This window comes from Beta vulgaris, chromosome 7, assembly GCF_026745355.1.
Source record: "Beta vulgaris subsp. vulgaris cultivar EL10 chromosome 7, EL10.2, whole genome shotgun sequence".
In the NCBI taxonomy this organism is placed as follows: Eukaryota; Viridiplantae; Streptophyta; class Magnoliopsida; order Caryophyllales; family Amaranthaceae; genus Beta; species Beta vulgaris.
The window spans coordinates 43,348,317-43,470,816 of record NC_079208.1 but is presented as its reverse complement, the minus strand read 5'-3'; the positions used below and the strand labels follow the sequence as shown (position 1 = coordinate 43,470,816).

Below are 122,500 nucleotides of genomic sequence, written 5' to 3'. Positions count from 1 at the left end.
GGGATTCTTCTTTTTTTTTTTTCCTTCTATTTTTTTCATTTTTTTCAAATTTACATCAACTTATTACAATATAAACAAAACAGAACAAACTAAGAAAAAGAAAACAAACTAAAATATCACCACATTTATCAATCTCTCCCCCACGCTAATTATGCACATTGTCCCCAATGTGGAAAGGACAAAAACAAATAAGAGGGAAAGGGAAAAGGAAAAGCTCTAAGATCCCGAGGGGCCCCCGCGCTCAAACCTGCGGGCTGCCCTACGAGCCTCTCTTTCCTAGCGGCGTAGAATGCGCGCCGCCTCAATCTCGGATGTGGGATCGGAGTACCAGGAGTCCTGGTTCTCCGGTCCCTGAGGTGGATAACGGGACACAAAGAAGTTGTTCATGGCCGAAACCATGGAACCAACTGAATAAAAGGAGGAGATGGCTCATAAAGTGGTGGAGGTGGTGGTTGCTTGGACTTCCATGGGATGTGGAAGGCTCAGGCTTGGGCTCTGGCTCCGGCTCCGGCTCAAAAACAACAATCTCCTCCTCGACCTCTTTATCTCTTCCTTCTATCTCTTTTCCGCTCCTCAAAGTGATTGCACTTGCATTTTGTTTCGGATTAAGCTCCGTTTGAGACGGTAGCTTTACCGAATCTCGCGCCTCTAATTGGCTCACTGCTCCAGAGACCTAAGTCATTTGTTGCTCAAAATTCTTGATGCTCGATCGGGTCTCCTCCTGAAATTGAACCATATTTCCCTGCATGTTAGTCACATTTTTGGTTAAAGCATTAATCATATTTTCAGTTGACATGCTGGTACTCGGTCCCTGTACTTGGCCTTGTGTCCTAAAATGTGGAGCTCCTTGCTCCTGGTGTCTCGGGTAAGGAGGTGGAGGACGGTTATATTGGTGCGGTCCCTGCTGGTTTCCGAAGCATTACCATATCTCAAATTGGGGTGATCTCGCCAGCCAGGATTATATGTGTTCGAATACGGGTCATACACGCTTCTGAAAACCTTGGCACTGAAATCCGGCAGCCTTTACCTCTTCACTCGCTTCCTCCTGCAAATGAGGACAAAAATCTGTGGAGTGATTTGAAGAGCAAATGCCACAAACTTTCACATGTTGAGTATTCTTGTCTTTTGTCATGAATTCCCGCACCATAGATGTCAAAGCTTGCACTTGATCCTCTAACTTAGAAGTTCCAGGACTTTCGGTAGCCATACGACGAGCCCCTGATCTTCTAGTGAATTGTCTCGAGCCCTCAGCTAGCTCGTTTATCAAATCTTTAGCAGCTTGTGCAGTTTTATTCACAATTGAACCTCCACTTGCTGCATTCACCATTCGTGCATCTTCACCACTTAATCCATTATAGAAGTAAAGCACTAAGTCTTCATCTGCATAGCCATGATAAGGACAACTAGCACATAACTTCCTGAATCTAGCCCAGTACTCATAAAAGGTTTCATCACTCTTTTGCTCGATGTTGCTTATCTCCTTTTTCAACACCGAAGACATTGAAGTCGGAAATATTGCTCGAGAAAAGCCTTTTTCAAATCAGCCCACGTAGAAATGCTACCCGGTGGAAGGTATATACCAATCATTTGCCGCACCTTTTAATGAGAATGGAAATGCCTTGAGTTTCACCTTCTCTTCCGACAGCCACTTGGTTTCATGCTGATACACACTACATGGAACTACGAAAGATGCTTATTCGGATCCTCATCATTTAGCCCATAGAATGTCGGAAGCAAATGTATTAATCCGATTTCAGCTCAAAATTTCCCCTTCATCTTCTTGTGGGAATGTAATGCATAAAGGTGCTGATCAAGGTTAGGAGCTGTGAGCTCCTTCAATGTGCGTGGCTCGACTCTCGGAGGCATCTCTTCTTCTATTTCGATAGCAAAAGGAAGCTCCTTAAAGTTTTCACGCCGTTCTCTTCTCAACCTGAAAAGAGTTAATTCCAAATCTCGATCGTACTGCAAAGGATATTGGTTAGTAGAACGAGTATTAACCATAAACTACAAAGCAATACAACCTAAGGAATAAAAATTCACTAATTAAAAACAAGTAATGCGTTGCTCCCCAGCAACGGCGCCAAAATTTGGTAGGTGTTTGCCGTGTAATCCTAACCAAATATAATTAACCTACTTTCATGCACACTAAGCAAGTATAATGGAAGTAGGGATCGTATCCACAGGGATCAAAGGAACTTGATCGAAAATTAGCGAATTAAGAGCCCTAGTATGTGCTAAGGCCAAAGTAACCGAATAGGGGGGATTTGGAACAATGTAAGTAAACTAAACTACGCACGGTACCAAAACACGAAGAGATTACAATATAAAAAGGCCTTGGACTCGGTTAACATCCATCCTAACCTAATTTGTGATCACGAAACCTTAACCCTCAACCCTTCCTATGATCACCTATCGAGAAGTTGACACCTTTATCCTCCTAGATGATGGTGTAACACACGATCCGCGTGGTTTGAACCGCTCTTATTATGACTTAACTCAAATGAATTGCACTTAAGTCCAAACCAAAGTAGCATTAAAGTCGAGGAACACGATAGGATTACTAATGTTATCAAAGAACAACATTCAATAATAAGCTATGCTTCTCTAAGTGTCAAGATTAATGTTCAGCCTTTAATCAAACACCTAGTATGCTACATGGAGCTAGGAACACAACAATCCGATTATGCACCTAAAACTAGCATTAGATGATTCACACAACAATACTAGTAACGTTCCTAGCAAAGATTATGCAAATATCATGGAAATAAATACAAGAAGCATCACAATGACCATAAGAAAATAGAGAGTAGAAGTTCTCACAAGTAGATTAGAGCTTCAATAACCAAATCCAAGATGGAAGTTTAAGCTAGCAAAGCCATAAGTTCATTACAAATCTAATAAGAAAGAGTAAGAAAACTATGGAACACCCTCTCTTCTCTTACCTTTTGTGTTAAACTAAAAAAAAAGCTAACTAACTCTTACCCTCCAAGGGAGGAAAAGAAAATAAAAGTGCTGCGGCAGGGGTCGCGACTCGCGACAACAGGCAGGTCGCGACTCGCGACACTGATCGCGGGTCGCGACGAGCTCTCTGCCTCAAAAACGCACCAAAACACAAAAATACAAGGAGAGAAGAAATAACTTGGCTTTTGAGGAAGCCATGGAGCTGTAGAACTGAAGTGTGATCAATCCTCAGGCGACGAATAACAATGAAGCTCGAACCACGGACCTCGAAACTCGGAGAAAGCTCGGAAAACCTCGGAAGATGCACCATAAAGGACTACGAACAAGGACTCCGGGATACAAAAAGTGATCGGAGGGCTAAGATCGGCCCTCGAGTGTGCCACCATGTAAACTACTCCCTAGACTCCTCAAATCACAACATCCTCCGGCAACACCTCCTAACGTCAAATCTCTCCTAAATCCCGACACTAAGCTCGTACCGACACCAAAAACGACTCGAAATCCGCCTAAGATTGGCGGATAACTTGGACACATCAAATTTCCCCACGCTTAAACCTTACTCGACCTCGAGTAAAAGAAAAAGAGAACTCGACACACCCAAGCCCCAAAATACGCCATACCACGTCAACCTCCGGATTCGCTCCACAAAACACAAAAGCCAAACACAAAATCTACCCCAAAAGAATCTCCTATACAAATGACCCTCGAACCCAAAGGTTCGGGACACGATCATCAACAATGACCTCCTAACTCCAACCAACCCAAAATGCAAGGAAACTAAGGCACAGGGTGAGTGATTCCCCCACGCTTAGCTTCTAGCTCCGACCAAAACATACCATAAACAACAAAAGAAAACAAGCCAAAAAGAGATGTCTAGCCCGCCCTCAAAGGACACAAAACAAGAACCTAATCTAACCCGAAAACACCAACTCGAATGCCGCCACCTATGACGCCGCCACCGACAAATGAGAATCAAAGCAATTTTTTTTCTCTCTTTTTTTCTCTCATTTGCTATACCTCCTTTCGGGTTTTCATCCTAGCTTCTCATTTTCATTTTTTTCATCTCTCTTCTTTTTTTTTTGGCTCACAAAACTCACCCGCTCAACTAGCTCTATTTTGCATAGGCCGCCATTTCGGGTTTTCGACCTATCGTTTTTCGTTGATCGTGGATTCTAAAATCAACAAACTACAACCTAAATCTACAACCTGTGTTGTTGCATAGGCCGCTCACAAAAATTATTTCATTGTCCACCTTCATATCATTTTTTGAAAACGTTTGGTTGTGAATGTTTTCTGTTGATCGTGGATTCTAAAATCAACAAACTACAACCTAAATCTACAACCTGTGTTTTTATTGGATATGCTTTGGATTATAAAGTTTATCGTTGTCTTGATCCTATTACCAACAAAGTTTACGTCAGTCGACATGTTCTTTTACATGAACATAAGTTTCCTTATCATGCTCTTGTTGGTCCTGCGTCTCCTTTGCCTTACACATCGCCTCTGATCCTGACCTTTGATTGGATTCCCACCAAGGTATCCTGTGTGTCTTCCTCTACTATTCTGTCCTCTAGTGTGTCTGACTCATTGCCTAGTGTGTCTATTTCGTCGCAACCCTTGCCTTCCGTTGGTTTAGACCCGGGCTCGGTGCGTTGTACAAATCATGCTATTACTTTTTGAGTTGGAGCAATCATAATATGGGAAACTTTTTTCTGTTCATCTTTTCCAAAAAAAAAACTTGGATCACAAAACACTCAAAATGCGTGCTCAAATTGATAACGTGCAACGAATGTCAGAGTGTCAGAATCGGGATTGGGGTTCATACCCTAATAAGAATCCTTAAAACCAAGTGACAAAGTACCCGAAAATAATTTATCACGCTCGAGACTAAAGCCACACCATCTATTTTTACTATCCCGAGAAGCTTTCATATACACATTCAAGCGATCATACAAAAATAAAATTATTTTTTCATCGTAGTTAATTGATACGAGAAGAAAAGAACGCAAGTGTTCTTTACACTCGATCAAATTACTAATCCTTCCCCTTCCACTTTTTCTTTCCCTCCCTCTTGTTCCCCAAGTCCTTGCTTCTAGTTTCCCTCACTCTTCCTCCCCTACTACAAATTTTGAGCTCATCATCAGAAACTGGATTAGTTTTGTTGTTAATTTGTGGTAAATGTTGTTTGTAAACCTCCTTTTCCAAAGGGAGTTGAGGGACTGACAGGTTCGTTCAAGGTGCCGTCCGGCAACAGTAGAAGATGGGTAAAATATTTTGTGTATTTCGTGTTTCTCTTTCCTCAATGTACAACCTAATAAATGACAATCTATACAAAGTGGGCCTCGGTCCACCTAGCTGGGCCAGAGATATTAAAATACATATACTACATAGTCCAACAACCCCCCTCAAGTTGGAGCATAGGGGTTAACAATGCCAACTTGCCAAGAAAATGAAGGAATTGACGAATGCCAAGAGCCTTAGTAAAAATATCCGCAAGCTGCGCGGTAGTGGGAACATGAGCAGTAGAAACAAGACCCGCTTGAATGGCATCCCTAATATAATGACAATCAACCTCAAAGTGTTTGGTGCGTTCGTGGAAGACGGGATTTTGAGCAATGTAAAGAGCAGACTTGCTATCACAGAAAAGAGAACAAGCGCCAGAGTGAGAAACCCCAAGGCTGGTAAGAGGAGCACGCAACCACTTAAGCTCAGCAGTGACATCAGCCATCGAACGATAATCAGCCTCCGTAGAGGAGCGCGAAACCGTATGTTGTTTCCGAGTCTTCCACGAAATGGGAGACGCACCAAGAAACACAATCCAACCACTCACAGAACGACGCGTCACGGGGCAACTAGCCCAGTCAGAATCACACCAAGCTGTCAAGTGTAGATCACATGGAGAAGACAAGAGAATACCTTGCCCCGAACACCCTTTCAAGTAACGAACAACACGAAGCGCTGCTTCCCAATGCTGTTGGCGAGGCGCGTGCATGAATTGTGCAAGGACATGGACCACATAAGCTAGATCCGGACGAGTGAAGGCCAAGTAAATGTGTCGTCCCACAAGACGACGATACTGAGAGGCATCCGAGTAAAATGGACCATCGGCCTTAGCTAAGTTGTGATTCTGTTCAAGGGGAGTATCACTCGGTTTGGCCCCAAGTAAGCCAGCTTCAACAGTAATGTCAAGAGTATATTTACGCTGAGACACAAAGAAGCCATCAGGACTACGCGCAACCTCAAGACCCAGAAAATACTTCAAAGAACCAAGGTCTTTCATATGAAAGCAATCCCCAAGGTATTGTTTGAAAGAAGTCAAAGTAGCAGGATCATTCCCAGAAATAATGATGTCATCAACATACACCAGCACATGCAAACGAATACCAGACCGACAATAAGTGAAGAGAAAGTAGTCGGAGTAGGATTGAGAAAAACCATACTGATGAAGAGAAGCAGCAAGCTTGGCAAACCAACTTCTAGGCGCTTGACGAAGACCATAAAGAGATTTCTGCAACTTACACACTTGGTTGGGATGCGTAGGAGTAAAGCCGGGAGGGAGTTTCATGTACACATCTTCGTCAAGGTCACCATGAAGAAAAGCATTATGCACATCCATCTGATGTACCTCCCAGTTGCGAGCAGCAGCAACAACAAGGAAAGTACGGACAATGACAACCTTAGCCACAGGAGCAAAGGTTTCATTGTAATCAATCCCCTCCACCTGATGATTACCCAAAATGACTAAACGAGCTTTGAGTCGTTCAACACTGCCATCCGAATTATATTTGATCTTGTAGACCCACTTACATCCCAATGCTTTCTTACCAGGAGGAAGAGAAGTCATCACCCAAGTCTTATTATCCTCAAGGGCCCCAATCTCTTTTTGCATAGCATCCCTCCACCCAGAAGACTCCATAGCTTCCTTAAAACTACGAGGCTGAACCCCCGCATCAACAGCTGCAAGAAAGGCACGGTATGGCACAGAAAAATTATCACAATTCACAAAGTGAGCTATAGAGTAAGGAGTAGTACCTGAGGGACATGAAGCATGTAATGAACCTGGAGAGGGACTCTCAGACTCCACCCCATCGACCACAAAATCACGCAACAAAACGCTGGGCTGTTTAACTCGATGTCCGCGGCCCAAAGATGGCAAGGAGGGGGTTGGATCAGCATGATCTGGGGCTGGGGGGCTCGGGTCAGCGTGAGGCAGGGAGGGGGCTGGGCCAGCGGTATAAGGAGGGGACTCGGGCGCATCTGAAGGGGGCGGATGAGTGAGAGAGAGTGGGTTAGGCACGTTTGGGGAGATAGGCGTGGTAATAGCTGGGCCATGGGGAGAAAGGTGGGCCGGGTCAGAAGGGGAAGGCTCATCTGGGAGGTAGGCCAAATGAGAAGGAGAGGAAAGGGAGCTAGGAGAGGTAGGTTGGGCAGAAGCAAGAGAGGAAGCAAAGGGGAAGCTTTGTTCATAAAATAAAACATCACGAGAGACAAAAATATCATGAGTCTCCAAGTCAAATAACTTCCACCCTTTCTTCCCCGGGGAATACCCAACAAACATACACTTTCGACTACGAGGAGAAAACTTATCACCTTTCGCCTTTTGATTATGAGCAAAACATAAACACCCAAACACACGTAAAAGATCAAACTCAGGAGCATAACCAAACAAAAGCTCATAGGGAGTGATGTTTCCCAATACACTAGAAGGAGTGCGGTTAATAACATGAACAGCAGTAAGAACACATTCACCCCAAAAATGAATAGGCAAATGAGCCTGAAACATTATAGCTCGACTCACATTTAGTATATGTTGGTGTTTTCGCTCAACTCTCCCATTTTGTTGAGGGGTGCCAGTGCAAGAAGTTTGAAAAAGAATCCCATTTGCTTGAAAATGACTAAGCATACAATTGAACTCAGTTCCGTTATCACTCCTAACCACCTTAACATTCGTATCAAATTGACGCTTCACCATAGCAAGAAAGGACATAAAATGGAGATAAACTTCAGTTTTATTTTGCAACAAGTAAACCCAAACAGCACGGGAATAATCATCAACAAGAGTCAAAAAATAGGTTGCACCACAAGAAGAAGGCACACTATAAGGCCCCCACAAATCACAATGCACTAGTTCAAACACACGACTAGCTTTATTAGAACTAACAGGAAAACTATCTCTTGTTTGTTTTGCCATAGGACAAACATCACACACACTATTTAGTTTCTTTCTAGAGGAGCTAGAACAGATAGCAGGAAGCATCTTCACAACTTTCTCCGAAGGATGACCTAACCTTTGATGCCACAGGTCAAAAAGGCTCAAATCAGAGGCACCAACAACATGCACCACAACCATCTTGTGGAAAAAGTAGAGTCCCCCTCGTCGTTCACATTCTCCAATCAGAGTCCTTGAAGGTAGGTCCTGTATAGCACACAAAGAAGGAGTGAATTGGACAATACAATTATTATCAGACAGCAAATGTGACATAGATATCAAATTACAAGTAAACTCAGGCACAAACATCACATCCTGCAGAACAAGATGAGAAGTGAGGTAAACATCTCCCATCTTGGTGGCAAGGGTAGTGTTCCCATTAGGAAGCCCAACTGGTCTCCCAACCACATCACGTACATGACTTAAACATGACAATGTACCAGTTATATGATGCGAAGCTCCTGTGTCAATGATCCAATCCATATCACAAAACTCACCAGTCATACGATCACCATTAGCATGCTCATTGTTAATAAGGTTCATAAGGGTCTGAATTTGCTCAGGAGTCAGGTTGCCCAGGGAAGTGCCTCCTGAACTGGAATCATGGAATACACCATCCTGCACAACATTTATGCGTACCCCCCTGCACCTTTATTCGGCCCAGCCGAACCACCACCTGCACGAGCAACTCCACCACCACCAGTGGTACCCACGACCAGACCACCTGCTGCCCCACCTTCAGACCGCTCTACAGCCGCACTACGAGCACGAAGCCGCTCTTCATACCACGCGGGATTCCCGTGGATTTTGAAACAAGTGCTGACTTCATGTCCTTGTTTCTTGCAATGAGAGCATATAAGTTTGCTCTTATCAATTCGGTCAAAGCGCCCCTTCCCGCGCTTATTATTTACGTGAAAGGCATGAATGCTCTCAGGAGCATCCTTAGTACGAACAACCACTCGAGATTGTTCCTCTTGAACCAAAACTTGGTACGCACGGTTCAAGTCAACCAAAGGTTGCTGTGAGAGCAAATTACTTTGCACAGGACCATACTTAGCATCTAGTCCAATCAAAAACAGATGGAAGATTTCCTCCTCCCGATCACGCGCCAAGTTCACCAAGTCCACAGTCACATTTCTTGCATTCACACCTTGGCAAGGGTTTCAATCTCGCCAATTCGTCATACAACCCCATGAGTTTAGTGTAATATTCATCCACCTTCATTGTTTCGGTCTGTTTACAGTCAGCTATGACAGCCTTTATCTGCTGCACACGAGGGCCATTGGCCACACAAAACCTCTGTTCAAGATATTCCCACAAATCTTTGGCATTTTCATGGAAAGGTATACTAGCAGCAATACGTGGTTCCATGCTTCTCAGAAGCCACGAGACAATCATCGAGTGCACTGTCTCCCAATCAAGCAAATCATTCAATTCGGTCGGCTTCATCGATAAATACAAACTTCCTCCGCGCGCGCAGAGAGAGCGTCATCGCTCTTGCCCAAGCCACGTAATTTTCGCCTGAAAATATCACATGACTAATCAGGTTCCCCGGCTGGTCGCCGGAACCCAGGTAAAACGGAGAGGTAGCACTCATCTGGTGCACCGTTTTCGCTCCCGGTATAACATATTTTTCGTCCCCCATCTTTGTCTCTCTCCTTAACGATTCACGCGTGTGAGATTAAGGAGCGTTTGTGGTTCGCCGGAAAATTTCGATCACACAGCCACCGGTCACCGGTGCTCTGATACCATGACAGGTTCGTTCAAGGTGCCGTTGGGCAACATTAGAAGATGGGTAAAATATTTTGTGTATTTTGTGTTTCTCTTTCCTCAATGTACAACCTAATAAATGACAATCTATACAAAGTGGGCCTCAGTCCACCTAGCTGGGCCAGAGATATTAAAATACATATACTACATAGTCCAACAGGGACGCTCAAGGTTTGCCTATGTTTGGCTATAGCACGAAAACTGTTGATATGAAAACTGTTGATAAATGTATCATAGTGCTGAGTGGGAATTCCTGGTGGTGGAAGATCCATATTTCAACAAATCATGCCTTACTTTGGCACAATCCAGTACAATAGGTTGTCAATTTATTCAAATAAAAAATTATTAAAAAAAAAGAGAGCATTTTATAAGGTATCAAATTATTTCATGTAACTTACTTGCTGTGAGTATTGTTTTTCATCAGTATGTGCCATTGTGTTAGGGTGATGTGAAATTATGCACTAGGGCTAACCTAAAGAACCGATAATACAACTTTTAGAAATAGAAAACCTTACTTAAAACTTGAAAATGGAACACCATATTTGTTAGTTTAAATTAAAAAAGAACTGTGACATTAGACAGAATAAGATGAGTATGAAAAAGTCTTAACTTACACCATAATAGTGTGTCAAACCTATATATTAATTACCAATGCAACTTTGCATCTTCACAGTCACAATTAGGGCCCTAATATTATCAAGTTTTTTTAATATTTAATTTTTTGGTCCGGACCAAAAAATAAACTCTTGTTTGGTCCAAGTTTTTGAAGTTCCGATTTTATGTCCGGATTGTTTAAACAATTTTTTTTCTGGCTTTTACATTACTTCTATAGAAAATTTAATTTTACTTTTTTTTTGTACTTGAAAAGCCTTGAAAAGCAATTGAAACATCACCCAAAAGTTTCATCCATCCCTCTTTCAAGGCTTCAATGGATCTTTTGAGATCTTTATTCTCGTTGCTCATGATTTCACCAACTGACTCCTCTTTTAGTTTAGAATTATCAATCAAAATATGACTAACTTTTGACCAATCTTGCATCAACAACCTTATCTTATCTGACGACTTTTCTACCAGTATACCCCGAATATCAGTCAAAGTCTTGCCAAATTTGTCAGATAAAATAATCATATGACCACTTCTGATGTTAGAGCAATCACAATTTGGAAAGCTTTTTTTCGTTGATCTTTTCCAAACTCACTTGGATCACAAAACACTTGAAATGCTTGCTCAAATTGATAACATCCAACGACGACTGGAGTCTTAGAATCGATATCCATACCCTGATAAGATTCATTAAAACCAAGTGACAAGGTACCCGAAAATAATTTATTACCATCGACACTAAACTCCCACCATCTATTTTTAATATCTGGGAAGCTTATCATTGATACAAGAAGAAAAGCACGCAAATGTTCTTTGGTTTCGATCAAATTACTACTCCTTCCCCTCTCACTTCCTATTTCCCTACCTCTTCTCCCCCAATTGCTTCTAATCTGCCTCTCGCTCTCCCTCTTCTTCCCCTACTAACAATATTGAGCTCATCATCAGATTCTGGATCAGTATTGTTGTTAATTTGTGGTAAGTCTGGTTTGTAAACCTCATTTTCTAACGGCGTGTAGTTCCCCTCCCACTTCCTCTTTCTCTTCCTATTCTCCCTTAAGCCCTTGCTTCTAGTCTACCTCTTCTTCTTGCTCTCCCTCCCCTATTATCAGTGTCGAGCTCATCATCAGATTCTGGTATGTTTTGTTGCTAATTTAGGTAAAACTTATTTGTAAACTTTATTTTCCAAAAGAAGTTCAGGGACGCTCAAGGTTTACCCCTGCAGCATTTCCTACTTAAATCATCAAGTTTGTTGATATAATAGTTCCCATTAAAATTCTCATCTATCACACTATTTTCAAGTCTCCACTGGAAATTGGGTCATATCATACTCCGAACATTTTGATCATCAGAACCTTCCATAATCTTTGATACTTTTTCTGTAAGAAGAGACTCGGTGAACGGCGAAAATCTTTTACCATAGTGTTCGAACCTTCTGTTCAGTAGTGCATTATCCTTCAATTAGGATCAACCATTATTTTTAGGATAAATTCAAATCCTTCTTATTGTATAATATTATATGTAAAGGTAGAATGGTCTTGTTGAATTTGTGCGCAACAAAGTCACTAACTATCTTCCCATCATTCTGCTGAGGTGTAGAAAATTTTGCCTTCTTAGGAACAGGGACCTTTTATAATTCCTTAGGTCTTTTTCTGGATGTCTCACGATTCTTTGGTGTCTCCTCACAACTCTCCTCATCATCATGCTTGTCACTCCAGCATCAGCAGCCACATTAAAATTTCCATCGAGAATATACGCAATTTCCTTCAATAGCCAACGGTTTTTCCTATCTCTCCCACAGTATAAAATCAGTTGACGGTTAAGCCCACTTTTCAAAATTTCGTGCAAACGCTTTGCACTCATTCCCACATAGCCATGATCGAATGTCATGTGTTGAACTGCATTCTCAACCTCCATCATGTCCAATATCCTATTATTCAGCATGTTATTAATTGAATTTTCATTAAAGTTTTAAAATATTTTTTTCACAGTGAAATCCTTGAAATGACATCTATGTTTTCTCCACGGTATTTTGTAATATGTATTAGGACACTGATGATCACACAAATTAGGAAGCTTGGTCAAGAATTTCTCGTGCAATCTACGACCCAAACAAGCAGTTTTATAAGCATTTTATCATCTGAAATCTTGTCGCGTTTCTGACAAAGGCAGAGATTGTGCACAACAAAGTTATTTTGGTTCTCTTTGATTTGCTTTTAATAAGAGAGAGGTGGATCTTTGAGCGTGTAATAGACCCATGACAATGTCAACATAAGCTTGTAGTACGGACGAGTCATGGCGAAAAGAATCCAAAAGCACTGAATAAGAACGATGATATGATTGTCAAAATCACTAGCATTCAATATATATATAATATTTACAATACAAACCTATTAATAGTAAACAACCATTCTAAGCTTTACATATAATATTATCCAATACTTCTGTTCAACAACTCATATCCTGATATATTTTGTTGCTAATTTGTGGTACAACTTGTTTGTAAACTTCATTTTCCAAAGGAAGTTGAGGGACACTCAAGGTTTACCTAGTGGCATGTTTGGCGATAACGCGAAAACGATTGGTAAATGTATCATAGCCACGAGTGGGAATTTCTGGGCGTAGAAGATACAATACAATAGCCTGACAATTTATTGAAATAAAAAAAACGATTTTTTTTCACCAAGTTGTGTGATATTATTAGTTCGAATGAACATATCTTTCAAGTAGTGGGATAGATTGGGAGACAAAAAAAAGTGAGGAGAGAGATTAAGAATAATACAGATTGAAAAAATTGAAGGGAAAAGTGAGAAACCCTAGCACTAGAATTCATTAAAAGTTAGATAGCAATTGGGTTTCTCAAGTTATGCGCTCCTGTGCTCAACAGCCCAAACGACCAAATATGTAAAAAAACTTCAAATACTGATAAGTCATGAACGGTTAAATGGGTTATTCGGGTTAAAAGGTTAATCCCGAACCCAACCCATCTATTATGCGTGTCGTACGTGTCGACCCGTGTACTACTCTGACCCCCTCTGCCCAAAACTGCTAATAACGGGTCTCTGTTGTGTTGGTAGGTCGTGTTGCCTTTTACCATCTCTACTTCTATTCCACTTTCTCGTCTCGCCCAAAACTCTTGCTTCTGGTCTTCCTAAGCCACGTTTGTGAGATTTAATGGCGAACAAAAATATTAGGGCTCTAATAGTATCAAGTTTTTTTAATATTCAATTTTTTGGCCCGGACCAAAAAATACTCTTGTTTGGTCCAAGTTTTTGAAGTCCCGTTTTTCTGTCCGAACTGTTTAAACAATTTTTTTCTGGCTTTTACATATCTTGGGAAGCTTTCATATACACATCAACTCTATCATACAAAAATAAAATTATTTTTTCATCATATTTCATTGATACGAGAAGAAAAGCACGCAAATGTTCTTTGGTTTCGATCAAATTACTACTCGTTCGCCTCTCACTTCCTCTTTCCCTACCTCTTCTCCCCCAATTGCTTATAATCTGCCTCTCGCTCTCCCTCTCCCTCCCCTACTAACAATTTTGAGTTCATTATCAGATTTTGGATCAGTATTGTTGTTAATTTGTGGTAAGTCTTGTTTGTAAACCTCATTTTCTAAAAGGAGTTGAGGGATCGACGGTGGAAGATCCATATTCAAAAAATCATGCCTTACTTTGGCACAATCCAGTACAATATGCTGACAATTTATTCAAATAAAAAATTATTTAAAAAAAAGAGCATTTTATAAGGTATGAAATTATTTCATGTAATTTACTTGCTGTGAGTATTGTTCTTCATCAGTATTTGCCATTGTGTTAGGGTGATGTGAAATTATGCACTAGGGCTAACCTAAAAAACAGATAATACAACTTTTAGAAATAGAAAAACTCACTTAAAACTTGAAAATGAAAAAAAAATATTTGTTAGTTTAAATTAAAAAAAAAAAAAAAAACTGTGACATTAGGCAGAATAAGATGAGTATGAAAAAGTCTTAACTTACACCATAATGGTGTCAAACCTACATATTAATTACCAATGCAAATTTGCATCTTCACAGTCACAACTCACAAAACACAAAACCAAGTCATTCCTTAGATTTCCAACCCCAAATGTAGGTTTGTTCATATCAGTCAAACATTAGAGGGACAAATTCCATAGATATCTAAATTTCAATTACCAATCATAATTAATTATAAATATGAAAACTTAAAGGACATAAAGACTGATTAAATAAAAATTAGAAAAAATCAGAAGAAGAAAAAAGGTATGTTATATACCTCTACTCTCAAGGAGCAGCGAAGACAAACGTGTATATGCCTACGAGTGGCGAGAGAGGAAGATGTGGCGCAGCGCAGTGAAGTGGCAGGTCGTGGAGCGTAGCTGCAGAAAATGGAAAAGCCTTTTCATTCAAAGAAGAACTTTGTTGCGTTAAAAGGAATAAGGGCATTAAGCATATCATAAAAAGAGTTTGAGTGCAAAGCATAGCATTAACAGAGCATAAGTATTAAAACTTGCATGGGATATGGAAATATGTAATATTTGATTCATCTGCACTATACATTAATTCACAGCAAGTAGATAAAAACGACTATTATATGATAGCTGGTTGAAGAGAAACAAAATAAACTCAACACTTATGATTCAATGTATATAAATTTCTTTAAAGTATAATAATACGTGTATGCATTGCTCACATTACAACTTGTCAAGTGTGCAAGTTCAGTCTACCATAACCTCAACCTGTTGGCTATTGCATGCTATAGTAATGCTACCATGCCAAAATCAAAATGCAACGAAAAAATCCTTCATCACATCACATCACAAGTTCACAATAACTCACAAAAATCCTTCATCACATCACATCACATAAAAAAACATATGAAATTGTAAAATTGGAATCGCAAACTCTAAATTCTAAAATGAAAGTTGAAGGAAAAGAAGAAAATAATAGGAATAAACTTACAGAGGACCAACCAAACAACAACAGCAATAACCCAGTAAAACAGCAGATAACTCACAACAGTAGCCGAAAACATAACCAACTGTAAACCAACAGTAGCAGCAACAACACGCTAGCTAGACTTGAACAATTTCTGTCAACAATTTGTGCAAAAAGCAAAGTGAACCAAGCCGTAGAAGCCGCCACACTCTAAGAAATAGAGAAAAGAAAAATTTAATGGAGGTTTTGAGACATAAAAAAATTATGCACCAACAAGACATGAAAAAAATTGTGCCTTTGTGAGAGTGTGAATAGGGTTTTGAGAGTGACTATAGTTGATGAAGTAGTTGCTTTTTGTATGTACTCTCAGTCTCAGCTATGGTCTATTGGTCTGTACTCTATTTGTACTCTTAACTGGCTTCCTAACTTTTCATGCTTTATTTTTGGCCATTTCAATTAATCTACTTTTTCTTAAACTAGTAAATTGTATTTTGAGTAAATGATTTGTTTATTTAAAACTTTTTTGTCACCTTATAATTTTTTGTATGTTCAAAGAATTTGAATCTCGAATAGAAATTAAAATTTTAATTAAATGAACTTTTTGATATTTTTCCATAATTACTTTTTTTAATTGATTAACTGTTACATAAATCAACGTCATTAGGAATTATTTTACTAGTTGTTTAACAATGAAAATTTGCAGTAAGGTTGTAAACTTGTAATCTTATGAGAATACCAAGTCCTCCCCTTTATATATATTTCATTTGTTTCTTTTTAGTTGCAACGATTTGCACTATTTACCATTTTACTTTGATCATGTTTTAATCTTTATATATAATGAAAAATATAGTCAAGTAGAGTCTATTAGATTTGTCTCTTTAAATACTTTCGCAATATAATTTGTTGATTTTCAAAATATTACAACTGAAAAACAGATGAAGTATAATAGAGGTATAGCAGTCCATACACTTTATAAATTTAACTAGTTTCGGGATGTCAATTAATATAGTTCATTTTATTAATTATTTTTCAAGAAATAAGAGATTTTTTGAAAAATGTAAGCTAATAATATATTCAGAATACTTATTATGCATTCTGAAATACTTTCTTATGGACTACATTAGTGATAAAATTGAAGTTGCCATCAGAGGGATAGATGAGGGTATGCAAGGAGCCCAACAGCACAGGGCCCCCAAAATTATAAAGTCCCCAAAATATATTATTTTGAAAATTTTACTTCATATTTGAATAAATCACCCTTGTTTCTAAATTTGTCAATGATTTATCTTTAGATTTTCAACTTTTTAACATTAGAACTCTAACCTTCCATCTTTATTTTTTATAAATTAGGGCCCAATTTTCATATTAGAGCCGGGGCCCCAAAATTTTCAAGACGACCCTGCCTAAGACCACTAGTTGGCTTCCTGCCAACAAAGTTTGGTTGAGAAGAAAAATTCTTGTTCTTTGTTACCACTGATAGCACATAGCCTATGTTGGATAAATGAGAAGCGCGATATTCCTTATTGTTGTCTTCTAATTTGCTGTTAGTAATAATCTATATCAACAATCTTGTTATTTATATGTAATCCTTCTGCCCCCAAATAAACTTCATATATTTCTTTTTGGGTAGTCCACAAAGATATTACCTATTACCTTAAATAAATTTTTTACCTTACCCAACTCGTATGATGTGGACCCCTATTTACTGTCTCTCGACTCTCGCGCTCTGACATTCTTTCTGTACACCTGTGATGTGAGTTACTCAATCTCTCTTTCAATCAAACTTGTGATTAGCTTTCCACTCTTTACCAGAAAGCATACAACCTTGATAAGAATTACTTCCTCTACTCCCTCCGCTTTTATTTCTTTGCTACATTCTTGTTTACACAAGAATTTAGGAGATGTCCCTTTCATTCTTTTTTGGTGTACTTTTTGATCCCTTTAGCATTAAATAAGGTAGGAAAAGGAAAAAAAAAGTAGTACTTTTTGGTGGAAGAAGAGGGGAAACAAATATAATACTATTAGGGGGCGTTTGGTTACCACGGGGTAAAGGGAATGGAATCAAGAAAGGGGTAGAGGAGGAAAGGAAACAGAAACCCTTAGATTTAATGGGTTGTTTGGTTGGCACATTTGTCTTTCCTCTTTCTTCCTCCTCTTGCTATTCCATCCACCATAGCACCATCATAGCACATCTCTCTTCGATACCCCAGCCACCTCTCTACACCCAGTACTGTCGTCGGCCCCTCCCGACCCCGATTCCGATGCCGCACCGTTACCCTCCCCTCCCCTTGCCGCTGCGCCCTCAGTCCCGCAGCAGGACCCACAACCCGTCAGTCCACCATAGCTCCTTCGCAGTCAATCCCCTTGCGTCTCCCCCTCTCGCAGTGCCTCCGTCGTCGCCCTCCCCTTCCCCATCGCCCCGTCGCATCCCCCTACCCTTCTCGCCGCTGGACTTTTTGTCGCCCCTCTCTCTAATCTTCCATATTTTTCTAGGGTTTGTGAGGTGAGTGGTAGTTTTGGTGGTGGGTGGTAGTATCGGCTTTCATCAAGTGGTGGGTTGGGCAGTGGTTGATGGTCTTAGATGGGCAGTTCTGGTGGCGGTTGGGCAGTCGTTGGTTGGTCTTAAGTGGGCGGTTCTGGTGGCGGTTGGGTGGTGGTTAGTTGAGCAGGTGGAGGAGTCTGGTGGTGGTAGTGATTGGGTTAGGTTGTGATGGTTTGGTGGTGGTGGTTGGATGGTCAAGGAGGTGGTCAATGATGAATCAAAGAAAGGGAATGTGAAACCTTGGGGGGGGGGTGTGGGTAATCAAATTAGAGGAATATGTGGGTAAGGAGGGGAATGGGAGAGAAAACAAACCTCCAAAACAAACAACATAAAAGGGAATCAAGAGGTTCTATACCTTTTCCCTTTCCAGTTTCCCCCAAACTAAACGCCCTTTACTTTTTGGTGGGCCAAATCTCCTAATAAGGAGAGGACATTGCTATTTGACGCCCTAGTATTTCCTACTAACGCCCTAAATACAGTGTTTTTATACTATGTATTTATACCTCCATTTTTTTCTCTCTTCTTTTCTTCCCCTCCTCCTTTCCCTTCACCACCCAGGCACCAACACTGCTGCCACCACCAATACTGCCGCCACCAACACCATACCAACACCTCCACCACCACAACTAGTTGGTAATTATTTCACATTTACCAAAAATCACTCACTTTCCATTCCTTCTTCCATATAACCCATGGCGCCACCACACCACCACCGGCACACCAGAAATTTTGTCTCCGCCGTCGTACCACCACCACCATCACGCATCACTACCACCGGCATACCAAAGGAGACCGTTTTTTTAAAAAAAAAACATATACAGAGGCGTCCACAATGGACGCCCCACCACCGGTCGAGGCGTCCATGGCAGGCACCTCACCGTATGGTGGAGCGCCTGCCATGGACGCCTTTAATTTTTTGAATTTTTTTTAAAAAAGAAGGGAGGCGTCCACCATGGACGCCCATGGTGGACGCCTCCTTTTTTTTAAAAAAAAAATAAATTCCAAACAGAGTCATTATAAATTCCGTCTATTCAAGTTTTTTTTTCTTTTATTAGTAAGGAAGGCGCGAGCTTATTTTTATTTACCAAAATGTATAGTTTACTGGCCTTAGACCCTTGACTTTTAGGCTCTATTCTTTTGGACTGAATTAATAAAATTCAGCTGAGTTGAGTGCACATAAGTTCAATTCAATTCACTTCAATTTAGTTCAGTTTATGTTAGGTTCATTTCATTTATTTCATGTTTATTCGGTTCGGTTCGGTTCAATTCAGGTTTACTCCTTCCTAAAATGTTTTAAGTTGAGATAATTTGATTCAAGCAAAGCAATTGACCAAATATAGGTGCAGCTGCAATGGTACCTAGTAATGGCAGCCGATTCCTCTACTTCTTGCTATCTACCTCTCATTGTCAGCGCCTTCCATCTACATTGTTGTATTCAACATTAAGATCTTTAAATTTAACTTCAACTTCAACTAAAGAAGGTAAATTGTCGAATTTCTTGGCTTCTCCAAACATCAATCTTTGTCTACTTCCATTAAGCCCGTAAAGTTGCGTCAAGGTAGAGGAGCCAAGAATATGAGTGATTCTTATTTTGATTACGATAATGCTAATTCTGTTATTGATTACTTAAAGTTACTAGGGTTTCATGAATATAATATTAGGGCTTTACTCAATCGTGAACCTCAAATTTTAGTTTCTAGTGTTGCTAAAACGTTGGAACCTAAAGTTAAGCTTCTTTTGGAACTGGGTTTTTCTAGGTCTGATTTTAGTTTCTGCTGTATCAAGAAATCCTCAATTGATAACTCACCATTTAGGTCCTGCAATTAATGCTTTTAGGACTGTTTTGGGTAGTGATGAGAATGTGGTTAGTGTTTTAAAGCGAACGCGACGTCGTCGCTTGAGCTTGAAAAAAGCTGCTGAATTTTTGGTTCCCAATGTTACATTGTTGCCAGATGATTATGGCATCCCCTGTGACAAAATCCAGAAGTACATTGTTCAGCAGAGTAATCCTTTTATAGAGAGGACTGATGTGTTTCGAGATATGTTGATTAGGGTTGAAGAAGAGTTGGGGATTACTCGATACTCTACGATGTTTGTGTATGGAATCCACTTGGTAGCTTACTATACGAAGGAGCAATTAGAGGATAAATTTCGAATATTTAGGAGCTTTGGATGGGCTCAATCTGATGTAACCGCACTGATCAAGCGGCATCCTATGTGCTTGACATCAACAGAGGCAAGGATCAAAGAGAGATTGGATTTTTTGATGAATGAGATGGGTTACAAACCTAATTACTTGACTTCCAAGCCTTGTTTGTTTATTTATGGCGTAAATAAGAGATTATTGCCAAGATATAAAGTCTTACAGACTTTGAAAGAGAAAGGTCATGTAAGGATGGATTACTCTCTTTCTACCGCGACCTGCTTTTCTGATCCTGCGTTTTTGAAAAGGTTTGTTTTGCCATTTGAGGAAGTCCATGAAGTTTATGCTAAACTGACGGGTTCTACAGTTCAGAGGGCTAAGATCGGCCCTCGAGTGTGCCACCATGTAAACTACTCCCTAGACTCCTCAAATCACAACATCCTCCGGCAACACATCCTAACGTCAAATCTCTCCTAAATCCCGACACTAAGCTCGTATCGACACCAAAAACGACTCGAAATCCGCCTAAGATTGGCGGATAACTTGGATACATCAAATTCCCCCACGCTTAAACCTTACTCGACCTCGAGTAAAAGAAAAAGAGAACTCGACACACCCAAGCCCCCAAAAATACGCCATACTACGTCAACCTCCGGATTCGCCATCCACAAAAACACAAAAGCCAAACAACAAAATCTACCCCAAAAGAATTCTCCTATACAAATGACCCTCGAATCCCGAAAGGTCTCGGGACACGATCATCAACAATGACCTCCTAACTCCAACCAACCCAAAATGCAAGGAAACTAAGGCACGAGGGCGAGTGATTCCCCCACGCTTAGCTTCTAGCTCCGACCAAAACATACCATAAACAACAAAAGAAAAACAAGCCAAAAAGAGATGTCTAGCCCGCCCTCAAAGGACACAAAACAAGAACCTAATCTAACCCGAAAACAACTTCGAATGCCGCCACCTTATGACACCGCCACCGACAAATGAGAATCAAAGCAAATTTTCTTTTCTCTCTTTTTTTTTTTCTCTCATTTTGCCTAGGAGCCCTTTCGGGTTTTCATCCTAGCTTCTCATTTTCATTTTTTTTCATCTTTCTTCTTTTTTTTTGGCTCACAAAACTCACCCGCTCAACTAGCTCTTTTTTGCATAGGCCGCCATTTCGGGTTTTCGACCTATCCGAGCCCCCAATTTTGCCCGAGTCGCCCGCCCTTGCGGGTTTTCAACTCAGCAGGATTCTTCTTTTTTTTTCATTTTTTTCAAATTTACATCAACTTATTACAATATAAACAAAACAGACCAAAACATAACAAACTAAGAAAAACAAAACAAACTAAAATATCACCACATTTATCAATCTCTCCCCCACGCTAATTATACACATTGTCCCCAATGTGGAAAGGACAAAAACAAATAAGAGGGAAAGGGAAAAGGAAAAGCTCTAAGATCCCGAGGGGCCCCCGCGCTCAAACCTGCGGGCTGCCCTACGGGCCTCTCTTTCCTGGCGGCGTAGAATGCGCGCCACCTCAATCTCGGATGTGGGATCGGAGTACCAGGAGTCCTGGTTCTCCGGTCCCTGAGGTGGATAACGGGACACAAAGAAGTTGTTCATGGCCGAAACCATGGAACCAACTGAATAAAAGGAGGAGCTGGCTCATAAAGTGGTGGAGGTGGTGGTTGCTTGGACTTCCATGAGATGTGGAAGGCTCAGGCTCGGGCTCTGGCTCAGGCTCAGGCTCCAGCTCCGGCTCATAAACAACAATCTCCTCCTCGACCTCTTTATCTCTTCCTTTTATCTCTTTTCCGCTCTTCAAAGTGATTGCACTTGCATTTTGTTTCGGATTAAGCTCCGTTTGAGACGGTAGCTTTTCCGAATCTCGCGCCTCTAATCGGCTCACTGCTCTAGAGACCTGACTCATTTGTTGCTCCAAATTCTTGATGCTCGATCGGGTCTCCTCCTGAAGTTGAACCATATTTCCCTGCATGTTAGTCACTTTTTTAGTTAAAGCACTAATCATATCTTCAGTTGACATGCTGGTACTCGGTCCCTGTACTTGGCCTTGTGGCCTAAAATGTGGAGCTCCTTGCTCCTGGTGTCTCGGGTAAGGAGGTGGAGGACGGTTATATTGGTGCGGTCCCTGCTGGTTTCCCGAAGCATTACCATATCTCAAATTGGGGTGATCTCGCCAGCCAGAATTATATGTGTTCGAATACGAGACATACACGCTTCTGAAAACCTTGGCCCTGAAATCCGGCCGCCTTTACCTCTTCACTCGCTTCCTCCTGCAAATGAGGACAAAAATCTGTGCAATGATTTGAAGAGCAAATGCCACAAGCTTTCACATGTTGAGTATTCTTGACTTTTGTCATGAATTCCCGCACCATAGATGTCAATGCTTTCACTTGATCCTCTAACTTAGAAGTTCCAGGAATTTCGGCAGCCATACGATGAGCCCCTGATCTTCTAGTGAATTGTGTCGAGCCCTCAGCTAGCTCGTTTATCAAATCTTTAGCAGCTTGTGCAGTTTTATTCACAATTAAACCTCCACTTGGTGCATTCACCATTTGTGCATCTTCACCACTTAATCCATTATAGAAGTGAGCACTAAGTCTTCATCTGCATAGCCATGATAAGGACAACTAGCACATAACTTCCTGAATCTAGCCCAGTACTCATAAAAGGTTTCATCACTCTTTTGCTCGATGTTGCTTATCTCCTTTTTCAACACCGAAGACATAGAAGTCGGGAAGTATTGCTCGAGAAAAGCCTTTTTCAAATCAGCCCATGTAGAAATGCTACCCGGTGGAAGGTAATATAACCAATCATTTGCCGCACCTTTTAATGAGAATGGGAATACCTTGAGTTTCACCTTCTCTTCCGACATGCCACTTGGTTTCATGCTGCTACACACCACATGGAACTCCGAAAGACGCTTATTCGGATCCTCACCATTTAGCCCATAGAACGTCGGAAGCAAATGTATTAATCCCGATTTCAGCTCAAAAGTCTCCCCTTCATCTTCTTGTGGGAATGTAATACATAAAGGTTGCTGATCAAGGTTAGGAGCTGTGAGCTCCTTCAATGTGCGTGGCTCGACTCTCGGAGGCATCTCTTCTTCTATTTCGATAGCAAAAGGAAGCTCCTTGAAGTTTTTACGCCGTTCTCTTCTCAACCTGAAAAGAGTTAATTCCAAATCTCGATCGTACTGCAAAGGATATTGGTTAGTAGAACGAGTATTAACCATAAACTACAAAGCAATACAACCTAAGCAATAAAAATTCACTAATTACAAACAAGTAATGCGTTGCTCCCCAGCAACGGCGCCAAAATTTGGTAGGTGTTTGCCGTGTAATCCTAACCAAATATAATTAACCTACTTTCATGCACACTAAGCAAGTATATATAATGGAAGTAGGGATCGTATCCACAGGGAGCAAAGGAACTTGATCGTAAATTAGCGAATTAAGAACCCTAGTATGTGCTAAGGCCAAAGTAACCGAATAGGGGGGATTTGGAACAATGTAAGTAAACTAAACTACGCACGTACAAAAACACGAAGATATTACAATATAAAAAGGCCTTGGACTCGGTTAACATCCACCTAACCTACTTTGTGATCACGAAACCTTAACCCTCAACCCTTCCTATGGTCACCTATCGAGAAGTTGATACCTCTATCCTCCTAGATCATGGTTTAACACACGATCCGCGTGGTTTGAACCGCTCTTACTATGACTTAACTCACATGAATCGCACTTAAGTCTAAACCAAAGTAGCATTAAAGTCGAGGAACACGATAGGATTACTAATGTTATCAAAGCAACAAAATTCAAGTAATAAGCTATGCTTCTATAAGTGTACAAGATTAATGTTCAGCATTTAATCAAACACCTAGTATGCTACATGGAGCTAGGAACACAACAATCCGATTATGCACCTAAAACTAGCATTAGATGATTCACACAACAATACTAGTAACGTTCCTAACAAAGATTATGCAAATATCATGGAAATAAATACAAGAAGCATCACAATGACCATAAGAAAATAGAGAGTAGGAAGTTCTCACAAGTAGATTAGAGCTTCAATAACCAAATCCAAGATGGAAGTTTAAGCTAGCAAAGCCATAGAGTTCATTACAAATCAATAAGAAAGAGTAGATGAAAACCTATGGAACACCCTTCTCTCTCTACCTTTCCTTCGTAGTTAGAACTAAAAATAAAAGCTAACCTAACCTTCTTACCCTCCAAGGGAGGAAAAGAAAATATAAGGTGCTACGGCAGGGATTGCGACTCGCGACAACAGGCAGGTCGCGACTCGCGACACTGATCGCGGGTCGCGACGACCTCTCTGCCTCAAAAACGCACCAAAACACAAAAATACAAGGAGAGAAGAAATAAATTGGCTTTTGAGGAAGCCATGGAGCTGTAGAACTGAAGTGTGATCAATCCTCGGGCGACGAATAACAATGAAGCTCGAACCACGGACCTCGAAACTCGGAACTCGGACAAAGCTCGGAAAACCTCGGAAGATGCACCATAAAGGACTACGAACAAGGACTCCGGGATACTAAAAGTGATCGGAGGGCTAAGATTGGCCCTCGAGTTTGCCACCATGTAAACTACTCCCTAGACTCCTCAAATCACAACATCCTCCGGCAACACCTCCTAATGTCAAATCTCTCCTAAATCCCGACACTAAGCTCATACCGACACCAAAAACGACTCGAAATCCGCCTAAGATTGGCGGATTACTTGGACACATCAGTTGTTTTTTTACACCTTTACGACACGGGAGATACGATATGATACGGTCTTGTTTTGACACCATGATGCGTACTTACATGAGAAAATGAGAATGGATTTTACGCGGTATAACTTTAATGAACAAGTGATGTAACTCTAATGAAAAAGTGATGCAACTCCAAAAAAAAAGTTAGAAAAAAAAATTGAAAACAATAAAAAAATTTTAGGCTCGAATTTTTTTCGAGGGTATAGCTCTAATGAAAAAGTGATGTAACTCTAATCCAATCGTGTGGTTGAGATTCATTCTCATTTCTCATGTAAGGAGGCATTCTCATGTGATCTTGCCATATATATATATATATATATATATTGATTGTTGTCTTGATCATTGATGATTCTGTAGTCTCTCACTTTTTATAATCATCGTGATTCGAATTTACCTGTCTCTTTTGTTCAAATTAATGTTTCCCAAATGCCAACACTTACCCAATTTGTACCCTCCTACTGAATAAAAGCTTAGTAAGAAAAAGAAGATGAAAATGAGTGTGTGTAAGTAAGAGAGACACAGAAGGTCAAATAGTGAGTGAGAGGAGAAAGAGAGAAGAGGGTGGGCGGGATAGTGACATAGTGTTTTCTCGTGAATTGTAGAACCATGATTTCTGCTCTTCCTCTGGCTTTTGGATGTCCTCTATTTGTTTCCTCTCTGTTTTCTTTTTACAAGTAATTTATACATATTGTTTGTTGAGAATAAATTCGTAATGGCTTTATCATACATACAATTGAAGGTTCTTTTTCTGAAGTGTCATCCCTGTCTTTTGCTAATATACTCTGCATAACAGGTAAATTCAAATGAATGGCATTTGGATACTTCATCCGCAGCAGGAGGACGTTCCAAAATTTTGCACTTTGTTGTGTATACTCCTAAACTTCATGACTTTGTTATGGGCTTCTATCATCTTGCATATGCACTTTTGTTACATTAGTGAGAACCAACCTTCTATCAGATGTTTAACATCCACGGTCTATTCATGTCACATGGAAGTTCCATGATTTAGAAGCTAAGAGCACGGAATAGTTTGTTAAAATCTCTGAGATGACTTTTGGAATGTGTGTGCGCGCGCGTGCATGTGCGTGTGCGTGCATGCGTGTGTATGTATTTATCAAGTTACATAGAAGTATTAACATATTTAATTGTGAAATAACCTTTAAAAGTACGCAATGTATGCGATAACGTGTGTATGATTTAGAAGCTAGTCTTATATGCACGCAATGTATGCGATAACGTGTGATAACAAATGAAGTAGTTTGGAAACAAATCTGAATCTTGATCCACATGGATTTTGGGTAGGGATGGACATGAGTCCAAGACCTGACAAAGATAAAATTAAATGGGTGGAAAAACTGTCTTTACATTTTATTTTCTCAAAAAATTGATGTTCAGACAGTTCAGTTTAAATGTCCTTCTTTTCTCCCTTTTTTCATTCAAATGAAACAGTTAGTTATTCTCTATTTTTTTTTCTCATTTTTCTATTGTTTGATGTCTCACATATGTTGCCTTATATAATAGAGATGTAGCAATATATTAAAACTCCATATTAGTAAGGTAGTTATAAATCTAAGAAAAAAAAAACCTTTGAGGTTAGCTTTTGCAACTGCTTATAGCTCTTCGGAAGAGATATGCCCACTTTTCCATAAAGAGGTTGGTTATGCTGTAGGCCTATATATAGGTTTTGAAAAACAAAATTTTCACTGCATGCTAATGTTTCAAATACCCACTAAAACATTCTTTTTAACTTATGCTTCTTGCTAGGAGCTTTGTTTGATGCTCTTAGGAAAATAACCGTTCCTGAACGCAAGAGGTTCCTATTTACAGTTGACAAACAAGCTGAAATGGGATTTATTTCAGCTTGTTTTATATTTCCAAAATTAAACCACAATGTTTCACTCGACTTTATCTTGTTTACTATGAAGTGTACTGTATGGGTACTACCGAAGTTTGCTAGCGGACATGTATCATGGCCGGCAGCATAGAGCCAGGACACGAACTCACAAGAAGTAAATCAACGTTTCCTCCACTTAAAGACCGGGACTGCTGTCACGGCCACCGAAGCGGACAAAACAAAGGGAATCTTCCTTCTGACAGATTCATTACAACCATACACGTGTCAAACGATTACTTATCCTGTCAGGTGAATAGTACGCCTATAAATAGCCAAACAGTACTATTCCTGCAGATACATTCTCTCTCATACTAAAAATAGCTTATCTCTCTATCTAAGTTTTCTCTCTTTACATTCCTATCGGACACTAGCTGACTTGAGCGTCGGAGGGGGTTTCCTCACAACCACCCCAAGGGTAGCTCACGTTTGTTCTTTTGCAGATCACCACTCCCGGATAACCCCCATTACTAACGGACACCTCATGGGTCCGCCACCATTTCAATACCGAAACAATTTGGTGCTAGAAGGAGGAGGCCTCCTATCATTTCAAGTAACAGTCATGGGTGGTGCAAACAACAATGCTGGTCACGGTCCACAGGAATACGATGTCGAGCAAACATCCTCTCAGCCCGTCATTACTGGGGCGATAGTAAATCCACAGTTCAATTATCGGACGCCAGGAAATGATGAGCCAACCCCGAACAGTAACGTACCATTCAACTTGGCTCAACTGAGTTAATTTTCTCCTAAGCAACTTCAAACAGTAGCATCTTTCATTTAGATGCTAACGGGTAATCCTCAGCAAAACAACACACCTTCTCAGCAAGCAAGTGGAACCCATAAACGACCACTGGCCATGGCCGGTAGGAATGCCGACGGTACTCCGCTTCGGAAGATGCGCTCCTTGAATTAAGAGGGACGAGAGTTGGAGGATCAGTCAGATTATGAAGAAGTGATACTAGAGACTGAAGAGCTTTATCATTCTGAGGAGGAGACTCAAGGTTACTCCCGTCGTGAGTACAACACCAATGGTGCTAGCAAGTATTCGACAGGGGGTCACCTTCACATCAAGCTAAAACTCTCTCCCTTCTCCTCAAAGATACTAAATCATCCAATGTCCAGAATCAAGATGCCATCCTCCAAGTATGATGGCACATCTGATTCAGACGATTACGTGGCGGCCTACGAGGGTCACATGTTCTTGTACACGCAGGTGGACGCCATCTGGTGTAAGGTCTTTCCATCCATGTTGACCGGGATAGCCCAGACATGGTTCAAAAGTCTCAAGCCAAGTAGCATCTCTAGTTTCTCCCAGCTATCATCTACTTTCAGTATGCACTTTGTGAGTAATAGGCGCCGGAGCGCACTACTGGAGAATTGCTATCTGATAAGCAAGGCGAGAATGAAAGATTGCGAGATTTCATCGGCCGTTTCTATGTCGAAGCGGTCTCAATACCGAGATTACAGCAGGATGTGGCTGTGTTAGCCTTAATGACGGGACTCAAAGAAGAGTCTCCATTTCGAAGCTATCTGGGCCGGAAGTCTTACATGTCCCTCGGACCTGTCCTTGGCAAGGCCAATGACTTTATAAGGGGGGAAGAATTTGATGGGGCCGTGAGCAATCGCGAGCCAGAAAAGAAAACGGAAGACAAGCAGAAAAAAGACAAGGGCTGAGAGAGTGACCGCGGCCGGGAGGATAGAAGGCTGGAATCAAACGTTGTGAAAAGAGGAAATGATCGTGAAAGAGATGACCGTGAGCGTTATGATCGGGTCAGAGATGACCGAGAAGGTGGTGGCCGTGACAAGGGTGAGCGTAAGGAAAGATTCGACGCATATACCCAGCTCACCACCTCTAGAAGCCAGATTTATCTGCTGAATAAGGACAGTGATAAATGACAATGTCCAAAGCAGATGTTCCACAAAAAATCGGGATAAGAGCAAATGGTGTGATTTCCATGGGGATCACGGACACCTAACCGAAGACTGCCGGCATCTTAAGGATAATCTGGAGGATTTGGTAAGAAGAGGTTATTTCAGCCAGTATAAGGCTCAGAGTAAAGAAGGAGATCTAGTGAAGCCAACAAATCGGAATGTCCACTCACGTATCAGTGAAATCCATGTCATTAGTGGCAGTCCAATTCATGGAGGAAGCGTGAGTAGAGCAAAGGCCAGCCTAAAAGAATTCAGGCATCATGTCAACTTCAACGAAAGTCTACAATGGAAGAAGCCGCCAGCGATGCCAGCAATGTCATTCACCTTGGAGGACGCTAAACACGTCGTCTACCCTCACGACGATCCGTTAGTAGTCACTTTGAAGGTCTCAAATTGCATGGTTCGCAGAATTTTGGTGGACGGAGGCAGCTCTGCAAATATCCTCTATTTATCAACATTTGAAAAGCTGATGATTCGCCGAGAGTATATGAAGCCAGTTAGATACCCAGTCATTAGGTTCACATGAGCATCGGTGGTACCAAAAGGGTTAATTAGGCTCCCAGTAAGAATTGGAGAGAATGAAACAGCAAGGGACGTCATGGCGGAATTCCTAGTAGTGGACGTCCCAGGGGCATACAACGCCATTATAGGGCGCCCTTTTATTCATGACGTCCAGGGAGTTGTCCCAACTTATCACTTGACAATGCTATATGTTTCCAATGAGGGGGTTATGTCAAGGCTGAAGGGTAACCAGGAGATGGCAAGGTCATGTTATTTGACGACACTGAAACAGCCCGCCAGGAGATTTGCAGTAGAAAATCTTGACTCGCCATTAAGAAAGCAAAGAAGAGCTCAAAGAAAAGCCCAAGCCGGGGAAAAAGAAAATGATGAAACAAATGGAATAGAAGTGGTCCAGAAGGCTAAAGCGGTCCCAATGGAAGATCTAGAGTCCCGGCCAGAAGATGAACCGAGACCAAAACCAGACGGTAAAACCAGGCAAGAAATGTTAGCCAATGATCCTGCTAGAGCGGTCGCTTTTGGAATGGACATGGACCCAGAGGTCATAGTTAACTTGGTGGCTCTCCTACGAGAAAATGCTGACGTCTTTGCATTCTCGGCGGATGAGATGCCGGGAATAGACCCGGCCGTGATGGTCCATCGTCTAAATGTCGACAGTGCAGTCCGCCCTATAAAGCAAAAGAAGAGAGCTTTCTCTGCTGAGAAGAACAAAGCGATCAAAGAAAAGGTGGATTAATTGCTGGCGGCAGATTTCATCGAGCCATGCGATTATCCAGACTGGCTAGCAAACGTGGTGATGGTAAGAAAGGCCAATGGACAATGGCGAATGTGTGTTGATTTCACGAATTTAAACAGGGCATGCCCAAAAGACTGCTACCCTTTGCCGAGGATAGACCAGCTGGTAGAATCTACTAGCGGGCACGCCTTACTGAGCTTTATGGACGCATTCTCAGGGTATCACCAAATTAGTTTGCTGAAAGAGGACCAGAAGAAAACAACGTTCATCACAGATGGTGGGGTATACAATTACAAATCAATGCTTTTCGGCCTGAGAAAGGCGGGCGCAACTTATCAGGAGTTGGTCGACAAGGTCTTCGCGGGTCAGAAGGGGCGCAATATAGAAGTTTATGTGGACGACTCCATAGTAAAAAGTAAAACTGACCGCGAGCACTTGGCCGACTTGGAGGAGACATTCAACACGTTGAGGAAGTACAAAATGAAGTTAAACCCAAAGAAATGTATCTTTGAGGTAAGAGAGGGAAAGTTCTTAGGGTTCATGGTAAGCAAAAGGGGTATTGATGCGAACTCGGACAAAGTCCAGGCAATCATGAATATGCGAGAACCAAAAGGAGTCAAGGACATCCAGCGATTAACTGGGAGAATGGCCGTCTTGACAAGATTCATCTCGAAATCAGCCGACAAAGCTTTACCGTTCTTCACGCTACTAAGAGGTAACAAAAAGTTTGAATGGGGAGAGGAGCAGAGCAAAGCTTTCTTGGCCGTCAAGGAGCATCTGACGAGACTACCAATAATATCAAGGCCCGAGACCGGAGACACATTATAATTATACATCTCGGCCTCGCCTAAAACCATAGTGGCAGTATTGTTAGTAGAAAAAGAAAAACAGCAACACCCCATATACTTTGTTAGTCACATCCTTAACAGCCCAGAAGGCCGTTACCAGCTAATCGAGAAAATGGCCCTGGCTGTCATCATAGCGGCCAGAAAGCTTAGGCCTTATTTTGATTGTCACCCGATCCAAGTATTAACAAATCAACCGCTAGAGAAGGCCCTGCAGAAGATGGACACCTCAGGACGTTTGCTAAAATGGGCTGTTGAGTTGTCAGAATATGATATACAGTATAGGCCGCGGACAGCCATAAAGTCCCAGGTGCTGGCGGATTTCATAACAGAAGCATATGAAGAAGAAAGGTCGGAGAAGAAGGAATCATGGTTGCTCGAAGTGGATGGATCTTTGACGGCAAGCGGAGCAGGTGTTAGAATCGTGATAACAAGCCCATAAGGAAACATATTTGAATATGCGATTAAGTTTGCGTTCCCGGCATCAAATAATGAGTCAGAGTACGAAGCAGTCATTGCCGGACTGAGAATGTTCGCTTGAAACCAGACTCACAATTGGTTAGCGGCCACTTAAAAGGAGAGTTTGAGGCTAGGGAGGCCAACATGATAAAATACGTAGAAAAAGCAAGAGAAATAATAGCTCAGCTGGAGCAATTTGAGGTAGAGGCTATCCCTAGGGCCGATAATACAAAAGCGGACGCGCTATCCAAGCTCGACAGTTCAGACTCTTTCAGTGTAGAAGGGATGGTAGTAATTGAAGTCCTGATACAAAAAAAACATCCCTCAAAAAATGGTCACGGTAAACAGTATAAATAGGCAAGGAGAATGGTGAACAGAACTAGTGGAGTACAAGCTGACGGGAGTGCTCCCGGCCGAACCAATGTCCGGTAAGAAGGTAGGAAAGCAAGCAAATTGGTACGTGATATACCAGAATCAGCTATATAAAAAATCCTTTAGCTTGCCATTGTCGAAATGTGCAACGGTTGCGGAGGTCTTTAAATTAATGGAAGAGATACATGAAGGAATCTGCGGAAATCACATTGGGGGAAAGGCATTGGCATTGAAAGCATTGAGAGCTGGATTCTATTGGCCCAACATGCTAGCGGACGCGCAGAGCTATGTAAAAAAATGTTATAAGTGTCAGAAATTCGCTCCAGTGATCAACAAACCGGCAAATGACCTGCAACCAATCTTCTGCCCAATACCATTCGCTCAATGGGGAATGGACATCCTGGAGCCATTCGCCACTACGATGGGAGGCAGGCGCTTCCTTATTGTGGGATTGACTATTTTACAAAATGGATAGAAGTAGAGCCGACAGCAAAGATAAAAGCAAATCAGATAAGAAAGTTCATCTGGAAGAATATCATGACCAGGTTCGGTATCCCAGCAGCAAACCTGTTCGATCATGGGGTTCAGATTGATTGGCGTCCAATACAAGCTTTCATCACGGACACCCTGGTCAAGTTCGCCTATTCAGCAGTATGTCATCCACAAAGTAACGGCAAAACTGAGGCCGCCAACAAGCAGATCATGAATCCTCTCAAGAAGAAGTTCGACGAGTTCAAGGGAAGATGGGCCGAGATGGTGTCGGCCGTCCTATGGGCAAACAGAACGACAGAGAAAGAGGCAACAGGGGAAAGTCCCTTTAATTTGGCTTTTGGCGCAGAAGCAGTATTACCAGTGAAAGTAGGGTTACCCTCCTACCAAATTAAGCATCAGATCTTAGAGAAGAATGATCAAGCATTAAAGGAAAACCTGGACTTCTTGCCCGAGATAAGGCTGAGAGCAGAGTTGAAGGAAGCAATATACAAGGACAGGATCAGCAAGGCTCATAACAAGAAGGTCCTAGAAAGGCCGTTAGGAGAAGGTGACCTGGTCTTGCGAAGAACGGCCGCCACTGGTAAAGCACACGCTGAGGGAAAGTTAACCGCTAATTGGGAAGGTCCATATGTCATTGTTAAGAAGCTTGCTCCCGACTCCTTTATTCTCAAGGGCATGGACGGTAAAGAACTTGGAAACTGCTAAAATGCTAGTGTTTTGAAAAAATACTATGTTTAATTGGCAGAATGTAATGGGCCGAGAGCCTCTTTTAAAATTACATGAATTATATATACTTCTGTTAGTGTTCCGTAAAAAGTTTTTCTCTTAATATGTTACTCGTTTAATAACGGCCATATAACAGGCCTTAGCCAAATGACAGGCTCAAAGAATAAAAGCGGCCACATAACAAGCCTTAGCCAAATGACAGGCTCAAAGAATAACAACGGCCATATAATAGGCCTTAGCCAAATAACAGGCTCAAAGTACAATAACAGGCCTAAAACAAGCAAGGCCATATGACATGCCCAAAAACGCAATCATAGCCATATAACAGGCTCAGAAAGACAACGACCAGATAACAGGCCAATGAAACTAGCGGCCATTTAACAGGCCAATGAAATCAGTAGCCATATGATAGGCCTTTAATAATAAAATTGCAAGCGGTAAATGTTCTAAAACAACAATAATTGTTAGCGGACTCAGTATAACTTGCAGACAAAAGAAGCTAAATCATAAATTACTGGCATGGCGGCCAACTACAAGCGAAAAGTAGGCAGCCATTCAAAACAAGGCACTTACGAATTCAGTAGCAAAATTTGAATAAAAATGTTTATATGCCATCAATAGGCTGCGAATTACAAAAACTATTACAAACTATTTGAAGCTATAGAGGATGCTGAAAATGACCGCGAAAGTCTTCAAGAGGGAGGCACTCCTTCATCTTCAGCAATGGGCAGGATGTTAGCAATGACCTCCTCATAGCAAATGAAAAGTTCATCCGCTAGAGGGCGCAAATGAACACCCTCAGCAAAAGCAGTCTCCATTTGCTCCCAGTCAAAGGATGGATGGTAATGGTAGATGCACCTCTTAGCGGCCACCCACCCACCATCATATCTTTCACCCAGCAACCCAACATACTCCTCTGATTTCTTGAAAGCGACTAAGGCAAGACGTCGGCCTCAACCTTGGCATCTTCCACAGCAGCAGTTGTCCCGTCCTTGGCCTCCTTCAGAGCAAGCTCCAAGTCCCCATTCTTCCACTTGACCTCCTCCAGCTCTTTGGCTTTCAGGCGCAGGTCCGTCAGCTCCTTGTCAGCCTCAGATTGGGTCGTCTTCTCAGCTTTCAAATCAGCCTGCAGCTGACTGACCTGAGACGGAGCCTCGCCACGGGCAGCCTCCAAATTCTTGGCGGATAACTCAGCACTCTCAGCTACTCGCTGATACTCAACATACTGAGTTATCAGCTCCACAGCAGCGTTGCCAACCTGCAAAAGAAGACGAAAGAAAAGGTTATCAAAAACAAAAAAAAAACAAAAGAAGAAGAAGGTAGGCACCTACCACAGCTAAGTCATGAGCTAGCTGAGCAGCAAGCGCCACCAGCTTATCTGCCGGACAGTCGATCGACAGCTGAAGCCCTTTCGGAAGGCGATACCCCAGAGTGCCGGCATAGCGGGAATGTCCGCAAAGAGAGACTCATCCTCCCTCACACCCAAGATGGCCGGTATTGCTGACAGAGAGTCGTTGGGGGCGAGCGAGGGCGGCCTTAACAGCAACACAAAGAGGCACCTCCTTTGTCTCTATCCACTCCCGGGCCAGGGAGTAAATTCTCGGACCAAGGTCCGAGAGGAAACTCGGAACGATAAGAATCTCGTAGATCCTCTGGCGCGTAAAAGAGCCGGACCCAAGTGTCGTCCCCATACTATTTGGATTTGGAGGAGACGACCGGGGAATAGTAGGAGTGGACTCCTGGACTGGAGAGGCTGATGGGAACTGGAGGTCGGTAGCAGCCACCTCTTTAGAGTTAACCTCTAAGTCTCATGATTTTGAGGGCCTTCGACCTCGGATTTCCATGGACGCCTGCGGCTGTTACTACCACCGCCCCTGTTGACCGGGACCTGGACAGCAGACCGAGAAGAAGTTTGCTCCCCCCGGCCGGGAGCCCGACCTTGACTTCGCCCGGCACGGCGTACTGTTCTGCCAGCCGTGCGTACACCGCGCGGCATTCTGGTCAGCACCTCGCGGACCCCCAGTGAGTCCGTGGATGGTGTTGTAGTCAAAGATGGGATCTTCAGGAGTTTTCGACATTGGTCGCAAATGGTCCTCTATATCCAAATCAAATAACTCACTGAAAAGTAGTGAACCAAAACAGATAAGTATCAATAGCAAATAACAACGAAATAACTAAACATTTCCAAAGGACTATGTCGGACCAGGAGACAGGTTACACACCTTCTGGGTGAGTCCGACATAGGAAAAGAGCAGACAAAGGCTCATTGCCGAGAATGTACTTGGCATGACGAAGCCAAGTGCAAGGAACTCGCGTCTCAATCTCGTCACCCTCGACGGCCTTCGCTTCTGACTCAAAGTAGTCAAAGGCTTCTTGCTCGGCCTCGGACAAACCATAGGAAGGCACGTCTTCCATCCTAGAGTATGGCTTGGTGAAATGCCGACGGAGAGCAAAGTCTTCCGGGACCGTGAGCCAGTAGAAAGCTCCTTACCAACCCTTCAGCCAACCCATCTTGGGATAGACAGTCATTTTGTCCTTGGCCATCATCATAGACCACCAGCCCTTCTCGGCAGAACCATTCCGTCTCAGCCAGTGGAGACGGCGGAAAAGATTGAGGGTCTCAGGAAAGCCCAAGTAGCGACAAACCCAGACGTACGCGACTATGTTCCTTACAGCCAGGGGAGTGACTTTGGCGAGGCAGACATTGAAAGCCTGCAAAATCTTCACCAGAACCAAGTCCAGCGGGAAACGCAGCCCAAACCCGAAATGGTGGCGTACACAGCTATGTGCCCTACCGGGCAGTCGATTACTTTTGATCCCTCAGCCGGGATTACCAGATTGTACTCGGGCGGAAATCCATATAATTTCTTAGCCACCTCGCAGTATTTCAGCTCCAGATCGGCCGCCCGCCAGCCTTTTTGCAGATGACGGTGTTCTTAGGACCAGAGCTATAGTCTATGGATAGCCATATCCCGGAATGGAGAACATCATCACGGTCCGGAATGGGCTCTGGACAGGAGGAAGAAGGCATACTGGAACTTTTGCCTATAGCAATCTCATTGAGACGGGAAGCCGAATCTCGGCCAGAGGTAGAAGGGATGGCATCAGTCTCATCCATGTTGGCCATAGAGTCGTTATCAGAACCTAAATCAACAATAGGAGGAGGATGAGAAGGGGCTGAGTCACGGGCAAGACAGTCATAAACACTAGCCTCCGTTACAACCCCAACATCGGCCAAGCTACCTAGCCAGGCATGTTCCCTCAAAGGTTGAACATCTAGCCAGGAACAGCATCAGGAGGAGGATTCCTTAGGATCCTACGGGCCAAAATTTGATGCCTCAACTCTCTAAGTGTTTGATTATCTCCACTCATTCTAGCGGACATATATTGGGAATTAAATTTTCTTTCTTAGGAGTAAAGTGGTCGTTAATAAATTTCGACCTAAGTTCCTTGGCCATGTCGGCTGTAATGGGGAGGTCAGTCAAAAGACGAGTTCTCCCATCCCTAGGGCTAGAAACTGACGAACTTTGTCCGCCATCAAGGGAAGGGGAGGAAGGCTCACTCTCAGTCATAATATTATTACCCAAGGAATTTTGACTATCTGACTGGTCCGACATGATCCTAAGGAAGAAAACAAGTAGCAAGAAACTAAAGAAGTTATAAAAAAGGGTACCTGAGAGAGATTTCACCAGAAAATGTGTAATTAAGTCCCGAAAAGTACCCAAAGTGCTCCACAATCAGAAACATCGCCGGAGAAAGTGTCGAAACAAGGCCGAAGAAACCTCGAAGCAAAACCCAGAAGAAAAAAAACCGAAATTTGTAAGAATTCCTCCGATGAAAAGGAAGGACATGTAGGAAAGTAATGTTTTTGAGAAAGATTGGGGTGAAAGAAGTGTTCTTTAACCACAAAGCAACAAGTTTGAAGAAAACCAGAGAAAAAGTCTGAAGGAAGGAGAAGAAGTTGAATAAAAATGAAAAGAAATAGAATTTCGCTTTTAATACCAAAACAAGCGGCGAAGATTGAAAAACGCATCAATTGATTATGCAGATTAGTGACAAGTGTCACCTACACAACATACCCTAATAAAAATAAAAAAAGAAACGAGCGGAATTCCAGAATTGGCGATGATTACACTTTTCGAAATCAACAATTCACCCCATGTCAACACGTGGCAACATCAAAGGCCTGATTAAAAGACATGGAAAATTCGTCCACGTCATCAGAATAAACATCAATGACGGTCACGACCGCCAGTGATGGTGGGGGGGGCTAGTTGTATGGGTACTAACCAAGTTTGCTAGCGGACATGTACCATGGCCGGCAGCATAGAGCCAGGACGCGAACTCACAAGAAGTAAATCAACGTTTCCTCCACTTAAAGAAAGGGAATCTTCCCTCTGACATATTCATTACAGCCATACACGTGTCAAAAGGTTACTTATCCTGTCAGGTGAATAGTACGCCTATAAATAGCCAAACAGTACTATTCCTGCAGGTACATTCTCTCTTATACTAAAAATAGCTTATCTCTCTCTCTAAGTTTTCTCTCTCTACATTCATATCGGACACTAGCTGACTTGAGCGTCGAAGGGGGTTTCCTCACAACCACCCCGAGGGTAGCTCACGTTTGTTCTTTTGCATATCACCACTCCCGAATAACCTCCATTACTGACATACACCTCTTGGGTCCGCCACCATTTCAATACCGAAACATGTACTTTTCCACTTTTGCTATGGTTCTAGGTGCTCATACACTTTATTGTTTTTAAGTGTTTGTCAGATATGTACCATCTGCAAAGGAGTGCCCTCTTTCACTGCAACTTCCTAATGGAGAGATCTCTGCAACAAATGGCTTTATATCTCGTGTATGTTCTCATTCTCTCCTTTATTTCCCTTCTTAACTGCTACAGTGATAAAATTCTAATAACCTGCTTTTAGATGCGGAGAGGTGTCATTGTCTGGAATCCATCTGGTTGTTCAAGTCATTCTCAGACCAAGGGTAATGTTAGGCATGCAATCCCCTTCAAGGTAAGAACAGCTTACAATGCTGACACTGTTGAAATACACAACAATCTCTTGGTCCCTTCTTTTGATTTGTTTCCTTTCTCAGTCCCTAATTCTGAAGCAGTTATTCCTGTAATTTTCTCATAACAAATACTCTTTTCTGGTAATAGGATCTTGAAAACATTGTTGAAATTTTCTTGGGGAAGTTACGGCAGCTTTTTGGTCTTAAGTCTGAAACCCTCTATGTTGGTTCTTCGGGCTGAATTAATCATCTGGCTAGTGAACAAGGCTTCACGAAATGGTGATGTCCCTTAATACTTAACTGAACAATTATGTGATTTCTCCAAATTTCTATTGTCTGCAAAATCTTTTGGTCTAGAGAATTACTATGAACTTGGGGACATATATAGTTAAGCTTTCATTTCACCTCACTTTCTCAGGAAATAAAACGTGAAATCTATTATTTTGGTATGTGCCTTTCAGGCAGGCATGTGATACATCATTTTGTGCTGCATGAATCTAATAACAGTCAACAACAAAGATATCAGAGGAAAACTACTTACAGCTACAGAGATAAATATAACATCCCGCAGTATTGAATATAAATGAACTTCAAATAAGATAAAAGAAAATCAAATTAATTATTTTGGGATGACTTATATCTGAATTAGGGAGATAAAAATGAAATTGATTTGAATTAGGGAGCATCAGCAAAATCTTATTCTGAACTTCTTTATATAGACTGCATCAATTTAGGCACCACAACTAGCTTTGATGTGTAGCATATATCAGCTACTACTGAACTGCTCTATTATGTACTCTTTGATTTGTTCAGGGAATTGGATCCGTTGGTCCGGCATCATACGTGCTTTAATCTTCAGTCATGTGCGACCACACTCGGTTCTCTTTCCAGATTGGTATATTATTTGAATGTAGAATATAGAAAGAGCTTAAATAGTTTTAGTTCTTGCATGTAGTAAAATTTTCAGACTTTAAACATGGTCAAGGTCAAGGTTGTTTTTTTGTAGGTTCAATCACTGCCAAGGATGATCATAAAGGATGAAATAGGAAAACTGGTCAATTGCAATTTCAATACTTGTCATTGATTTTCTTTTTCTCAGGATGGATTTGTTTGGGGTTGTGATGTGCAAACATTTAAGCTATCATAGCTAGTTATACCAGTTTTTAATTATGAGAAGCCTTTTTCTGTGGCTACATGACTACATCACACATTGGAGTTCCATGGAATAATATTTTGTCCTATGGTGGCTATACACAGACACATCCTCACACGCACATGTGTACACACATACTCACATACGAAGAGGTTATCGTTCTTTTCAGGTAGAATACTCTCTTAACGCAACAGATTTTGCACGAAGAAATGCTACTCTTGGTGCCTATGATGATTCTGCTGGTAATTTTCATCTAGGATGTGAATTTTGCTTGTTACATTGTACTTCTCAGAGAAACAATATGCTTACAGATATTTGCTTATTTGCTACTTCACTCAGTGCTGTCACGACAAGCAAGATCGTTGGCGGAAAACGCCTTCTTTCATCCATCTATCATGTCTGTGAGCTATTACTCGTTTGAGCATTGCTTTGCAGTCTACTCGGTTAGTCATAATTTTGCTCTTTTACCAGTGTTCATAAATGAGATAAGTGAGTTCTTAAATTTTTTGAGGGTACACCAGCACATAAGACATAACCCAATTAGATCATAACTGGTGCCTTTGCAGCTGAAGGTCTTGCTATATGCTTGATGCAATCCAGCATTTCTGACCCATTCGAATTATAGTTGTATTAGATAAGAATTTGTTAAGTTCACCTTATGTTGGTCAGAAGAATTGTCCTGCTATATACTTAAATTCATGGAAGCATTCTGGTATCTGACCTTGTACAGTTGGGTTGGAGAAAGCTTGCGAGTTGCTTCATTGTTTTGGGGTATCGAGGAAATCAAGAGTTACTTGTGCTTCGTCCCTTTTCAAGCATAATGATCACTCTCAAACTCAAGGACGTTATGCTTCTAGCACAAGTCAATTTATGTCTTGTTAACATGCTTTCTTATTGAGTACTCCATACGACCCTTAATGTTTGGCCCATAGCAAATTTCACCTTTTTAGGAGCTGGAAAAAAGTTGTGCACATGATTTGTCTTTTTAATACTAACTCTATATTTTTTTAGTTGCATCATTTGTTTTTTCACATGTGTTGAGACGATTTTTTGAACATTAACATCTCTTATTGGGTGTAAGCAAAAATTATAAAAAATTGATATTTGAATCCTCGCATTGAGATGAATCTAGTAAGACCCCACTTGATTATGTTTTTTCTTATATAATAATGCGAAATAGTTTAACAAACTTGGTTGATGAATAGTGCCACAAAAGCAAATGTTGCAACTAAAAAAGTACGGAGCATGTGAATTCAGGGGAGCAAGTTGCTGATGTCCTGACCAAGATCCTACCAGTTAAACAACATCAACACTTGTTATCCAAGCTTGGAGTTGCACCTATGTTTCACCCACAAGCTTGAGGGGGATTAAAGAGAAATATAGGGAAATATTAAGCTATTTTTACTCTAATGATTAGTTTGTCCTAGTCTTTGAGTCACCATATATACTGTGCTGATGTCAATTATCCTTTATTCCTTTCTCTGATTATTGTACACTGTCATGACATTGAATAACTGTTGTTCTTATTTGTCTTCTAGTGCCGCTGTAGCTATATCTAGAGTAAGAATGGTATGTTAAAAGGTTGAGCAATTAATCACAAATTATCTCCATTTCTCATTTCCTAATCTCTCTCTGAATTCTTCTTGGTTCATGATGTGTAATGAGAATTTTGCTCTTTATGGTACCAGAGCTGGACATAGTCACTGAATCACTGAAGAAGAAAATCTTAAATTTTCAGCCAAGTTGTTGAACCTGAAATAATCAGCATCCTTCTTGAACAAAAAAGAACAGTGAAAGTTCTAACCTTTCTCTCTCTTCTATTCCTTCTTCATTCTCTCTTCTTTTCTCTCATCTTCTTAACTATGGCAAAACTAACATTTGCTGATATGCAAAACCCTTTATTTCATTACCCATCTGATGGAACCACATCCACTCAGATAGAAAAACTACAAGGATCAGATGATTACAGATCCTGGCGTAGGCAAATGGAAATCATCCTCACATCCAAGAAAAAACTTGGCTTTGTGACTAGAATAGTTGTAAGATCAACTGAAGATGCAACCATGGGAGAACAGTAGGACTCATGCAACAATATGGTAATTGCTTAGCTTCATGCAATGCAATCTGATTACTAGCATAAAGAAATCTATTTTTTTTTTTCACTACTAATGTTGATGTGTGGAAACACTTAGAAACTAGATTTGCCTTGAGGAATGGATCTAGGATATATAAACTGAACAAAGATATAGCCTAAAACAAAACTCATCTTCAGTATATGATTACTTCACTGCCTTGAATGTGATATGGGAAGAGTTGGACTCTATGAATATGTTGCCTACCATAATCACTATGACAGATGAAGTAAAAGTTTTTTTTAATTGCTGTTGAAAAACAAAAGGGAGAATCTAAGCTTTCCCAATTTTTGAATGGATTGGATGAAGCCTATGGACCCATGAGAAGCCAGCTACTCATGATGAATCCCTTGCCTTCTGTTGAAACTACTAGTTAAGTCATCCAACAGGAAGAATCTCAAATGCAATTACTGAGTACACCTAAACATGAGTTAGAAGTGTCTGCCATGTTTAGCAAATGGGTACTCAGATTATGACAAAGTTGTGGTGTGTAAGGAGTGTGGAGGAAAAGGTCAATACAGTGACAAGTGCTAGTATGTGGTGGGATTTCCTAAAGGTCATCCTAATTTTGGGAAAACAAACATCAAACCTGGTCTTGTGAACGAACCTTGGTCAAAGTGGAACAAAAGTAAACCTGGTGGCAAACCTAGATCCACAGGAAGCTCACAAAACAACTCCTCTTAGCTATTGTGTTCTCCCCATAGCAACTGGTGCGGCTATGAAGTGATACCATGATTATCAAATCAATCAAGTAACGCCTCTGAGACTGATGATGAACTAGATATCGACTTCTCAGGCATGATTTCATGCCACAATTCCCTAGGTAATGAACAAGAGTGGATCATAGACGCTAGAGCCGCTTCAGATCATATGACTCTACATCTTGACAAACTAATCAAGGCTAATCAGTGACTAATATTTCTCCCATTAAACTTCCAACTAGTGATATTGTAGTTATCACACATGTGGGGGATGTACAAGTCACACAAGCTCTAACATTGCAAAAGGTTTTGTGTGTGCCTAACTTCCAGCATAGCCTTTTGTCTATTCAAAAACTTTTGAGAGATTGTCATTGTGAAGTGCAATTCTTTCCTAAATTTTGTGTGATCATTGATGCTGAATCTAAGTGATCAAAGGAGTTAGCAATGCAAGAAAAGGCTTAAACTATCTTGTTAACACCACTTGTGATCCCAGAGTGAACTTTGAGAAACTTGGTATCTTAAAAAATCCCGCACCAAGTTGTATCCACTCAACTGGTACTGTAACCTCACCAAAACCTAAACCTGGCCCATTCACCATATGACATATTACAGGCTAGGTCATGCTTTCTCACCTAGTTTACAACTGATTGACTGTGTTAAACATCACATAAAAGCCAACACACCCTTCTGCATAACATGTCCTTTATCCAAATTTACCAAACTTCCCTTTAAACCCGGTGATTCACATGCATCCTCCCCCTTTGATCATCCACATTGACATATGGAGCCCCTACAAAGAATGCACAAGAGGAAAGCACTGGTACTTCCTAACCATAGTTGATGATTTCAGTAGATCAACTTGGTATATCTCCTAGAATACAAATTTAAATCCCTGGAAACTTTGGTTGTTTTAAGCAATATATTGAAACTCATTTTCGTAAAAAAAAAAACCAAGTTCCTAAGGTCTGACAGTGCCTTGGAATATGATGATGAACCTTGCAAAAAATTATTTGCTACTAATGGCATGATAAATCAGACCTCTTGTGTCAAAACACCCCAACAAAATGCCAGAGTAGAAAGAAAGCATAGGCATATGCTGGAGATTGCTAGAGCTATGAGATTTCATGCAAGCTTGCCTCTCAAGTACTTGGGAGATTGTGTGATGAGTGTTGCACATGTTATTAATAGGCTCCCTACACCTATTCTGAACAACAAACCCCCCTATAAATATTTACACAACAAACCTCCCAACCATAATCACCTAAGAGTGTTGGGTTGCTTGGCAAACTTTTGCTAGCAATTCTAGTACCAAATCTGACAAATTCCAAGCTAAGGGTGTACATTGTATGTCACCTACTCAGAAAGATTACAAACTTTTGAACCTATTAACCATGTTGCAATTTGTTTCTCTAGATGTGACATTCCATGAACATACCTTCCCTTTCACACCCAACTCCACCACTTCTTATAGGTAGCCCCTCCCAATTCCTAACCCTCAAATCAGTAAAGGCTCACACATAGATGATATGTTCTTACAATACCCTGGTGATGAAGATGATGCTTTAAACAACAACCCCCCTCCTGACACTTCTGAAACCTTTGAACCACCCTCATCCCCTCAAAGAAATTTTGTCTCACCCTCATCACATGCTTCACCTACGGCTCACACCTCACCTATACAAGCCCCCCACCTCCTAGGAGGTCTACTAGAACACATGTACCCATCACTCAACTAAGAGACTATGTCACTCAAATACCCAACCTAGACCCCACAAAACTACCCTTATATCCAACCTAGCCTGTGCTGATGTAACACATGAATTTTACTGCTTCATGACCACTATCTCACACATTATTGAACCAAAAACATTCAAGGATGCAGTGCAACATTCTGACTGGGTAGCTTCAATGAATGTTGAACTAGAAGCTTTGGAGTTGAATGATACATGGGAAGTGGTAGATTTGCCTGCTGGTAAAAAGCCATAGGTAACAAATGGTTGTACAAAATAAAATATCACCCTAATGGAGTTGTGGAGAGGCCGAAATCTAGGCTAGTTATTCTAGTATGCAAGCAGAAGTATGGGGAGGATTACTCTAAGACCCTTGCCCCCTGTGGAGAAGATGATAACTATAAGAGCCTTATTGGTTGTGGCTGCAATGAAGGATTGGCTTACATACCAAATGGATGTAACAAATGCCTTCTTGCATGGTGACTTGTTTGAGCATGTGTATATGAAACTTCCCCAAGGTTACACACACTTAGGAAGTAGGATTGCAATTGGTCATCAACCCTCAACTGATGCAAAGAAAGTGTGCAAGTTTAAAAAGTCCTTATATAGACTGAAACAAGCATCTAGACAATGGTTCTCCAAGTTGCCATTAACCCTCATTTCTTTTAGCTTTGTGCAATCTATGGCTGACTATAGTTTGTTTACAAAACATCATAACAACAACATCACTTTGATCCTGATCTATGTAGATGATCTACTAACTTATGGCAACAATGGACACAACATTCAACACTTGAAAGACATGTTGAGTACTAGCTTCCACATGAAAGACTTAGGCATTCTTAGGTATTTTTTGGGGTTGAATATCAATAGAAACTAGATGGTTTCTTTGTCTCACAAAAAAAGTATGTGGTTTATTTACTGAAAGAATTCAACATGAGCAATGTGAAGCCATTACAGCTACATATGGATAGCCATTTGAAACTTACTGCTAACCAGGGTGATGTGCTACCTAATCCTAGTATCTTCAAAGGTTGATAGGAAAGCTCATTTACTTAACAATCACAAGACCTGATATCTCTTTCACTGTTTAGTTGCTCAGTCAATATATGCACCAACCACACATATCTCATATGCAAGAAGCCAAGAGGCTACTTAGATACTTGGCTGGTACCACTTCTCAGCGCATTCTTATGGCCTCACACTAGTAGAATAAATGCTTATTGTTGCGGTCATTAAGTGGCCTATTGCGGCGGTTTTGGCCGCGCAGCAATTAAGGGGGCAGCAATAGGTAATTAATATACTGATGCGGTTTTTAACCGAAGCAATAGGTCAAGATATTGTTACGGTTTTTACACAAAACCGCAGCAATATGTATTTTTTTAACATAAAAAATACAGGTCTATTGCTGCGGTTTCTTCCAAAACCGCAGCAATAGACACAAGGCAGCTAAAAAAAATTTCATTTTTGTAGACATAGATTTTTCGATAGCTATGATATAATTATAATATAAACACAGTTACAACAATCCACTGTTAATTACAAATCTAAGAAAAACAAACTGACATCTATTACTTACTTTTCACACTTGTAAAAAAAACCTTCTACTAGTAAAGCCAAATATACCAACAAAACAAAATCACAATACCAAAAAGTCGTCCTTAACAAAGAGTCATACCTTAACATTATATTAATTATTAACAAAAAAATAAAAAAAATTTAAAAAAACACAAAAAAAAATAACTGTCAGCCTGAAATTCGCCAAAAAAGATGGGAGATTCGCGCAGAAGAGTGAGAGTGAGATGGCCGAAGACTCGCCGCCCGTCGTCGGTGGAACCGACGGTGTATCCGAACATAATCGTGCCTCTTCCAGATCTGCATCGTCGGAGGCCTCAGCGTTGGATCGTCCGAACAAAATCATGCGTTTTTTATGTCGATGAACGCCGGTCGTTTTTGTCGATGAAAGCCGGTCGTTTTTTTCGATGAAAGTCGGTCGCGGTTCTCTTCCAAAATGACCTTTTTATTGTCGATGAACGTCGGTCGCCGGGGTGGAAGAGAGTAGATGAGTGGCAGAGATGAAGAGAGAAGATAAAACTGATGAGAGGAGAGAGAGGAGGCAGCAGTAGGCGTGAGAGGAGAAGAGGAGGAGAGAGAATAGGCAGCGTGAGAGGAGAAGAAGAAGAGAGAGAGTAGGCAGAGAGGCAGTAATAAGCGTGAGAGGCTGAGAGAACTTATGAGGGGAAGAGTGAAACCCTAGATAGTTTCTTTTAATATTAATATTAAAACCTTATTGCTGCGGTTTTTAATAGGAACCGCAGCAATATGTCCAAATAATATTTTTTTATATTATTTTAATATTTTGCTGCGGGTTTTGTTAGAAACTGCAGCAATATATTTGGTCAAATGGTCAAATTTTTTCAGAAAAAATCTGTTGAAACCATATTGTTGCGGTTTTCGGCCGAAACCGCAGCAATATGGTTATTTTATATTTTTCCTTTTCTTTTTTCGTGATATGTTGTTACGTATGGGTAAAACCGCAGCAATATCACCGCAGCAATAAACAATAATTCTACTAGTGTCATCTTCAGTAACCCAGCTTACAACATATTGTGACAGTGACTGGGCTAGCTATCCCACCTCTAGAAGGTCAACCTCTGACTTTTATGTGCTACTAAGCATTTCCCCTATTTCATGGGAAGCTAACAAACAAAGTGTGGTTGCTAGATCCACACCTGAGGCAGAATACAGGGTCATGGCTCTCACATGCTATGATGTCACATGGTTATTCACTCTCCTAAAGGACCTTGGCCTCTCTCACCTTCCACCTACTGCCATTAGATGTGATAATCAGGCAACACTATCCATTGCAGCCAACCCAGTCCTACATGAACATATCAAGCATATGGAAGTTGACAAACACTTCATCACGGACAAGATTCACTTGGGAACTATTACTACTGAGCATGTTAATTCATGGGAGTAAGTTGTTGGTGTCCTGACTAAGATCCTACCAGTCAAACAACATTAACACTTGATATCCATTCTTGTAGTTGCACCTAAGTTTCACCCACAAGCTTCAGGGGGGGGGGGGGTAAAGACAAATACAGGGAATTATTAAGCTACTTTTTACTCTAATGATTACTTTGTCCTACTCTGTGAGTCACCATATATACTGTGTTAATGTCACTTATCCTCTATTCCTTTCTCTGATTATTATACACTGCCATGACATAGTAGTTGTTATTCTTATTTGTCTTCTAGTGTTGATGTAGCTATATCTAGAGTAAGAATGGTCTGTAATCTTTCTCTGAATTCTTCTTGCTTCATGCTGTGTACTGAGAATTTTGCTCTTTATAACCTTGAATCCAACAAGGCAAGAAAACGAAGTTCCTCCCCAACCCCAAGTGAACTTTCCCCTCCCTCCTCTCTTTCCTACTATATTAAGAAAGATAAATTTAGAGACAATTTGACATGTCACTAGATTGAAATTGGTGTTTCGTAACAGATGAGCCAAGAAAATTAGAGCATCCTAAAGGAGCTGGGTGTGGTTTCTTCTCTAAGGAACACCCATTATTTAATTGAACAATTTCTTCCAACTCTAACTTGCAAGAGTTACTGGAAAGTCCCGACTTGAGAAAATGGGAAAAGTCAATGCATCTAGAAGGATAAAGTATGGTACTAGAAATTAGGGAGGGGATTAGAAAGTTAAACCAAAAAGCAAATGGTCCCCACATCTTTCCAAATCCTCCACATCTCTCAAACTTCTCTCTAACCTCTCATCAAACTATTTAAAATCTTCATTTTCTTGCGCAATTTTCATACATGAAGATGAAAACAACGAGTTGTAAAGCGAAATCGACAACAAAAGGTACTAGATTTATGCATTTAATAAGAAAAGGGGACATTTTTTTACATTTTGAACTTTCGTTTTGTATTTTTTCATCTTTTCTAGTGAACATGTCAAAACATATTTATGATATTGATGGTGATTTAGTTTGTGAAAAACTGAAAACGACCTTGCAATTGATGTCCCAATGAGCGAAAAAGAGAGCCCAGTCAACGAAGGGGAAGAACTACTTCGACACCAGAAAAGAATACGGCAAAAAACATAATGTTCGTTACTATTTATGTGTTCATTGTATTATTATGATATGTTCATTGAACTTACATTAGTCATATGTTCGTTATATTTAGCCATATGTTTATTGTGTGTTGTTTAGATGTTAGATACATTTGCTCATATATATTCATTATGTGCTTGACATATATTAGTTGTATTGATAAACATGAATTCTAGCATATGTTTATTGTCCTATTAACATGTGTTCACTGAAAATATGTTGGTCAAATGTTTGTTGCATTTCAATCATATCTTTATTGTGTGTTTGTACTATGTGCAATGAAATAATATGAATTAACGATGCATTAATTATCACATATTTGTATACAAATGTGTGGTATTTATTCAAATATTTTTTATACAATTATATGATGTTTATTCTAGTATTTACTAGGGGTGTTCATAAAAAACCGAAACCGAAATACCATATCGAAATACCGAAAAACCGATCTAAATGGGTGGTTATCGTACCGACAAAAAAAAGTTTGAACGGTACAGTTACCGAACCGAAAAAATTAGCGGTTAAACGGTACGGTTACGGTTATAATTTTTGAGTGAACGGTTAACCAAAATACCAAAATCGTTTTTTCTCTATTTAATTATTGTAAAACATTTTCAAACAATTACGTTAATTCTAATATTTGTTGCTAAGTTACAACAATTAGAGGAAGTATGTAATTATTTAGAAACTCTAGTACTAATATAAATACTGTAATTAGGAAATGAAGTGAATTCTTAGTGTTAGTTATGTTTTCCAATTGATTTATTATTCACTTTATAATACATTTTATATTAGAGTAAATATAATATTAAAATATATGCAAAAAAAAATTGAAAATATATATGTACATTAAGTAAAACATAATAGTATAACTTAAACAACGGTTAATGGTTAACCGAAAAACCGTACCGGAAAAATGGTTAACCGCTTAGGCGGTAACCAGTTTAAACGATTACGGTTACGGTTCACAAAAAGAGCGTTCCGAAACTTCCGGTTACCGAACCGAAATATTATTTCGGGACGGTTAACCACCCATGAACACCCCTAGTATTTACAAGTATAAAGTGCATATTTTTGGGCGACGTTCATTGTATTATTAGCACATGCTCACTAAAATTATTTTAGTCAGATGCTCGTTATATTTGGTCATATATTCATTATCGGTCTAGGACATGTTCATTGTATTATTAAAATGTGTTCATTGTGTTTTTGAAATATTATGTTACTTGTATTACACATTTGAATATATTTTTTAAAGAACTGCTCTTTTCTTTCTTGTATCAATTCAGTTGGACAAGATCAGACAACTAAGGATACGTTATGGTATCGAGATCTCACAAATCAAACCAAACGGAAAATGGATGAAGTTCAGAAGCAATAATATCTTCTTAATGAACTCAATACTTTTTACTTAGCAATAAATGTTCTTTTATAAATCTGTGATGTTCATATGGGACATATTGTATTATTTTGGTTTTATTTTTGCCTTTTGAGTGCATAGCATTTTGGATTTACCATCTTTTGTAATTATTGTTTTTTGAATATTTATATAACTATTCATTTGGGATGTTCATTATAAATATTATTTTGCTCATTACAAAGAATAATAACGACAACATATATATTTATCACAATGAACATATAAGTACTATGAAAGAACAATGTTGAATAACTTGAATGAACAAGCAAACAATTTGAATTAGCAGTAGGCTGAATGAACTAAAAAAAGAATCAAGTAAACAAGAGTCAATTCGAGACATATTTTGAAATATGAAAAATTCGCAATGTTCTGGATTTGAAATTTTAAATTTTGGAAATAAGCGGCAATTTTGAGACATATTCAATTTTAGAATATATCGAAAATGTTAATTCTGAAATTGCAATTGTTCATTCAACAAATAAAATGTGTTCATCAAATTACATTTTTATTGGAATCAACTAGATGTTCTTTTATTTTTTTTGTTTTAAAAAAGTTTGAAATTTGAAAATTTCATAAATGTTCATTCCGAAATTGCAATTCTTAAATCAACAATAGCTTGTGTTCATTAAATTACAATGTTCATTGGAATAAACTTGATGATCTTTTGTTTTTAAACATTTTGAAATTTAAAAAAATCATAAATGTTCATTTCGAAATTGCAATTGTTCAATCAACAATTGCGTGTGTTCATTATATTACAATATTAAATGGAATAAACCTGATATTCTTTCATTTGCCGCGCACATGAAATGAAAAGGTTGAGAAAAGAGAAATTGAGTTGGGACCCTCAAAATATAACAAAACGACATCATATTGAATGTTGCGGGTCTACCATCTAATTTGCGAGAGTTGCATGATTCTCGTTGGTCTATTAAATCATGTATACTTGATGCACCTTTCTAATGATAATATTTAGGGAAAAAAATTCATAAACAACTTTTTATAAGCCACTTTTTGTCAAAACAACCTTTTAAATTTTTTATGTCAAGACAAACCTTAAACAAAACTATTTCTCACATTAAACCTGCTAACATCACTCCAGCATTGACCTTATTTTTCCGGCATTGACTCCGTTAATGATCCATATTAAAATCTTTCTTTTTACTTTTTTTATCCACCACCACCCACCTAGCACTAGAATCCACCGGACCGTACCACCACCCATTGTCAACGTCATCATGGCTACTATGTCTCCTTCCTTTCGGACTTCCCTCCTTCCTTCCTCCATAAGTGGCATCTTCTTCTTTCCCTCTCCATCCAACCCCCCGGGATCCAGCTCAATCTCCAGCACCATCTAAAACCCCAAAGTTCAACCCCAAATTAAAAACAAAAAAGAGCATAGAAGCACAAGCAACAGCCACCCCCAGCGACCTCCCGCCTTCCTCCCGTATTAGGCCGAACAAATCTTAGAGCACTTGAATCAAATTAAAGTTAGGGTTTATTCTAGAGATAAAGGAACAAGAAAGTGGGTGTAGGGAGAACAAAGGGAGGAAAAATATTTTAGTCGACTGAAGAATTGGAGTGAAATGGTGTGAGAGGGATTTTTTTCAGTCATTAACCGAGTCAATGCTGGTGTGACGTCAGTGGTTCTAATGTGGCAAAAAAATTTGGACGTTTAAGGTTTTTCCTAACAAAAAGTTCTTTAAAAGATTATTTTCGACAAAAAGTGGCTTATTAAATATTGTTTCTGAAAATTTTTCCTAATTTTTAATATAGTTTGCAATCGGCCTTCAGGTCCTTTTTTCTACGGGGCGTTTGGGTCCCTTAGTGCAAGGTTTTCTGGGTGACAATAATTGTTTTTTTTTTGGGCCCCCTTTCGGAAACCCGTGGTAAGATGAAATTCCTCTAGGCTGCCCTCGTACAGTGCCACAACAAGCCCCAAACCCTATCCCCTCGACAATATTGAAATTTTTTTCTTCCACCAAGATTTGAACCTTGGTCTCCCATGTGGAAGATAAGAAGCCATATCATTGGACCCCAAGGGTCCTTGGTGGATGACAACTATTGTTATATTTTTGGTTTTTGTCTTTTTGATGTATACTTGGCGTGATACTATACGACTGCTTCACTGATAGATGTTCATGTTAGGTGATATCTTACGTTGGTAGAGTTATGTTTACATGCACATGGGCTTTGATATTAAACTATAGTTGGTCTGAGCGACACACTAGATAATTTATCAATGTGAATTTCAAATCTTAAATCAAACATTTGGAAGAAGTAGAAAAAAGAGCTATAAGCACATTAAATGTGCCCAGCAAATAATCTTCATTTTTGTTTTGAATTTTTTACATAGTAAATTAAAATTTGAATTATTCATCAATATCATCCTCGGTTTCAAGAGAGAAATATATATAAATATATAATTACTTACAAAGAATATAATACAATCTTGTTTTTAAAATTTAGGTTAATGTGTAAGAATATAACCGATGTAATTAAATAGTGTAGTATTATTAATTACGGAGGTTACAAAAATTTAAAGAGCTTTTTATTTTATATAAGAGTACTGAAAGGTAGGAAACACTATTACTAGCATTAGCTTAACGAATATGATTAATATGTATATTTGTATCTAATTATATTAAAAATAGAAATATTATTTTGTCTTTAAATAATCCCTATCGCTGTTTGCCGTCCGTAATTAATTGAAATCGTCCGTTTTTTTTTCCATTAAATGCCCCCATACCCCTCCCCCTTCACCCACTCCAACTCTCTCATCTCTCATCCAACTTCACTACACTCCTACTCTTTCACCTCTTTCACTACCACCACCATCGGACCACCACCACCTAGGACCACATCTATCTATTGACCACCACCAACGGAGCACCACCTCCACATGTTGACCACCACCAACGCAACACCGCCTTAAACTTGTGCGAAAATTTAATAATTTTATTAATGAATAATTGAGTTGTGAAATTGAATATTTAGTTAATATTAATAGTTGTAATTAATAAAGTAACTAGTAGTTACAATAAGGAAGTGATAGATTTAATTAGCCAATTTTAGTGATTACTGCATGTCAATAGTAATAATATGTGTTGTCTAAATGGTAAATGTTAATAATTTTATACTCCCTGTGTCCCATAATATTATGCGTACTTTTTTCTTTTTACGGGAATTAAGGAGATTGGAAGGAGTAGTAGGATTTTCAAAAAAAAATATTCATGAAGTACTTTTATCTTGTAATTACTCCCTTTACTTTTTTTTTCCTTGAAAAATATCAAAAAGCAATAATTTTTTCTTAGAATATTGCAAATTAATATATAGGAGCACCCATTTTCAAAGAAAAATAGAAATATTTTGGAAAATTTGTGTAAAAATTTAGGATAATTTAGTCAAAATAAATTAATATAAAATGAAGTAGGCACCATCTTTTAAGACACCTAAAATAAAAAGTAAACATTATGTTATGAGATGGAGGAGGATGATAATTTTGACCAATCCGTCTTGCATGGACCCGGTTCACACTAAAAATAGTGTGGACCAGGCCCAGGCACGTGACCGGTTAAGAAGTACTCACTTATACACTATGTCAAAAATAGATACAATATATCAAAAATAGATACACTATATTATATATAGGTACAATGTATCAAAAAATAGATACAATATATCAGAACTACGTACACTATATCATACAGAGAGTACAACTTAATATATAACTAGGTACATATACCTATAGGAACACTATATCAATAACTAGATACACTATATTTATAGGAAAATATTTACTTAAACGCATTACATAAACATAACATATCAAAAATAGATATACTATATTATACATAGGTACACTATATCATTTTAACATACACTATATCATTTTAACATACATTATATCCTATCTATATCATATCAATATACACTATCCTAAACCACGTGATATGGATCGGGTACACACTAATTAGTGTGCACCGGGTTCATATTAACTTTTTTAAATTTTGACACACTAACGGTAACCCGTGCAACAGCATCAAAATTATATATATTTATCTCTGTATCTCTAACTTGAGAATCAAGACAAATCATCTTGTATTCATCTCATCAAAAACTACACTATGTTAACAGTTGTTAAAGAAGACTTCACCTTTCCTCAGGATCGTCGCCCATCCACCAACTTCCATGCATCTACTATTGTAGAGGTGATTATTTTCGAAATAAGATTTTTCATAGCTCTAAAATTTCCAATTATTATCTTCTCATTGCGAAAAATATTAGATAAAAAAACGTTCAATGGAAATTTCTTATTTTTGCTTCTGGTAGGATGGTATTCTCTTCTGATTGTGAAAAATATTAGATTAAAATCTTTCAATATCATTGGAGTTTTCTTATTTTTGTTTTTTGGTAGGTTGGTAAAGATGATTTATTGGTTGCTTATAGGGGTGGATCAAAACCAGGAGCACCCGAGGTAAAAAATTGAAAGAGATTATTTCCTTGATTGATTAAGATTACAAACTAAGGATATATACCAAACTATACAGCTGATTCTAAGGAACCAATTTAGCTAATTCTTAGGAACTAATTATGCACATTTCCTAAATACAAGGATCATGAAAATATTCTATATTTACATATACTCTAACACACCCCCTCAGTTGAAGCGGGAGGAGGATGGACGCTGAGAGTGGCCCGAAAATCATCAAAAAGGACCAAAGGAAGACCCTTGGTAAAAATGTCAGCTATCTGATGTCGAGATGGAACATGGAGAACACGTACTTCACCACGGGCAACCTTCTCCCAAACGAAATGAATATCCATTTCAATGTGTTTAGTAATACGTTGGTGCTGAACGGGGTTGCCTGATAAATAGATAGCACTCACATTATCACAGTATACCAAAGTAGCTTTGCGGATGGGACAATGAAGTTCCAAAAGGAGATTGCGTAACCAACATGACTTTGAAACAACATTAGCCACCCCCCTATACTCGGATTCGGCGCTAGAGCGAGAGAGTGTAGTTTGTCGTTTGGACGACCATGAAATCAAGTTTTCACCCAAAAATACACAGTAACCCGAGGTGGAGCGTCGGGTATCGGGACAACCACCCCAATCTGCATCAGTATATGAGATAAGAGTGGATGTGGAGGATGGAGTCAAGTGGAGACCATGGGTCAAGGTACCTTTCACGTACCGAATAATACGTTTGAGAGCCTGCATATGTTCCTCCATAGGATTATGCATGAAGAGGCACACTTGCTGCACTGCATAAGAGATATCGGGGCGAGAAAAAGTGAGGTACTGCAAAGCTCCAGCCAGACTCCTATACAGAGATGGATCACTGTAAGGATGCTCAGAAGTGGCGCTGAGCTTGGGTTTTGTATCAACGGGAGTAGGAGATGGTTTGCAAGCAGACATACCGGCACGCTCAATAATATCCTCTGCATACTTGCTTTGAGACAAAAATAAACCACCTGCATGACGAGTCACAACAATACCCAAAAAATAATGCAATAAACCCAGGTCTTTCATAGCAAATTCAGAACCAAGGAGGGTCATAATCGACTGACGAAGTGAAGTAGATGAAGTACTAAGAATAATGTCATCCATATAGAGAAGCAAATAAGCCACAGCAGGACCCCGTTTATAAATGAAGAGAGAATTATCACATTTGCTATTAAGGAACCCAATTTTTGCAACATAATCAGCAAACCTGCGATACCAAGCCCTAGGAGCTTGCTTAAGGCCATATAAAGACTTCTTCAGGAGGCAGACATGATCAGGATACCGAGAATCCCGATAACCCATAGGTTGATGCATGTAGACAGTTTCATGTAAATCCCCATGTAAGAACGCATTCTTTACATCCAATTAATGCAAAGGCCACCCTTTCGATAGAGCCAAGCTAAGCACGGTGCGGATGGTGTTATTCTTGACCACAGGACTAAATGTCTCTCCACAATCAATGCCAACCTGTTGAGTTTTACCATCACCTACAAGACGGGCTTTATACCTCTCAAAAGAGCCATCAGATTTTTCTTTATGAGCAAATATCCACATAGAACGAATAATATTAGCATTAGGAGGACGAGGCACTAATTCCCAAGTCTTATTTTTAATTAGAGCATTAAATTCATCATCCATAGCCAATTTCCAATATGGGTCACGGAGGGCCGACACGGGATTTTTGGGAAGAGGGGACCGGTCATCATGGGTGAGTAGTGAAAAAATCTGTTTGGGTTTACTTATGCCATGTTGACTTCGAGTAACGGGCCTAGAACCAAAATTGGGAGGAGGGGAAGGTGGGATATTTGTGGGGGAAGGCTGATGGGCCTGATTGGGAGCGGGTGAGCCGCGGTCTGCCAGAGGGTGGCTAGGCGGGGAGACCGAGGGAGAAGGGCCAGCGGACTGGGCCGAGGATGGCAGGCGTGGGCTGGCGTCTGGGTGTGACGCGGTAGAGGATGAAGTAATGGGCAGGGGGACAGCACAGACCGGCCCCAACGAGCTGGGCCAGGGGGGGTAATGGGAGGTTGGGCGGGAGATTTTGAAGATGGGGCAGCAGGTAAATCCAACACAGAAAGTGGATGAAAGCAATCATAATAAGTAGTAGAAGGGGTATGAAGAGAAGCAAAGGGGAATTTTATTCTCATCAAAAATTACATGTCTACTAATTATGATTTTTCTAGAGGATGGATCATAACACTTGTACCCCCGGTGATTAGGTGGATAACCCAAAAAGACACAAGGAGTAGAACGGGCTTAAAGTTTATGAATTGTTTGAGAGGGATAAAGAGGATAAAAAATAAACACCCAAAAACACAGAGATGATCATAGGAGGGCTCTTTATTGTAGAGAATTTGAAGAGGTGAATGATAGGCATACATCTTATGGGGAAGAATATTAAGGAGATATGTGGCCATGTGAAGAGCATGATGCCAAAATGTGTAGGGAACAGAGGAGTGAGCAAGAAGGGTACGAACAACATTGTTAATCGTACGGATTTTTCGTTCTGCTTTACCATTTTGGGAAGAAGTATAAGGACATGAAAGACGAAATGATAACCCATTATTGTGACAAAAATCCCAAAAGGGTGCATTATCAAATTCCCTACCATTATCACATTGTATATTTTTAATATCCCGTTCAAATTGTGTGCGGATAAAAGCTCTAAATTGTAAAAAAAAATAGAGTAAACTTGTGACTTTTTAGACATGGGAAAAGTCCACACATAATTTGTATAATCATCCAACACAACAAGATAGTAACGATGACCCATAGAACTCAAAACAGGAGATGTCCAAAGATCACAATGTATAATATCAAAAGGCATCAAAGTACTAGAAGTAGAACGAGAAAAAGGTAATTGCACATGTTTGCCAAGAGGACAAGAAGAACACATGTCTACATTGTCCAGTTTATTACATTGAATAAGATTTTTATGCCTAAGAGAAGCTAAAACAGAAGATCCCGGATGTCCCAACCGAGCATGCCACAAAGAAGGAGCAAGAGCAGCAAAAGTTGAATGGGTATTGGCATGGTGTGGAGGAGTGGTGATAGGATATAGGTTACCCTGACTCTCACATCTCATGAGTGGTCTCCCCGTCCGAAAATCCTTCACAGAAAACCCAAAAGGATCAAATTCAACAGACACATAATTATCTGTGGTGAATTTGCGAACGGATATTAAATTTTTAATAAGCTTAGGAGCATGGAGAACATTTTTGAGAGCTAAAGGAGGGTGGGGAGAGGATAAATATGAGTCACCATAACCACAAATTGGAATACTTTGGCCATTTCCGACTACAATACCATTTAAAGGGCTCGAATTAAAATAAGAATTAAAGTTACCTTGGGAAGAAGTCATGTGGGAAGTGGCCCCGTTATCCATATACCAATTCGGATCTTGCGGATTGAGCCCAAGAGTATGCATGGCAGCTTCAATATCTGTGGGACTCGGCTAGGCATTAGCCACATGAGCTTGGGGTCGTGGCCCAGGACCCAGAATGCTGGAAGGACCCTGCTGGTTGCGGTAATTGGGCCTGGCCCAAGAGCTGGTGGGGTATGGACAGGGGGGATAGGCCCAAGGAGAGTAAGGAGGCCACGCCCCTCCCCCCCACTGCTATTGTTGAACCCACGGCTGCTGTGGAGAGGCAGCCCACTGCTGCTGCGGTGGACCACGCGACGGACCGCCACCACCACCGGAGCCCCGACCACCATCGTCGGAGGACTGCCGGCCACCACCACTGCCACCCCCGCGCGACGGTGAATTTTTTTTTCTTATTGTTTTGAGAGCCACGTTTTCCACCATGGGAGGGACGGTTTTGAGAAGTATTATCCAGGTCAGTGTGAGAAGTGTCCATGGCAGTAGAAGACGAGCCGAGAGCCGTCTTCTTGGCTAACCCCGCTTCCTCAAGAACAAGCATGGACCTTACATGATAGAAAGGAGGAAGAGGGTCACTTTGACGAAGTAACGTCCCAAGACCATTGTAGGCTTCAGTGAGACCGGCCACCATCTGTAAAACAAGCCGGTTGTTCGAAACCGGAGCACCAACATTTTTCAATTGGTCAGCCAACATCTTTAGCCGCAGACAATACACCAAAGCATTCGAAAAATCTTCCATAACAATGGTGGAAAATTCTTGTTCAAGTGTGACGGCACGAGATGATTTATTGTCCTGAAAAATATCTCGAAGGCGTTCCCACGCGGCCTGTGCCGTGGAATCGGGTTCAAGTATGGTGTTAAGAAGGTCCTCAGAAATGGTGGCATAGATCCATTTTAAAACCGTAGCATCAATGGTGGACCATTCATCCTTCTCTGCATCAGTAGAAGGAACGGTGGTGGTAGAGGAGGGAATGATATGATGAATCACCCTACTCGAACGAGCATGGATTTTGAATAATTCCGCCCACGTGGAATATTGCACATTTTCCATGTCTAAGATAATAGGAACATTATGACGAATGTTCGAACTAGATAGAGAAGAGAAAGAGGGAGATGAAGAGGGAGACGAAGAGGGAGGAGAAGAAGCAGAAGCACCAGTCATGGTTGCCGGCGAGGAGAAGAATAAGGCTAGGGCACGGCGGAAGCTTGAGAGGAAAAAGAACCCTAGCAAATCTGATACCATGAAAGAGATTATTTCCTTGATTGATTAAGATTACAAACTAAGGATATATACCAAACTATACAGCTGATTCTAAGGAACCAATTTAGCTAATTCTTAGGAACTAATTATGCACATTTCCTAAATACAAGGATCATGAAAATATTCTATATTTACATATACTCTAACAAAAATTTATACTCAACGATTCAGAGTAAGTATATAAGACTTGTTCTAATTCCGATTCCCATTATTATTGAGCTTTGTACTTTGATTATACATCATATAATTCTTCAAGTTTGATAAAATAAACGTCAAATACTATCTGGAAAGTACATTTGGTTAGTATGTTTAGTCTTTTGTTAGATTATTGGACTGCTTTTGCAAAATATTTCAACTAATCCATCCGTTTTAAATTACTATTCAAGGTACTTCTTTTTTAATGTACTTGTTTGACGAAACTAGCGATTATAGTAACAGTTAGCTATTACAGTAGCGGTTAGGATGTCAGCTACCTATTATTCGTTAAACGATTAGCATTTAAAGTAGTTGTTCATAATATGAAATTTAACCTTTTATTAAACTTTTCTGCACTGATCTTTTTCTCAAATTGAGTCCCACAATCACTTAAATTAAAATATTGTGCACATTAAGAAAATATTTGTGGCATATTTGGCAACTAAATTGAGAATGAAGAAAATACTTTTTGTACCAAAGATAAACCATCATTTGTTATTAACCACTATTAATTACATATTGACGATTGCACATATTTCGGTGGTTTTTCCCGCGATGAGTGGTACTTCAATATGCAAATTATTTAGACAAGTTGCGATCTAGTAGTTGGTTATAAATGGTGGTAATGAGAATGAATTTGTGTGTAAATTTGTGAAGAATATCATTGTCCATTCTCATGGTAATACTAATTTATCCTAAAGTGTCCACTTTTGTTCTTAAATTTTCATTCTCATTCCCATCCAGTACTACCTTGTAGGTGGTAATGAAAATTGCTTCAACAAAGACACAAGTTTATGGGTGATATTGCTTGCCCATGGAGAAAAAATGTCTCCCTATGGAGATTTTAAGGGTGCTTTCCTAATAAAATTATACTTAAAATTTATTTTCCATTATCACAATTTATTAGCAACTAACAAAGAAGCCATTAATGTTGTTGAGCAGCAAGGTAATTGGACAGATCCTGTTGCCATTGAACTAGAACCAAGTGATACAGTGCGGAGTCCTGTATTGTTCAAAGCTTATAATCAGTTGCTTCTATTTTTGAGAATTGGCCCAACCTTTCAGACGTTAGTTTTCGTTCCTTTTTATTTTCTAGTCATTCAATAAGAGTTTGAAGCAGGGTTGCTCTTTTTTTTGTGTGTGTGTGGTCTGTCCACGTGCACGTTCTTACATATGCCAATTATGCTATAATACAAACGAAATAGATATGCATCAATATTTGTTATGCACATGTGGCTTCCTAACGAAAATAAGTCTCTCTCCACTCTCGAAACTTCTTCCCTCAATTCGCCCCCCTCAAAACATCAACATCTAGGTCGCTGGCGGCCAAATCTGCCCATTGGTTGCCGGCGAGCTACCAACTACGGCGACCTTTAGCGTAATTTGGTGTGCAATAGTCTTTCGTGTCGCGTGTCTCATTGGATGGTGAGCGTAAAAATCTCCTCAACGGTGTCTGCTCGGTGCCTAGTGATAGTGTAGGTTTCTTTCTACTGTGGTTGACCTTCGTTTATCGGTGTACCGGTCTCAGGTGTGCTCTTTCTAAATTTTGTTTTCCTTTTTACAAGTTGTTGAAGTCTCTCTGTTCATTAGGTTCTGATTTTCATATCTGGTTTTTTAGATATATTTTCTTTAGAAGATTGTGAGAGGTTGAAGGGAGAGCTCCATGAGCTTCTCAATAAGGACTATAAATTAAGTCCAGATAATAATGAGTTTCTGAGTTATGTTTCTAATTTAGACAGTCCTAAGACTTCATTGGAGCTAGTTAAGTCGTGGAAGGAACAAGGAAACTCCCTTTTTAGTCAGGGAGATATTAATGATGCATTAGAATATTATGGTTTTGCTGGAGTGATGCTTACCTTAATTGTTTTGGAGGAGGAACATATTGGAAACTTTTGTGAATTATCTTACTCCATCTTGTTGAATCTAGCTGCTTGTTTACTGGAAAAAAAAAGAATTCGATCAAGTTGGTCTTCTTTGTTCAGTTGTTCTAAGTTTTGTCCCGTGCAATGTGAAGGCCTTATTTAGAAGAGCTAAAACATCGGTAGGGATAGGAAGGTGTAATTTAGCTTATTGGGGTTTACTGCAAGCCTCTAAAATTGACCTATTAAATAAGGAGATTGCAAAGAAACTACATGAAGTCAAGAGTTCATTTGATCAGCAAAAGGATTGTCCAATTGGATTAGGGGTGGCGCCACTACCACCAAGAAAAATGATGAAGGAGCAACATCAGTGTTTATGCTAAAATTTATCACTTACGACGAAATTAAAGTTTGTGGGACGTGTCAACCAGATGATCTTAAAGACAATGCGTTAAAAGAATGCAAAGGGGGATCAAATGGGATGAATACACAAAAGTAGTGACGCGGAAAACCCCAATGAAGGTGGGTAAAAAACCACAGGTGGTTGGAGATCCACCAAACTAATATAGTTTACTATCTTTCTTTGTGACTATCCGTCGTTTACAAGAATGCTTAGTTCTCTCTAATGTTCTTCCCGTAATATTGCGTAAAAAACCTGTCAATGACCTCTCTCTCCCTTTTATATGCCTTCTTTTGTCCTTGGCTTTTTCTCAACGAATACAAAAAGGAATTCACTAATTATTACATTAACTTCACGCTTTAATCATGGGAGATTTTCTATGCTCACGCTCCAACGTCTTAATGATGCCCCATTTAACGGCTGAATTTATGGCTTATAATACTCTTTCCTTATTTGGCTGGACCGTTACCATTCAATGCCCTGCTCTCAATCTTGCGTCCTTCACTATGTCTTCGGGTTGCATTTGCTTTGTCATCTTGTCAGATGGTATCACGTCATCGAGTCATCGCGTCATCGCATCAGTGTCACCCTGTCAAAAAATTCAGCCATAACAGTTTGCCCCCAATTGTTGAATTGGGGTGGCACAGCCCATGAGACAATTGTTAAAAAATGAATCAAATGAAATTCTGCTCAAGTCATTAAGATATCACAAATCGCAAGAAATCTCGCCCTTGTCAATTTTATGGAAAAATAGATTCCCAAAGACGCATGGAAGGAAAGGAGATCTGTTTTGAGCGGTTATTTTTGGTAGTCCAAGAGTCTCAAAATACAAAAGGTAGTTTTGTTTTTAAATAGCCGTTTTAATTATAACCGTTGGCACGATTGTCATGATTACTCGTTGTTGGCATAAATAACTTAAGCGGCTAAGAAATCACAACTTTTACTCTAACTTCATCAAATCTTTCTCTCTCTCTCTTTAAGTAAGGCAACTTCCATAACTTCCCTTATTCTCTTCATCGGAAAATCGTTCGCTGACACCAGGTAATTCCGCACTTTTTCGCTCGTTTTTTTTCCTTTGATTCGCTCTACTTTCTCTTCCTCTACTGTTCTCATGGCACCTAGTAGACGCAGCATTAGGACTTTTGTAAAGAACCAAGAGAAATCGAAAGGGAAAGAGAAAGTTGTAGAACTAAGGGTAGAAAATGAGGATGAACTGTCAACGATGTCAGAAGAGGATCTTTTAAGGTTTATAGACTTAGGAAATTTGCCTGAGAGTACTGTCATTAGAAATGCTGATCCTGACGAACCCCCAGAGTCGTGTCCCCAAAAATGGGTAGTGTTCTATGAATACCCTTTCAAAATAGGTCTTAGACTTCCCTTCACCCCTCTAGCAAGGGATCCGATGTAGATTTACCAAATCAGCCCAGGGCAGATTATGCCCCAAGTCTGGAGGATCCTGAGCGTCATCGACAGGGTGACGGCGTCGTGGGACGAAGCCTTCACCCTCCATGACTTGCTGTTACATTATGAAATTAGGGTCAAAGCAAAAAAATAGGATAGCCTTGCATGCAAAGGCGAGGTTAGAGCCTCTGGTCGGGGGGATACACTCAAATGACAGAGGTTGGAAAAACAGGTTTGTGTTTGTGAAGAGATTGTCGCTAGGGGAAGCCGGGGCGTCTCTGGTTGGCGGCTGGAATTCCGAAGGTGTGTTTATTTTCAGTCTTTCTAAGTTCGTGACGCGTCGTTCACACCACTCTTACATCGTTTCTACTACAGGTCTTAACCCAAAACTGTTGTCACATCGCGACGAGTCTCAGAGTCTCTGTGACAAGTTTCTGAAGGTGTCAGAGGAGGACAGGCAGTTCAGAAGGGTTCTTTTTGCTTCTCAAGACAGTTGTTCATGTATGGCTTCTGGTTAGTCTATCTAATTTAAATTCCTCTTCTTCTTTTTATTCCTTGGGGTAGGACTCTATCAGGGAAGGTTTTACACTAACGAATTAATCACTACCGGACAGGTTCATCTCAATCGCGTCCTAGGGGGAGTCTGGACGGGCAGGCGCTGGCTGAAATGTTGCGCAAGCGCAAGAGGGAGTCTTCTATTGACGCTGCGTCAGCGTCGTCTAAGAAGGATACAGCGGTTGTCGTTCACTTGGACGACGAGCTGGACGTCGCATCTAAGACGCGTAAGACTGACTTCCTAGCTCCCCCAGACAAAAGCGGTCCTTCCTATTCTGTGACCGTCCCCAATGACTTCATGTCGTTGAAACGGTCCATATGGCCTGAAGCAGACATGTTTCTTTTTCCTAGCGCAATGGAGAGGATCAAGGAACATACTCTTCCTCGCATGATGTCAGATGGGCTGGAGCTCCTATTTCAGGTATAGACCCCTGGTTTTCTTTTTCGTACATTATGCTCATTATGACAATAACTTGTGATTCTCTAAGTGACGCATATCATGTCTTTTTGTACAGTCTTCTCAACATCTCCTAATGGCTAAGAGGGAGATCTCCTCTCTGCTGAAGGGTCACCTGACCATGAAGCAGAGAATGGAGAAGGCTGAATTGGACGCGAAGTCCAAAAGCGATGAGGTGGAGTCTTGCAAGAAGGCCATGGAGGACATGAAGAAAACTTTACAGAAGAATGGGGAGGAGCTGGAAGAGATAAGGCAGAGGGCGACTAAGTTGGAGGAGTCTTCTCGTCATGAAATCACGACGCTCCAGGCGAGCGTCGACGCACATAAGAACGAGCTGGACATGCTCGAAGCTCCAGTTCATGGGATCCATGAAGGATCTGATGGACGAAGAGGACTTGGCTGCGACGGCGGACTCTTCATCAAAAGTTGATGAAAACGCCCCGTCTTGTGCTAGGTTCATAGCGTCTGATGTGCCCCCTGACCCCGAAACCGAGAAGGAGGCTCCAACTACTGTCTTACCAGCTGAAGCGTCCGAGGAGAAGGAAGCTGAAGAGGTCCCTGCCGTTTAATTTTTAGGCCCTTTATATCATCCCCCTCTTATCTAAACATTAATCAAACTTTTTGTTAAAGGTCACTTGAAAGAGTGACCGTTTGTGCTGTACTTTTGGGTCACCCACGGGGGTGGCCATAACTATTTATTGTTTTAAACTTTTTGGGTCACCTACGGGGGTGACTATTACATTGATGCTTTTGAACTTTGGCAAAATTATTCTTATGTCCTTGTTTTACATCGCATGTATGTGTTTCAGTCGTTATTCTGACGTTCCTAGAGGATGGTCAGGCGCTCAGTAAGCCATCTTTGGTCATTTAGACGTATCGTTTGGACTTAGTAAAAGTCATCATTGGTCGTTCAGACGTATCGTTTGGACTAAACGACTTTAGAATACATATAGGAAATACATAAAAACTTACGTGTGTGCGTCAGGGAGATAGACGAAATGTCGTTAGCAGTTATGACTTTAAAATGACTATGCCCCTGTCGAACGTCGGCTGAGGCAATAGTGGACCAAAACACTTTACATGGTGGCAAAATGCAAATCTGCCTGATGCCTTGTGGAAATCGTTGGGATGTTAATAAGTTAGACGGGAACAATTTGCCTGCAACTTCAACAAATACCCAGTGAGAGAACACTATGGTCGCTAACAACAAGCGACACAGATATAATAGCATTACCATCTATCTATCTATCTATCTATATATATATATATATATATATATATATTATAATATATATTATAATATATATATATATATATATATATATATATGTATACTTTTCTTTTTTCTTTTTTCTTTTTTTTTTAAAAAAAAAAAACTGGGAAAACAAAGCTTATCACTTAGGTTTAAAAGTAGTATCGTTTGAGGTGTGTGGCATTCCAGCTACGTGGCACGGAGCTTCCGTCACGTCGGACCAATTGGTAGGCTCCATGGCCTACCACTTTACTAATTTGATATGGCCCTTCCCACTTCTGACCTAGCTTGCCAGCGTTAGCCTTTTGTGTGTTCTGGAATACTTTCCTTAGGACCTAGTCTCCTTCGACGAAGGATTTGGCTTGGATGTTTTAGTTGAAGCTCCTCGCTACAATTTGCTGTTGGGCTGCCATGCGTACCACCGCTGCGTCGCGCAACTCCTCAATGGTATCTAGGTCGTTTATCAATTCATCGCGGTTCTGTCGCTCCGTCGCTAGGCTGCATCTCGCAGTTGGGACGCTCACCTCCGAAGGCAGGACAACCTCGCAACCATAGACTAGCGAGAACGGAGTTTGTCCAGTCGCGGTGCGCGGTGTCGTGCGGTTAGCCCATAAGATGGAAGGCAACGCCTCCGCCCATTTGCCTTTCTTGGCTACAAGTCGCTTCTTCAATGAGTCAATGATGGTCTTGTTACTCGACTCAGCCTGTCCATTGGCTTGCGGGTATCTTGGTGTTGACGTTAGCAACGCTATGCCCCATTCATCGCAGAAGCGTCTTGTCTCGTTGCTGATGAACTGCGACCCGTTGTCGCATACTATCTCGGACGGGACTCCAAATCTGCAAATGATGTTAGTGTATATAAAGGAAATCACTTCCTTATCGCGTACCTGCTGAAAAGAACCTGCTTCAATCCACTTAGAAAAGTAGTCAGTTAGTGCCAACATAAAGACCTTCTGACCTGGGGCTGAAGGTAATTTGCCAACTATGTCCATGCCCCACTTCATGAAAGGCCGAGGTGTTAGAGTAGGATGCAAAAGTTCACAAGGTTTGTGTGTCATACCTGCGTGTCGTTGACAACTATCGCATTTGGCGACATACCTTATTGCATCCTTCCTCATTATTGGCCAACCCCATACGCAATACTCTGTTGGATAAGCTGCGTCCTCCTGAGTGATTTCCACAAGTGTCGTCATGCATGTCCTTCAGGACTTTCCCCCACTGCTCCTTCTCCAAACAGCGTAGGTAGGGGCCCATGGCAGATTTTTTGAACAGTACTCCTTGAATGAGTACGTATCGCGACGCCTTGAATCGAATTCTGCGTGCTTCTGCCTTATCTGTTGGGAGTACATCGTTAGCAAGGAAATCATAAAATGGTTTTGTCCAACTGACACTTACTTCTTCGGCGTCAGGGTCGCTCTCAGGTGCGAGATTATCGATGTTACTGACGACCCCATGATTGTCTCGAAGCTGTTCGACCGTCGTTGTGACAGCGTCCCCGATGCTCCTAGCGATAGCAGGGCTTGTCAAATGAACAATAGGGATGGACGTAAACGAAACGTCCCTTAAAGAAGATCCGAGATTGGCCAACGCATCTGCTTGCGTATTCTGGTCCCTAGGTATCTGCAAAATGTCAAATGAATTAAACACTTTACTTTTACTCTGAGCTATTTCTAAATACATGGCCATTTTAGAGTCTTTTGCTGCGAATTCGCCTTTGAGTTGGCTGACTATCAACAGTGAATCGCTGAAGACTTTCAATGCTTTTGCTCCCATGTCCTCTGCTAACGTCATTCCAGCTATGAGCGCCTCGTACTTGGCTTCGTTATTCGTCGCTCTAAATTCACAGCAAAAGGCTCGTACTATCTTGCCCCCTTGTGGTGACTTTAGCACAATGCCTAGACCTGCACCACGAAAATTAGAAGATCCATCACAAACAATATCAAGAGTCGTCGTTCACTTGATTAATCCTTGAGACTTCGTCGTCTGCAAGCTTTTCTAGCTCTGGGCTAAAGTCTGCCACAAAATCTGCCAAAGCTTGTGACTTGACGGCGGTTCTTGGATGAAACTGGATATTGTACGGCTGAGTGCTATTGCCCACTTGCTCATGCGACCTGTCAATTTTGGGTGTCGCAAGACAGACTTGATAAGATAATTAGTCATAACGACAACAGTATGTGTTTCGAAATAGTGCCTAAGCTTTTTAACAGCTACTACTATGGCTAAAATGAGCTTTTCTAATGAAGAATACCTGGTCTCCGCGTCTAGCAGGGACTTACTGACATAGTAGATTGGTAGCTGCTGGCTCTCCGCTTCCCGCGTCAGAACAGCGCTGACGGACACGTTACTTACCGCGAGATAGAGCTGCAACGTCTCCCCGATATTTGGTATTGACAATAACGACGGCGACGCTAGGTAGCTTTTATGTTTTTGTAGCGCGTCTTCGTGTTGTTGCGTCCACTCGAAACCCTTGTTCTTTCTCAAGACGTCATAAAATAGGTGGCATATTCCAGATGACCGTGATATGAAACGATTTAACGCAGCTACGCGACCAGTCAACTTTTGCACTTCCTTGACGCTTCGTGGGGACTGGATGTTGATGATGGCTTTTATTTGATCTTGGCTGGCTTTAATTCCTCGTTGCGTCACGACGTACCTTAGAAATTTTCCTGCGGACACTCCAAAGGTGCACTTAGTAGGATTTAATTTCATGCCATACCTTCGTAAGACGTCAAAAGCCTCCGATAGATGCTGAATGTGATCGTCTGCTCGCTTGGATTTGACGAGCATATCGTCTATGTACACTTCCATAGTGTCACCCAGTTGCTCTTTAAACATTTGGTTAAGCAGTCGCTGATATGTGGCATCTGCATTTTTCAAACTAAAAGGCATAACCTTGTAACAATATATACCTTTATTAGTAACAAACGCGGTCTTTTCCTGGTCGTTCGGATGCATCAAGATTTGGTTGTACCCGGAATATGCGTCCATGAACGTTAAAAGCTCGTGACCTGCCGTCGCGTCGACCATTGCATCTATATGAGGGAGAGGGAATGGATCCTTGGGACATGCTTTGTTTAAATCTGTGAAGTCGATGCAGACTCTCCACTTCCCGTTCTTTTTGCTGACCACCACGACGTTGGTTAACCAATCTGGATACTTTACCTCGCGGATCTTTCCGGTATCAATCAGCTTCTGAACCTTATCATTGATGACTTGATTCCTTTCAGGCGCGAACTTGCTTCTTTTCTGCTTTACAGGCTTGTGAGCGGGGTCGACGTTGAGCTTATGCGTAATGACGTCAGGACTGATTCCTGTCATACCTTCATGGGACCAAGCAAAATAATCTTGGTTAGTTTTCAAAAAATCGACTAACTGACCTCGTTTTTCTTGTGGCAATGTCGCTCCGATTCGAACGACGCGATCGGGGATGGGCGGATCGAGCATCACTTCATCCACGTCTTGCTCGCTGGGCGCGTCGGGAGCTGACCCATCCTTTCATTGCTAGATAGTCGCTTTCGGGGGTTTGAGCGACGAACTATAGCATTCTCTTGCAGACTTCTGTTCGCCCTTTATTTCTTGGACGCCCCACTTGGTAGGAAATTTCAGCGACTGATGATAGGTTGAAGGGACGGCCTTCATCTTATGTATCCATGGGGTGCCGAGAATGATATTGTACGCTGACGGGCAGTCCACAACGTTGAATCTGGTTGGCAGGTTGACGCCTTTGGCTAGCGTTGGCAGTGTGATCTCTCCGATAGTATGTTGAGCCTCTCCACTGAAACCTACCAAAACAGTAGATTTTTTAGTAATATCTTTATCGCACAAACCCATACCTTCGAGGGCGCTTTTGAAGATGATGTTGGTTGAGCTGCCCCCATCGACTAACACTCGCTTTAACAAGCAGTTGCTGATAGTCAGGGATATGAACTGGTGCTCCGATTTTGGATAAAGCGTTCACGACACCTCCGACATCGACGGAAAATCCGTAGGAGTCTAGAGCAGGGAAGGTTGGCGACTCCGTCCTCGCGCTGTTACCTGCATTTTCGACAACGTCAGTAACATTGTTTATCTGGTTTGAACGGCTATAAGGGTGGCTTCGCCAGTTGTTCTTCTTAGGGACGAAAGTCTTCCGATCAGCAGGAGTTTCTGGTGCGCGTCGAGTGGATATGGTGTTGAGGATGGCATCGTCTTCCTCCAACCTCATATGTGCTAACGCTCGCGACTTGACTTCCTCAAACGTCTGGCACGGGTACTTCGTCAAACGGTTGTACAGCTTCGATCGCAAGATTAATCCTTTCCTGAAACATTCAATAGCAGTCTTAGTATCAAGATATTTAATGCTAACCATCTTTTTGTTAAAGCGATTATAATAATCGCGAACGGATTCTTTGGGTCCTTGAACAACGCCATATAGGTCGCTCGTCTGCTTTTCCAGGCTGCGACTGCCTTCGAACTTCTCATAGAACTTATTGACTAGGGTGGAAAAATTGCCAATGCTTCCTGGCCTGAGAGATCCGAGCCACTTGAGAGCGGGACCGGTGAGCATGGCTCCAAAAGACTTGCACATGCAGGCCTCTACCAAATGCCAGGGGATTGACGCTTGCCACATCTGTTGCTTGTATTACGCGACGTGCTCGGCTCGATCGGTTGAACCATCATAACTAGCAGCTAGGGTAGGCAGGTTGAGCTTCTTGGGGAGCACGGCCCTTGAGATCCTATCGACGAAAGGCGATTCTGCATAGCCGTCGGATGCTCCACGATGCCTGGTGTTGGGGCTCCAGGGAGCTGGGACATGAGCTTCATCAAGCGCTTGTTTTGCTTTTCGATTTGAGCCATGCGCTTTGTCATAAGATTCGCTTCTCCCTCGCCTTAGTCGTTCTCTTCATTGTTCAAGGGCTCTTCATCCTGGGGGCTCTTCATCGTTTTCAGGCTCTTCATCATCTGACTCAGAAATATTCCCCATCAAAAGGATGTCATTCAGATTTTCTCGACGCCGGACCTTCGAAGCCTTGGACGATGCTAACTCCTCTTGCAATTTCTGGATCCTCTCCTGCGATGTCGTAAAGTCGGTAGCTAGACGCTCGTTAGCTTGCTACATTTCGAGCATTTCTACTCTCATTTGTTCGTACTGCCTCCGCATTTCCTCGAGGTTTGGTGTTTCTCCCATTTGATGGATTTTGAACAGTAGATGGCCTGGTTAGGCCCCACGGTGGGCGCCAAATTGTTTATGCTAAAATTTATCACTTACGATGAAATTAAAGTTTGTGGGACGTATCAACCAGATGATGTTAAAGACAATGCGACAAAAGAATGCAAAGGGGGATCAAATGCGATGAACACACAAAAGTGGTGACGCAAAAAACCCCAATGAAGGTGGGTAAAAAATCGCGGGTGGTTGGAGATCCACGAAACTAATATAGTTTACTATCTTTCTTTATGACTATCCGTCATTTACAAGAATGCTTAGTTCTCTCTAATGTTCTTCCCGTAGTATTGCGTAAAAAACCTGTCAATGACCTCTCTCTCCCTTTTATATGCCTTCTTTTTTCCTTGGCTTTTTCTCAACGAATACAAAAATGAATTCACTAATTATTACATTAACTTCACGCTTCAATCATGGGAGATTTTCTATGCTCACGCTCCAACGTCTTAATGCTGTCCCATTTAACGGCTGAATTTATGGCTTATAATATTCTTTCCTTATTTGGCTAGACCGTTACCATTCAATGCCCTGCTCTCAATCTTGCGTCCTTCACTGTGTCATCGGGTTGCATTTGCTTTGTCATCTCGTCAGATGGTATCACGTCATCGAGTCATCGTGCCATCGCGTCAGTGTCACCCTGTCAAAAAATTCAGCCATAACAATCAGGAACAAGGGGAATGTTCTTCTAAGGTGATGGAAGGGGCAAACAGAGAGGATATAAACTTGTTGCAGGTTAAAGGAGATAAGGGTCAAGCTGTTGGTGAAGATCGTGATATTGAAATGGAGTGCGTTAAGGAGTGTGTGAGTGATTCCAAATCTGAAAAACCAAATCAGGCGGAACCAAGATATCGGTTTATCATCCGAAGAAGGTCGGGCTCCTCATTACAATTGTGCAATAATATTATTCAATCACTGAGGCAGGGGAAATCATTACAATTGTATAATCCAACATCAGGGTCATACAGGGTAGTTCGTGCTCGAGTTGCTAATTTCATAAAGGAGGACACTAAGGGGAAAATCGTAATGCAAGGCGGACCAGTGAGTGAGCATAGTCGCCCTAATAAAGGGGGTGAAGTCGATAATCCTAACTTAGCCCACCAGGAAAGTGAAGATTTCTTGATGGAAAGCGAGGTGGCCAAGTCTACAGGTGTTATTGGAAAAGAGATAGCAGCTAGTAGGCCCCAGCTAGCCCAGACGAGTCCAGTTGTTTCATCCAGTCTTCGAGCTAGTGGGTGTATTTCGTTATCCTCCAAGGAAACTCAAGGATGAGGAAAGCGTAGCAAAACCAATCACAGTTTGGGAATTTCAGGAGAAGCCGGAAGACTAGTCGTAAGGAAAGGTCCGGTTTTCTTCCTAAGTTTGATGTTATTGGCAAGTTGCGTGCAGAAATGAAGAGGAAATCTGGTTTCATTGATGATCCTCCCAAAGCTCAAGGAAAAAACTAGCTTCAAGTTCTTGTGTTTCTAACAATAAGTTAGATGTTCATAATGCGTCAAGTCCTTGTTTGAAGTTGGATGTTCTTAGTAGGTCAAATGTTAGTAATGTGCTAAGTCCTAGTCTGATGTACGTCGTCTAGTAGTGGGTTTAAGGATGAGCTTGCTAGTCTATGTATTGCGAGTCCTCAAATAATCAAAGTCCACAACCTAGTCATAGAAGCTAGGCAGATGGGCTCACTTGTAATTTAATATTTTTATCAATGTATGCTCTTGCTCCCAAAAAAAAAAACGAAATAGATGGTTTACGCAAGAATCAAGGTTGGTTGGAGACTGTTCTTCTATCCTTATGACAAGGGTTCGATTCTTATCCTTGTAAAATGAGATCTCCAAATTCCTCCCTATTTATAAAAAATATTCATCCTAGCTTTAAAATAAAAAAATAGTTTGCGCACAACTCATTAACTTTGTTCCCCTATATTTGCGAGCAAATATTACCCACTACAAATGAATATTGAACAAACTCGTTAATAGTAGCAAAGATATAAGATGACAAAGAAATACATTTGGTTGTCCAATATGTAAAACACACCCGTTCCTCGTCAGGTGAAGGTGGAAATTTTAGATTTTTTTATTCCTTCTTTATCATTTCTATGCTCTAATGCTACTATGCTAGTTGTGCAAATGTGCACTAACCAATCGATTTATCTACTTTTAACCAATTTTTAGGTTCGGGCAATGCCTCGTGTAATTATATTTTTCATTTATATTTTACTTTGAAATGATAACACTAAATATAACTTGGTTTAGTGATCAAAACTTTACTACATAAAATTAAAGTCAAAGTCACATGATCAATTATTCTCCAATGCATTTTCAATTTTTTTTATTGTAGGTGGATTACATGGAGGAAAACACCCTAAATGAGAGCGTCATCTGACACCATTTCTTGTCTAGGAGCGCCTTTATTTTTATATATTAGTATATATAGATATCCTGTTTGTATAACAATGCACTGTTTAGTTTGATTGTTCTATGCTCTTGTTCGCCAAGCTTTGACATTGTTCTTGTTCGCCAAGCTTTGACATCGTTCTTGTTCACCTACATAAGTTGTTGTTTAATCCCAACATAAGAATACATGGCACAAATGAGGAAACTCAAGATTCGATATTATGTGTTGGTCACACCTTCTTATAGTCGGCGCGCCCCCTTGAAACCCAAGTTAACCCTACAAACATTTTCTACAAAAGCTCTATTTGTTTTGACGGAAAACATTTTCCTAAAAAATAATTTTCTTATTTATCATTGTTTGTTTTGCAAAAGACGGAATATAGTTTTCTTATAAGTGGAAAAGGGTCCTTCAAGAGAGGCAAACATTTTCCTTTCTGAATGAAGATATGCCACATTTTCCACATTTTTTGTATCCCCTGATTATTGGAATTACTACTAATTCCAGCTCACCTAACACCTAACTGATTCTTGTTACATATTGTTACATGTCAGTTAGGTGGTTAAGTTAGTTATCAATCACAGCTCAATGTATCTTGTGGCAATAAATACTTGTCTTCCTTCATTCTGTAAGATGAATTCACTGAATAAAATTCTCTCTGAAGCTTCTCCGCCAATTCTCTTCTCTCTTACATTTCTTATTCTGCAGTAAATAATATTCTGAAACTGTAGAAGTTATCATGGTATCAGAGCAGAATTTATTCTGCGATCCTGAAATCAACTAAGTTCTTCCTCTGAAATTCTTCAAAATCATTCTCCTGAGATCAACTGAGTTCTTCCTCTGAAATTTTGAAATACCGAAGCAGAAAGCGCAACCTCCAGTGAAATCATCTTCATACGAAGATCAAAGAAATTAATCCAGGTGTATTCTTCTCACTCACTGAAATTCGATCAGTAGTCTGAGTTCATTTGAACTAAAAAAGCTGAAATTGTGACAATTAGGATGCAATTTTTAGTTGTTGTTGTTATTTCTTGATTGTGAATTTGCATCTAAATCATTTTTCATTCTGAAATTTATCGAAACCATGAGAGAAATCTCAATTTCCCTTCTCTGATTACTTGCAAATTGATTTCAATATTGAAAATCTTGACCTTTCTTGATTCTTCTTTTCTTCTCAAATTCAAATCACAAACATGCCTGAAAACGAAATGCCAAACTCTACGCTACCACTAAATCAAGATCCTAGTAATGTGTACTATATTCATCCTTCCGATGCAAATTCCAATCAATTAGTGTCTGTAAAATTTAATGGAAGTGCATTCAATGATTGGAAGAGATCAATGATGATTTCTTTGTCAGCCATCAACAAACTGAAATTTGTCGATGGCAATCTAGACATTCCTGTAATAGGAACCGCTGAATATGTAGCCTGGGAGAGATGCAATAATCTGGTCATATCTTGGTTAATTTCTAATCTAGACAACATTGTGAAGAAGAGTGTCCTATTCTTTGATACTGCACTAGATATATGGAAAGATTTAGAAGAGAGGTTTGGATACTCTTCAATGATACCAGTTTATGCACTGGAGCAGAAACTTCCTCAAATCAATCCAGCTAGTGCTTCTGAATTTTACACACAACTCAAGACAATCTGGGATGAAATTAATGATGTTAATCCATTGTCGTTCTGTTCTTGCCACAAATGCACTTGCAATTTGACACGAAAGATACACACAAGGGAACAGGAACAAAGTTCTAATTCAGTTTATGATGAAACTGAATGATAGTTTCTCTACTATGAGAGGAAATATACTCATGACATAGCCTCTTTTTCCAAAGGTTGAACAGGCTTACAGAATTTTTGCACAAGAAGAAAGGCACAAAGAAGTGACTTTTCTTTCTTCTAGCAATGAATCACTGGCATTTGCTGCTGGTGATAGAAGAGCTTACAAGCCTTATCTGAATACTCATAAATCATATGCTACTGCAAATAAACCTCCTACTTTCTCTGGTAATAAGAGACCTGGATCATTCTATTTTTGCAATCATTGCAAAATACCAGGGCATAACATGGAAAGATGCTTCAAACTTCATGGGTTTCCACCTGGCTTCAAGGGATTTAAAGATAGAAGAGTAGCAGTTGTTACTCACTTATCAGAACAACAAGAGCTTGATTGTTCTAAGAATAAGCCAAATTCATCAGAGTATCAACCTTCTTCTATTTTACCTGAACAACTCAATCAACTTATGAGTCTTCTTCAACAACAGACCAATACTGCATAACACACACTAGGGAGTCATGCTCTCATGGCAGGTACATATTGTCTGTTAATAAGCAATAATATACCCTGGTTGTTGGATAGTGGTGCTACTGACCATACTTACTCAAATTTATCCCTATTTCATACATATAAGCCCACAAATGACACCAATCAAAACATAACAATCCCTGATGGTAAACAAATTCCAGTCAAACACATTGGTTCCACATATCTTACAGAAAACATTCTACTCACAAATGTCCTTCACATTCTTGATTTTCACTTTAATCTTTTGTCTGTTCATAAACTTTATGCAGACTTGAATTGTCAATATACATTTACTCACAGTGAATGTTTTCTTTAGGGGCTGACAGGTCCTTCAATGCTTCTTGGTAGTTTGCAAGGAGGTTTATACAATGTCACACCACCTAAACCTCATTCACTGGAGCATTCTTCTTTCAATAACAATGTTGCTTGTTTTTCTACTGTTGATATAGCTAAGCTTTGGCATTTACGTTTAGGACATCATCCTTTTTCCTAAATAAAACATGTCTTGCCTGACTATAATGTTCACACTTGTACACATGACATTATATGTCAAATTTTTCCTGCTGCAAAGCAAACTCGAAAACCTTTTCCTGTCAGTAGCACTAAGACCTCTAAACCTACCTTTTGAGTTGCTACATATTGATGTGTGGGGTCTTTACAAGGCCAAAACACACACTGGATGTAACATGTTCTTGACTATAGTGGATGATTACACTCGTTTCACTTGGGTGCATTTTCTTAAAAATAAATCAGATTGCCCTCATATTCTTGATACTTTCTTTAACTATGTGCACACACAATTTAATGCTTGTATTACTTCTGTGAGATTTGACAATGCACAAGAACTGAAGGAAGGGGCTTTGAAGAGACTTTATGAACAAAGATGGATTCACCATCAAACAAGTTGCTCAAACACACCTCAACAAAATGATGTTGTTGAAAGAAAACACGGGCACTTGTTAGAAACTGCCAGAGCCATCTTCATTCATTCTACGGTACCAACAAGATTTTGGGGAGATTGTATAGTTTGTGCAGCATACTTGATTAACAGAATGCCACTGAAGAGTCTCCAATTTGCCACTCCTTATTACAAGATGTTTCAAAAGGCTCCTACACTTCATCATCTGAAAGTTTTTGGATGACTATGCTATTTATCAACTACCAAAGTACATAGATCCAAATTTGATCCTAGAGCACACCCTGGTGTTTTTCTTGGTTATTCAGTAACTCAAAAGGGTTACAAAGTCTTAGACCTCATCATAAATCAAGTCTTGATTTCAAGGGATGTGACATTTCATGAAAAACATTTTCCCTTTCATCTTCTTTCCACTAATTCTATTTCTACCCCTGACTCCATCTTTGTTCCCAGCATAACTCATACCTTCTTTGCTGATGACTACCCTACTCCTTCCCATTCCAATGCCACTGACTCTTGTAGTCCATCTTCACACCCTACATCAGATTCCACCTCTTCTTCTCCACCTATTACTGCCTCATTAGATACAAATACTTCTACTGATTCTGCTCCTCCTAATGCACTAATTGATCTCAGTCACCTACTCTCAACCTCTGATTCAGCCTTTGATCCACCCCCTGTAAGAGAGTCAACCAAAAATACCAAACCTCCATCATATCTAGCTGACTATCATTGTAATACAGTGGTTTCTACCCCTATATCTCAACATTGGTGTAACCTAGTCTCATTTTCTTCTTATCCTACTTCCTACAAAGCCTTTCTCTCTGCTTCATCCTTTGATATCAAATAACCTACTTCCTACGCTGAGGCTTCTACTAAGCCTGAATGTATCCTTGCTATGGACAAGGGAATCACTGCCCTCACAGATAACCATACTTGGGTTAGTTCCCTTACCCACTGGAAAGAAAGCTATTGGCAATAAATGGGTATACAAGGTTAAACTAATTGCTGATGGTTCAGTGGAGACGTGCAAGGCTAGGCTAGTTGCCAAAGGATATAACCAAAGACATGGCATTGACTATGAAGAGACATTCTCATACAGTAGTCAAAATGTCTACTATTAGATGTCTCATTGCTCTTGCTACTCAGAAACATTGGCCTATCTACCAACTTGATGTCAATAATGCATTTCTCCATGGAGATTTGCGTGAAGAAGTGTATATGAAGGTGCCTGCTGGATTCAATAACCCTAATAACTATGTTTGCAAGCTGAAAAAAATTTGTACATGGGCTTAAACAAGCCTCGCTCAAGGCAATGGTTTGCCAAATTAGTGAGTGAACTCACTGCTCAAGGTTTCTCTCAGTCAAAAAAAGACTATAGCCTCTTCATTAGAAGAATAGATCATCACATCACTATTGTTGCAGTGTATGTAGATAATATTCTGCTTACATGCAGGAACAGATACAGCCTTGAAAGCTTGTCTTCACAATACTTTCAGTATCAAGGACTCGGGAATTCTACACTATTTCTTAGGAATAGAAGTAGGCGATGTTCCTAAGGGTGTTTTTCTTAGCCAACAGAAATTCACCAAAGACCTGCTTGCTGACTTTCCTCTTGACCTCTCTCAAAAAGCTACCACTCCTCTCCTTATTTCCCTCAAACTACAAGCAGATTCAGGAGATGTTCTTACTGAACCAAATATTTATAGAACCTTAGGTTGCAAGCTAAATTTCCTAACAAATACCAGACTTGATTTAGCCTACACTATTCAAAAACTAAGTCAATATATGCATAATCCCAGAACCTCCCATCTTCAAGCCCTAACTCTTACTCTCAGATACCTTAAACACACTCAAGGGCAAGGTATCTTACTCACTGGTGCTGATTCACTTACACTACAGGCATTCTCTGATTCTGACTGGGCTGCATGTAGTGACACAAGAAGGTCAATCACAAGCTATCTTCTTCTCTTTGGTAAATCACCAATTTCTTGGAAGTCTAAGAAACAAGGCACTATCAGCAAATCTTCTTCAGAATCTGAATACAGAGCTATGGCATCAGCAGCTGCAGAGGTCACTTGGGTTGTGAGACTCTTGGAAGACTTAGATGTCACCAAACTCAAACCTTCCACTTTGTTTTGTGACAATCAGAGTGCTTTGCATATTGTTAGGAACCCTGTGTTCCATGAAAGAACCAAGCACATTAACATTGACTGTCATTTCACAAGAGATAAGGTTATGGAAGGCCTTTTACAGCTGTCTTACTTACCTACCAACTCTCAGCTTGCAGATGTGTTTAAAAAATCACTTTCTTCTCCACATTTCAGACAGCTCTTGTCCAAGTTGGGCATGGTTCAACCACCACCCAACTTGACGGGGGTATTGGAATTACTACTAATTCCAACTCACCTAACACCTAACTGATTCTTGTTACATATTGTTACATGGCAGTTAGGTGGTTAAGTTAGTTATCAATCACATCTTAATGTATCTTGTGGCTATAAATACTTGTCTTCCTTCATTCTGTAATTTATGAATTCACTGAATAAAATTCTCTCTGAAGCTTCTCAGCTTATTCTCTTCTCTCTTACAGTTCTTATTCAACAGTAAATAATATTCTGAAACTGTAGAAGTTATCACTAATTTTCTCAACCTATTGTCCTATTCTCTTCCACTTGCGTTTTTTTTCCCTACCATTTTTTGCATGGAAACAAACAAATGAAACCAATTTCCAACTTTGAAAAATGCTTTCTATAGAAAATCATTTTCCATTGAAATTGTTATTCATCCAGACAAATGGAGCCAAACTTCCCAAAGTTTTTCTAATTTCCAAAACGTTCTATATGTAATGGCTAGAAAATGGGTAAAACTCTAATCAATCTTCTCAAATAAAAATGATGTTCATACTCTGAAATCTCATCCAAGCATCACTTGGATTAACTCCAACCTGACGTATATGTGCGAGTTTGATGATTGTGACCTTTTTATTTACAGCTTACATATATAAATATATGCACGCATCCTTTAGTTGGACAGGATGTATGAGGCGATCATTTGATGGAGGCTTGACATGGTCGGAGCGTGAACAGTTTCCGGCTGGCATTATCGGACCTGTGAAAGTTAAGGTGAGAATTAAGTGACTTGAAAACTATGTTTCTTGCTCGAAGATCAAAATGCATACAAATATTTTATACCCAATCTCTCCGTCTTAAATTACTTACTACATCATCTGTTTAAGAGTTAAAAGTTTATTAACTTTGACCAATTTTTTCGACAAATATATAAAAGAAAATATAGTATGTGATCTTTTTAAATTTGTATCAATGTGTAATTTATCTTAAATTTTTTATTTGAACATAATTAAAAGATGCTTTGTGTCTCAAAGACCGTACAAGAGGGAACGTAACAAGTAATTTGGGAGATAATAATCTTTCCAAGTCAAATCTTACCAAGTCAAATGTAAAATATTTGAAAGGGAAATAGTAGTAGTTTAGTATTCTGATTCACTGATGATTTGCGTTAAATGTTTTTCCATGTTAGCCTCTGTTAACTCGAAAGGAACTACAAGGGGGGTGAATTGTAGTGCGAAACTTATTGCCAAAATAATGCGGAATCTAAAACATAAGCAATAAGGAACTCAAAGGTCAAGAGAGATTTTTACGTGGAAACTTCTTGTCTCAATACAAGAGGAAAAACCACGACCTCCTAAGGATTTAAACTCTTCACTATATTAGGCAAACCTCTGTTACAATCTATTACATGCGCAAGTTCCACTTGGAACTCCAACTCTCTCACAAGTTCCACTCGAAACTTTGACTCTCTAGACTTAACTCTAAGTCTCACAAGAGTTCCCACAACTCTTTACAACAGGTTACTCAAACCCTTCACCCTTGGATAGACTTCACCCCGAGTCTACGCATAAACAATAAGAACTTACCCAAGTTCCTAACTCGAACTTGATACAAGAATTTACTCAAACCCTTTACCAAGTTCCCATTACAAGAGTTCACTCAAACCCTTTAACCCCAAACTTATATACAGATGCTTGAAAATTTGGTTTAACTCTAGTATATAGAAACTAATCAAGAATTGTAATGGAACATGACATTCGTAGCAACTTGGAACTCACAGGAACTGACTCAAACAAGGAACAGAAAATATAATTCTTTTGTAACGCTATTCCTTAAGTCAAACTTATGGAAAGACACTAGTCAGACACTATGGAAAGACACCAGTCAGACACTATGAAAAGACAACAGTCATACACTAATTGAACTTGTATATTTATAGCAGTCATTTAGAATGAACGTGAGATTAATCATGTGTTAGTGGTTAAACCATTTTCCTATGATGTTCCTCAACTAGAGGAACACGTTCCTTTTGTTACCCATGATCTCAGTTGAACGTAGGAGATGGAAATGTTACTGCTTCCTAAAATCTAGCATTTACTTATGCAACAGTATTTTAAATTTGGTTTCTAATTAAAAACTATTTTATTTTATTTTTTGAAAGAGAAATTTCATTAATTGAAGGAACAAACCATTTTATTTTATTTTTGAAAGAGAAATTTCATTAAATTGGTTCATTTTAGTTTCTTGGAAAATAATTTGATGTAACCTTGTTTGATTGCATTTTGTTTTTCTTTAATACCTATTGTAGATGTTGTTTGGCCTTCAATTAATGAAAAATATATTTCAATTAATAACACCAAAATTAAATATTTTGATCAAATAATATCTTTAAAGGATTTTCTTTTAAATTCGAAAATGGTTTTATTTTGGAATAGAGATAAAATCTTTTACATAAAAGATCTTTCCTTTAATTTCATATTTGAACCACATAAAATCATTTTCCTAATATATAGCCTTTAAAAACTCAACAGAGTCCTTTTAAGCTATGCATAATATTTTACAAGCCTAGTTCTTTTAACTGCTACTTTGTTCCTTTAACTTAGATTAATAGACCAGCACGTCTGTTCTTTAAAGAGGAACATACAGATAATTTCTTTAACAACACTCATTATACGTATTATAAATCTAGGCTTTTTATTTTCCAAAGACTGAAAAGATAAAATTAAATTAATTAAAATCAGATTCTTAAAGAAACCGATTTTGTTAAACCTATTTTATTTAAAACTTATCTTTTATTTTAAAACTAAAACTTATCTTTTATTCCAAAACTAAAACTAATCCTAAAACAACTAATGCACATTATTTATAAATATTTGACCAAGTAGCGATTTATTAAGAAACAAACTCTAAATAAATTCTTATAGATTAAGATAATAATATGCATCAGATTTATTGACTCTTAAATACTTTTGACTCTAAGTTCCACGAGTTCGTTTGACCTTACGAGTTCCTTTAGACCTTGTTCCATTACCTTTTACGTTTCCACATACTTACATGAATCCTAGAAAATAAACTCATATTTTCTGCATTCATGCTCCAACTCAAGAACCGCATGTTGATAGCTCCACCTTTGGAACTTCAGTGTGCTAGTTCCTTTAAGGAACTTCACACTCATAGTTCCTCCTCAGGAACTTCATATTCAATGTTCCTCTTAGGATGTACCTAGGAACCATTCTGTTTGTGTTTCTTGTAGGAACTCTTTTAGGAACTTCACTTGTTGGAAGGCCTTCATGATGTAATATATATTCAACCTTCCATGACTTGTTTCATGTTAATGTAATATGTACATCTCAAACACACATGTTAGTTAGAAAATCATCATTTGTTTATAATCAAAACACTACATGATTCAACAGCCTCTTTTACTGGAAAATGGAGAATTGCTATGTGGCTCCTCTGTACAAAGTTGGAATGCATGGGCATCTTGGGTCGAGGTTAAACATTATTCTACATAACCTTATTTTCCATGATTTTCTACTTTTCTCAAAAAAGTACTTCTATATTACATCAAACCACTTTAAGAATTAATAAAAATGTAATGATCCTAGTTTCATTTTTGACATTAATTGTTTTGCTATGACATTGATCAGGTGACTCCAGATTTAGGGAAAACTTGGAGAAAATTGTTTATGCCAAATTCTGATCAGCCAGAACTTAGCTGAGGATCTACAGCCAATATAAATGCAGCTAGGAACAATAAAAGAAGCTAGCTACGGAAATAAACAAATGCAAAAGAGAGACAAGACGCCAAGAAATGGTGACGCGGAAAACCCCAAGGAAAAGGGTAAAAACCGCAGGTAGCAATGAGGCTACCAATCCACTATGTATGAAGATTACAACTTATAGCTAGCAGCTTGTAGCTTGCACTAAGTACACTTGTAAATATTATGAAAGTAAAGAGAAGTGTTTGAATGTAATTGATGCGAATGAACTGCCCTTCCCCAAGTACTTCTACTTCTATTTATACCCGTACATTTATTAGAACGTTGCTCTATATGTTTACGTTACACAACTAACTCCTAATAAGGTGCCATGACCTCCTAATATCAAGGAGTATCTTCACTTCTGCTCAACAACTGCTTCAGCCTTATTTTTTAGGCACAACAGCATTATTTGACTTGGTCTTGATTATCCCTTCACTAGTGGAAAAATGAAGAAGGGCTGCGCTGAAAAAGGCCTGTAGGGTTGCGCTTTTTGATAGCAGCCCTTTCAGCAGCAGCCCTTCACATTTTAAGTAGGGCTGCGCTTTTCTAGCGCAGCCCTTAAGCTAGAAGGGCTGCGCTAGTTAGGAAAAGCGCAGCCCTTCTGAGCTAGAAGGGCTGCGCTTTTTCCTAACTAGCGCAGCCCTTCCTACCAAAAAAAAAATTGACATTTTTTTACTCATAATCTCACATTTTCTGAAATTAAACAGAAGAGAAGAGAAACGAATCGAAAATACTAAACCCAAAACAAAAAAAAGAATGAAACGAAAATGAAAAAATGGAACAAAAACTAATATACAGAAGAGAAGAAATTATAGATCTGGAAATACAAGAACATTAATCAAAACAAAGATGAAAATACAAGAACATTAATCAAAACAAAGAGAAGTATACATGAACATTAATCAAAACAAAGAGAAGTATACAAGAACATTAATCAAAATAAACAAAGAGAAGTATACAAGAACATTATAGATCTGAAAATACAAGAATTACCTCCAAACATTAACCTAATAATGTTTAAATACATAAAACAAAACCTAATACATAATTTAAGGGAAAAAAAAATTCGGAAAAACTTAAAATGGCTATTTGGAGGCTTAAACGAACTCGGATGGCTTAAAAAGCCTAAACGTCATGGCGTAGCGATGTGTTTGACTCGTTGGCCCGTTCCGCTTCCGAAAAGGTATCACAATAGGCAATCGGACTCCGTCGGCATGTTTAGTGCAAATCATTTCAGGGTTTTTGTCACAAACGTTTATGGGAGTTTTTGAGAGAGAAGAGAGGATGAGAGAGAAGGATGAAAGGAATAATGAGGGACGTGAGAGAGAAGGGAGAATGAGGGATAATATATTTGTCGAATCCCGCTTAATATTTGAAGCCCGCGAAGATGAATTTTTCAAATTTTTTTAAGAAGGGCTGCGCTTTTGAAGAAAAGCGCAGCCCTACTTAGTCAGAAGGGTTGCGCCTTTTATAAAAGCGCATCCCTTCACTTAGTAGGGTTGCGCTTTTAGAAAAAGCGCAGCCCTTCTGAAGTAAGAAGGGATGCGCTTTTTTATAAAAGCGCAGCCTTTCACTTAGTAGGGCTGCGCTTTTAGAAAAAGCGCAGCCCTTCCTTTTTTTTCCTCTAGTGCTTGTTTTGAATCTTTCTTCGGGTTTTACAAGTGCTTGCTGCAGCTGCTAACTAATGCTTTCTAGCTGAACTCCAGGTGGTCACGCTAGCCAACGAACCTGCACAACTCAGCTTAGGCAAAATTTAGGACATAACAAAAATATGGTCTGATAACAGTACCAAATCACGATATGAGTGTGCTTCAACTAGTACCTTACCAGACAAATAAGGGTAGTTTACGCATTCTAATGAAATCACATAAGGATATTGGTAGAGTGTGCATGTTTGAATCTTATGATAATGGATGTTCTTGGACCAATGCACTGCCCACTCAACTCCCCAATCCTGATTCAGGTTGCTCTCCACACACATTGCATTCTCCTTTTTTGTTCTCGTAGTAGAAAATGATCCATGTACACTTGGGTGTACCTAGATCGAGTTCAACCAAGACAATTTTTTGGCTCAGATTGGAGAAGAAAAATTGAACATATAAGATTTTTGTTAGATGATATGAAAATTATTCTGATTTTCATAATATATTTTCTGTAAATATTATTGTGTAACTCCTTTCCTTGTTTATAGCCTAGATTATAGCCTAATTACTTGTTGTAATCTTTTGTATCTTTGGCTAGTATATATTATTAGGTTGTAACAACTTTGCAAATTAAGAAATTATCTTCTTTCATGGTATCAGATTCTAGGGATATTTTCCTCTCTCTTCCGCTACCCTATTAGCGTCCGCCCTACTTGCTTCTGTCGGCAGCCATGGACGCCGCCTCTTCCCCATCTTCTTCTTCTGCCTCTCTCAATGTTCTTTCTTCTTCTTCTACCTCTCTCAATGCTCTTTCTTCTTCTAATATTAAACACAACCTACCCATTGTCCTTGACATGGAAAACGTGCAATACGCTACATGGGCGGAGCTTTTCAAAATTCATGCACGTTCTCATAGGGTCATTGACCATATTATTCCCTCGTCGACAGTCACTCCTCCTTCTACGGATGCTGCCAAGGAGGACTGGCTCACCATTGATGCGACGGTATTAAAATGGATTTATGCTACCATCTCCGATGACCTCCTTAATACTATTCTTGAGCCCGATTTATCGGCTCAACAAGCGTGGGAACGTCTTCGGGATATTTTTCAAGACAACAAATCTTCCCGGGCTGTCACTCTGGAACAGGAATTCTCCAACACGGCTATGGAGGATTTTCCTAATGCTTCGGCATATTGCCAACGGTTGAAAATGTTGGCCGACCAACTCAAAAACGTTGGTGCTCCTGTCTCTAATAACCGTCTTGTTCTCCAGATGGTTGCGGGCCTTACGGAGGCGTACAATGGTCTTGGTACTTTACTCCGCCAGAGTGATCCGCTTCCTCAATTTTATCAGGCCCGTTCCATGCTTGTTTTAGAGGAAGCGGGTTTGGCCAAGAAGGTGGCCACGGGTTCGTCTGCCATGGTGGCGTCTCATGACTTGTCGCCTAATGATCCACCCCATGCTCGACTTCAAAACAGTGGCCGAAACAAATCTAAAAACCATTCGAAAAACAAAAATTCCGGTGGCCGGAATTTTTCTGGGGTGGTCACGGTGGCCGGAATAATTCCGGCGGTGGTGGCCGGAATCACTCCGGCGGCGGTGGTCATGCTGGTGGTCCGCACAGCCCAGCCTAGCCAGCGCACTATCCTGGCTTCGCTGGACCGAGAGCAGCAGGTCCTGTTTGGGGGGGGTGGGCCTATCCACCTTGGGCCTATCCTCCCTGCCCTTATCCTACCCAAGGCTGGACGCGGCCCACCTGGCAGAATAGGCAGCAGCAGGTTCCACCTGCGTCTGGGCCCAGCATTCTTGGCTCAGGTCCACGGCAGCAAGCATTTTCAGTTGAGGCCTCCCCTGTTGCGACAGATATCGAGGCTGCCATGCACACCCTAGCTCTAAATCCGCCGGACTCGAATTGGTATATGGATACGGGAGCGACTTCTCATATGACTTCTTCCCAAGGTACTCTAACTTCTTATTTTAATTTGAGCACTTCTAATGGTATAATTGTCGGAAATGGTCATAGTATTCCAATTCGTGGTTATGGGGACACTCATTTGCCTTTGCCTAACCCCCCCTTAACTCTCAAAAATGTTCTCCATGCACCTAAAATCATTAAAAATTTGGTCTCAGTTCGCAAATTTACTACTGATAATTCTGTTTCTGTTGAATTTGATCCTTTTGGGTTTTCTGTGAAGGATTTTCTGACGGGGAGACCACTCATGAGGTGTGAGAGTCAAGGGGCTTTATATCCCATCACTAATTTACCAACTCAAGCCACCCTTCCATCCACTTGTGCTGCCCTTGCACCTTCTCTTTGGCATGCTAGGTTGGGTCATCCTGGCTCACCTGTTATGGATTCTCTTAGGCATAGTAATTTTATTGATTGTAATAAAGGTAGCAAGTATGATTTTTGCTACTCTTGTCCTCTTGGGAAACATGTTAAATTGCCATTTGTTTCATCTCCTACTACTACTTTCATGCCTTTTGATATTATTCATTGTGATATTTGGACTTCTCCTGTTTTAAGTAGTAGTGGACATCGTTATTATCTTGTTGTGTTGGATGATTTTACGAATTATTTATGGACTTTTCCGCTTGCTAAGAAATCACAAGTCTATTCTACATTCCTTCATTTTCGCACATACATCCACACACAATTTGAACGGGAAATTAAAAATATTCAATGTGATAATGGGAGGGAGTTTGATAATGCTCCTTTTTGGGATTTTTGTAAAACTCATGGCCTTTCTTTCCGTCTTTCTTGTCCATAAACTTCATCTCAAAATGGTAAAGCGGAACGAAAAATTCGTACAATAAACAATATGGTGCGCACTTTACTATCTCATGCTTCTCTCCCCTCCACTTTTTGGCATCATGCCTTGCAAATGGCTACCTATCTTATTAACATTCTTCCCACTAAGACCCTTGCCTTTGAGTCACCTCTTCAAAAGCTATACCACAAACAACCTTCTTATACTCATCTTCGGGTTTTTGGGTGTCTTTGCTACCCACTCTTTCCCTCCACCTCTATCCATAAGCTACAAGCCCGGTCTACTCCATGTGTCTTCTTGGGCTATCCTCCAAATCATAGGGGTTATAAATGTTATGATCTTTCTTCTCACAAAATAATCATTTGTCGGCATGTGGTGTTTGATGAAAAGTCTTTTCCGTTTTCAACACTCCACACGCCTCTCTCCTCCCACTATGATTTTTTGGATCACATTAGTTCTTTGGACTCTCCCCTATCTTCGGCCCCAACTCCACAAAATTTTCCGCCCTCTCCTCCTTGTACCGAGCTGCCCCACACCTCTTCCCACTCGTCTGGACCCTTAGCCCAGCCCTCCAGCGCACCCCGTCCAGCTTCCCCCTCCTATGGGCCTCCTGCCCAGCCCAGCAGCCCTTCTCCTCCGTCTGGGCCCCCTACCCAGCCCCCAGGCAGGCCTGTTGGTGCTGTCTCCCCGCCACCTGGCTTCGCTGGACCCCCTGGCAGTGGGCCTACCCTTCGGCCCACTCCCTCTCCTCACCATACGGCCTCTAACCCTCCTGCCACAGCCCATCCCCCACCTCGCCCTATTACTCGAAGTCAAAATGGAATTTTTAAGAAAAAGAACATCATTTCTCTTGTTACCCATACCGACCGATCCCCTCTTCCCAAAAATCCCGTGTTTGCCCTTCGTGACCCGAATTGGAAACAGGCTATGGATGATGAATATCATGCTCTAATTAAAAATAAGACTTGGGAATTAGTTCCTCGTCCTCCCCATGCTAATATTATTCGGTCTATGTGGATTTTTGCTCATAAAGAGAAATCTGATGGTTCTTTTGAAAGGTATAAAGCTCGTCTTGTAGGTGATGGCAAGACTCAGCGTGTTGGGATTGATTGTGGGGAGACATTTAGCCCTGTGGTGAAACCTGCTACCATCCGCACGGTTCTTAGCTTGGCTTTGTCAAAAGGATGGCCTCTTCATCAGCTTGATGTGAAGAATGCTTTCTTACATGGTGAGTTAAATGAGACTGTTTATATGCACCAGCCTGTTGGTTATCGGGATCCTATCTATCCTGATCATGTATGTTTGTTGAAAAAGTCTTTATATGGCCTCAAACAGGCTCCTCGTGCATGGTATCGCAGATTTGCTGATTTTGTTACTACGATTGGATTTGTTAACAGCAAATCTGATCACTCTTTGTTCATCTACCGTAGTGGTACAGATATGGCATATTTATTATTGTATGTGGATGACATCATTCTGACTGCATCTTCTACTACCCTCCGTCAGTCCATCATTTCTTTACTTGGCTCTGAGTTTGCTATGAAAGATTTAGGACTGTTGAGCTATTTCTTGGGTATTGCTGTATCTCGCCATGCAGGTGGTTTGTTTTTGTCTCAGCGTAAGTATGCTGAGGAGATCATTGAACGAGCAGGCATGTCTTCTTGTAAGCCTTCTCCTACTCCTGTTGATACTAAACCGAAACTCAGTGCTCAGACTGAGGTGGCATGTAGTGATCCTTCATTATATCGGAGTTTAGCTGGGGCTTTGCAGTATCTTACCTTCTCCAGACCCGACATTTCTTATGCAGTCCAGCAGATATGTCTCTTTATGCACCAGCCTATGGAGGAGCACATGAGCGCTCTTAAGCGCATCATTCGGTATGTCAAGGGCACTCTGGAATATGGCCTCCACTTGTATCCTTCCTCTGTCACCACCCTTATTTCCTATACTGATGCTGATTGGGGTGGGTGTCCAGACACTCGTCGATCTACTTCCGGTTATTGTGTCTTTCTTGGGGATAACTTGCTCTCCTGGTCCTCTAAAAGGCAAACCACCTTATCTCGTTCTAGTGCTGAATCTGAATATAGGGGGGTTGCTAATGTTGTCTCTGAGTCTTGTTGGTTACGGAACCTCCTTCTTGAGCTTCATTGTCCGATTAAAAAGGCTACCATGGTATTTTGTGACAATGTTAGTGCTATCTATTTGGCCGGCAATCCAGTCCAACATCAGCGTACTAAGCATATTGAGATGGATATTCATTTTGTACGTGAAAAGGTTGCTCGGGGCGAGGTTCGTGTGTTACATGTCCCCTCTCGTTATCAGATTGCCGATATTTTCACTAAAGGTCTTCCCTTAATTCTGTTCGAAGACTTTCGGGACAGTCTCAGCGTCCGTCCTCCTCCCGTTTCGACTGCGGGGGTGTGTTAGATGATATGAAATTTATTCTGATTTTCATAATATATTTTCTGTAAATATTATTGTGTAACTCCTTTCCTTGTTTATAGCCTAGATTATAGCCTAATTACTTGTTGTAATCTTTTGTATCTTTGGCTAGTATATATTATTAGGTTGTAACAACTTTGCAAATTAAGAAATTATCTTCTTTCAATTTTTGAAGGAGCAAAAAAAGGTGTTGGGTGTACTTAGAGTTATGTAAAATCGGGTGTACAATGGACCAGTGGCGTATCCAGGAATTACGGGATGGGGGTACGGATGAGAAAAATTCTAACGGTGAAGAATTAGGCAACTCATCCTCATTTTCTTCTTGAATTGGAGGAGCTTCATGATTAGTTTCTTCAATTATTGGAACCTCATGATTACATTCTTCAATTAGAGGCTCCTTTGATGTTGGAGAAGATGAAGTTGAAGACTTTTGTGATTTTCCTCCACTTCTCTTCCAAAAAGATTCTAAACTTTTGTTTTTCATCTTCCAAATCTAGTATAAGTAAACATATTATTAGATATTAATACCAAAGTTTCTTGTTTCAAATTACATTTCACAACATTTAATTCCAAATTCAACTAATTTCAATTCACAACCTCTATTTCAATTTTACAATCTCTACTTTCAATTCAAGTAATCTCAATTTCAATTCAAGTAATGAAGTAATCTCTAATTTCAATTCAAGTAATTTCAATTCAACTATTCAAGTAATGAAGTAATTAGTAATCTCTAATTTCAATTCAACATTTAAATCTCTAAGTTCAATTCAAGTAACCTAATAACCTATCCTTTATAAATTAGCAGAAATTATAAAAAAATTAAAAAAAAAAAACAGAAAGTGGCGACGGGAGTAAGGAGTTACAGACTTACACTTACAGTGAGTTCTGCCGGCGGTGGCGTCTCGTGGCGTGGGCCGTGGGCTCGTGGCGACAAGAAGAAGTGAAGAACTCCGGGCCTCCGGCAAAGGGCGACAACGTCTACAATAATTCTGGGCTGCAAAGTGTGAAACAGTGAAAGTGCTGGCGACGGGAGTCCGGGTCTCCGACTCTCCGGCAGGCGAAAAGAAAGAAGCCAAGAAGGAGAGAGAAAAGAAAAAAGAAACGTTAGACTGACCAGAGGAGAGAGAAAGAAGGGACGCGTGAGTGAGAGTCTGAGAGAGAGAAATGAGGAGCGTCTTTTCAGTTTTGGCTGGGGCGCGTTTCTTTCTTTTCTTTTTTTTTTCCTTTTTTCTTTTTTTTTCCCACAAACTTTTTTTTGAAAATGGGGGTACAGCTGTACCCACTGTACCCCCAGTGGATCCGCCACTGCAATGGACACATTCGTTTTAGGTTTCTACGTAGAATGAAAAGTCTATTTATCGTCTTTGTGATCTGTAACTCAAGTCTTAAATTTCGTTAGCATTGGATGCAATCAAGTTAAAGGATGGTCGTCTTGTCCTAGTTTACAACACCAGTACTAGGGAAATTCTGGAAGTGGCAATCTCAGATGATGATGGTGATTCATGGACAGAAGCTTTAACACTAGAAAACAGTCCAGGAATGGAATTCTCTTACCCAGCCATTATTCAAGCCAGTGATGGACTTATTCACATCACTTACACTTACAACAGAACACAAATCAAGGTATATATTCATTATTGCTTCTTGTAATGAATGTTAAATCATAGTATAGCTATAGGCAGTGGCGGATCTTGAAGCTTTTGCTGCGAGGGGCCAAAAAAATTCACATTAACAGTATAGCCTATAGCCTATAGCATATAGCATGTACTAGTGTTTTTTGTGCTTTTATATGCATATATTGCTGCCAAATAGATTTATATTCAATCTGACATTTTTCTATATGCTTTTTAATTTTGGTTTTTTATTTCAGTATGTTGTACTTCAAGCTTCATAGGTTCAAGATGATGACATAATGAACCATCTGGTATGAATTGTAAGAGTCTGTGCGACGGTGGACCACCTGGTAGGCTGTAGGCATGTACCTTTACCAGCCATCACCATCATTGCTTAGTATGCTTAATGTCTTTGAATTGTTACTTTATCCTATCGATTAATTATAAATTGGACATGTTTTCCTTGAATCAAATCAAGATGAAGTCACAATTAGTCAATTACCCATATTCTGCATTTCAACCATAACATGATTAGATGATCAATACTTGTGCTTTTCTTTAATTTTTGTATTTTCTCAATTCATCGAGGCGGACATTGATGGACATGTCTTGCTCTTGCAATATTCCATCCTTCTGTTGCCAAATGATGCTCTAATATATTCATTGAGGCAAATGTATCCATCATGTTAAAGCTCCATAATTTTTCAGATTTTCGTGAGGTTACAGATGGCGCAAAACATTTACTAGAGAAAAGGCAAAAGATTGGAAATTGTTATATTGTTTTAAGAGAACGTATTGTGTACAACAAAGCTGACTGTCAGACCAAAACAATAAGGAAAAATTGGCATAACACCATAAAATATGGTGAGGTCCTCAGCCCCACCAACTTTGACTAATAGTCAAAACACCCAAAATTATTGCCACGAGTGCAACGAGTGTCATACATGAAGCCGAAACTAACTTTTCTTGCCGACGATAGGGAAACCGTGTTATTTTTTCCCATTTCCCCTTTTTCTTTCCATTCTTTCATTGATTAGAAGCCTAAGTCAGGTGAACATGTGCCGAAAAAAGTTAGTTTCGGCGTCATTTATGACACCTGCTGCATCCAGGCCAATAATTTGTGGTATTTTAGGTACTAGTCAAAGTTGGTGGCGCTGGGTGCACCTGCGCCATAGTTTGTGGTGTTAGGCCAATTTTGCCAAATAATAAAGTTCACAATAAATGCATTGTTTCATCATTTATTAACAAACCTTCTCTCTCTTCAACAAAATTCTCTAGAGCTGATCAAAGTGAGCCCATCCCGACCCGTAGGTGACATGGCTTGGGCAAATATTTGGGGCTTGAGTTTGGGCCTGACCCAATAATTTTTTAATATTTGGGATGGATTTTGGGCAACCTCAAAATAACTTCTTAGTTCAAATTTTGGCCCGACCCGATTTTTCCCAAAAACCCGTTGTTCTTTACCCGAAAAAGCAGGCTTCGAGCAAAAAAAGAATGGCCTGAAATTTACCCCTACCTGACTAATGGGAATTTTTTTATGAGCCGGCCCATCTGATCATCTCTAGAATTTACTCTACTAAAATCACGCGAAACAAAAAAAAAAAGAAATTGTGCAAATATCAGCTAATGAACACATAACATCGGCTATTTAATCATATACTTCCTCCATTGTGTATTAATTGCAACATTTGGATTTTTTCAATATTCATAGTTTAGCGTTTAACCTTTTTTGATAATTTATATGTAAGGAAAAACATAAAGATGTTATTTGATTAGTCTCAATGCATATTTTCTAGATATCTCATTTGCTTAATTTTTACACATATAAAACTAAAGATATTAATGGCCAAAATTATGTAAGCGTGAAAATTAAAATGTTGCAATTAAAAAAGAATAGAGGAAGTATTAGATAATCCACAATTAATAGCAGCTAATCATCTTGTAATCTATCTATATTTATCTATTATTCAATTTTATTATTGTTCTTGTTAGATAAATTATTGTAGAACAAGGGTCTCAAGATGAATACAATGAACAGTGAACCTTTTAGGCGTGATATCACTTTTCCAAAAAAAGTATTCGGACTCACGGGTTGCACGGAATCCTTTCGAGATACAAAGAAGAAAACAACGACAAAGTTCTTACTCACTAATAACAATGTCAATTAGGAACCAATCGCAAAAGTATAAAAGCAATAAACTAATAAAATAGAACTTTCAGATAAATTACGAACACCAATTTTCAATCTTCCACATGGGAAGACAATAACTCAAAATCCAAACTCCCAAGAAAGGAGAGAAAGAACCCAAATTTTGGATAGAAAACTCTCAAAAAGATTATGGTGGCCCCAATCTGGATAAAAAGATTAGAATTTTTTTTCATAGGAAGAGGGAAGAAGGGAGAAAAGAGAAGAGGCGGCAAGGTAGTGCATAGTACTTGGATTATCATAGATTTGAAAAAAAAAACATTTTTAAAGTTACTCCCTTCGTCCTTTAATAGATTTATCATTTCTCCAATGCACATTTTGTATCATCGATCGGTATCTTTAATTATATATTAATAAAAAGGAAAAATTGGCAATACGGGTTTGAACTTTGAGCTACAATTTTTAAAAAATCTGAACTATTGATTAACATGTGTAAGTCCCTACTTTAGGGGTCTTAACTTTTATTGAGTCCCAATGACTTGAAACTAACCATTTAAAAAAAAAAAAACAGTGCGTCTTGCGTGTGGCCGGCCACACGCGAAATTACAGGTGTGGTCGTGCGCCCGTCAGCTCATTTTCAAATGGTCATATCTCACTCGTTTCTTATTTGAATCAAACTTTTGACCAAGAGTTGGAAAACTATCGAGCCAAATTTTCATTTGCAACTTGAATCTTTCCAAAATATTAGGTGTGCTGTGATATATGACCGTTTGAAGTTGACTCTTATGCACAAACACTTGTAAACAAATGGAGTCACTCTTATGAACAGATGGAGTTACTCTTATGATCAAATGGAGTTACTTGTATGAGTATGTGCTTACTTTTAACAATAAAAGGGTGTCACTCCTATAAAGAAATGTGGTTACTCTTATAAGCAAATTCGGTTACTTTTGTGAACCTTTGGGGTTACTCGTATGATTAAATGAGGTTACTCGTATGATTTATTATTGAAGTTACTTGTATAAATAAATGAGGTTACTAGTATGACTGCATTGAGTTACTCATAAGATTAAATGAGGTTACTCATAGATTATATGACATTACTAGTATTAATTATTTGGGTTACTCATATGATAAAAATGGGGTTACTCATATAATATAATGAGGTTAGTTTTGTGAACAATTGGAGCTACTTGATCAAATAGGGTCATCATATGATTAAATAAGGTCAATATTGTGAACTAATGAGGTTACTCGTATGAAAAAATGAAGTTACTTTTATGAACAAATGAAATTACTAATCAATTTACTTTTATGAATGAATGAGGTTACTCGTTTAGATAAATGCAATTACTTTTGTGAACCTTTGGGGTTACTCGTATGATTAAATGAGGTTACTCGTATGATTTATTGAAGTTACTTGTATAAATGAATGATGTTACTAGTATAAATTAATTGGGTTACTCATAAGATTAAATAAGGTTACTCATAGATTAAATGAGGTTACTCATAGATCAAATGACATTACTAGTATGAATTAATTGGGTTACTCATATGATAAAAATGGGATTACTCATATAATGAAATGGGGTTACTTTTGTGAACAATTGGGGTTACTTGATCAAATAGGGTCATCGTATGATTAAACAAGGTTAATATTGTGAACTAATAAGGTTACTCGTATGCAAAAACAAGATTGCTTTTCTGAACAAATGAAGATACTAATTTATATAAATGAGGTTACTAATTATTTACTTTTATGAATGAAGGAGGTTACTCGTTTGAATAAATGCAGTTACTTTTATCAACTTTTGAGGTTACTCATATGATTAAATGAGGTTACTCGTATAATTAAGTGGGGTTCCTCATATATTCTTTTTCATTAAATGTAAGTTTAAACGATGTTACATAAGATTACGTGTATGATTAAGCAGGGTTACTCTAAAAAAAATTAACTAACAATTCTCCATTAATTCACACAACAAAGTGCAACAAGTGTAGACTTGCAGTGAGTAGTGTACCATAACATCTCACCAAACACAAAAAAACACCCCATTTACTCTCTCCACTACATCGTCAAGCACTCAACCCCCATTAAATGTATTTTAATTGAAAAATGTGGATGAAATCTGATGCATATAAGGAGCATCAAGTACGAAAACATAGGTCACTGTACGCAAGACTGTGCCAACCACTGTGCGAAAATCCTAGTTCTGTTAGGAAACTATGTACTTTAATTAATCTTAATTGCTTTAATTTAAGTATTTAAGTGATAAAGGAATCCTATTATACTTAGGAGTCTAATTCCTTTGTCATTGAGTCTAATTAGGAGTTTTATTTTTATAATTATCTTTAAAATAGGCGTGTGAATTAGAGATAAGTATTAGGTTGTTATTTATCTTTATCCTTTAAGATAAAGATAGGTAAGTTTGTTGGTTATTTTTGTTTATCCTTTAAGTTTTACTAGATAAGTTAGGAATCTTGTACTATATAAAGGCTATTTCATTCATTAATAAAATCAGTTTTGTTGAGTTTAGAAATTAAAGTGTTAAGCTTGTGCTTGCATAGAACTGAGTGTTCAAATACACAAACCGCGACTTTGTGTGATCTTGGAGCCGAGACTCACAAGAGAACCTCTTAAACTGCGATTTAAGAGCCTATCCCTTTTATTATTATTGTTGTTCGTCCATAAATCCATAAAAACACAAAAAGAGTTCGAACCGCCAACAAAAATCACATCAAGTGCTATCAGAGCAGGGTGCCTTGCGACGGCGCGTGAGGGCGCGTCCGGTGTCCAAATCGTGATTTTTTTGGTTCTGTGGAAAGCTAACATATAGGGCTACGTCGTGTCAAAATTTCAGCCCAATCCAATTAGTAAAAAGTCACAGCGAACGCAAACATTTGATGCAAAATTCTGTTTTTCTGACAGATTACATATTGTGAGTAAAATAAAAACTGCATTCGATTGGCTTATTATTTTTTGATGAAATTTGGGTCGAGTGTTTAGAACACCAAGGGGTATGTTGTGACAAAATTTTATGAAATTTCGAGGTGTTTTACTTAGGTTTAAGATCTCAAACTTTTATTCAAAATTTCTGGGCAGTTTCTGCATAATAAACCAACTATGAATTGTCGTTTCCATTCTTATGATGAGTTGACAACAGAAGAAATTCTTGGTGAATTGTCCATACGTCTACAACCAAAGTGGGATTTGATACATGACTTGAATCAATATTCTTTGGATGAAAAGCTTAATAGCTATTTGGAAGATGATTCTTGCACTAGAGAGGACGAATTTTCAGATTTGGGTTTTATTGTTCAAGATGACAAAAAGATTGAAACCTTTTCTTTTCCTAAGGATCAAGATTTAATCTTTGAAGTTTCAAATGAGGAAGATTCAAGCCTTCACATTAATGCAACCATCAAAGTTCCAATCTTGGATGTTCCATGTGCGCTTAAAGCCACAAAGCAATGTTGGGTGCATTGTTTTGTTACATATTCTACGGATTTTTACTATAAGGATGTCGTATGTTATCATGTCTATCAACGAACTACAGGGGTTACAATGCATTTTCTCATTCATGTACTTCGTCTTATGGATCATGGTTATCGTGCGTGGATGATTCCATGGACATCAAAACTTGAGACAAGTTTTTTTTCAAGAGGGAGAGTATGATGCATATAAGGAGCATCAAGTACGAAAACATAGGTCACTGTACGCAAGACTGTGCCAACCACTGTGCGAAAATCCTAGTTCTGTTAGGAAACTATGTACTTTAATTAATCTTAATTGCTTTAATTTAAGTATTTAAGTGATAAAGGAATCCTATTATACTTAGGAGTCTAATTCCTTTGTCATTGAGTCTAATTAGGAGTTTTATTTTTATAATTATCTTTAAAATAGGCGTGTGAATTAGAGATAAGTATTAGGTTGTTATTTATCTTTATCCTTTAAGATAAAGATAGGTAAGTTTGTTGGTTATTTTTGTTTATCCTTTAAGTTTTACTAGATAAGTTAGGAATCTTGTACTATATAAAGGCTATTTCATTCATTAATAAAATCAGTTTTGTTGAGTTTAGAAATTAAAGTGTTAAGCTTGTGCTTGCATAGAACTGAGTGTTCAAATACACAAACCGCGACTTTGTGTGATCTTGGAGCCGAGACTCACAAGAGAACCTCTTAAACTGCGATTTAAGAGCCTATCCCTTTTATTATTATTGTTGTTCGTCCATAAATCCATAAAAACACAAAAAGAGTTTGAACCGCCAACAAAAATCACATCAAAATCTATACAAAACTAAAGTCAACAAACATCAATATCCATTAGGCGTAGAGGCCGAAAACAAATTGATCCATGTTGTGTTCATTGCGATCATAATGGCTCAGATACTTGTGATGCTTTAGTCGTGATGCTCGGTGGTGATCTTCTCCTTTTTTTTCATCATTTTCTCCTATAATGGTGAGTTTATGCGACGAGTTGGATACTTGAATATATGCAGCTTATAGGCGACTCGCACCGAGTTGAACTTGGGGTTAATTGAGAATATTGAAGGAAGTGATGGAAGGAGGAGAGAGAAAGTGTATCTTGTGGTGGAAATTCAACAAAGAAGATTGAGGAGAGAGAAAGATTATAGGGAGATTAGAGATTTGGTGGGTATAGTACTGTGTGAAAGAGAATTAGAGTAAGAAGGAGGGGTTGGTGAGAAGCGCGTTCACACAAGCTTCAAATTCAGTCTACTTCCTATGCGCCACATATATGAATCATGTTTCAACGCTCGGTTCATTATTTCAAATTGGACTGGGCCGACCACATGCGAAATTTTCAGTGTGGCCGGCCATACGCGAAATTTCCGTATGGTCGGCCATATATAAGAATTTATGTTTTAAAAAAATCTCACCTACTTCTTACTTCTTTATCAATTAACTTTTCTAGTATAACCTATGTTTTACAAGTTATGATCTATTAAGTCAATTTCAAGTCACTGAGACCTGCTAAAAGTTATGATCCCCTAAGATAAGGACCTACATAGGTTAATCAACAGCTTAGACCTTTTAAAAGTTATTATCCAAAGTTCAGATCCTTATTGTCACTTTAATTAGTATAAAAGTTTGATTTTTCCAGGTGTTCACAATGAGACGAACCAAACAAGATTCCACATCACTAAGCTTTATCTTATATTTAGAACTTTTTTGAGAATTTTATTTACCTGAAATAGTATCGAAATTAGAAATGTGAAATTTAGTAAGGGACACACGAAGTATCTCTATTATATAAGCCAAGAGAGGAGGTGTAGTGTCCTCTTTTGAAGTGACTAAAATACCCTTAATAATCTAATTAATGGAAAGAAAAAAATTACAAAAACAAATCATTTAAAAATTCTCATTCCAACTTGCCATTTAAAACAAGTTTAAAATGGTATATGCATCAAATACTTCAATCAAAAATTAAATGGACAAAATATTTATACCTTATAAAAAAAGATGGCATACATAACGTGCACATGAAAAGTCTGAACATTCACTACCTTTGATATTCTTTAATTCAGTTAAACCAACTCATTATTTTTGTTTTTTATGTTCAATATTGATTCACAAAAAATTAATGTTAACAATCACTCACAACCTTTTTATTTTTTTACATTAGCGAATTAATATATCTAAATTCATCTAACTGTTGAATTTTTCACATTTAAGTTTAATCATAAATAAAGTACGAATGGAGTATCTAATAGAATAACAAATTTTGACATTAACGCACGCATCGCGTGCATATGAAAGCTAGTTATCTAATATGCAATTAGAGTTATTTTAACAAAAACAAAAATAGAGAAAAACGATAGTTACGTAAAATATACTTCAGTTTCCTTACAGGCTACTACATAGCCAATAGCTAAACCAAACCTATAAATTTGGAATCAAAAACGGTGGGGAGAGAGAGAAAATGTGCTAGAACGAAGTAGTAATCTAGGCCCTAGGGTTTTCTATTCGATTCTTCAACCAAAAATCTTTGCAATTTTGAAGAATCTCCCTAATGTCCCTTCTTCTGCAATCTTTACGGAAACGTCATCCATTTCTTCATCTTCAACCTCTTCTTCCTTATAAACTTCCCTCACTAAATTCACATACAATGCTCCAATTCTTCTTTCTCCTCTTTCAGAATTCACTTCGATCGGAATTGAAATGGCTGCTCCTGAAGTAGACAAAAAGTTGCTGGAAAATCTGGAAGAAATGGGATTTTCACTTGCTTGTGCAACACGGGCACTTCACTATTCTGGTAATTAAATCAGTTGTTTTGTTGCTTTTTTGGCATGGAAGTGAAATGTTCTCCAGTCTTAGCTAAATTGAATAGTCTTAAGTATAATCATGTCACGTATGTATATGCTGAATTGTGATTCTACAATTCATAATATGTTATGCTTTTGTAGGACTCAAGGCTTATCAGTTTACGAGTGAACCATTTGTTTTTGTTATCTCGGTATCACTTTGCTTTTATAATTATGTTTTTCTTCGATTTTGTGCTTCTTGCATAACTTGCATTTGGTGATTACGCGCTCTTTATATTAAGAGTGGCGGAAGGTTTGTTAGGCCAACGAGTTAACCTACAGCTCCACCATTAGTATACCATTGTATGCAATACACCTACAACTCCGACATTAGTATGATATTGTCTCCTTTGGGGCTAGGCCTCACGGATATGTTCTTGAGCTCCTCCCCAAAAGGCCTCATACTAATGGAGTAGGTGAACTCTTATAAACTAGACAACTATTACTTATCTCTCTGATATGGGACTTGGAATGTACACCCAACAAGATTGGATATTATTGTAAAGTCAACTTTTGGACTCATTGGGTTGGTAATTGTCTCAGTTGTCTACTTTAACAATGTAGGTCTTTAAGGTTTTGTTGATCTTACTATTATGGTGCTTTTAGTTAGTAATGTTATCAATTTCCCTGGTTAGGAAATACCACTCTGGAAGATGCTATTAATTGGATCGTTGATCACGAGAATGACTCGGATATTGACCAGTTTCCTCTGGTATGATATTGATCTTTAATTATTATTTTATAGAGTGATGGAAAATTTGTAATATGTGCTTCGCTGATGCTTATGTATATTCAGTAAGGGTACAAGTTACCCTGGAAGGCCTAATCCCCAAACCTAGCTAACCATTTCTCTTTTATCAATTGCCAATCTAAACTTTTTCCCAGTTCTAGGTTACGTTAATATAGAGAAACCAGTGATCTACGGAAAGAAGAATATCAATCTAATTCTTATATATGTTAGAGAAATTGATGATCAAGGATAATGCAGGATCTATTCACTTGAAGAACAGCTTCTTGTGTGTTTTTTGATTGAAATTTTTAAACCTTGGGCCAGATGAAATGAACAAGTTAGTGAAATTTAATAGAACTTCGAACTGTTTCATGTGTGCTTCTGGGTGTTGTCTATACACTTGAAATGTTCTTCTAACAAGATATGACTACACATAGTTTTACAATTTCCAAGAAATTCCTTTTAGTAGATGTACTTTTGTTGATTACTTTGTGTTTCTTACATCTTTTAGATTTATCCTGTTGTCTGCTTTTGAAGGTTGTCTTTTATATAGTTTGTTGGCACTTAATTATTTCTTTTCTTAATATGCTGAAGCTGAAATCATATGGTGCTTATCTAAAAACATATGGTAGATATACTTATAGTAAGCAATTCTGAACCACAAAGTAAATTGTTTCTCACCTTTTAAAGTTTTAATGCCTAGTGAAGAAGAATGTTTGCATGATAAATTGATTATTGGTGTGAAAATAAAGTCATCTACACTGTCTGTGCTCATTAGGATGCTTTGATTGTAACTTCACTAGTGCACCCAGGTACCAGTGGACATTGATTTGGATGCTCATAAACCATTTCTTATCACAGAGGAAATGAAGATCAAGGCCCAAAAACTAAGGTTGTTTTTTGGAATTTGTCTTGAATTCTTACCTCTTCCAGCCTGAATTATCTTGAAGTTTTGATGATGAAAAGGAATATCTTCATGTGGCAAAGCTTTCTATGTTTTTAATTATGGTTTCTTTCTTGCTTCTACTTAAAGACACATAGCCAACCAACTGAGCAAAGAGAAAAAGAAGGAGCTGGAAAGAGAGGAGGAAAAGGTATATCTTGTCTTAGTATGTATTCGTCGGATATGTGATATGTGTCACGGCTTGAAGATGCTTTTCTTCCTTATGAAAATGTAGATTTTATTTCCTTTCTTAAGAATTTCTTGCATATAGGATGTCAAGAAATCTCTTTAATAAGTTTGCCATAAAGAGACTACATAGCTAGATCATGAAACTATCGTAGAAAAACATCTTCTTGTAGCTTGTTCTAGTCTTTTTGTAATCTCTGAAGGATGATTTGACCGAATTGCCTTCAGTACCATGAATCCTGGATGCTCTATGTAGGTTTATGAACTCCTAACATATGTTACTTATATTACATTAGTACGTTACTTGTATATGGAGGAGTCAATAAATGTCACTTGGATTAGATTACAAGGCACTTTTAGGACATCATTATTGTCATGTATGTGGTTTTTATTTGTAAGCATAAAAGCCCCATTTCTTTCATTTGCATCAACATAATATGCTGATGCTTGTTAGAATATCTGATAAATTAGCTGTAAAATTTTGTATACCTTCAAGTTTATTTCTTTTTTACTTGAGGTTTATGGATTGGTTGTTTAATTATGCACCTGCTTGCATCTAGAGTCGTGGGTAAGATATGAAACTAATGACTAATAGATGTAATTTTTGAGGGTTCCTATGTTACTTGTACGAGCTATTGCTTGCCTAATGTATTTAGAGACTAAAGATTGTATGGTAGTTGTCAGAAAATGATTAAACTTGTAAAAGAAATGAACACAGTAAACTAGTTTAGGTAAAGTTGCAAGGCCACGAAAGTAGTTACTGGCTACATTGAACTTCGCATATGATGGGGCAGTAAAGTAGTCTTTTAATATGTCACTGGATCCCAAAGAATTTCTTCTTAGAGAAGCAGTAAAGTGTCTATATTATATGGCATATACAAAGTTCAATGCTTGATGTGCAGAAGAGAATTCAAGCGGGGAAGAGAATTTTTGAGGCAAAGCAAATTGCAGAAGAAAATGCAAGAAAAAGGTACCTTAGAAGCTAGTTGGTTTATGAATATTAATTGTGACTAATATCTTGATGATCATCTTTTGAATGTCTAAGACTCTGGCATTCTCTGTTCACACAGAATGAAAGCTTCAAGAAATGCAGATAAAGAGGAGGAAATAAAAGCCAGGGAGAGAATACGTCAAAAGCTAGAAGCAGATAAGGTCTTTGTCTGATTCCAGCCAGCTTTTTGTTTTGAGTTACATTGGTTACTAAAAATCAGTCTGATTATGTCATACCAAAGCCACCTTTCTGGCTTCCTAGTAGTCGGTGTGGATCAAGGGGAATATGTATAAAAATTGCATCTGATAACGATACACTTTATAATGGTTTATTTGCATATTTGGTGTTTTGAGTGGGTGGCTTGAATTAGTAAGTTCGTAACTAGCTGTTTCATGTTTTTTATGAGAAAGATGCCTCTGATGACAAAGTATTTTGCTTTCCTTGGATTTGTATGCCTCTGATTTATCCTGCAGCAGGTAAATATAAATACCGCCCTTTGGCATCCATCAAATCAGCTGGTATCTTTTGAAGTTTGATGCATGAGGATAACGAAATCGTGGCTATGTAGCAAGTTTACCTAGAGATGATGACACAATGCTTGGTCTTTCGATGTGTATCAGACTTTGAGGACCTGTCCTGCCAATACTGAAAGAGGATATGAAACGCGCCACTTACTCTGCACCTGACTACTTGTGCTTCCTTTTTTAATCTCCGCCTTAATTCTAGACCTGTGAATAATTACCTATTGAAATCCAACCCAAATCCGCCCGAGAATCTAGGGTGAACTTAATCTTTTAGCCTGAAACCTGAAAAGAAACATTAAAAATAACTGGAAAGTCGACAGGATTATATGTATTTCATTTTACATTCAGAAAAATTATTTTTTGACTTTTCGGACGACCAAATTTGATTTAACCATTCACTTTAAAGCCAAAACTGCGCTTCAGTTCTGTAATCCTCTACATACAATACCAAGTAGAGAAATTGTTTTCTCTTGATATACAAGGTTTTAATTTATATAAACAAGTTACCGCTGCTTTATGTTATTTGTAGTGGCTAGTCATAAGCTAATATTAGTTTAATGTTATTGGTAACTTACAGGCAGAGCGAAGGTCAATGCTTGGAATACAGCCTGCTTCGTCATTATCAATGCAGCCTGCATTTCATGCGGTACAGGAAAAACCAGAAAAGGTCTGCTTTTTATTGCTTTCTCCTTTTCTTTTAACTGGCTAGGAGGTCCAAGTAGGAAATCTTGTTTGTAGCCCTTTGCCTATAGTTAATGGATGTTTCTGAAAGGACTTTTAGATTTCTGTACCATCTATATATAACGCTAATTTCTTCACTGAATTTCAGGCAGCAAAGCCTGTGAAATCTACTAAAAAGGCAGAGCTTCTGAGTGACTGTTTACGATGTCTAAGGCGTTACCATAAGGTTAGTGGCATGGCTTTCCAGTCCTTTATTTGTTTCAGCTATTTTGCAACAAGCAGGATTTGCGTTTTGCAGAGAGTTTCCTGAAGTCCCCTCCCTTCACCACTCATTTAAAAGGCATTATAAAATATAAAAAGTAAAAAATATAATGGACTTCCTGCAAGACAATCTTATTCGAACATGACTTTATGTGTACTGGCTAATGGCTATAAGTCATTGATAAGTTTTTGTTAACAATAGTGATTGGTGTGAAAAATGCATGTTCTGATTATGAACATAAATGACTTCTTTCCTGAATACATTGTATAGTTTGATTTGATGTCTCCTTTTCTTGGATGAAATTCAGACTTTGGCCTGGTAGTCATGAACATAAATAATTTTCCACGCGGTGAATATAATATACCAGGTGAAAGTATAATATCTTGGGGTGAAGCAATGTCTGTGCAATGAGGGTTTACAAGAGAGTAAATTTCTCATAAAAATCAGTGCAGTATTGGGAAACATGTCGACATGTTCGGTGTGTGTGATTCTTGGCGACCACTGCAATATGCCTTTTAACATATGCAGAAGCAATTAGTGATGTCTACTATAGGCATCCCGAGTTTATTTTGTCTGCTGCTGTAGCTTGTCTTCAGATAAATTCACATATGAAAAGCTCTTGCTTATCATTTTAGGCTCACAAGAATTTTAGGATCTATCAATTTTCTCATAAAATTGACAAGGTAACCAGTGAAAGTACTCGTCTTTAGATAAGAGAATACTAGGAACAATAGTCGCTTGAATTTTGATTCTAAAACTGATCTGCACCAAACCAATAAATTAGGAGCATCTTAAGCCACTCCAAGTTTCAACATTCCCCTCATGTAAGCTCCATCATGAGCCAAGTTCTTTAGCTGCAGCTTTTTCCTCTTCCAAAGAGTATCATATATACTATATAGGTGCACTATGTTTGTCCTTATAACTGTCTATTGAGTTGAGAGTGGTGATTATTGAATAATTATTATGTTGCACTTTCCGATGATATATTCCTTCATTTAAGTTTGGTAACTTTGATTATAGAAATGTTAACCATATATTATTTCTTTATGGTTATAGGACGAGGATGCCAGAGTAAAGAAGGCTTTCCAAACTCTCCAAATATACATTAGAAATGTCATGAACAATCCTGACGTGGAAAAATTCAGGAATCTACGGATCAATAACTCAGTTTTCCAGGTACACATTTCATGGATCATAATGTAAGTGGGAACATTTCTTTTGTGTAAACTCTATACACTTTGGATGACAATGCCACGTTTTCTTGAGATGGTCTTTGCAAGTAGTGCCATCAACCCCACTGGCTGTATGGATGAGCTGTTACTTACTGCTGCATTCTGTTAGGCTATGGATCATTCTCTTAGGCTATAGATCAGATGAACAAATGTAGTTAAATGGGACAGCAAGTGGGTTGGACTTGGACATTCCACTTTGCCTGGATGTGATTGGATGGTTTTACATATTTTTTGGGCGAAACTTAGGTACACCGTACATGTGAAGGATACGGTACAGAAGTTGCAGAATATTAGAGGATTGCCAATAGTTTTTAAATTAGGTAGTGACAGTTCCTGTATTTTCGTGAAAATAAAAGATGAGAACCTAGAGGAGTCAAGAACTCAAGAAGTTCTTTTAATAACAAGGCTGTGAACTATCTGGATAGGATGATAATTAAATTAACAACCTGATGGCATGTATCTAACCTTTTGTTCTTGTAGTTCATCTATATGCTCTTTAGCTAACAGTCTCCCTCGTTTTCTAAATTCAACAGGAAAGAATCGGCAGTCTGACTGGAGGTGTCAGGTTTCTGGAACTTTGTGGGTTTGAAAGGACGAATCAGGGGCAGTTCTTGTATCTACCTAGGGAAAAGGTTGACATGGAAACACTAAATTCAGCGATGTCTGTATTACACTCTGCAATGACCAATCCTTTTTTTGGAATGCTCTCTGTTCAACAACCTTGAAGTCCATGGAGTATGGACAAGGATGATCAAGACAGATAATAGCAGAACAAGGATGATCAAGACAGAAAATCTTGAAACTTTACACACACAAAATATAGCCGTAGTGGTTGTGGGATAAGCTGTATGTAACCAAGAGTGAATATACGTAAACGGCTTGTGTCACGAATTTGTGCTTGTCTATTCTGGAAGCGTGGAAAGAAAGGTGTAGCTTCTTTGTACAAAAACTTTTGTTCTTTTCTACTTTTCTAACTTATCTGACATTTATCTCTCATATACATCAGTTTTTGGTGATTTATCTAGTTACACTAGTAGCAATAGATTGTACAATAGAAATGCATAGTTGACTATTTGTATGACATTGTTATAATACATAACATAAAGGATTCTGATTTTTTTTGACAATGAGAAATTGTTCATTAATTAAAAGAGGAAGTATAGCCTAATGCTAATACAACTAGAACTAAAACAACAAACAAATCTAAAGGAGCTTTATAAGCTCGTACATTCTATCTAAAACACAAATAAATAAAAGTGATACAAAAACGCTTGTGAAGGGGGGCGTCACTGATCAGTGCTTGTGATGGTGGATTTGAACCTCAGACTGTTGATGGAAGTGGTATGAGAAGCGAATGATGTTCATGATCCGGACAACGAACAACCAACAACGAGAGTCGCTTCTCGCCGCATGAGCAATCCTAGCAATCTGTTATCGCTTGGGTTTCTGGGATCATGATCTTTTGAAGAGTCACATTTCGTTGTGATCCATTACTCTCGCTCGAGAGTATTTCAGGTTTCTTCATGAGGTAGGAAAAACGCAGATGAGTGGGCGTGCTGAAACAACTGAGGTGCCGCCTTCAAATTTGAAGTTTTCAAGGCAAAGATCATCTAGATCAATGCCGAGCTAAAAAGAGAGCCAAACAAACTGAACTCTTGAACACACCTTCGGTTTGCAAAATCGAAAAACATACGTCCCAACCATGAAAGTCTATCATCACGTCGTCCATGTTCGCGAAATTTTCGAGTCATCTTGTCCCTCAACACGTATTCCCAAAAATCAACATATATTACTGTAATAACCTTGAACCACCAAACCTGACTTAACTGACAAACATGTGTCGATTGCCACAACCAACCTTGGACAACATTTTTGACAACTAGAAAACGACGCACTCCTATTATATGGAGATCTAACACATGTTTTAAGAAAAAACCTGACATAACTAATTTGAAATTCCAACAACCAAGGGGGAGGGGGAGGGGAAGCCCGACACTAACAGTGGGGAAGGGGAAAGGGGAGCCCAACACTAACTTGGGGGAGGGGACAAGGGAACCCAAGACAAAACCAGAGGAGGGGAAGCCCAAAACAACTATAAAACTAAATAGGGAAAATTCCTCATATACCCCTGAGGTTTGTCGTTTGTGCATCTCGATTTGAGTCTCCTTTACTAAGAATGTAAACAAAAATACCCACTTTCTCTAAACTTGACATCCTACCCGAAAGAGATAATCCATGATAATTTTCTAAATCCATGCATAATTGTTGAAATGTGCATGGTGTCATTCTAAACATGTTGAAGCGTTTTTTATGACCATTTAATATTTCATGCATCCATTTTTCTCTTGTTTGCAACGATGTCATACATGGCTCCTTGTGTATGTATTTAACATAATAATGGCTGGCATGACCTAATATAGATGCCACATAATCCCAAAATGCATTATCGTAATACCATGAAAATCCATATCTGTAAATACCTTAGTAAGTGTATCCATTACAATCAAGAATATTGTTTATGTAGCAAAAATAAAATGCATATTCATATTACATTCATAACTACCAAACTTTAATATAAGCACTAACCACATGTTCATATTACATTCATATTAGTAATGTTAATAGGCTGCATATATAAACCAAATTGCAAAGCCTATGCTACTTACATGTTCCTGTCATACAAAAGCACCTAATATTACTATCCAGAAGGGGGTGCAATCCAAAAGATAAATAACCAAACTAAATAGAACAAGTCTTAATAGTTAAAGTCGATACATTTTTCACTCATCCTTTTCATACAAGTATTTTATCCACTAAAGCCTTAAGTTATCATCTGGCATGCCATTGAGTAGTATCCTCTTTTTGGGGTCTTCGATCATGGTGCAAGCAAAAAAGAATTATGGACTTCCAGGTACGAGGTGAGGCATAGACGCTAATTTTGCCAATGAATCAACAAGTGTATGGGAGGATTCAGTAAGTGTTTGTGCTTCAATACTCATCAACTCCATTTCCTTAGTGTTCCTCTCAGTCACAACTTTCACCATTGCATCCAATTTTTCCATTAGGAATTCAGCCCCCTCCCTTTCTACTACCAGATTCAGTCCGACAACTCTTTGAACTCTCTGCAACATCATTGTCAAAGCATTTTTTACTTCCTTTAATTTAACTACGTGTTCAGTTGATTGTGGAGAAGCGAAAGGAAGTGGAGTTGAATCATTCCAGACTTCCTGTCATTCCATGTTAGTTTCGTTATGATTTAAATCATCATTATCACTCATTACATCTTCGTTGTTGACCATTACAATACCAACATTAGTAGCATCAATGGGTGAAGAGTGGATATGTGCCATTAAGTGATATAAAGTGATTCTTCTGGGTGTTGAACAGGAGTAAACTTTATCCCCCCTTGAGTAACCGAACCTCCAAAGAGTTGTTCCATTTTGTACTCAAGTTCGGGATCAATACCTTCATATTGAGAAGCTCTAAAATGCACATTCTCCTATAAAACAGAGATGAATGAAATTAGATAATAATCAACCTAGGTAGTTAATTTAATTTATTATGATAATGTAAGCGATAAAGTGGGTATGTATAAGCTAGCCTCAATTTTTTTCTTCCACCACTCTTCACGAGCACTTATTGTACCCTTTTCATGATCGCAACCTAATCCGACTTCTTTTCCTTTAAATGCTCTCCAAAGGCTCCAACGATTTCTCATCCAATCCCAGTTGTTTTTCAGTTGGTTCTTCTCATACGCCAATTTTTTTTTTTTTTACTAAACTCCACTTCAAGCACTTTCCACGGCATTCTTTGTGAAATTGTTGCACCTCGTTTCCCTCTTACTCCTTTCGGCATATTGGATACACAGATCACAGAATATGAGTAAAGTTTCCTTAGACCAACTAGCCCGACCCATGTCTCTCACCGAAGCCTCAGCTTCATCATTGTCCCTCTTGTTATTTGAGGTCATCTTCTATCATTAATAAAAGAAATATTTTAAATAATTAAATTGTCTTCTTTTTTATCATTCTTGGAAAACAATCGAATCGAGGGTCCTTAGACAGCAAATGCCTAAAAATGAATGTAGCACTTACTTGATTTGAAGGATGTTAGGAATTGTCAATTGAGAGTGGAATTGCAATTTTCCGTTCGAAATTTTAGATTAGCAGCTTCAATTTGGAGGTGTTGGAAAATGACCGTTGTGAGAGAGGGAATACCCTGATTTGGGGATGAAGTGGTTGTTATATAATAGCATATGTGGGCCCCACAAACGTCTGGATTTGACGGAAGTTAGGTTTTGGGGGTGCAACCAAAATTTTTATAAAACGTTTGGGGGTTCATTTAAAAAAAATAAAAAGGGGGATTGTTTTAAAAATCACCAAACATAATTGCATATATAAGGGTGTTTTAACCAAAAAATCCTAATTATAATTGCAACTCCAAGTCTCCAAGCCTATTCATGGGTTGCAGGGCAGGTGTATATACATGATGGTTAATTGGTCATGCATATAAAAAAAAGGTTCACTAATATAAAGAATGTTCTTAGTCTATCCATCATTGCCAAACATCAAGTCATCAACCACAGAAACTCAAATGTTCTTATTCCAAATACTTATTATTCTAAAAATCGCCCAATGCAACAAAGTTAATTAACTCATAGAAACAACTCATAATCCACCAAATTTTGATAATTAATCTCCCATTAAATAAACTCATAATCCCCAAACAAAGTGCAAATTAGACATCAATCAGATGCAAAAGTGACGATTTTGAAGATCAGTAAACGGAATAAACCCGAAAATTAATACAATAATAACAAATAATTAGCAAAAATTCACTAACCTCTTTGAAGATACCTCAAGAATTCACCAAGGTCTTTCAAATCTGATAAGAGGGAAGTAAGGAGAGATAAGAGAAAATGAAGAAGTGGTATTTTTAGGGTTAAGAGTTAAGAGTTAAGAGTGAGAAGAGAAGTGAGGTGTTTTATGGGTAAACATGTCATATTACAATGTAAATTTCAAACCTCTGAACAAAACAATGGGTTTTCCAACTTTTTAGAAATTAGAGTTTTGAACCCCAAAACTCCTCAAAACTCTATCAAATCAGCCATTTTACCAAATATTCCAAATAGAGTTTTGACCCGTTAAAAACTCTATTTGGAGTCCAAAGCTCTAAAAACACATCAAACCTCTCATTGCCAAACACAACCCTTATTTGTAAATTTAGTGAAAGTTAAATATCTAATATCGCACGGTAGTTTCTTACAAATTTTTTGAAAAATAATCACAGTGACACATAGAGTGAGGTGGGGATGGGCTGGATCCGCACGTGGGTCGGCCCGACCCGTTGTCCGTTTCGTGGGTCGCAAGTCTGTCACGGTCAAGAAATTTTATCTCAGGCTCGCACCAGCACGAGCCCGCCTAGATGGCCCGTTGGCCGAATGCTCCTTTCCTTTGTTTTTTAGTCTAAAATGGTCAAAAATCCAAAAAAACAACATAAAACATGGGCCAGGCCTGCAGAAGGCACGAGCCTGACCCGGAGGTCTGGACCAGACCGTGGACAAAATCTGAAAATTTCAAATTCAACCTGACACATCCCGCCACTAACGGGCTTGGGCCCGACCCACAAATTTTCCTAACCCGCAGGCCGAGCCCGTAAACAGGGCCGGCTCGGCCCATGCTCAGGTCTAGTGACACAGCTATGGTTAGTCAGACGCGACATGCATATAGTTTAATTAATTCTGTCCTATCGCTCGCGCTCGCTGCGTAATGCGTAGGCGTCGACTGTGACTTCTCACTTCTCAGTAACTATTTCTCTTTCCTTTTTCAACAAGCCTAGCAAAATCGCACTCTCAGAAAAAAATACCTCACCTGTTTAAATCTCTTTCTCCCTCTTTCTAAAACCTCGAATCTCTACTCCCCTGATTCTGACTTCTTCAGCAAAGTACCAAATTAAAAGTCCCACAAAATCTAGGGTTAGGGTTTTGCGACTGGAAATCTGAATACTTTCCACATCATCTTCGATTCTCGGGAAAATGTATGCTGATCGTTTAGAGGGAGAATCCAAGCCGTCAATTAGAGACAGGCTTAACGGCAATAACGGCGTTGCTACTTCCGTTCGCCGGAGAACCGTTACCGGAAAAAGGTTTTTTCTTTTTTGTTTATTGTTTTTATGGAATTTCTTGGATTTAAAGTAGCATTGAATACTGTAATTAAGATGTTTCATTCCTTTTCTTTTTCTGTTTGATATTTGTCGGGTAAACTGGTAACAAGATTATTTTAGTTGATAGTTTAATTTTTGCTTATATTGATTTTGTTGGAAATAGTGAACTTTTGTTGTAGTTTTAGCGTAATTTCTTAAGTAGAAAGCTCATGTGAAACTAGAAAGAAGGTTTGAAAGAACTTGGGTCGTGTGATTAGGGTCTAGAGCAACATTTGGGTGCTTTTGGTAAAACCTTTTTGTTGAGCGAATATCCGAATCATAGATTTGTGTGTCTGTGGACTAGAAAGTGAGTGAAGAATATGTGGAGAGCACGGTTTTCAGTGCATATTTATCTAGCTGGTTGAAAATTGAGGGTTAGTGCTCTTCGTTGGATCCTTAGTGCACTACTACTCCGACGACTTTTTTTTCCATATAGTGTCGAGGGAATGGTAAAATTAATTGGAGCTTCAAGTTCGATTAAGACTTCGCCTTTAACATCTAGTTTCCACTTATAGAATGGATCAATTGCTTCTTTTAAGTTGTCAACTTAAGAAGCTGTCATATACTGGTTACCTTTATTTTCTTTAATAATCTTAAGTAGTATTTAATTGATGAAGAGAACATCATGGAATTAGATAATTAGATACTCATGACCAGCATCTTGATTATTGCTACTAGTTATGGTGTTTATTGGTCAAATATATGGGGTCAAATATATGGAGTGCTAACTGGAGAGGTTTAGGGATGATGATGTGGACATATACAATGAAATGCTAAAAATTAGGTTTTTCTAGTCTTCATCGTTTTTGACCTTTGGTTACTATCTAATTACTTTAGGTATGGCTCTTAGCTAAGCTATGTTACTCACTACATGTATCCAGTAGGATATGTGCTTGGGTGTTTGACTTGGCCATTCCATAGTAAAATTTCTAAGATTTTGGTTTAAAGTGAAGTAATTAAGTGTTTAGCCACGTAGGACATGACACAAATGCATAAGGAAGTTAGAAGAGTCGAAGTAATATAAGAGCTAGGGTGTGTCTTTTCAGTTAATTTAATTCATTACTTTGAAATTATACGACATCTAGAATATAAGTCGAAACTACGAGATACATATCATATTAAAACAAATATAATTTTGATTAGGGAAAACCACGATAGTTGACATCTTTGCAAACCCATAGCATAGAAATCCCTATTAATGGATCAATTTGCAGTTGAAAACAATAATCAAAGAACAAAGTCCCTAAACTCTCACAAGGAGAGAGATAAACCTAGTATATATGGGTAGATATAACGAATACAGTCGAGCGAGGCGGAAAATTGGTTATGTCTCGTGCCACTCTCTGATGTAACACTCCTTGAAGTCTTTAATTGCCTTCTTTTTCGTGCAAGTTAATCTACGTATGGGGTTGTTGCAATTTGCAATTAGGTTCAAGTAGGAGATCGGCTTTTGATCTTTCATTTGTTGCTGAAAAGAAAGCACATAAGAAAGAACATTGGTGAAACTCACACTTTTATAGATTTATATCTTTTAAATTGTAGGTTTCATTGCAGGCTTTCTCACCCCCTTTGAAGTGAGGATGCCGCTAGCGAGATGGTTGATGGACTCTACAATGGATTTAATTTTGATACTATGTGGAATGTGACTTGAAATGGACTTACCTCAAATACTTGCATTATGATGATATGCTTAGCAGTTAGCACCTTGAGTTTCATGAGAGTAATAACTCTCCTTTTGGTTGTATATTTATATAGAGTTTTGCATCAAAGGTGCGCCTCGCCTACGAGATGCGCGTGCCTTAGCCTTGCACTTTGTGCCTCAGTGCGCCTCACACCTTTTAAACTAAGCTTTTGAGGTAATGGTTTTGTGTGCTTTAGAATCATTTAGGCTATAAGTCTCCTCATTTTTATTGTCGGAGGTTCAGAACGATAATCCATGTAAACTTTGTTATCCAGACTGACACCTGCAGACCCTGGTATGTATTTGTGTCAGATCTGACACTCTGCATTCGGACACCCAGTAAAGAGAGTAAGAATAGTAAAATTCATCTCCAGAAACTGTAAATTGGTAATGAGTTGGTGCAGGAAAACCTTAGACACCATCTTCTGTCCATTGTTAAAGGACCAATGGCAAGGAAAACAGTAGCAATTAATTCCTTTCAAGTATGGGGTTTAAAATATATACCCTAGATCCGTGAATTTAAGGGGTAATTTTGTAATTAAAGATGTTATTTATTGGGGTTTTACTCGTGGGCTAAGGTGAGCTGGTGCCATGGTCGGTGCTTCGGCTGATCGTCTTTTCCACCAACTATTCTTGAAGTTTCTCTTTCCTCATGAGGCTGGCGTTTGCTTTCCTTTTCCTTTCCTTTCCTTTTTACTCTTTTTCTTGAAACGTACCGGATGACTCATGACTAAGATTCCTTTTCTATATGCTATGCTATGTGTAGGATCATTTTGTTTTCTTTTTTTTTTTGTTCCTTTGCTTCCTCTTTTGTGCTGTCCTTTGTTATGTTACCACTAGGGCAAATTTAGTGTTGGAGCTTTAACACTCAGTAGCATACTTGCGCCTGGCATATTAATCAAGGTGAAGCCTAATCTAACTTTTGAATAATTAAATGAAGATATTTTTAATCAAGGGGAAGCCTAATCTAACTTTTGAATAATTAAATGAAAATATTATATAGATATATACTACCTCCATTTCTTAGTACTTGCAACATGTGAAAATGAGACATGAACCACAGAGAAGGAGAAAGAGTGAAATATTCCCATGTGATTAGTAAACTTGGTGTGGTGATTGATTAAGATAAAGTTGGTTGAGGGTTATTGATGGCAGAAATGGTGATGGATCTAACTTTTTGACTTTTTTTTATATACAAGTGAAATAAGCATTTGCTTTATTTTGCACTTTGCGTGGTTTATAATTTTGCGGGAAAATGAAGGAGATGGGCGGGCAAGGAAGTGGTGGAATTTCACTGTCTTCCAACATGGATTACACAAATAATTAGGGTAAGAAAGGGAAGGTGTGCAATGGCATGCTGCGCTTCCTGAGGTGGTGTAAGTCCTGTCTTCTGACAGATCATGACAAATCTTCCCCCATGCCTGAACCAGAAATTAAATTGCTTCAGCTACCAGCGGAACAGATGAGTTTCTATTGGTTGACCCACACAAAATCTACCGTATACGAATTATCCACTCTGGCCTATTCCATCTGTGCTTCTATTGTTTGTGTTTCTGCTACCATATCATCTGTTTAAACTTTAATCCAATTTCAGTAGATAAGCCACTTCCCCCATGAGTATTCAACACTAAGCCTTAGATAAATCTATCCCACACATTCAAAGTGTTTAGCATATCAGCTCTCTGTGGATGACTAGATCTGGATGGTTTTTTTTGATTGGAATGGAAAGGAAGCTTTGGATGCCTTTCTGAAGCTTGCAAGTTTCCCCCTTCCCTGGTTGTTGGATGATTTGTGAGTGTGCTTTGTGTTCTTTTTTATGCTTCTTTCTACCTATGTCCGCCTTATTCGATAAGAAAAATGTATCTTCGTAAAGTTGAAATGTATATGATCCAATGTCATGTCAGCGCTGTCTTGTGAATGTGAAATCGGATTTTAATTCTCTCTAGCACGGGTACTTCTTCAAGGTCACGGGTTCTTCTCCAATTTCTTGTACGGATACGCGTACCCATGTCTTAAGATGTTGGAATCTTACCGTTTTCTGTCCCCTTACCTGTCTCTGTGCAACTTAGGATTTTATTGGCAAAAGTAGAACTCAAGACCAAAATGTTTCTTAGCTTGCAGTTAATAGGTAAGTTTAACCAGTGCATGCCTTATGGGGTCAAGAATGAAGATTTGGAAGATGTGCACTGATGGTATATTTGCTATTACTCCTTCCATTTACCAATGCCTCTCCAGTTTCTTGTGGGCACACGTATTAAGGAAAACTTTTGTGGTTGGTCTCTGTTGAGTGAAGTATAAGAAAAAGTACAATGCAAGTGGCTATTTTAAGTTAATGTTGGAGAGAAAAAAATGATAAAAAAGGTAATGAAGGGAAAGGATTGTATTATGTCAATTGGTTGTTCTAGTCCATATAAGTAATTGGACCAATTATGAATGGTTGAATGGGAAAAGCTTTGTGGGATGGAGGGAGTACTTGTAAGTTGTGTCAGAAGTTTTAATGGCTTTAGTAAGTTTTTACATCATGTGGTAAATTATATTTACTACTGCAGTCATGTATATCGCAAAAGTCTGATGAATTACATATTTTTTGGTATTGATTATGTATTCATATACTTACGTACAAATGTCATGGAAAACCACATGTTATTGTGCTATAGGTCTAAATATGTCATGCCACCACATGTTATGCTAGATTTATAGTTTATTCAGTCGACAATTTTGATATTCTCTGAATCGGTCGTATCCATGTCTGCAGGCAGAGGCAAGATGACAAATGGGAACATGATCTTTACGAAGATGAGCAGCCTCATATATGTATGGATCAGCTGAGCCATTTACATAATACTAAGTTTCCTCATTTATGTTTTATAGACAACATTGGGTTTGACACTGTCAATTGACCTTGAAGCGCGAAAACTTGGTGGAGGTGATCTACGTTTGAAGCTTCAAAGGAGGAGCTCTCAGCATGATACCCAAGGTGGAGGTGTTAGAGATCTACGTGAAAAATTGTCTGGCTCAATGCATTCACAACCAATAAATAAAGATCCCCTGAAGCCCAAACCTGAACCAGAGGCTGCTAAACCTGCTAGAAGAAGTGTCATTGTTGCCACACCTGTTGCAGAGTCCAAGAAAGTTCCCAACTCAACTTCAAGGAAAAAGCCTCAGCAGAAGGTGCTATATTCTCTCTTTCCCGTACTTTATCTGGGTACTGATTGTGTTGCACCTTCTTTTAAATTGTTAGGAATTGATTGATTGTATGACTATTAGCAGAATAAGTATGCAATAATCTATCATTTGATAAGGCTGATTGCGTCATGGATCTATAGGACTTTTGAACTTTTGCTAACTGCTTTGCTGGAAGGGAAAACACTAATTCTGTCAAAGGATTATTTTATCCATTCTCTTGAGTCTTGATCTATATCTTTCTTCTTGCAGGCTGATTCATCAGTTGATGGGTTTCTTCAGTCCTTGGGTCTTGAGAAGTATCTTATTTCATTTCAGGCAGAGGAAGTAAGTACCAGTTGCATGTGATTGTGTACCTTCCGACTTTTCAGTGAGTCTTAATAACTAAGTTTGGTTTTGTCTTCAGGTCGATATGACAGCTCTTGAACACATGACTGATGAGGACCTTAAAGCAATGGGAGTACCAATGGTAAGATGTCTACTGAGTACTGAATGCTGAGCTGTTAACCTGTCATGCATTGTTCCAATGTCCATAGCATTCCCAGTACTCACTACTCAGGCCACAGTAACGTAATGCTTATTTGATATTCAAATTAATCTTGAAAATTTGGAAGTAGGTTAGATATTTTCTCTGTTGATGATTTTCATGCAACGTGTGAATACTTTGATGGCGCTATGCTTATCTGAGAATATACATTCGTTTAACTTAGATGGGGCTGTGTGCTAATGTGTATTTGCAATTGGCTATCTTGGTAGGCAATCGTGCTTGCGTAGATACTTTGTAGATACTTTGTGAAGATTAGGTTTTTCCAGACTTATGTTTTTCAAAGAAATTTCAACAAACTTGGGGATCTTTTATGAGATCATTGAGAAACCTTATAGTTTCAATTGATACGTATTGATTTGGGACTTGAGAGCAAAGATAAGTAAGAAAGAAAACAAGGAAAACGAGGAACACCTCCGGGTTTGCAAAGCAACCACCACTTTCACCAACCAAACAACCACCAATCTAAGGTAATAATAAGATGGAACAACTTATTATTCAACCTACTCAATTCTATACACTTCACTTATAAGCAAACATGCAATGAAGAAAATGTTGTAGATAAAAGAACCAAAACCGGTAAAGTTGACACTCTAGGAAAAACAACTGTTTCTCTCCAAGTTTCTTACTTTGAACTTACACAATCTAATTCTCCTAAACTGACCTAGTATATATAGGCAGCAATATAAGCTTTCCTACCCAAGAAGCAAGCAAAAAGAAGAAAAGTTGAAAACAACTAGTTACACATGCTGCTAGAAACTCTCATCAGACTAGTTGCTAACTTTCTGTCTTTTGCTTCCAATCGTTTGTTGCTTTGGCTTGGAAACCAATGGGAGGATTTCCTACTTTTGAAGAGCTTTCCAACCATAGGTCACACTCTAGAAAATGGAAGAAATGGCTTCTGAAGGTGGCTTTCTTCACCATTAAGTTTCATCTCAAGCAACCTTCTCGCCTAGTTGGATGTGTTAGCTGCCTTGGGAAAGCAATTTGGAGCCAAAAATTATAAAATAAGTGCTTTCCCATTTGAGATTTGGCTACCACAAAACCATGCAAAACTGAACTAAGCAAAACAGTTTTTTAAGCGTGTTTAATTAACCCCTTATATCACCTTAGGGTTAACTGAGCCTTGAAATTGCGTTTCTAATGCCCCTTCGTCTTCCATGCTTGTAGCTTGAGTAGGGTGGATGCTCTTGCATCATTCTCTCCTGATTGGGAAAAGTCTCCTTGATCCTCCAAAAGATCAGCTTTAAGGTATGGAGCTAGGTCACCTACATTGAATACTGCCTATATGTTTCCTATCTCTCCTAGCAGTTTTATCTTGTGGAAATTGTTTCCGTACTCTTTAAACACCTTAAATGGACCATTACTTCTAGGCATGAGCTTGCTTTTCTTCTCGATGGAAATTGTTCTTTTCGGAGGTGAACTTCTTCTGATGTTTGTTCGCTGAGATCTTATATGCTTCATTTACCTTTCTATTCTAGCTCGAATTTGCTCATTGGCTTCTTCATTTCTTTAGCTTTCACTTCTGCTTTGCTAATATGAGCTTGAACTGGAATAGGTAGTAAATCCTAAGGACTAAGTGGCGTAGTTCCGTGATTTACCTTGAATGGAGAGTGTTCAGTGGCATATGTTGGAGATCTGTTGTGTTAGTTTGAGATTCCAATCTTTCAGGGACTTTGCTCCCCATGGTCCTTGAAGGTGTGGTCAAGAGTTTTCCTAGTTACCTCTGGCCTTGTGTCTCAGGATGAGCTGTGGTACTAAAGAGCAGCTTAATTCCCAAAAGCTTTCGTTAAATCTGCCAGAAACTTGACATCTTTTTTTGAAACAATGGATCTAGGAACTCCATTTAAATGAATAATTATCTTTAAATGCCACATGAGTGGCACCACCAGTCTTCGTGCAAGCCACAAAATGTGCCATCTTCGAGAACTTATCCACCACAACCATAATTGTGTTCTTACCTCTTTGCGTTTTGGTAAGGCAACTATGAAATACATACTTACGTCCTCCCATGGCCTTAGTTTTAAAAAGCACGCCCAAGGCGCGCCTAGGCGCAAGGCAAGTAAAGGCGGTGCAAAAGTCGCATCCATCAGCTGAGGCGAGGAGCACAACGATAGGCGCGCGCTTTTGTGTGCCTTTACTGGAGGCGCGAGGTAGCTGCCTTTTATTAAGAAGCGAGAAAAATAAGAGATATGAGTTTAGAACAAGAATAAAACAAAAAAAAATCAAAATTAACTCGTACCCATAATATGTAAATTTGAGCAAAAACCCTGAATTAATTGCATGAAATTACTTCAATCTAACCCCAAAAATCAAAGTCCTAATTTGCGAAATGTGAAGCATCTGGGAAATTGATTGTAACTGGGTATGACTCACTGGCCGGCGATTAATGTCCGGTGGTGGCCACCACCAGTCTGCCGCCATTCATCGATGTGAAGCTTTCTAGGTGACTCGTCTGGTCTCCTTTCATTCTCTCTGTTCGACCCTCTTTTCCAAGAGTAAAAAATAGTCACGTGTTCTATTTTATTCTGCGAGTTTTTTCTTTTTTGTAGCCTTCTCTCCTTTTTGGCTTTTTATGCTTCTCTTCTGTTGTCCTCACTCCTCAGCCACTCTTTTTTTTTCTCTTTGCTGATTTTCTTTTAACTTCTCCTCTCCTTTTTTCCCCCTTCTGTTCTGCTTTTGTTGTCCGTACCCTCTAGTCAGATTATTTTTTCTCTGAATAAACACTTATACTTTTTTTATTTTTAAGAGTTAATGTTTATAAATAATATATCCATTTTCTTACTAAAAAGTCATTACCATCCATTACCACTTGGGAAGGTGGTATTGGGTGGTAATGGAAATTTATAAAGCGAAATCCATCTTTTGTCATAATGTTTCAATTCCATGGTTATTGGCATGAGAACTTCTTTACACATTTACACTATATTTCATTACCATTACCACTATTTATGACCACTAAACCAAATGGGCCGTTAAGACCTTTGGTTTTCAGTTGCAATAATGCTTCCAGAGACCTATTCATCTCTCTGTGTGTGTGTGTGTTCACTTGTAACTAACTTTATTTTTCTTTATGGTACTCTACTAATCTTAGTTTCCGCACCAAAGACATCTAAGAATTCTCGGGGATGGAGGGAATATTCATTTTTTTAAAATATTTGTACACATTCATGTCACAAAATTTATGGTACTGTAATTGACATATCATGCCTTCTAATGAATTTGGAGTTTGTGATTGACCTTAATATGTTTCCTCTATTCTTACTCATTTTAAGTTTTATAGTAGTAATAGTAATATTAATGATCAAGGATCTTTGTTATTTCACCTCTTTGAAAAAAGAGTAACATTTGTACTTGGAATTATTCTTCGGTTGTATCTAGAGAGATTTGGCTGTATGGGCAAGGTGCTTGATGGAAGTAATTTTTTGTGTGATGGACTTGTGTGTCACCAATATTCTTCCCAGAGCTTTAAAAATTATGTACTTCATTACTGGTCTCAGCTTACTGAGGGACATACAGCCGCAATTTTCAAACCATGGAGAAGCCATCCATTCCTTTTTCCTGTTCTGATATTTCAGGTTACTCAGAAGGCTGTGCAAATTAATTCTCTTTTCTGGTGTTGGCATTTTAATAGCCTTATATGAATTAACTGAAGTGGGAGCCTTTTCCCGCTTTCTGCTGCCTACATTGTGAGAACAAGATTAGCTGGAAGAAATAGTTCAAAGAAATAATGGGTGTTCCTTGGGGAAGAAACCACACCCAGTTCCTTCAGGATGCTCTAATATTTTGGGTTCATCTGTTCAGAATCACCAAATTCGATCTAGTAACATGTCCAATTGTTCCCATTATCTTTTTCAGATACAGTAGGAAAGAGGGGAGGGATTACTTGGGAGGAACTTCAGTTTATTCCGTTCCTTGATATATAAGGGGAAGTGAGGGACAGGAGAGAAAGAGAGTCATGTTATAATGCTTTATTATTGTGGTGTCATTGTGGGCAATGAAATTGTCATAATATTGCTGAGGTTTAGAGTGCTAGGTGACTAGGCGTCATACTTTCTTGTTGCTTCTCCAACTGGGTCCAATTTAGCATGTCAAAAACTCTTTTCATTTTTTTTTGGGGGGGGGGGGGGGTGACTAAGGAAATAACCACCCCCAAGATTAAGGGGGGTTTGATTCCATGACCGCAACGTCACGCTGAACATCAAGGCCAAGTACTACTTGTTTCCTTTATTATGCACAAAACTAGTTCCTTTTTATGACATTACTGCTCTTTGCTGTTTGTTACAGGGTCCGAGAAAGAAGATATTGTTGGCATTGAGTACAAGGGGTTGAGATGGGGAGTGAAGCTAATTGTTTTGACAAAGCTGTTCTCTGCAGTCAACTGTTGGTGGCGCTGTGTTTTACTTGGTATATATATTCCTGCTGGCTAAATGTTGTCATTTTTTAATTTGACAAATTGGTTTGTACGGAGGAAGCCCAGGGAGCTTCTTTTGACGTAGGTCATATTGTAGGAAGGGTAGGTTGAAACTATATCAGCAATTTTTCTTAAAATGTTACTTTAATATTTTAAAATATTTAGTTGGATTTTTTTAATATTATCTTTAGTGCTTCTCAAATTGTTATTACTCTTTTACTCTGACCAATCATTTTCATTTGATGAAGCTGTATATTCCTGTCAATATTGTTTTTTTTTAATTGTCAAAGTTGAAAATTTTACTTGAGACGTGATGCCTTAACGGTTTTGTGAAAAGGGTGTCTAGGGAGTTTGGACCAACTATGTACGTAGATGATTATAACTGTGAACGTTAACTGATCAGAGCCTCTGAGAACGAATACTGTTTCATGTCAAGTGTTCATTTAAAAAGGGCTTTACAGTTTTCACCATCCATGTAAGAGCAATTTTTTTGGATGTATGACGACTTTGCCTTGTCTCCTCGAATTATTAGGTGTTTTTTAGAGTATTTGCCAGTGTGCATGAAATGCACGCATGAGGGGGAGATGCTGGACTGTGATGACCATATGTAATGCAACCCTTCACCTAATAGATGCCAATTCGGTGAACTGTTTGGGTTCAGGTAAAGGTAATAGGAGTACTATGTTGGATTTGAGATTAGGAAAACAGGATCAGTTGCCATTTCAAGGCTTGGTTTGTCGACTTCCATTCTTTCAGGGTGCATTTGTCTTGTGAGGCTTTGCTTAACAATTCAGAAATGAGAGGGTTGGCCATATATTCATTTGCTTTGATCCAAAATGAGCTGCAACTGCAAGTCATGCAGTTAGAGTTTAGACGAAACTGGTTTACAATTTTGGTCTTAATCGAAATCTTAAATATATCACTTAACGAGAATTGCTAGACATGCCAGCAGTAGTAGCTTGAAAGTTTGGGTTTTGAACCAAAAGTGTCACCTTTAACTTCAAGAGGGATGTACCCTTGTAAACCAAAAGTTTCAGGTTAGGGTCCCATGTGTCTAATGGTCAGTACTTGAAGAATTTTTATTATTTGTAGTCATTTGAAGAGTATCACTTCTTGAATGTGTTTCCTGAGTTGATAGAACGTTATAGGCGTCTCATAGTGAGATGTCAAAAAGACATCTCATAAAAATTTGGTACCAAAGTTAATGAGAATAATGAGAATAATAGCCAAAGACTGGAATTTAAATAGCCAAAGACTACTCGATATTACCTTCCCACGTGAAGAGGATCGTGTAAAATGAAGGGGCTTGCAATGGCCACCGTAATAAGGGCAATTCCGTTGAATGTGGAAATGAAAAATGATCTTTTTTAGTGATGCACCATGTTGTTAGTATCATAAGGAGCGCGGAAGCTATAATTGCCTAATATTAAAACTCGATCATTAGATTCAACCATTTTGATCACCCTAATATCAAATAAGATGATGTATTTGTGTAACTTAATTAAACAGCTAAACATAGAATAGAAATTACTTACCATATAGAGTAAGATAACCCCCGACCTAGTAAAATCCAACCTCCAATCATATGACGTTCGGTCCAAAATAGCGGTATATATTACACACTGGATTACACCTAATCCTACTATTATGCCAGTGGCTCTCAGAAAATTTGGATATTTCTTCAACAAGATATCCTTGCAAATACATACAAATGGATAGAATAATGAACTAGATTATGATATGTTATCTATACTAATATATTAAAAGGCGTTCCTAAGAACGTATATGTGCCACGTGTCACCCTCCCTCATCCAATAACATCATATCCATGTCTTTCTCATATAGTAAACAAAAAAAAGAAGAATTGTTTACGTAAAGATTCGAACCCATAACCTCAAGTATGAAAGTAAGAAATCCAACCGTTACTCCACCATACCATTATTGATTTTGTAATCAAAATTAATGATGACATATGAATGGAAAACGTTTGAAATACATATAATGAATCAGATGACTTTTTTAAATGAGTATGAGAATACTTATTTAACTACTAATAAATTGTAGCAAAGAGAAAATCCGAGGCATCGCCCGGGCCTAAATACTAGTTATTAATCATACGAAGTAAAGTATTTAATACATAACTAGTAATGTATACCTCAATAACGATTGATGCAGCCGAAGAGATACAGCTCCCAACTGCTGCAAGAATGCCGAGATATTCGTGGCGTTTATGCACATGTGATCGATCAAGCTTATCGCGGGGAAAGTTGGACTTCGTCGTTTGCGCCTAATGAAGTCCAAACTCTAGCTAGAACCTTACCCTCGTAAAAGCTAGAGATCATAGCCCCAGAAATTGCTATGATTGTTCCCAACACTTTGGCTCTCCCTGTCCAAGTATATAAGTTGAAACTCTCCCGCCTATTTTTTTTCAAGAAAATAAGGTAAAAAGAATAAGTCTGGACATATTTGCTGAAATTACGGTGTTGAGATCAGAGAGTATGAGTTTATTTATATTTCAATGGAGATATAGATCATGAAAAGATATGAATGTAGCCAATAACGATA

The 122,500-nt window shown here is 39.1% G+C and overlaps 3 protein-coding genes, 1 long non-coding RNA gene and 1 pseudogene across 4 annotated transcripts; all 5 read left to right on the top strand.

Moving 5' to 3' along the window:
• Window positions 1–19,378: 19,378 nt before the first annotated feature.
• Window positions 19,379–20,550, top strand: LOC125491985 (transcription termination factor MTERF9, chloroplastic-like). The gene is made up of 3 exons (XM_048634066.1): window positions 19,379–19,508; window positions 19,785–20,478; window positions 20,538–20,550. The coding sequence occupies exons 1-3, from the start codon at window positions 19,379–19,381 to the stop codon at window positions 20,548–20,550; spliced, it is 837 nt and encodes a 278-aa protein (XP_048490023.1).
• A 5,210-nt stretch (window positions 20,551–25,760) lies between these two features.
• On the top strand, window positions 25,761–49,393 carry LOC125492054 (uncharacterized). The gene is made up of 7 exons (XR_008970329.1): window positions 25,761–25,838; window positions 37,727–37,974; window positions 38,121–38,251; window positions 38,786–38,867; window positions 38,979–39,367; window positions 39,465–41,221; window positions 49,099–49,393. It is a non-coding gene; the product is annotated as an uncharacterized LOC125492054 (long non-coding RNA).
• A 9,735-nt stretch (window positions 49,394–59,128) lies between these two features.
• Window positions 59,129–95,715, top strand: LOC104899568 (uncharacterized; annotated as a pseudogene).
• A 2,208-nt stretch (window positions 95,716–97,923) lies between these two features.
• LOC104899536 (uncharacterized) lies at window positions 97,924–105,020 on the top strand. Its single transcript, XM_010686745.4, has 10 exons — window positions 97,924–98,314; window positions 98,999–99,075; window positions 99,906–99,985; window positions 100,127–100,187; window positions 101,125–101,192; window positions 101,293–101,374; window positions 102,315–102,404; window positions 102,567–102,644; window positions 103,737–103,856; window positions 104,446–105,020. Exons 1-10 carry the CDS (start codon window positions 98,221–98,223, stop codon window positions 104,635–104,637), a joined length of 942 nt encoding a protein of 313 aa, XP_010685047.2. The 5' UTR covers window positions 97,924–98,220; the 3' UTR covers window positions 104,638–105,020.
• Window positions 105,021–109,657: 4,637 nt separating this feature from the next.
• On the top strand, window positions 109,658–120,182 carry LOC104899535 (uncharacterized). Its single transcript, XM_010686744.4, has 6 exons — window positions 109,658–110,056; window positions 114,550–114,608; window positions 114,703–114,965; window positions 115,230–115,304; window positions 115,384–115,446; window positions 119,809–120,182. The coding sequence occupies exons 1-6, from the start codon at window positions 109,947–109,949 to the stop codon at window positions 119,851–119,853; spliced, it is 615 nt and encodes a 204-aa protein (XP_010685046.2). The 5' UTR covers window positions 109,658–109,946; the 3' UTR covers window positions 119,854–120,182.
• Window positions 120,183–122,500: the final 2,318 nt, after the last annotated feature.

Bases quoted from the DNA above. Each gene is read 5' to 3' on its own strand.
- LOC125491985 (XM_048634066.1), top strand. From the start codon at position 19,379: ATGGTACCTAGTAATGGCAGCCGATTCCTCTACTTCTTGCTATCTACC. The intron at 19,509-19,784 runs GTAAATTGTCGA...GGGTTTTTCTAG, and splicing joins TTCAACTTCAACTAAAGAAG to GTCTGATTTTAGTTTCTGCT.
- LOC104899536 (XM_010686745.4), top strand. From the start codon at position 98,221: ATGGCTGCTCCTGAAGTAGACAAAAAGTTGCTGGAAAATCTGGAAGAA. The intron at 101,193-101,292 runs GTACCTTAGAAG...CTGTTCACACAG, and splicing joins GAAGAAAATGCAAGAAAAAG to AATGAAAGCTTCAAGAAATG. The intron at 102,405-102,566 runs GTCTGCTTTTTA...ACTGAATTTCAG, and splicing joins TACAGGAAAAACCAGAAAAG to GCAGCAAAGCCTGTGAAATC.
- LOC104899535 (XM_010686744.4), top strand. From the start codon at position 109,947: ATGTATGCTGATCGTTTAGAGGGAGAATCCAAGCCGTCAATTAGAGAC. The intron at 110,057-114,549 runs GTTTTTTCTTTT...CCATGTCTGCAG, and splicing joins AGAACCGTTACCGGAAAAAG to GCAGAGGCAAGATGACAAAT. The intron at 114,609-114,702 runs GTATGGATCAGC...TTGACCTTGAAG, and splicing joins AGATGAGCAGCCTCATATAT to CGCGAAAACTTGGTGGAGGT.